At 39.4% G+C, this 121,896-nt stretch overlaps 4 protein-coding genes across 15 annotated transcripts; all 4 read right to left on the reverse strand.

Moving 5' to 3' along the window:
• Nucleotides 1-27,285: 27,285 nt before the first annotated feature.
• Nucleotides 27,286-35,917, reverse strand: isl2b (ISL LIM homeobox 2b). Of its 5 annotated transcripts, none has more exons than XM_004539574.3 (6): nucleotides 35,777-35,917; nucleotides 35,228-35,417; nucleotides 34,567-34,829; nucleotides 33,219-33,502; nucleotides 32,358-32,525; nucleotides 27,286-32,074 (listed from the first exon to the last, which is right to left on the reverse strand). In XM_004539574.3, the coding sequence occupies exons 1-6, from the start codon at nucleotides 35,832-35,834 to the stop codon at nucleotides 31,958-31,960; spliced, it is 1,080 nt and encodes a 359-aa protein (XP_004539631.1). In that variant the 5' UTR covers nucleotides 35,835-35,917; the 3' UTR covers nucleotides 27,286-31,957. The 5 variants fall into 5 exon arrangements, with proteins under 5 accessions (XP_004539631.1, XP_012775581.1, XP_004539630.1 ...); XM_012920127.3 differs by having other exon boundaries at nucleotides 33,207-33,502; XM_004539573.3 differs by having other exon boundaries at nucleotides 33,219-33,505.
• An 11,854-nt stretch (nucleotides 35,918-47,771) lies between these two features.
• LOC101471800 (transmembrane protein 266) lies at nucleotides 47,772-100,979 on the reverse strand. Its single transcript, XM_004539572.6, has 11 exons — nucleotides 99,865-100,979; nucleotides 98,973-99,110; nucleotides 88,090-88,281; nucleotides 62,304-62,458; nucleotides 60,841-60,914; nucleotides 59,640-59,696; nucleotides 58,099-58,237; nucleotides 54,989-55,104; nucleotides 53,982-54,177; nucleotides 49,523-49,585; nucleotides 47,772-49,436 (listed from the first exon to the last, which is right to left on the reverse strand). Exons 2-11 carry the CDS (start codon nucleotides 98,984-98,986, stop codon nucleotides 48,796-48,798), a joined length of 1,647 nt encoding a protein of 548 aa, XP_004539629.1. The 5' UTR covers nucleotides 98,987-99,110; nucleotides 99,865-100,979; the 3' UTR covers nucleotides 47,772-48,795.
• A 158-nt stretch (nucleotides 100,980-101,137) lies between these two features.
• Nucleotides 101,138-108,941, reverse strand: fbxo22 (F-box protein 22). Its single transcript, XM_004539571.3, has 7 exons — nucleotides 108,742-108,941; nucleotides 108,345-108,477; nucleotides 107,261-107,348; nucleotides 105,253-105,345; nucleotides 104,037-104,189; nucleotides 103,784-103,949; nucleotides 101,138-103,405 (listed from the first exon to the last, which is right to left on the reverse strand). Exons 1-7 carry the CDS (start codon nucleotides 108,870-108,872, stop codon nucleotides 103,012-103,014), a joined length of 1,158 nt encoding a protein of 385 aa, XP_004539628.1. The 5' UTR covers nucleotides 108,873-108,941; the 3' UTR covers nucleotides 101,138-103,011.
• Nucleotides 108,942-109,554: 613 nt separating this feature from the next.
• On the reverse strand, nucleotides 109,555-120,392 carry LOC101470454 (tropomyosin alpha-1 chain). Of its 8 annotated transcripts, XM_004539567.5 has the most exons (10): nucleotides 120,114-120,387; nucleotides 119,196-119,321; nucleotides 117,048-117,181; nucleotides 115,884-116,001; nucleotides 115,665-115,735; nucleotides 115,509-115,584; nucleotides 115,328-115,390; nucleotides 114,984-115,053; nucleotides 114,290-114,368; nucleotides 113,701-113,916 (listed from the first exon to the last, which is right to left on the reverse strand). In XM_004539567.5, exons 1-10 carry the CDS (start codon nucleotides 120,225-120,227, stop codon nucleotides 113,913-113,915), a joined length of 855 nt encoding a protein of 284 aa, XP_004539624.2. In that variant the 5' UTR covers nucleotides 120,228-120,387; the 3' UTR covers nucleotides 113,701-113,912. The 8 variants fall into 8 exon arrangements, with proteins under 8 accessions (XP_004539623.2, XP_004539626.2, XP_076737758.1 ...); XM_004539566.6 differs by lacking the exons at nucleotides 113,701-113,916; nucleotides 114,290-114,368 and adding an exon at nucleotides 109,555-110,218 and having other exon boundaries at nucleotides 120,114-120,388; XM_076881643.1 differs by lacking the exons at nucleotides 113,701-113,916; nucleotides 114,290-114,368 and adding an exon at nucleotides 110,911-112,332 and having other exon boundaries at nucleotides 120,114-120,389.
• Between the last annotated feature and the right edge of the window lie 1,504 nt (nucleotides 120,393-121,896).

Below are 121,896 nucleotides of genomic sequence, written 5' to 3' on the forward strand. Positions count from 1 at the left end.
CCGCTGCTGAAGCCAGTGCATGTCCAGGCCCGTCTGAAGTTTGCCAGAGAGCACATGGATGATACAGCAGAGGATTGGGAGAATGTCATGTGGTCAGATGAAACCAAAGTAGAACTTTTTGGTATAAACTCAACTCGTCGTGTTTGGAGGAAGAAGAATACTGAGTTGCATCCCAAGAACACTATACCTACTGTGAAGCATGGGGGTGGAAACATCATGCTATGGGGCTGTTTTTCTGCCAAGGGGACAGGACGACTGATCCGTGTTAAGGACAGAATGAATGGGGCCATGTATCGTGAGATTTTGAGCCAAAACCTCCTTCCATCAGTGAGAACTTTAAAGATGAAACGAGGCTGGGTCTTCCAACATGACAATGATCCAAAACACACCGCCCGGGCAACAAAGGAGTGGCTCCGTAAGAAGCATTTGAAAGTCCTGGAGTGGCCTAGCCAGTCTCCAGACCTCAACCCCATAGAAAATCTGTGGCGGGAGTTGAAAGTCCGTGTTGCTCGGCGACAGCCCCAAAACATCACTGTGTCTCGAGAAGATCTGCATGGAGGAATGGGCCAAAATACCAGCTACTGTGTGTGCAAACCTGGTAAAGACCTATAGTAAACGTTTGACCTCTGTTATTGCCAACAAAGGTTATGTTACAAAGTATTGAGTTGTATTTTTGTTATTGACCAAATACTTATTTTCCACCCTGATTTACGAATAAATTCTTTACAAATCCTACCATGTGGATTCATGGATTTTTTTTTTCACATTCTGTCTCTCACAGTTGAAGTGTACCTCTGGTGCAAATTACTGACCTCTGTCATCATTTTAGGTGGGGGAACTTGCACAATCGGTGGCTGACTAAATACTTTTTTGCCCCACTGTAACTCAGTTAACATTTTACATTTTCAAGTTCATTACAATACAGTTGTAAAAATGCATATAGCTTGTTTAGAAGGATTGTCAGGAGAAAAAGTTGTATCTGAACAAACCACAAGACTTCTGGAATAATGACCAAAGGGGAGATATTTAGCCATAATGCATAGTACCACATTATGGCCAGTCTGCAAACACAGTTTACCACCACAAAAACCTCATGCAAACTTTGAGGCACTGTGGTGTAGGGGTAATGATTTTTCTTGTTTTGCAAACGCAGGACCTGGACACCTTGCTTTTATTGGGTCAACCATAAAACCTGTATACCAAAGTATTCTAGAGTCAAATGTGAAAACATCTATCTAACAGCTAAAGCTTGGCTGATATTTGCTCATACAACAGGACAATGATCCAAAGCACAGCAGCAAATCTCCAACAGAATGGAAAGAATGAAGATGTTTCACTGTCCCAGTCAAAGTCCAGACCTCTACCTGTTTAAAATGCTGTGGTGAAACCTAAAGAGAGCCATGCAAAAACAAATGCCCACAAACCTCAATGAAATGAAGCAATTTGGCAAATGGGCCAAAATTCCTTCACAACAATGTGAGAGACTGATGAAGTAATAGAGAAAATGTTTTTTTTAAGTTATTGCTGCTAAAGCTGGTTCAAGCTAATGATTCAAGTTTAATTTATAGGGTGTACTTGTACACTCCAAGATTCATTAGGTTGCTTAGAGTCCTGTGGAAATTTTCTTTATGACATGACTGCATACATCATTATTCAAGGTGTTCTTACCCTTGTATCCTAGTATATAATTTTGCATTATTATTACATCAGTAACTACTGAAGCACCCTTGCCATACAAAGTTAATCTTATAACAACTTCTTAAAATCCATGACGTAACATTAGCAGTGTAACTTTCCTGAGCTTCATAAAACTCCTTCACTTCCATGTCATGCATTAGAAATCAAATTAGATCCTCAAATGAATTGAGTCTTTCAAGTTTACAGCAACAAATACATTTTCTCATTTTCCAATCTCCTATTTTTTCTCCCCTTAAATGTACAGAAAGTCCATTAGTACCATTTATCATTAACCTCCCTGTGTGTAAGTTGTGAGTCCGCGTGACTGTGTTAGTTTTTCTCCCTACAAAAACACAATCATTTCCCAGCGCTAAGAGCCCTTAATGGACTGGAATGGCCACTCTGAGGCTCATTAGCATTAGCCAGCTTCCTACTCTCCGTTAATGGAGAAATGCTCTTTATATTTATAATGCTTTTACAGAGAAGGGCGATCAATATCATAATCTACACGATTGTGGAATATGAAGTAAGGTTTTTGTGTGCATTAGGGAGAAAGTATTGGTTTGAGCTGCAAAACAAGAAAACACTTTGATATGGGTGTGGTTGTTGTTTAAAGGGGATATATGAATCCTAATGCAATAGGTAGAACAATAAAGAGATTCTGTTTATGCTACTGAAAAACTTATTAATGGCTCGAAAGTTTGCTCTATCGAATCTTGGAACTTTTGAGCTCTCCAAGCAATTACTAATTCATTTTTTAAAACCAAAACAGAAAATGCAGACTACCCGAAATGGATGAATACCACTTAAAATTTGATCAGTGTGTCAGGAAGGCTGACACACTGCACATTTTGCAAACATTAGCCAAAGTTATAGGCTGTCGAGTGTTACAAAAGTTAGTTGACTTTATTGTGGTTTTTTTGGCTCTTGAAGACAGTCTCCTGTAAATCTTCTTGTGTGAAGAGTGTATGTAAGATAAGCAAGTGGGTACGGTTCTCATCTAAAGTGGGCTTCCCCTGAACCTTTCTTTCCCATGTGTGAAGTGTTTGTGTGTGCTTATGTGGTGTGAGAGAGATTAGTCTTCTTGCGTTATCGCTAATGTTGAGTAGTGTGAGCCAGAGAGGACTGTGATGCTAGTGAGGGATCCCATCTTTAGTTGCTAGCTATTCCTCATAAAGATATGGTGCTAACGCTCTGGGGTAAACAATAACACACATACTTGTATCTTTGGTATTTGCCATCGACTACAAATAATTTTCTAAGACCTCAAAAAATACTTTTATGCATTTTGTTTATAAGTGCATATAAAATAGCAGGGGAACCCACACACACTTACACATAATAACTTATATGCAATTACATTAATTTACCCAACAGATACCCAAACTTTAACCAAACCCTCACCTAAAAACTTTAAACTTTACATATTTATATAATAGGAATTTGTTTGGGGTTTTTTGTTTGTTTGTTTTTTTTTGTTTTGTTTTTTTTGTAGGGATGACACATCCCCCTATTGCCACTGTAGGTCCCCACAATATGAGCAATACCTGGAGCACAGAAACTCACACACACATTCACACTGAGACAAACCAGGAAGCTGTAAAAACCCACAACAGCCATGGTGGTCCACTGGGATCTGTTTCGTTCGGGGTTTGTCTTTACAGTAATGGACCACAGGAAGGACACAAAAGCCACATCATTCTCACACATATTGTTTTATCATCGTTCATTCTTTCTCTGTATTTGCATGCAACAACTATCCTCAGTCATTTATTGTCTTGTTTCGTGCGCTCTTTTATTTTATTTACTGTTGGTTAATGTTTTTGTAAAACTTGTTTTTCTGTTCCCTTCATATTTTGTTAATGTTTCAGTCTGCCTCCCTGTCTCTCTCATACCCTCACACTCAGTTCAAACTTCATTTTTTGCTGAATGCACCACCAAAGACTGCTGTCTTTATTACGTGTTCTCCGTCACCAAGGTCAAACTCATATGAATGATACATTTGGATCAACACATTCTCCCCTCCTAATCCTGTGTTTTTACTTCCTACTGGTGTGAAGTGTGCTGATGCCAGCCCAGACAGTAACTTCAGCAAGTTTACCTCCGGTGCATATTGATCAGCACCACTTAAGTAAGTCAAGTCATTAACTAAAAAGACTACAGAGGCAAAAAAGATACCTAGATCACAACAACTGCCTTTCAAAGAACCTCTGGGATTTGTTAATCTGCTTATTCTCTAAAGATGCAACCTGGAGAATTTTGTCTTCAGTGCCAGGACTGAGAGTAGACAGACATAACTGAGAGTTCATTAAGCTGCACCTATCATGCTTATAGTTGTTGCTTTCTCTTCACTTAGAAAGCAAAACTTAATATTCAGAGTAACTTTTGAAGCAACTGTTCTGTTTCAGATTTCAGACAAAGGTAAAGAAAGCCAGACTTGTAATTTCTTATTTCTAATTTCCAGTCATGCACCTCATAGGTAGATATCATTGCCAAACAGAATACATGCAATAGGCACAAAAAGTCATCATCCTCAGTATGTCCAAAATAGAGGCTAAAAAAGGGGAAAAAAATTGCATGGTTCTCATGTTTTTTTTATTTCTGTTGGATTCTTGAACATTGTTCAGTAAACTGATTCAAAATCTTTACTGAAGCTTGGAGTGTTTTGTGATCGACTTATACTGATCCAACAAATAACATGAGTCTAGCAGAAAATACAGACCGACTCAGGGAAAACATGTTATAAATACATATCAGTTTATATTAAACCTGTGGCCTGTACAACATTTTATGTATATTTTCTTTATTATTATTGCTCATCATGATTTTTTTCTTGTTGCATTAGCCTTATTCTGCAGCTATAATGACAATGAGAGGCAGTTCCTTAGATTTTGTATCAGTAGCTATTGCGCATCTGTATGAGAGCCTTCAGTTTTTTGAGTAACTGCAAATAAAATACACCTCTCTCTCCCTGCAAAGAGTGATGACTGTAGTTCTCAAAGGGAGAAGCAGCTGCTCTTGTCCACATAAATAACCAGCTCCTGAACTTGCAGCCAGAATATGCATGTAATGTACATGGACAGTCTCCAAGACATTGACCCTAAACGTCCCTAATAAATAAAGACAAGCTCACACACAACACATTAGTAGCATTTGCCATTTCTAGGGATGTGCCCATCCATCCTCTTGCTTGCTTTTCTGTCTGTCTGTCTTTCCCTCTTAGACACACACACACACACACACACACAAAAATTTTCTTCCTGATTCTTTGTAAGCCTGAAATGGACAATGACTGATTTTTATTTTGGTAATGTTGCTTCCCCACAGGTTTCCTTGAACTGACCCAGCAGACTGGCCTTCCCATTATTGCTGTAAATCATTTGGGAGCGAGATAATAACTACTTGCCATATTTATACACTGATGAGCAAAGACTGGACTTTAGGAAAACTATGATATTAATTGTATAAATTTGGACTTTTTATTACCCCCATGCATTTAGTATGATAAAAAGATGGTCATGACTCATATATAATCATTGTACTTTTGTGTATGTTTTTTATCATTTTTATTTCCAGTTTCGAATTGAATTTGCTCTTATATCTATATCGGTAAATTCTCACTTCTGCTATGTTCTGTTGTGTATCAAAGCTTTATTGTGTGTTCCGTAGTGATTATTCATGTGAATGGTAAGACATGATGAAGCACAGTTTATACAGCTCAAGTATCCACTCTTTACAATAATCCTCTTCCTTCCAACCTGGAACAGCAGCTTCTCCCTATTGTACTGTCTCTCACCAGGGTTTCACGGTAACACACACAGTGTCCACCGCCTCTTTCCTTTATAATTGTGATAATGTTCAGTCTTTATTCAACTAATAACGCCAAACAATTTTGCAACAGGTCACTGCAGGATTCTGAAATGAAAACACATTTAGGTATAGATAGTTTTGCTGTCAGTACACATTAGTTGATTGCCTTAAGGAAGTCTAATATTCTAAATAACAAGATGAAAAAACAGTGCAATAGGTGGCATGGGCTGTGTTTCTACATAGACTCTGTATTTAGTCTGTAGGCTCATGCATACTCCAGTAGGTGCTGCTGGAGAGCAGCTTGAGTTGACAGTGGCGTTTCTGTCTCTGCTGTCTGGGCTCGCCACCAACCTCCTGTCAGCAGAAAAGACCACGAATCACATCGTCTCCAGGGAGACACTGATAGAAAACGCTGCAGCAACACTGAGTGCCACTTCACACCTGAGACAGTAATTGCAAATTACACTTTATCATGCTTTTATTACAATATATAGTGTGTGCGATTTTGTTGCATCAGATAGAAATAAAAGCAATAAAAGATTCTCATTTTTGCATGCATGTCATAAACATAAACCTCTTTCATATGTTCATAACAAATCAATAAAGGCAGTTTATTTCATGGTGAGGAAAGTTGTGAAATTATAGTCAAGCCAGGTTAGTCTGGTATTCCTTACAGGTTAAGTAAGTCCTGCAAATTTCCCTCTACACTATGCCACACAGGAAGTTCACAGTACAGTCTTATACCTGGAAATTGCATGCAAATAAAGACAAGCTTGTTATTATTAAGCTTTCTGTTATTTTACTGATGTGTTTGTTTCATGATGTGCCTTCTCACAAATAGCAACAGTTGCTTCACAGAGGGCTTTGAAAAGGGTTTTTTGACCATAATCAGGTACCAGGTACTCAGTGCAGCATTCTCGCGGATGATAGGCTTCAATACCTCCTCATCAGCAGTGGTATAAGAGGAGAACAAGTCAAAAATGGTGTTTTGTCACAGCGGATGTGTCAATTTAATGTCAGCTTTTTTTTATTGTCTCAAAAAAACAAAAAATCAACTTTATCATTGCTGTTTGCCAGACACCTGACAGCAGGTACAAGTAGCGCCAATATTACTTGACATAGTTGCTGATTTGTGATGTTACTTATTTCATTTACTTAATGAAACAAATGACGAATTTATAACTCTGCAACACTGCTGTAATGTCATTTTTAGTTTCTCATCTGCAGCTTGGAAAATCTTTGCTGTACAACATCTGTTTTGCTTGTTAAAGTAGCATAATCATGGTTTTCATCTCACTCAACAATGCGCTGTGGTCCTGGATGTAAAAAGGATGGCAATGTGTGCATGTGTTCCACACTTTTCTGATCTCCTGATCCACCTTCTTATTTCCTGTAATCACAGGGGGTCCACTTTGAACTCTGGGATCCGGACTTTGGGTGCACACCCCCGAGTAAGCTCATCTTGAATGATCCCTCACCACAGGTGGGATCTTTAGTCTTTTTAGTTTAAAAATGTTGAAACCACTGTAAGCATCTCAAACTAAATATTTACGTCTTCCTTATGACATTGTGTGAGTGAACAAATGACAAGTAAAGATTTTTCAGGGAAGAATGGGTACTGTCCCCAAACTATAAAATGTAATTTGTAGTTATTCTAATCCTCTTCCCCTCAACCAGATAAAGCATCTGTTCTGGAATTTGGATTGGATCTTAGAGTTAAGAAAGATGAGCTAAACAGACAATATCCCACAATTTTAAGATCATTCCAGCACATTGAAAATATCAATATTTATTGTTTGCTTATTATTGTAGATTATTTTTAGGGATTTTGAGGCTGAAATGATATTATGATAGTTACCCAAAGGATCAAAATTACAGTATTGTAATATACAAGCAAACAAACAGTTTTACAATCTGCCTGACAAAATCAAAAACAAAAACACTTGAATTATTGGATAACATCTACATTCACTCATTAAACTGTAACCAGTGTTGTCATACATGCTTGGGTTGCATACAGTAAATATTAACCTAGGTCCAGGGTGCCACTGGACCAGCAACTACTGACAGGGTTAAGCTGTTTGGAGTAGGTGAAGAGATTACACAGCTTATTATTCACATCGTTCCCCCCCCCCCCCCCCCCCCCCCCATCTCTCTCTCTCTCCCCCCCCTCACACGTCCCTCCCCCAGCCTGGCCGCATGGGGCCACTCCGAAATTTAATACCATGTCTACAACAAGATAAGGCTTTCTTACGGACAGATTAACAATATGCCCATTGTTTGTTGCCCCTTGCAGTCCTGCAAGCAGGCAGGCACAGGCAGCCCAGGCACTAAAGCCATGGAGTCGGGTTGTCCGATGTGAACTCTAGCAGAAAGACAGACAAATATAAAAAAGAAAGAGGGAAAGAGAGATCGAAGGAGTGTTGAAGCAAAAGTGGAAGAAAAAGAATAAGGTTAGAGCAAGGATAAGAGACGTAATGACACAAAAGAGACGAACAAACTGAGAGCAAAAAGGAGAAATGCAGAGAAGAGAAAGAAGGAGGGGGAGAAATTCAGCAGATAGTCTCGCAGTGCTGGGTCAAGCACAGCATAGTTCCCCAGTAACAAGAGACTGGGGAAGGCATGTCAGCAGCCAAATTGCCCCTCAAACCCACTGACAAGAACTGTCAGCAGAGAAGGGAGAGGAACTCTTTCTGGCCGACTCCCATGCCAGGGTTAATCACCAGCAATTACAGAGAGGTGGAGCAATCAAAAGGCCGTGATGGTGCGGCGCTGAAGTGTGTAGGCTGCGGTACTTGGGTGTCATAAGCCACTGCTAGTCAAACGAACCTCTTTTTCAAATGATGAAAAGAATATAATAATGGTCCTATGTAAAATGTTGAAAGAAATGTAGTGTTAAAAAGGGATCCTGTCGGTTTGTGTGTATCTGAGTGGTGGGATTATGTGGGTGGGGATTCAGAGGTGATGAGGCTTTAAACTGGGGGGTCTTCAAAATACCCTGGGGTACTGAGCACCTGGTGTCAGCTCATGTCAGAGGGCACAGGGCCAAAATTCCAACTACAGTGAATGTGAGCGAGTGATGACCATGAAAAGATGCTGATCTTGTAAAAAGTTTCATTCTTTCCAATGGAAATATAGCTTTAATTACTTGCAGTGTAGTAAAATCACAGTTTAAATATACCTTAGCTTCACAATGAGTTACTGCTTTACAAAGAGCCAGTTTTAATCCTTGCCTATATTTACAGATTTTAAAAAAAAGGCTGTATGTATTGCTTGATGCAGTTTAGCGTAGCCTAGAAACTATGATTAGGGGCGAATATAATGGAAGACAAAGAGGTTGCAATATTGTGTTTCAGCTTTTAGGATGCCCTTGGTTTTGAATAAACAATATGTGTTATATTAAAATTTGCAGGCAACAAACATACATGAAATAGTGTTTGTATGTGCATCCCACCAACATGGCGCAGACGCACTTCTGAGCTTGTTGCAGACCGTTTGTATTCACATGGTGACAGTTGACAGCTGTTTTTCCTTTAATAAGATTAGCCTAAAGAAATTAGTTGTGCACTCTTTAATCTGCCATTTAACAGAGGGGGCCACCTGGGGCCCGCCTTATCCCATCCACTCTAAATGTCTAATCGGGGAAGGTTTGATTCACACAGGAACAGAAAGAGCACATCTCTGCACACAGATCTCAATGTAAAAACTCACTTATTCAGCCAAAAGAAGACATTGTTAATATTGTGTATTAACTGACATTAGACATATTTTAACCATGTTTATGTTTTTGTATCAGTGGCAAAGGAGGGAACAACAAGGAACAATAATGGATATCAGATCAATTTTGGTTGAAGTTATGATTTACCAGCACATCTAGAGAGATGTACATCCAGGGAATACGTTGCCCACCTGTAAGAAACTGAGAAGAAGCTTCCTGTAGCATCCCCCTATACTCAGCTGTTTTCCACTGTGCTTTAAACTGTACCTGTTACTACAGCAATAAAAACAATGGTAAATAAATATTTCTGCATTTTATCCTTTGTCTCATTAAATAACATTATACATTTAATAATAAAATAGATCCAACATATTACATACCTAGAAGCAGGTCAAACATGTCTTATTTATTCTGATTACACTGTATTTTATGTAGTAAAAACTGTTTCTAAATCTTCTGGCTGTCAAGAAAAGTGCTGTCACCTTCATTTGCTCTCAGCAGCCTTTTCTACATGTTGGTTAATGTGGTTTCTCCGCAGTGGGAGCTGCATAAGGCTGGTTGGGAGAAATCAGCTATGGCACAGCTGCACAAGTGGGCTTTTTACTGGGCAAATCAATCAGGCAGCCCCAGGTTTGGGCCACTGCCCAGAAAGCACAGTTTGGAGGGAGTCTCACCTTACCCCTGTGCATGGACTGAAAGGAGCCAGTATTATCACTATCCAGCACTCACCCTGTCACCTCCCCTTTCTTTTTTCCTCTGCTTCCTCCTCATGCTCTTTCTCGTCTCGTCATCTTGGTCCCGTTCTACGCTTCTACCATCATCATTTCTCTTTTTTGCCCTTGCCTGCATTCTCCACTTCTCCCTCCCCTCGCATGATCTGCTACTCTTTACACACTCTCCAGCTAAACAGATTGCCATCAGAAAGCTGTGATCTGAGGAGACATGTCATATCGTCCCCCCTCATTGGCTGTATGCCCCTCAAATCAGTTGTGACAGTTTCCTATTACATTGTTTACCTGCCTGGAGGAGGAAGCAGTCGTACTGTAACCATATTCAAATCTGCTCGATCTGGAATGGCCACAGCTCCGTGCCTAGCTTCTTTAGGCTGATATATTTTGTGGTTTATAATGTCTGCTGTTATTCCAGTGAGTATTGGTTTGAGAATGAGGACCAGATGGAGAAAGTTATCGTGGACACTGAGATGTTTATGACAAGGAATAAACAGGAGCTTGCTTTAAAATATCACAAATCTCAGCCTCTCCCCTTGACTTCTATTTCTGGTTGAAATGTTGGACACATTTTTTTGTTCTGAGTGAGGTCTCGCTCATGTTGAAATCTTAAATGGTTGCAGAAAAACAGATGAAAAAAGTTTCTGCTATTCACAACTTCCAGCCTTTATATACTGCAAAATGAAGTTATCTATAATTAGGATTTGCAAAAGTTGGACATAGCAGCTGTTTTTTTTTTCAACTTATTTTGTGTGACCATTTTTCTACCAAGCTGATTTTTTTTTTTTTCTGAGCCAGAAGTTGCCTTGTATGAACGAAAGGGTAATGTGCTACATTTTTAGTGCTCTTTAAATAGCTGGGTTAGCAAGCTATATTCAAACACTCTATGGGAAATGAGCAGACACACATATCAGCTAATTAGTATCAGCAACTTAACAAATTATTGAACGCTAGAATTTCACTTACAAATACTGAAGCACAAACTTTTGGAATGGCCTGTACCACAAAGTAATTCAAAATATTAGCCATAGAACCCTATAAAATCCATAAAGTACAAACAGCATATCAACAAGGTAAAGATTTACTATTTAAAGACTCAGAGCAATGAATGAGGCCTAGCACACACCCTGCAGCCTATATCTGGACATCTGTCTGTCAGCAAGGCCACATCCCTAACTCACTTATCCAGTAATAATAATAATAAAATACCATGAAAAGCAGTTATGACGGGGTAAGCTATCCATATGGCCAAAACTATATTCTGTACCAGGCTCTATACATGCTTTTTTATTGCTGTAAAGTTTGAAATGTTACAAGTCTTGGGAGTTACTGCAGTTTTTGCCACTTCCACCCTGGCTCCTTTTTTTTTTTTTATCTCCGCAGCTGGCCGTTGGATTTTAGATATTATATGTGTCTTGTTTTGATATATTAGTAATGTTTCATAAACACAAAGATTTTTAAAAAAGGGTTTTATTTCATGTGCTGGTGTTGCAAGTCCTTGAAGATGAGAAACTACAGAATCCATGCAAATCCATCATAGCTGTCAATGTAGAACCGCAGGCTCGCTTGGTCATGGGAACCCCCTTTTGTTCTTGCTTCTTATCTCTGTGGGCAGGTCAGCAGGTCAGAGAGATTAGATTGTGAGGAACATGGCAGAATTTGGGAAGTGAGTCAAACAGTTTCCTTACAGCTGTCTGCTACTTCCTCAACCATCACTGCTCCAACCCATTTCGTGCTTATTGAAATCTTTGAATGCTACTATAATTAAAATAGGATACATAGCATATTTTTAAAAAACATTAAATATTTCTGGCTATGTTTTTTTTTCAGATAAAGATAACATAGGTGATGTGCAGGTGGTTGAATGGCATGTCTGCAAAATTATAAAATTTTTGACTGATCAAGGTTTTACTTCATTCTGTGGGTATATAATTTTAAAAGCTCACTTTGTTCTCTTAAATATTTATGAAATTATTTTCTCTTAAAGTCAGTGTGTATTAAGGATGCAGGTGAAGAATTTGCCTTCATAGCTGCTGATGACCTGCCCGGGGCACCATGTACACAGAGCTCTCCAGAGCCTGGCAATTAGTTAATTGAAAAGTTATGTACTTGGCATGAATAATTGAATACAGTGTCTGAGGAATTAGCACTGCATTCAGAGTCACAAATGAATCCGGCAACAGTATAAATGCAAGATAGAGTCACCTCTGTTTGCGTGGATTTCTTAAAATTAAATCTCAACGGCTCAAAGCTCGTCTATAGCTTTTCAAGCTAAAAAATTTGAGCCACACATTTGTAGCGTTCACATAAATACCTCCCTGAAAGAATCCTTATTGGTTATATAAGAAATTCTCTGTTTTCTCTGGTAATTTAATTTGTTTCACGGTGCAATAATGGGTTATTTTTAAAGCCTATCTTTTAATCAAAAGACGGCAGCGATGTTGAATTTGTCACATTTTCATATAAACGGAACGAGGCAGACTAAACAATGTGGACTTGTCAGAATCATTCAAAAGAATGAAACACACATGGCTCATATTAGAAAACACCCAAATCAAATGGCTTTGACTGTTGCATTTGTGGTCTGTGAGGCCACTGAATTGAGAGTCTAACAGAAAGTTGATTCTAAGAAGTGTTTCCAAATACCATAAAACTATAAAACACAAATTACACATTGTATAAAGATAGCATTAGAGATTATGTGATTTATTATGCAAAATAATTATTATTGTAATTATTATTATAATGTATCATCAGGTATTAAAAATATCTAAGCTAGAATCGAGGGAACATGATAGGATGTCATATTATTAAAAGTTTGTTTTGTTCTTTTTTTTAAATCCTATTTCCTAATTATCACAAAGTGTGGTACACAGTTCTTCATTTGACATTACTCGCTATTTTTTGTTAACTAGACTCCTATACATTTACAGTAAGTGTGTCACAGTCCCAAAAACTCCAGTTGATATCAAGTTTAAAAGATGACTTCCCTATTTTCCACTGTTACTTGTACTGTCTGGTTTTCCTCCTCTTTATTTCTCCGTGCTTCTGTCCTTTTCTGTCTGTGCTTTACATTCTTTCTATCTAACAAGCTTCCTTTGAGCTCAGACTATAATGTCCTTCTGAAGTGTTAATTCTGGGATTGGAAGGTTGGCTCTGTAAAGCTTCCCTAGTTTGGCTCAGTGTTTAGCCGTGGTTTTCTGAACAGGGCTAACATGACCTGCAGGGCTCTGTTATACCCTGCTGCAAACACTTCCGAGACTTCTCACTTGCCTTTCTTTTGGCACCCAACCAGAAAGCATCTGTCACCGTGACTTCTACTAACCAGCTTCAGCCCTGAGCTTATTAATAATATAGAGACATGTGCTATTATTCATGCTGCAATGCTGTGGGATTCTCACCGAGACTAATCATCTATGAGAAGATACAATGCGCTTTGAAATTTTATGCAATGAAAATGTAAGTAATTTAAATTTAAAATTGTGCCTTTTTTTTTTTTTCATTTATCAAAGTATCATCTGATGCTTTTTAGTAGAATTTTTTGTTTTCATATTTAGTAATCTGACATCTGTCTTGTGGGGAAACAACTCTAGCAAATTGTTATTAACATATTTGCAGGTAGACTGTTAGATTTGCATTATTATGAGTTTCAGCTGTGAAATATCACATGCTTTATTGTAACTATGAATAAATTCACCAGTCCTATTTTTCCCTCCAAGCTTTCTCTGTCTTTCAGCAGGCCTCCTTCATCATGGTGACAGACGAATCAGCCCTGTGCAGGGTTTCCCTGCTTTGACGAAGGCGATCACTTACCGTATGAACATGAGCCAAACATTAGTACTACCACCTCTCTGTTAGCTAGCATGGCGAAGTGCTGGCCTGGCACGGTGCCTGTTTAAAACTGGCCAGCTCTGGAATTAGAACAGAGCAAGGATTCCATGACTGAGCTGTATTTACAGAGGACATTCAGATGTTGATCGTCTGTGCTTACAAGTGGATACATCATTTATATGAATAACTTGCTGATAGATAGTGTTTAATATTTATGAAGAGTTTTTAATTGAGCCCACTTTTCACTGGGTGCTGGCAGAGTCTTCTAGTGATGCCTTGTGGCGTAAATGATCACGGCCAGTCACTGAGATACAATTAGGTAACGCACAGATACTGTCACTCTTAAAATGCTACAATTAACTAACTGTCTGCTCGCAGTGAAATTTGTGTTCATTAAAATTTATTCAGAGATCAAATTATGCTTGAGTTAATGGAATGAGGAAAGGCCAGCCATCCATTATTGGAGAGGCCGAGGAAAAGGGGTTTTAATCCACAATAAACAAAATGCGGCTGAATTGAGAGCAAGTGTGAAGTACTGGTCAGTCAGTAAATGACTCAAATCCTTCAAGCACTGTCTTACATGACAGTGCTTGAAGGATTATTCTTCTCAGCTTGCTGCCTGTAAACATTTCAGCTTGTTTAGATTTCAGCATTAGTTATTGTAAATACTTTTGTGCTATTCACATTTCATGTAGTTTTTTCATTGTTTATGATGATATAATTGCAAGAGCCATATTTCTTCTGCTTAAAAGCCAGAGAAATATAAACATGTTATTTTAAGATGCTTAAGACTTTCAAATCTTCATGATTATTGTAAATGTCACTCCACAATAGTAATTTGTAAATATATACAAATGATATACAAATTACTATTGTGATTATATGCAAAAGATATCTTTTAGGTTTGGAAATTTGAAACTAGAGCCACATTACATAAAATGAGTGACATAGCATCATAAAGGTGTGCATTTTAACATAACCTACCTCTTAAAAGATCACAGAGAAGTCTGTAATTTGAGGTAAATCACAATAAACTTTCATGTCCAAAGACTGACAAACTGACAATAGATGCTTTAGCAAACCCTTTTAGGTAAAGATTGTCATAACAACAAGCTTAAGTCCTATCGTGACATGTGACACACAGAGTAGGGAGACTGTGAGTAGTTTGAAATTGTAATTACTGCTGCATGTAAAGTCCGCAGTGACTGACAGCTCTAACAACGATGTGAATGAGTGGAATTGTCTTGGAGAAGGGGAAAGCTGAAAAAGGGCTCTTAGCAGCAATGATCGAACGCGGCGCAGCCTGCAGAGCTGACTTGATGTATTCTGACACACTGGGAGGTCTGGTGATGGACAGCTCTCTCTGCAGGGTATACCTTTAAGAGAAGTGGACTGCAGTCCCTTGGGGGCAGACATACCTGAGCCACTCAGACAAGGTGAGACAGATCCCTCCACTGGCTCGTCACAGGGCTCATAGAGCCTGACTACAGAAGCAGACCTGGTGACAGGGTAATAGGCCAATTACCAGTGATTTGTCCTACAGTGGGCGGAGAGAGAAAGTTCTCTGGAACTGTCACTGCCAGACAAATGTGTGATATCCCAATAGTGCTTTGTCATGGTGGACTCTTTCTAAAGGTTAGAGTATTGAGTTTCAGTTTCCCTTTGTTGGTGGATTTTCCCATTGTTGGAGAATGTTTTGTCATTCCCTGCTCCTCTGTACTTTGCTGCTATATGCCAGATGGACATTTCATATGAACAAAAAATAAATACTTTTTTAAAAAGGTAAAATAAATAAATAAACAGAGAGAAATATGATATAAGGTTTATTTTTATTTAATGTATGTCTAATTGTTTTCCCCAAGAATATCCACTTTTCCAGGATCTGTCTTGTCTCTTTCCACTACAGCTTGCTGGCATTGCTTCAGAAGCAGTCGTTTTGGCACAGAACTTCCTCTATTTCCTCTTCGACTATCAAATTTTCCTTTGTCACTTTCCACTGCCATCCAGCAAAAGGTGCCTTTCATTTACTGTCTGCATTATTCATTATTTTTATTTTTGGGGTTTTTTGTTTTGTTTTGTTTTTTCATTGTAGCAGTTAAAAGTTGCCACTTTTTCATTCAGGTACAAATGTAAGTGTGAGGAAGGGTTTTTTAAGTTTATTTAGGAGAAATAGAAGTACATCCCCTTATTTCCTCGGATTTTGATGGTCATGGTTTGCATTTTAGTCGTAGTCCATTGAGATATTATGCTAAGGCTGTTGTTTGGCAAAGCAGTGGACTGGCAGCCTGTTCAGGATGTACTCTGCCTCTCACTCACTGCACAGTACGTTACTAATAAACATGATTAATGTCACTTTTCTTTTTTGCCTGATGTTTATTCCAGTTCTTCAAAAGAAATTGTACCAGCAGTATGACATATCTTACATCTACGTTACTGATTCCTGTCTGTGTCAGCGTCGGCCCTCACTGTCTGCTCCTGCCAGCTACCATGTCAGCCCCAGCTGCCATGCTCTAATGACAGCCAGCTGTTTGATCGGCTGTGCTCCTGTCACTGAATATGTGTGAGAAACCTGCCCCTTGTTCCCTTGTTCATTCCACAGTCACATCATAACAGCAGTTTTCACAGTAGCCAGTAAATGTAACTTATAGTCATGGATATGAGAGAGTTATTGTCTGGGAATTCTGGAGCTGTGTTACTTACAGCAGCATGGCCGGGTGAGAAGGAGAAAAGAGGCTTCACTTCACTATGCATTCATCCAAGATTTAGTCCTCATACCCTGGTGTGTATCTATCTTTTAAAACGTTACCTTTTGCACAGAGGCTCACTTGTCTTTGATAGTGTCTCAGAAGAGTCCATCAAGAAGTACCCCGTGGCATCTAGGAGACCTAATGATGTCTCTTTAGTGCCATTTGACAGCCCTGACCCTGTGGTGTCCAAGAGATGCATTGATTTTAGGCAGAGGAGGTGGAAATGAGCGCTTCTTCTCTCTTCCTCTTTCCTGCCTTGGTTTTCAGAGGACAAGAGTGCCACAGAGCACCGTTGGCTGAGGTACAATAGATGTGCTCCATACTCAAATGTCTTAGTGCAGCATTAAGTGTGACCAGGCAACCCCACACACAATCAGTCCCTTACACTGTGGAGGTATTGGCATACAGGTCTCCATCCTGTGCTAAGCATGCCACTGAGTAAGAGATACCTGTCCATGGTATTTATAGGAGGAAGTCCGTCTCTCTGATTTAGGGTGGAAAGTGGTGCAAATGTGCAATGAAAATGTTTGCTGACTCATTATAAATCCTGAAAGGGGTTTAAGTCACAGCACTCTGAGAGATCAGACATGTTGGTGTTTGTTTGTGTACTTGCTGTGAACAAGTTTAACATTTATTGGGTTGGACCTGGACACTAATTACATAATTAGTTTAGACAACTTGGATAATTAGGTGAAATCAAGTAATCGCTTGTCCAGCCTGTTGCTTTCCATCCTTTCATCTCAGCACAGTGATTTCTTTTCAGGATGTGGACTTTGACAGCTAAACCTCAACATTTAACGTCTCTTTCTTTGCTGACAGACTGCAAACATTTTTTTTATTATGTTGAATGTAAGTCAGTTACACCCCTGATGATTTGCACAAGTAATATTCTCACAAAGGGAGTATCTTGGAAAAATGTTTAGAACAATGAGCAGATTTTCTGCTGTCAAAATAATAAATACCTTATATTTATTTGAAAGCACAGTTCAATATGTCACTGAGATGTTACTCTACTTGAGTCACTCAATTCTACTTACGTTACATATTTATGCTTTACTCAATGTGTAAATTATGTTTTATACTCATTACTTAACAGACATTAGGACAAAAAACACAGTGTATGACTTCTTCAGTATATCGCTTTAAATCACTTCCAAATGATCGCTTTTTTGTTGCCTTAATATTAATACATATGTGAGGGACTAAGTCTTGTTTGCCACAAGTCCATCCTAATGTGCCAGTACTCAGGGAAAAGTATTCTCATTTTACCTCTAAACTGTCATTAGGATAAGATGTTTCCTCTGCAAGAATGAACAAGTGTGACCTTTGGCCCCCGCCCATCCATCTTCAGGGTGGATAAGACAGAGCTATGAGATAGTGTTGTTTATTGCGTCAGCCAAACTCAGCAAACCTGCTGTTTTTCAAGCTTGCAACCTGAGTAATATGAGAAGGCAGAGAACACATTTTTTCTGTTATTTGCTTTGGGTGTTTTAGGAGAAGTGTCTATAAATAAGTTTGCTTTTTAAGATCATCTGCAAACTGTTCTGTTGAGAAAGACAGGCACTAAGCCATAAACAAACAAACAGGAGGAACAAGAGCTGAGAAAGAGTCCATATATCAGAGTTTCAGTGTGATTACTTTGAATTATTCTAATGTGATTTCCTCCCTTGCCCCTGCTGTAACTCAGAGCTTACTTGTGAAATATTTCCTCCTAAAAAAAAAAATCTGTTAGACAGCACAGACTCAGAGCCAGTCAAAGACGTGACGCAAAGGTTGAATGTGTGGTCAGTGATTCAAGTTTAAAGAAATCCAAAAGTCAGACTGCAGTTGTCTATGATATATACGGTTTCTTTAACTTGATTACTACAGAACCAGTCACGATGAGAAGAGTAAATATTTCCAAGTTTGTACAGCTGGCTGGACAATAAGCTGTGTGACAGACACGAGTGGAATGACTCATGCGAGATTACTAAATGCAGTGCCATTTGAATGAAAATATTTATTCAGATGGTAGTGATGACTTTTTGGAGTAGTTTTACAAAAATATGCAGGCTACACTAACTCAATTTAAGATCTTAAAGGTACTACACTTTATTTCAATATGTAGTGACACTGAGGCACACCTAATCCCCACAAGGTTTGGGAAAAAATGTTAAAAGGAGGAGCACAGCATTCACTCAGTCAGCGACAATGGTGACAAAATGAAATCAGCTGACTTTAAAAATTAGATGCTAAATATGTGCTTGCAGTCAATATACTTTACATTTCTTCCAAACGTAGAAAAAAAAAGATGAATTTAAGATTTATTTTTTGAAGTTTACTGGGACGCAAAACTGTGATTTCTTATTGTCACGTCAACTGACTGTTAGCTGGTTATCCTAGAATATATGCAACATAGTCACTAAACACTGAAACAAAGTTTAAGAGCAGCATTTATGATCTAAAATGAAAAAAATATTCAGAAAATGTCTGTCTTTAAGCTATTTGCACACCTAACACCGTCAATGTTGCAAATTTCCTAAATAAGGAAAAAAGTTCACTGATTGAAAAAGAGAATCTACTAGTATTTTATGTTGGTTTAACATAAAGATTATGCACTACAAAGAGGATGTGCAGTGTAAACAATCGTATTTCTCTATGGGCACATCTACTGTGGATATATTGGCAGAGCGGGAGATAGTGGACAAGCTATCACTGCAGTGTATTTTGTCATGTGTCAGTTTACATGTCTCTACATCCTCACTCAAACTCACTCCCACTTTAATCTACTGAGCTCCTGACCTGCTGCTGTTCTGTCACCCTGACATGTTTAACAAATACTGTCTGGTTCAGGCGGGATAGACCACGGTGTTACCGAGGTGTTGTTGTCTGTCGCCACAGAGGGTGATGGATTATGCAGGATTCTAACTTCTTCAAACTTCAAACGCCCCTGCTCTTTTCTTCAAGGCAGAAAAACAGATAAATCTTTGAAATACAAATATTTTTAATTTTAAAAGACAAAAAGTGATCTATGTATTGCCCTTTCCTGTATTTAATCCAGTGACTTCCTTTTCAACAGCAGCAGCACCACACAGACTGCCTGAACAGCTCCCTTCAATCACTCAGCACAAAAGCAACAAAACACTCCTCTGTAAATATTTCAGTGGCTTCAGCACCTCGTCCAGAGCCCTGCTGCTCGCTGTCTGCTGGTCCTCGGACTGAGCCATTGTGTGTCCCATGGCAAACTGTTTTGTGTTGTGCTGCTGGACATGGCTGTGCTGTTGTAGGAAGGCAGCAGTGCCTGCATGCATGCAGTAGCAGAGGAGAGGATTAGGGGTGGTGTTTCTCTGTCTAACTGGCTGCCAGGCATGCTCTGCTGACTTGGCACAGAATGCACAATTTACATCATTTAGTTCTGCTTATTGCTGACTGAAAATCCAGTTTAAATAGAGTTCTGATTGTTCATTAAGGTGGGGCAACAACCAAGAAGAAAAGAGAACATTTTGCTCACTAAGTTGTATTGACATTTTATTTGCTTTATTTTGTCACAGTGCCAACAATAGTCATCGCTTCTCTTTGTAAAAGATTTTTTAGTATGATAACAGTTTTACGGTTTGCAGTCTTTTGAGGGAAGTTGTTTATGCTCACATTCCAGGATCACTGCTATAATAAATAGGAATCCTGTTTTAGAATGGATTTGCCCTTGATATGAGCCACTGTGCTTCCGTGAACCAGTCTTCAGGGAGCGCTTTCCAATAAGAGTAATGTCCCCCCTGTGCATGGCCACCATTCAACAATTTACGGGCAGATTACAGATTCTAATAAAATTTTTGCAGCCTTAATTAAAGAATCTGCTCCCCATTTTATGATTGTCCAGTTCCCCTCCACCACTTCTATCCAATTTAATTATTCTGATGTACATAATTAGCACGAGCTGGCCATTGTTCACCTCATTTGCATATTATATTGGATAATTGAATGAGAGTGGCTGATGATTAAATTAGGGTGAATGACAGATGATTCAGCTCGCAGTGTGGAAAAGTTAACAGAATGAGCAGACTGGGAATACGACATGTACCTTTTGAATATTTATACGCCCCACCAAGGTCCTCCCCCAGCAGACGCACTCTGCTAATTTAAAAAATGTGCAGCAGTGCAGCAGCAAAAATTGGGTGCTTCCAAGTAACAGGATGTTGTTTTTTCACTTCTAGCTGCTCCTTGGTGCTTATTGCTTTGCATAAAGAGGAATGAAGCCAGTTTCGAGCATATGAGAAACACCTTTTTGAATGTTTTAAATGTGCCTCTCCATCATCAAGGCAGCACATTTACAGATTGATAAGACAAATGAGACTAGTGTGGGGAAATTCATTTCCAGGCACTTCCAGTGTAAACACAGACTCCCGGTGCCTGCCTGCCATACTATAGACAGGCTGGACTTTTCTGATGAAGGAAGAGACATGTGGAACATGTTTTAAACCCATGTGAAAATGGAAATAAAATGCAAATATATAAACTCCTAAATCCCAACTACGCAAACTTATTTCCTAATCAAACCCAAGAGTAAATAACTTTTTTTTCAGTCAGTTAGAATCCTTTTTTCTCTGTTTATTGGTTGAACATGCATTTTGTCACCTTGTTAATTGATTTGTCATGACAAAAGCTAATTAGTAGTTGCATCCTACATCCATCCCTCTCCCTGGAATTTTTCCATGCGGGGTTCAGGCAGGATAAATGTTTAGAGGGAATATTTGGAACAGCTTTAGCCTTTCACATGCTAATGTAAGCACTGGCGGCACAAGAAAGCTGGCCTGACCCAGAGGCCACTCGGTGACACAGTCTGCTGATTCAGTGCCGGCAGCCCTGGCTTTGTTTATGTGTGTGCACGAGAAATAATGCACGTCATAAAAAGGAAAACTTTGAAGGGGAGCCACTATCCCCGGATGATAAATGCCCCCAGCTCTTCGGATGTAAATAACTCTTTCCAATAGTACAAAAGCCATCTCAGGAGTGACTTATACACCGTCATTTTACAATAACACTGAGCCATGTTTCCAACCCTGGAGTTCTTCACACATTGAATCATCCTCTTGTCATCTACAAATTTGAACAAAACTGTATGACTATTTAGAGGAGATTTTTTAAGTAAAATGTACTCATGCTACTGAGCCATCAAAGCAAAGCTTCTGATAAATACAGTAAATTAATATACTTACTTAATATACTGATGTATCCTGCAGGAGTTTTGTGCTAAATCACAGAGTGAGTATATGCAGACAGGGTATAAAGCACGCTCCATTAGTTTACTTCAAGGATTGTCCATTTTCAAACACAATTTGCAACACATGTAACTTGTGTTTGTCTTTGTGTCCCACATACCTTGTAAAATCTCTTCTGTTCTCTGTGTTATAGTAAACATCAGTACACAAAGTGTCGTCTCATTGTCTGGTCGGAGTCATTTCAAGGGGCAGAGGAATTTACACAGTCTTGGGATCTGTCAGCAGGTGGTATAGGAAACTGTAAAGATAAGTCTCTTCAGCAGCTTAAGTCTAGCTTCCTTTTCACAAGAGCCTTCGGCATTTCTCAGATCTCCCAGATACAGCCGTGCCCTCACTCTTATCAGAAACCTGACCATGCCCACTTCCAGCTCCTATTAGACCAATGCATATCTCAGATCTCCCAGTAAAGGATGTCCAGGATGTCTACACTAGGAACAAACATGTATCTCTTTTGTTCTTTAATATGTTGCGTTATTGTTTGTGCTTCGTGTCATTGTTGCAAAAAACAGCACATTACCAAATAAAGCAAGGGGATGACCATTTCCTTTATGGGTTACGGTTGAAATAAAAAACAATATGAAAAAAGTAAAAATCAAATGTTGTACAGCTATTGATGCTTAACGTTAAAGGTGAATAAAGTATACTAGCTAACAACAACCAGCTTAAATATGTGTAGATTTAGCTCTATCTTAGATGAATTGTTCATAGTTCTTTATTTAATACAGGTAACAATTTCACATAACACCCAACTCCCAGAAATACTTTTTTGATAAAGTTGGTGCTAGATGAATAGTCAGAAGTTACAATCATCCTTTGGAGTCACCATCTGGGCACCATGGCTATCTGTATAAAAAATTCATAATAATCCACTAGTGGATCTCCATCTCCAGAGCCACAGAACAAGAGCAGATAAAAATCTATAAATCTACTTGAAAGCAGGCATTCAAAGGATTTGCTCGCTTATACATGCATGTTTTATTTTTAATCTAGTCTAAAAAGGAGTTATTTGTGAAACTGTAGTCTTGTGACTCTAAAGAACTGAAGGAGTTTACTTTATTTGACTCTGATAAACCGTTGCAGGAATAAGATGAGAGAAGAGCACATGTGCCCGTTTGTCTTATCGAGTGGTCCTTCAGTGCCTCTGTTATCCTTGAAATCTCTTTCACAAAAAGTTGCAAAGGGAAGTTTAATGTAGGCTGACAGGCTGAGAGTCGCAAAGACTTTATCGTTCTGTTTCCTAAAGCTACGAAGAGACTGCCACTGCTCTAGATCCAAGCCTATAGTTCTGCCCAGCTATCTGGTTTTGCTTTATGTCTTCCCCTGCAGCGAGCACTTGACGAAGGACAATTTGTTTGGACGTTTAATGCTGTGGCACTGCCTGGCGTAGGATTATATGAGATGGCCTAGTGATTTGTGGTGGCTGGTAGTGGGTTGGGTAATGTGTGTTAGTGCAAGGGGAGAGCGTAGGTCCATAAAGCATACATGCGCATCAGTCTTTGTGAGTGTGTCAGTGTGGGTGTGCGTTCAGTTCCAGTTCCTCGCTCTAGCACAGACTAGGTCTTGCACTGCTTATGCTTACATTTATGACAATAGCGTCTCAGTTCCCATAGGAAGACATTTGTTCTATGTTTATCCTTTTTTCACACTATAACATTCTTTGCTTGCTGAAAGATGACTAATCTTTGAATTTCATTGTTTGAAGATTTATGAAAGCCTTGCTGAGTCCTCTTTATATGTCTTGGCAGTCAGGAGAATCATTAACTTATCCTGTGAGGCTTTGCACACTGAAAAGTCCAGCCAAACGCTACCGTGAGCTTTCCCAGATCTCACTTACCTACTGACACACACACACACACACACGCACACACACGCGCACGCACACACACACTTAAATGAGTGTATAGCACAACGGAGCCATGTTGACTTAACATGAGTCTAAAAAAATGCAGTTTTTTACAGGGGGAGCAGGATGTAAATCTATAGTTCTCTAGCTCTTTGCTGCCTTTTTTTTACCACTTAAACAGACGCACAGTGATAGGTTCTTTTCTTACATTAAAAACTTGCCTCGCCTTTTAATGTTGAATATCCAGAGGACCATGCACATGACCGAAGAGTCTTCCTGCCCCATCTCATGACACAAGCCAGTAACTTCTGTTACAAGTACTTTTGTTTATTCGTTTCAGTATCGGTGTCCCTTTAAAATGTTGCCCAGTTCTTGGGAAAATGAACCCTAGTGTACTTTAATCCTCAAGAAAGAAAAGTGATCACCAGTTACGTCTCAACTGTTGCCCAAAACATCTTGCGACAGCCATTCATTTCATCTGTTTGTGGACCCTTTGAACACTGCTGTAGAAGGCAGTCCTGAAGGGCTTCACCCTCAGATGATAAAAAAGTGAATTATTGGTTTGTTTATCATGCTCTTAAAACCTAAAGTGCATTATTAAACAGAGAGCACATTAAAAGGGGGGTATTGTTAAAAGTGTTTTAAAAATCTTGTAAATCCCAGTAATTTATGTCACTGTGGTCGAAGAGGCTCGCCCTGGCCTTCTGGTTTTAATTTGCTCTAGGGTCTGTACCTGTGATGCTGCCTTTTTTCCCAGACACAATCTGACCGATGAAATGGAACCCAAGCAGAGCAGCAGTGGCCTTGTATAAAAATAAATAAATAAATGAACAAAAAAAGCAATTTACTGGCTAAAAAACCAATTAATCACTTTTCCATAACAAATAACAACACAAGGAAAAAAGGTCAAAAAGATTTGTGAACGGACATCAGTCTTTTCATTCACAGTGTTTTCTTCTCTATTTTGGGAATCTGCATCTATATTGGTGATGATGATTTATTATGAAGATGCTTTCAATATTTAGTTTTTTAAATGTCACATTTCTCACCAGTACTGGAATACTGAGACACTCGAATACAAAATGAGAAAAAACAGGGATGTTGAATATAATGATGCAGACAGGGAATCCAGAAACTTCTAATGAAAACGAAAACAGTAACAAATAAGTCCACAGTACTAGCAACTGTATGAGAATGAAGTGTTTAAGAATACAGCGGTGGTTTGAGAATTAATTTAAATTAGAAGTGTTGTGCGTACATCATGATGATGTCGTTTGAGTAAAAATCCCATCATCACCTAAGTTAATGGGACTCATCCTTTAAATATTTGTAAAAGACTTTGTGTCAGTCCATTAAATCTAAAAGCTATGATGCTATAATTGACAGAATAAATGAAAACTTGACTTGTGTAGTGTGCTGATAGTGTAGTAATATAACAGTATCACCAAGTCAAAGCCACTACATCCTCTGAGGACTAGAAAATGTTTCCCAGCTACTTATTCATCCACTGTTGTGAAATATCAGTGTCACTGGTGGAAGAATGAGGAAACCTGAAAGTTGTTGGATTTATCCTCTGGGAATCATGAATGTCTACTTATCAAATAGACATGAAGATATATGAGTCTGGATCAAAGTTGCAAACGGCCATATTCTTACAGTTGAAAGATCCGCTGTGTTGATGTAAAAATAAATAAATAAATAAAAATAAAAACAGCATATGCATTTTTAAGTAGCTGTCTTTCTGTATTATTTGATATCCTAAGTGTGTGTGGCGCTGTATTTGGGGTTTTTTAATATAACTCTTGGATGTTGGCCTCACATAACCCACAGTGAATTTGAAAAATTCAGTTTCCTTTTCCCAAATAAACACGCTTCATCCAGCATGAGTCATTTCTGCAAGCTATGTCTGACCATTGTTTGACATGAGCCTCTGCCCATGCTGACAAGTGTAAGAGAAAACAAAACAAAAAATTTCAACATTTTGGACTGACTCTGCATCAGTCTAAAGGGTTGTGACTGGGCCCTGTCTGTGGCCAAAACCTGTTCCAGCCTCTGGGGACTCCCTGGCAAAGGCAACAATGGGTCAGAGCCCCTCCTTTGTGCAGTTGCCCTCCTTAATCAAACTAGCCAGAGGAGTGATTGGATTTTAATACTGCTGGGCCTACCGTAATAGTGTGATGGACGGGGGACTGGTGAATTGGAGCAAGATGTCAGCCCTCAGAGGCCTCCATTAATGATATTGCTTCATTTCTTAAAGTGGCAGGACTGTCTTGGGACGAGGGGATCACAGCAGTTGGCATACAGAGCCCTCCCCTCCCTTTTTGTACCCTCTTCCCCCTTTTTTCATTTTGTTCTCTTTATCTCTCACTGACTCAGGACCATTTGTGCTGCTCCCTGTGTGTCCTCAGTGCCGAGGACCATTTCTTAAGCTGGTCACAGTATGTGGGCGTTTCCAGGCTGCTGCTGCTGCTGCTGCTGCTGTGGCACTGATGAAAAGGTGGACCTAACGCCTGTTTTTTAGGAACGATTTTGCATTGATATTTAAAAATATTTCCACATCCAACAGATGCAAATAGATGTAAAGCACACATATATAAAATTACGTATACTTCAGTGAGTGCATATATATGTGTTTTTGACAAACTATGGCCTCCCTTGGATGAAAAGATCAATATAAACTTGAACTTAATTTCCCTCTTTCATGAAAAGATGAGTCACTGTATTTGAAGCTGACAGGAACAGTATTTCAGCGGCATTTACATTTCATTTTCTGCTCTGAATGCTATAATTAAAGGTTATTTCTTTCCAAATTTTAACTCGTGAGTCAGGAGGTTAATTGAGCTTTAGTCCTAAATCTAAAACACAAAACATTCTTGAACTCCTGAACTGACACTGATATGACCCTCACGAACGCCAGTGTGTCTCCCTCAAACCTTTTGATGCCGTTTCTCATCTTAAGTGACTCACGCTCACTGCCTCATTGTTTGCTTCCAGTGACACTTGTTTATCCTTTTTGTTCGGCTAATGACAGTTTTCCTTCTCAAAGGGAGGTGGCAAGTACAGGTGAACCCTCATTGTGTTTTATAGCAAGTCATTGTAAAGCGGGGCGGCTCCAGCCTTTCTCTCTCCTCCTAATGGGTGTTGGTGTGTTGTTTTTGCAGTAGATTTATGTGTGGGTGGGGCGCTGTGATTTACAGAGATCTGACACTGTCTCAGCAGCGATACCAGAGAGGCTGATTGTGGCTCTCTGTGTGTGTTCCAGGTAAGCCTGAGTTCTGCTCACCATCCCTGCTCACGCACACAACATGCCCAGAAACTTTTGCATGCACGGATGAGAGCATGCATGCTTCAGTGCACACACATATGGCTTTTGTGGTGTAATGCAAGTTGCTACTGTTGCAATGTCTTTCCCAACAGATTCACCTAAAGTACCATAGAATATAAGAAAGAAACTTTGCTGCATGCAAAGTTCCCTCCTTTTGCAGTTTTAACTCATTTAAATCGAGATAGAAAATTGGCCTTAAAAATAAAACATGTCGGTCAAAATAGGTCACAGCACATAAAGGGACAATTTTTTTAAATTCAGCATTCTAAAATATCTCATCACACCTCAGGGATTTTAAATGTTTACAGGATAATATGTGGATATTTACTCACTGTGTCATTTTCCCGTAAAAGCAGCATTTATTCTCCAGGATCAATAGTGCACAAGATGCAAGGTAATACACACAGATGTTGACACTATCCTTTCATCATCACTGTAACCTAAGAGTACAGATGATTAAATTCTTGTCACCAGATGTTAAATTGGCTATTACCCATCTAAGATAAATTGGTCCTTAAATTTCACATTTAACACCTTGCCAGAGGTGCAGAAAACGTGTAAATACAGAATAAGATGCATTGAATTTCATACTGAGGGCAATGCTTGGTTTTTTTTGGCTGTTTCACATTAGAACAAATAAGACAAATAAAGATTTTTTTTTATTTCATAGGAATCAATAATTTTTAAAGGAGTAATTCATTTCTAGGTTTGCTTCCTAGTTAGTTAGCCAGAATGCCAGAATAAGTAGACTTTGCTTCACATCTTTGTCATATTAAATTATTTAATTTTAATAAATCTACTGAGAATCTCAGTCAACTCATTGTTTCCAAACGTGTTCTCTTACCCCACCACACTGAGCCCCCTTTTGTCTTGTCTCTCTCTCTCTCTCAAACGTCCAGATATGTCTCTGCATTAAGTCAGTTTGTCAGAAAGCTTCCCTTGAGAGTTTCGGACTTGAAGTTCGTCCCGGCTGTTCCTCTGCTGGTGGCCCCCAAAGCTACACCAAGGTCACAGTGGAACTCAAGAGTCGAAACTTTCGCAGAGACTTCACAGAAATCATGCACACGCCACTTTTACAAAATTTCGACTATGTAGTAATGCTAATTGAACAGTATGAGCTCACTTTTTTTTTCTAAAAGCAGTTTTCTGTCGTTCACTTTTTTTCTTTTTGTTTTTCTATCCGTACGAAATTCAACCTTTCTAAAAGCAGAATATAAACTGTCTTGATGAGAAAATCAGAGACGGTCAACATGAGGATGTTAGTTTAACAATAATACTAATAATAATAATAATTTGTGGTCTACCAATGGCAAGGCTGTTAGATTAAGTGGGTGGTTCACATAATATGACAGTTCTACATTTTTTAAAATTACTTATGCAAGTCAAATCGACACAAAGTACATTAATCTCTTTACTCTGTGTCCCATTTTTTTTTTTTTTTTGTCTATGTGCCTAAATAGTTGGATAGCTTCACTTTAACCACTGATTACCTAAAATTCATCAAAAGAAAAAAAAGAAAAGGAAAAACGAGTTCGGAGTGTCTTTATTTTTCTGTATTATTATTTTAACTTTATCAGATGTAATATCACATTTAGTAAACGGCAAACTGCTACGTTTGATGAACGCGAATGTGTATTATGAATGTGTTCGTGTTCAGTGCAGGATTACTGTAGATTATTACTAAAAATTACCAAGCAAGAAAAAGTAAGAAAGAAAGCAGCAATTTCATGAGGAAATGACTTCATTGGGGCCTAAAGAGCTCAAGATAAACTAGTGCCGTAGCAATACCTAGAAAACGTTAAAATTTAACAGCAATTAAGGATCATTAATAAGAATAAATAATAATTATAAAGTGATGAAGGTCCATAAATATCTGACCCGTTCTATTAAATCATATAGAGTGCCATTTTGAATATTAGCTACAGTTGTTGTTTGGGGGGGGGGGACGAATGCAAAAACGGATGTGGAAATCCAAAACGAGGCATTGTTATTTCCTTGTGCATTTCTTGTTTTTCTCTAGAAAACAGAACAAAAACTTGTCGAAAAAAAAATCTAATAAATAAATAAGTGATCCACTCGTGAAAGATGCGTCTTGAGGAGGACGGCACTGCTACTTCCCTCCTGATCTAATTACGCCCACCCCTCCACCAATTAGAGAATTACATCACACCTTTAAATGGACTCCTCCTCTTAATCATTAATGACATCGTGTCACTCCCTCCAACAGCATCTAGTTGCACTGTGGCAACATGACACGCGCAGACTCGTTATCAGCTCTGCTAGAAGTTAATCGGGTGTCGGTGGTTCTGGGTCAAAGTTGGGAGGTATAGATTTAACAGGGTATCTGTCATAGCTTTAATGCAACGAACCGGGACACAACAAAGCCTACAATGTCTCCATTAAAATTAAGTCTGTATGGAAAAGAGTGAGAGCTGCAGACAAAGTAGCCTTAGGTGCGTGTGTGTGTTAGTGCGTCTACTGAGCAGGGATCAGCGGTGTTTATTTTGGTTCTTATTTAACACACTGGGAGGAAACGCCCACTGATGGACGTGATAGAAGATCGTACTCCCAGCAGCTGGGCTACTTAAGCTCATTGTATAGATGTCAGAGGGTCTGATCTCTGATCTGTATTGGCAGCGCGGGATCGCATAAGAACTGAAAACACAAGATGGAAAATAAACTTCACACCCGAACGCCTGAGTCAAATGATTTTTGTCGAGTGTAATTGTGCGTTTAAAGGTTATTGAAGAGTTCGCCCTTTTCTAATTCAGTGAAAGTTCTCTTTTTTTCAGTTACATTTGAAGCATGTCCGGATTTTAAAACAGACTTGAAGAGCATCTAAGCAACAAAGGAATTATTTTTCACTTTAAGCAGAATCGATGATGTAACTCCACAAATAAAGCCTGAGCTTGTGTTATTTTAACAAATGTGGCTCGATTTGATTTTATTATTTTTTTATTATTATTGTTTTAAAATAATAATAGAAATTGCAACAGCGTCCATACATTATAGGAAAACGTCCCTTAATGATTTTCTGGGAGGGAGAGTTAATAGGCCTCGCATTCTTGCCTGTAAACGCCATTGTTATTCCTCGCTTATCTATGTTATCTTAATCAGCTCGCATTGTTTGCCTATCTTATTTGAAATAGCTCGATTACAAATCTATTATCTGCCCTTTGTCATTCAGCTTCACAATTAAGACACTGACAGAGCACGAAAAACAAAAACTGCAAACATTTGTTTTGGTGAAAAGGCGCCCGGTGTAAATACGAAAAATAAATCACTATATTGAGTCTAAAAGAAAGGAAACGATGCTCAAAATGTTTCTAGTTATTTCCGATAGAAATCGATTAAGAGAATTATCCGAAACCATTAAGTCTGTTGTTGGCACTGAAGACGCTTTTCACTCTTGTATCTTCCCTTTTGTTTTAGATTCCACAGAACCAAAAGTGCATTGAGTGAGAAATTCTTTAGAGCAAATGTAATAGACTAAATACCTAACAAAAAAAATCAAAGTGAGTAAATTCCTACGTACATCTTAAAATGCTTTATCCACAGATTTCACATAAATGATGACTTTGGTTTGTGTGTGGTTTGTTACACAGTGCAAGATATGCCAGTCCATTTAGTCTGAGCTGTCATCTCGGCTGACCCGAGTGCAATAACGCAATTTAGTAAAGGAAAATAAACCGAAGAGGAGAAGTGACCCTTTACGAGCTGCTCTCAGTTCCCCTCAGTTACGAGGGGCTTTGCTGAGGGTTTGAGTGTGTCAAAGGTGGGGGGTGTTTAGTTTGTTGTGGCTTCAGTCAGTGTATCGTTTGCAGGTGATGCCAGGACTAGATAAGAGGTCGCCGATCCCTGCGCGCTGTCTAGACCGGCTTGTGACTCAACTAGAGTAACTGGACTGAGCAGAATTTACAGCAGATTTTTGCCCCCGAGATAGTAAATGACCACTGGCCGATTCCTGCCATATAACCGAAGGGGAATACACCGCAAGATGGAGGGGGGTGATAAGACCACAGAGCCAGCTTCACTCAGGTTGAACAGGACAAACAACATATTCAGCGTAGCAGAAATTAATGCTTTTAAAATACGAAACACGCCCTAGAATGAAATTTGTAGGTAATTTGTTGCTGTGTTTTTTTAATCAGAAATTACACGCTGTCAGGAAGAGTGAAAATCTGTTCCCTGTATTTGGGACTGGACTGAATTTATTTTTATCACAATAAAAGCGCCTGAAAATCTTAATTAGGTCCATAAAGTGGCAGATGGGCAGTAGTTACTAATTTTAAAGCGTTTTTTTAAAATATATTAAATTGCATTGCTTTATAAATGCACATGTGAAATAATAATGCGCCTGTACAATGACTGGTCACGAAGACACTTTATGTATTCAGTGTTTTTATTTTTTTCTCAGTTAATAATCCCTTAGCGAATCGCTTTCCTAACAATAAATAATATAACAATAATTTACTTTTTGTTCGAGAAGCTCAAACAACCTGTTTCTTGCCCTTAAGATAAAATATTTTACAACACGAATACTTTGCAGATTATCATGCTCTGACCTTAAGACAAAACGTCAACTGGACTCGACAACGAAATGAATGTATCAAAAATTCTCATGTTGAAAAAAAACAAGACACATTATGATCACATTAAATTGCAAGATGTCCATCTGGATCACCGTGGAAATGTTTCCAATTTGTTTCTGACGGTTGGTTTGTTGTAATATATCCATCGGGAGGTATTCTGTACATCTTCGTTCTCCGTATCAAGTCATGCAACAATTGTTCTGCTTAGTTTTTTGTCAATGAAAACTCCGGAAAAAAAGAAAGAAAAAGAAAAGTCGGAGTCAATTGGTGCTCTCTTGGTTCCGACTTCTGCGTGTCAGGAAAAAAAATGCTTTCTCCACTGAAAATTCGGGCGATGTGATGAGTTGGTCACATGCAAGGGACCGGGATCATGCTGCAACTGTCCTTGCAGGAGGGATGACCATTAGGATGGATGGATGGATGGCCCCGTTTCACGTCTCCACCGGGCTGGGTACCATACTGTTCGGGGTGTCCGGTAACTGAGAAGACAAAGAAGTCACGTCGCTGCCCGAGGAGTTCCCGAGAGATCCCGATTCAGAGAAAGACACCTGAGAGCAGAAAACAACGTACCAGAATACTGCTTTAGTACCTTTTTTTTTAGTTTTTGTTTTTTGCAAGTGTGAAAGTGTGAAAGTCCAGCTTTACTTTTGCAAAGCACACGACGCACACGTGGCCCAATATAATTACTTTGCATGTGAGTGCGTGCATGTGTTGCATATCTGTATTTGACCGCATGCTACAGAATTTACTGGCTATTGTTTTCGTGCACATGCAGTGCACCAGCAGCCTGTATAAATCATGTCACATTCAGTCTGTCCTGAACACACACACCAGTTGTTGAAAAGCTGGCTGATCCAGGTCGCTCTGCAGGGCGAATTCACTCAAAGCTTTCCACGGAGGCTGGTAGGTCTGAACCTCCACTGGGTTTCCCTGCACGTTCCCCTCGTGTCGAATTGGACTCCCAGCCACAAGTGGCGTCCCCGTGAGGCCCTGCAGGCTCTGAGAATATTTTACAAAAACACACAGAATAAGAACGATGTGTCTCTTTTCTGCAAGGAAGAATTTGTCAACAACTGTGGTGTCCAGAGAACTTCTGTTTATCCTTCTGACCCCTATAAACCCTGCACATGCTCATCTTCATGGACCACTTGTGATGAGTGCAATATTTGTGGGAGGAAAATAAATAATAATAAATAATAAATAAAGGACGGGGTTTTTATTGAAGTTTTTTTAGGGGCGGAAAAAAGACTGAAAAACTGATCTAATACAGAGAAAGCTTGTATACAGAGAACCCTTTTTATCTTTTATGGCAGGCAGCTGAAGTCAAAGTAGGTGATTTATTATTCATTGACATAAAGTTTGAATACAGCATAGCACTGCAAGGGTGCACTGGGCCTCACTCTAAGTAAAGGTAAGTCGAATCACAAGTTTACAAAAGGTTAAACGCAAAGGATTAGCTTCTACTAATGGAAAAATAAAAATTCACAAAGCAAACAAAAAGAAAAAATTCACAAGCTATCAGGTTATTTTCGTGGGAGTTGCATCTGTTTGCAACTTTGCAGGAGAACTTGTATGTCACAAAGATGTATGGCAGCATCAAACAAATAACCGAGTTCACATTCAGGTCATGGCTTTAAATGAAAGAACGATTGAAGATAGTAATTAAGCGGTCAAACTTACGAAGATGCTTACAGTCTTATCGCTCTGCTGCTGCTGCTGGAGCTGCTTCATGAGGATAGATTTCTTTTTGTCTTTGCAGCGCTTGTTCTGGAACCAGACCCGGATAACCCTTGGGCTCAGGCCAGTCATTTCCACCAGCTGCTCCTTCATCAGCGCGTCCGGCCTCGGGTTGGCGTTGTAGCAGGTCCGCAACGTGTGGAGCTGTTTCTCGTTCAGCACCGTCCTGACCCGCGTTGTCTTCTCCGACTGCTTGTGGACGTGGTTCCGATGCGGAGCCTGCCGCACCGTTACAGGATCTGCTGAGGACGGAGAAAGGGTCTGTCAGTGACTGTGACACACTAAGAAGGTCTTGTACAGGAAACATTAATGTTTTGATACAATTACTCTGCAGCCCATTCGTCTCAATCTGTGCACTTTCGCCTTCTAAATCACTTTAGATGGATTTGCATTATGCAGGAAAAACCAGCCATATTCATCAGCCTGACGTGAATTAAACTAAGACAAGAAAAAAAACTCTGCAACGTTTTTAAACCACGTTCCAGTAAACTGCTGTTTAAATCAATATTGCCAGAAATGCCCGCTGCTTTAATTTTTATCTGAAGATAAGAAAAACAATTATGATTTCTACAGTCTCTCGCAGTGTAATAAAATAACGCACAATAAGCGTAAAAATCGATTTGTTACAATTAATAACTGTTTTTCAAGGCTGCACTTTCCGGCTGAACTCACGTCGTGAATCGCTGTCGCCATAAAATGGAACATTTTTATTAAATGTGAAAAAGGAGCAGCGATGGCACAGCTAGAGACCTGTGTTTTACTGACGTGTACAAACCTGTTCTGTTTTACTAATCAGGAAGTTGTGAGCATAATTCTCACGTTTACTTTATTTTCTTTCTGTGGTCAAACGCCCTCAGGATCTCTGCGAACACACGTACACACACGCACACACTGTCACAGCCGACTCAAATACCAGATTATTCAGATAATGGCAACAGAGCAGGTTACTCCTAACGAGATCAATTATGAAATTAGCCCTAAGAAAGGTCGCAGCACACAGCTGACGCACACAAACACACACACACACACAGTCCAATCACAACAAATTACTTGCATGCTGAGGAGCGGAAGAAGTTTTAAATAATAATAATAAGAATAAACCTTGACCATTTTACAAGGATTTTATTCATAATTTGTACATAAACTCTTATAATTTACAAGTTTTTATAAAAGAGCGTTTTTAGGACATAGTTTCAATAAATGCACAGGGCCAACAAGAATAATAATAATAATAATAATAATAATAATAATAATAATAATAATAATAATAATAATAATAATAATAATAATAATAATAACTGACCTGCCAGGTGCAGCGGTCTGTTGGAGTGGATGTGTCCGGGACTGACGGGGCTTCCTGCGGAGCTCCTCTCCAGCAGCAGGCTGTGGTCTGCCCGGCACAGCAGCTCCTCTTCCCGGAGAGAAAACTCGTCTCCCGGCAGCAGTTGCCTGCTGCACACGGAGCACCGAAAACACTCGATGTGGTACACGTTATCCCGAGCTCTCATCACCAAATCGCTGCTGCTGAATCCCAGGTTGCATTTTGCGCATTTAATTCCAAACAGCCTGGCAAGAATAGATTCATTGAATAGCATTAAAAATCTGCGGGAAATGTAAATAACAACACACACACACACACACACAAACTTTGGGGTGTTCAGTCAAAGATGTAAGTTTTAGCTCTTTTAAGCGTTTAAGGCATCATATCATATATTTTCATTGATAACATGTTAAAGCAGTGTGTAGGCCTAGATATGTTTTTCGTTAGTGCAAAATTTTATAATAAATTGCGCATTTAGGATGTATGTTACAGAGGTTTTCTTGTGATTTAGATTTTATTTTGTGTCCACAGTTCACTCACTTTTTTCATAATAGAAATTGTAATCAATAGCCTAAATACATCCAACATTAAATTTATACCGACTAATATCACTCGATAATTAGGGGATTTTTTTTAATCCTACCTTACATAATCTCTTTTGCAGTAGGTTTTGCCGTCCCGGACGAAACAAGTACAGGTCTCATCCAAGTACTGGCTGCACTCCGCACACTTTAGACAGGCTGCGTGCCACTCCAGATCGGGAGAGACTCTCAGTATGTACTGGTCATGGATCTGACTTCCACATCCTACACACATCGCGAATCCTGGCTTCTCTGCAAAGAGTCCACAGACTGAAAATGCATCCGAAAGAAACACGACAAACAGCTGCACCATTTATTTCTATAATGTTTCACTGTGAGGGGGGGTTTTAAAGTAACTTCTCTGTTTTGCAGACTTGACAACACTTGCTGTTATGTAACAGCTGGGGACTTTAGCCAGTACTCAAAAAGCAAAATACGGAATCGTTTCGTTTATCACAATCTCACCTGAAACACACAGCCACACAAATTACTTTAGTATTACTGAGAAAATAAGTGAAATAATCGGCGCACTGCCCAATATATCATGTAGCCACAGCGACGAAAACAAAATCTGCCACTTAAAACTTGACCGAACAGCTTGGCTTACTTACTTTTGGAATGATCCCCCATATCACCCAAGAAAGAAGAGCTGAAAATAATATCCACCATACAGGACGGGTAGAGGGGATTGTAGACGAGGAAAAGATGTAAGAAGATGAACTGCCCCTTCGCCTGCCTCCCTGATAACTTGTGTCTCTCCGGACTGGAGGGGGGCCGAAGAGGCTGCAGGGTCCCACGCGCTGTTCTTCTGACGTCATTACGTCAACATCGGACTCTCCAATCGCTCCACCGCACCTCTCCTCCATTCTGGCAAATAATAAATAAATCTCGTTGATGTGTATGACTGACAAAAGCGTCGGAGTAAAGATGTTCATATTTTGTTTGTTTTTTAACAAAGATAAAATAAAACCGTATAAAGGCAACGAATCATTTTGACTCGTGTTGGTAAGAAAAATATGTTCATTATCAAAATCCTGTTGAATCATTTACCATTAAAATAAATAAAAAAACATCTAAATGATCCTTATGTTTTTACTAAAACTACTCTTAAGATTAAAATCCTTCTTTACTCAATGAAATGAGCCTGATTATTAAAGATGATATTATTTAGAGCACCTTGGGAATTACTCGTCAGTGTTCAGCTCGGTTCAGCTGTACTGCATAGATTCAAGAGGTGCAGCATTTCCATATTGCTTCCAATGAATTATTGATTAATCAAATAAACTATCTTAAATATCAGATAGAGCAAACTAAATCTGCCATGGCAAAATATGTTGCTGCTTTCTTCCATATCACATTTGCAAGCCTGGAAGAAAAGTCCGTGCATATTACCGCCCATATCTTCTTTTAAGTGTCTTTGAACCCAAAATAAGACATTAGTTCAGTTATAAGTACTTTTATAAATAAATTCAGTGTTTCTGAGCACAGTCAAAGTCTTCTGCTCTGTTCGGTCTGCTCATCTATGAGAACAAGGCCACCTACTGGAGGAAAACCAGAACTGCGTGTTAAAGGGCAGAATTGAGCGTGGGGCTGAGCATAGCAATTAGGACTGGCATCAAATAAATCAGTTAGTCAATCTACAAGAAAACTAAAGCTAACTAAAGAGAACTACAGATCTATGAATTTCCACAGGTCTACTTTAATTAATCATACAATTAAAGTTTACTGGTCTTTGTGAGTAGATGGAAACAACTAATGAAAGCATTCTCAACAGTCCGAGATGTTGATTTTTACATGTAAGGTCACTTTTCCCAGTTTAATTATATTAAAAGGATCTCTGCATGGGAAAATGAAAATTGTCGGCTCAGCAATTGCATTCGGAACCATTGTGACAGTCATTTCCACACTCTGTCAGGGTCAAGTCCATATGCAAAAATTTGATAAGAAATAAATATTGAAATAATTGCAAAACACTCAATTTTTTCTCTCTCCCCTCTCTCTCTGTCTTTTTCTATATGTTCCATAGAATTAGTTAAACCAAACAATTAGAAGCTTTTTGTTCTCGATTTGGACGTCTGAGTTTCTCCTTAGGCAATAATAATCGTTGAATGTTATCTTGTGATGTTTCTGTTGATATTTTTGTTTCTCTTTGACAGTTTATTTTCAACTCTAGATATTTTTCTGCATCTTCCTCCTCTATATTCTCTCTTGTTTGCACGGGTTTAACAAGCACAACAACTGACAGAAGGGCTCCCAAATAAGTGTTGATAATATCCTTCAACTCTGGTTCATGCTAAGGGTAAAAAAATGTGTCCAAAGTTCTGTAAAGAGTTACAGCAGATTCTTTGAGATTTTAACTCATAAAAAGCAAATCAAATTGCACTGCTGCCAGTGGTGCCATCAGCGAGGTGGGAAGAGGGCTGCCATGCCTAATCACCAGAGTAATCCAGTTTTTACCACTCAAAATTACCAAAATTAGCAGAAGTAGCTGATTTATAAAGTGTAGCTTTGAGAAATACATGTAGGTTTTGATGGTGTTTAGTTTTCTAGAGAGAATTGAATTTTATTAAATGAAATCTACATTTATAAGCAAAAATGCTAATGGTAAAAAATTGTGATTTTTTACCATTAGCATACATATAATTATGTATGCTAATGGTCAATATCTCTCTGCTGTTCTGCTTTAGAAAAATGAAATCCACTTTCTTGAGTACGTTAAGTCACATGTAAGCCACTTCCTATTATACAGTCTATGTGCAATGCCTAATATTAAACATTGTATCTTTTACTTAATATCAACAAGAAACATGGTTAGCAGTTTAGCTCCAAACAGAATTTTTTTTTTTTTTAAAAAGCACTTTTTTCTTGTTTACTTTACTTTCGCTTTTATTTTTGCCTTAATATTCCAAGTAATAAGAATGCACACAAGGAATCATACAATAACGTCATATCTGGTAAACCCAGGCTCACTCTATAGCGTATTCTCTATTATAATATTATAATATTGATACATTTATATAGTGAAGTGCTTGGATAGACATGAAAGAGCCAGATGTCCAGATATATATTTTATTATGCATATTGGATTTTTCATCACAATGTTCTCGTGCATATAAAATGTCTTTCTTTTAGATCAGTGACTTAATTTTGTAACCTGTGATTGTTCAATAGAACTGTCAGCTTGCAGATCTAATGGTATTTCAATTGAATTAGGTTGCATTAGACTACATCATAGGTATTCCAATTCAACTCATATTGATCTTTATTTCTAGACTAGGCTTTAGTCTGTTTAGTATTAAAACAATATGTTGTGTGTGACTGATTCAATATGTCTGATTCACCAGCATCGGTCACTTTAGGTTGCATTAAATATAAAATATATTTCAGAAAGCAGTATGATATTAAAGCCACTGTTTTTACCATTTCAGAAGGGGTTTAAATAATAAAGAAAGTTGTTGCTGATGTTTTTGAAACCAGACAGAATGGTGTATGCTTTCACATGACCTTTTCGCCCAACCTTAAGTGGGCTCATTATAACCATTACTTTAACTTTCATGGGCTCAGTCATGGTCACTGAAGATCTTTGATGGCTTTGTAAGCCTAAAATGTTATGGTTCTCTTTACAGCCGAGAACTTCCTTTTTAATCCTCCCCCGAGTGTCTACTCACCTGGCTGTTGAACTATTTCAGATCTAATTGAGTTCAAATCTCAAGAAACGTTTGTCAGGGCCGTGTATCCTGATCAGGTTTGTGCTAGGCTAAAAGTTAAGTACTATAAATAAAATGAAGGAAATTTATGTCTCTGTCATTGCTACCTTTCCTCCTGAGGAAGAATTATAAAGCGATATCATGGAAATATATCATAATATTAATAAAGAATTGACAAGGCCTGGTCGATTCTGTAGAAACATCCATTACGTTTGGTGCTCTTAATCATTCAACTTTTTTTGGGCAGTGTTTTAGCCAGAATGTGTAGTCTAAAGAATAAAACTCTGAATAAAAAGTATCAGGTACCGTCACTGTGTGGCTAATACTGTGGGGTCAAGGGTTGCGTGTGTTTTATTTATATATTCAGTCTGCAGTGTCAGGAAATATCACACACAGCAACATTGTTTGTGACCTGTTACTGACTTGATCTGGCCCAGCCAACCTAGTTGTCACTCTGGAATAAAAGCCTCCCAGAAGAATCTCTAATCACTGTTTGATGGGGCCCATTAACCTCATGAAATATATATGTGTGACTGAACTCATCCACTTAAACTTTGGCAAGAGCCAAATGTTCTTGTTTGGAATTCAGTTGGGCATTCCCGCTCCGCATTACTGAACTTTTCACAGTGACTCGTTTGCTCTTGAATGTTTTGGGTTCGATGGCACTTTGCCTCCATTGTCAGACCTATAAGTTATTTACAACGCCCATCCGTTCAAACCCTCCACAAGCTGGATTCAGTTGACATTGTGCCAGTTTGTATATCTCTGCTGGAGCATCTTTTTTTCTTTCATATCGACACACATTGTTATAATTAAAAAGATATGTGTCATTTTTCCAAAAGCATTTTTCATTTTGGACATGTTGGACTTGTTCATGAAAAGTTAGAACAACTGAGAACATGTTTTTTTGTTTATTCATCATGTCTGTCGTATTTGCCAGGCCACAGTGTGTACATGTGTGATTTGCTCATGAATTGTCTGTCATTGCTGGTTTAAATGAAGCTTGGTATGTATTCAAAAAGTAAATGAAGTTTTAATATATACAGTCTCAGAGGGGAAAAAATCTCACACCTCAAGTCAGTTTACATTTATATTTTCACATTAATTAAGGGGCTGAACAGCAGAGATAACATCATACTACTGTGTGACCTGGTGAATGAACTGAATTTTGGATGTTATGCTAATTTTTTGTGTATGCAAATGTGAGGTTTTGTGATGTGTGTGCATTCCTTTGTGTATGGCTGTGTGTGTCTTTTTCGCTGCATGTGTGTTGTGACATAACTGCTGTCTTTCTCCCCTGTGATGTGCAGATTTGCCATAAGCCGAAAATTGTAATGGACACACTGTTTATCTGTCTCAAACCAATGACTCAATGCATTTTTTTATGCAGTGTCATTTTAATTTTTTTTTTATAAAAACCAAACACAAAAATCATGAACTGGAATATTTTTAATAATCACTTAAAATTCACTTTTAATTGAAGATTACTTTTATCTGATTTAAATACACCCGTTTATTCAAATAAAAATAAACATAACTGATACATAATAACCAAGACTTCTACTATTAGTGTAACACATTTTACCCCTGCATAAGATTTTTTGTTTTGACATGCTCATTTAAATATTTCCGCTAAAAAAAAATTCATTCAAACATCCAGATTCTAAGATCTGATCAAAATCTTCTGAAGTCACTGTAATTATTTCAATACATAACATTGTTTTATTGTTGTGTGTTTTTCAGTGTTATATGTCCTCAAAAATGCCTGTGCTAGAAAAAAAAAAGAGCACAAAAACACTTCCTTTATGCAAGTGAGGTCGTTCTGAGAGGGTAACCATGTTGCAGATTTATAATTCATCATTCTTCAGAGTTAATGCAGTATTCACGTGATAATTAGTATTAATTTTTGATTGGTGCCTCAGGGCAGCTCTGCATTGTTGGACTGAAAAACCTGCACCATTATTACCTTATTAGTGTAACTGTCAGCCGCCTGTTTTATTTTACAAATGCACATCTTGTATTTTTCTTATCAGCTGCTCTCATCAGCACAGAGCAGGCATCTTGTTATCGCTTATCAGTGACTTTACCAACAGGATGTCACTTAAATGAGCAAAGAAATATCTTTGTTCGGACCAGTCAAAACAAGACCATCAGTTAGTGTGAGGGCCTCACCACAATGAATCATATCATGTATATACTTCTAATGTTCAGTTTTATGTTTATGTTTTACTATTAACAAATTCATTTTACTAATTGTTTATTGATTAAGTAATTTTGTTAAGTTTACTGTAGCATTGTATCTGCATTTTGTCTAGTTTTAGTACAGATGGATTCATAAGGTTTTTGGACAATAAAATGTTTTTTATTTTTTGCCTCTGTACACCATCACAATAGATTTTAGATCGATGTGCAACTGAAATGCAGTCTTTCAGCTTTAATTTGAGGTTTTTTGGCTCTTAATTTGGTCTTCAGTAACTGAAAAGGATGAAACACATTCTTTGTTGGGGCTGAAATCAGGTGGCCAATTTAGACTGTGACCATTTGCAGCATCTAATCGAATCTGAGTGCTGTACTCTTCAGAATAAATGGTACTTCTATCATTATCACTTCTATCAGTAGTCACATCATCTTTTTAACAATACTGGCGTGGTTCCACTACATCCTGATGCCTCCACCATGTTCTGATCACAAGCTGTTTCTCTCTTTCTCCATACTTTTCTCTTGTTGTAAACACTTAGTATGTTTTAATTTGTAAAGTGCTGTCTTGATTGTAGACTTTGACCATGATATACCTGCTGCCTGACTGTGTGTTTGACTTGGTTAGATGTTGTGAACTTGTTGTTCTTCACTATGTTTAGTTGTCTGGTTTTTTGGTGTAGCTGAGCTGGCCGGCACATTCGTTCTTTTTAAGAATGTTGATTCATTTTCTTTTTTTATTTCTCTGATGGGTTTATTTTGGTCTTTGGCTCTCATATTGAGAGTTCCAGTGAAAAGCAGCCACACTTGGAATCAACGTCACATCTTCTATCTGCTTCTATTGACATGAAAAAACAAGTTAACAGCTGGCTATAAAGCTGAAATTCTGCACTCTTAAATTTACAAAAATTGGGAAATTGTCCAAAAATTTATGGACCTAACTGAAATGAGTTTTGGAGTGGTGGCAGAAAGTAAGTCCTTTTTATTGTGATCTCCATGTGTTTATTTTTTACCACACTCACACTGTGATGGGGGCTTTTAAATAGACATTTTTCTATTTTTTTTCCTAACAAAAAAAAGAGAGTCTGCTTACAGACCAGCTGATAATCTTAGCTGTGTCAGGATTTCCCGGTTTTGTAAAGCACTCATGTCCTTACACCTGAGGGGAGCTTTTCTGTGTGAAGGAAGAGGTTTCAGCATCACTTTGGGGTATTTTATTAACAGGACAGCAGGTGCAAGATTCCCTGACCTGCTGCCTCCACCAGCTGTGTGAGTGTGTGTGTGTGTGTGCACATGGTGTGTGTGGGAGAGTGCATGTATGTTTATGAGCATGGCGAAACTAAATGGCAGACAGCCAGAGCTCTGGGAAAACTGACTGACCTGGCAAAACTACTGGTGACTCTGGTGAACCAAAAACCTGCCGACTGCTGCCTCAGTCATTTTTTCTCCTGAAAAAGCTGTTTGTTTCCAGTTGGATACTGAAGGCAAAGGGTTTGCTTTTCTTGGGGCTTTTTTTTGTTTGTTTTTTTCTCAAGTGAAAAAAGGCCCTCTAGATTGACAGCGCCTTTCATACTGTATTATCCGGCCTGGCTTTTAACTCCAGGAGAACTGTGTTCACAAATTGATGCTCTGCTCCTCTGGGGCTGTAGCTGAAACATTAAATTGTACTAAAATATTCATATGTGAGTGCATTTAGCTGAGAGCAATTGATGTGCGACTCCCCAGAGGCCAGATGGAAATGCTGCAGGGCCCCAGCACGCGCTGGCAGACACCCTGAGCTCTAGTCGGGACAGTGATTGTGATTTAGCTGAGGCTACAAAGTAAGGCCAAATTAAAGGCTACTGAAGTCAGGATGTCAGTGACTGCACTAGTGTCCAGAGATACAGCAAAATATCGAATCACTCATGCGCAGTTGAAAAATTAAAGACTATCTAGACTTTTAAGGCAAGAAAAATCATTAAGAAAACAACTGAATGATTTATTGGTGAATTACTTTTCTACTCATTCTGAACAAATAAGTAATTAGTACAAAAATGAAAGATCGGGTCAATCTGATAGAAACCCTGCTTCTTGTTCTGAAACATTTTAAGGAGAGAATAGAATTTATTTTTATTTTTTGAATTTTTAGTTGACCTTCTGTACACTGAGTGTAATTTGCATGTTATTTTAACCCATATTTGTACCTACAGTATTATTATTACATATTCATATTGTAGGAAACACAGTATAGGCTTTGCAGTTGACAAAACTTGTGTTTTTTATTCATTTTATAAAGTTTGCAGTTTGCAGTTAACATTTTCACTGAGTGTGCTCACATCTCCTAAAACCATGTGTGTAAATGTGTGTTTAGACTGATTGTGCATTTGTTGCAAAAGTAGAATGCTGAATATGTAAATGTACTTCAACAGGATTTTTAAAAAATATGTTAACTGTAGAAAAACCATTTCCCAAAAGTTTTCCTTTAAAAAATGTTTGTTAATTTATTCTTTATGTATCCAGTCAAGCATAGCTGTCTTCTTACATGCTGGATTGCTGAATACATTTAGATGTTCAGTATTTTATTGAGGTTCTTGGAGCACAAGCTGATGTTCCTTATCCCAAAGGGCTAAGTGAGTAGCGCCCTTGTGATTTTCACATGATAGTGTACAACTTCTTTTGATTACGTTAACATATGAAGGAGCAATGCACAATATTTTGTTGTTTTGTTGGGGTTTTTTTTTTTTTTTTGAAAATAAGTGAAAAAAAAGCCAAAGAATTTTAATAATTTTACAAAATTTGTAAAGTTTACAAAAAAATTACAAAAACTTTGCAAAATCAGACTCAGGCAAACGTAGTTTCTGACTTTATTTATCTTCATACTTTACTACAAACAGGTTTAATAATTGATATTATTCCTCCAGAGAACTGAAGTGATTGAGCTTAGTCACTCACAGGGTCTTGTTTCGAGTTCTCTTTTTTTCTGCTGTTGACCCACTTTTACCCAAAGAAGCAAAGGAAGAATCTGAGGGGAGGGTACCACAAGAAACTGTTTTATGTAAATGCAGAGAAAAAAAATCTTCTGTAGCCATGACAACAGTCTCCCGAGTGGATTTTTTCCACCAGGCAAACCTCTGGATCCTGTGCACTTAAGAAGTATGTTTCAAAAAGAAAACCTGAGAAGCTTTTTAAAGAATGATTTATAATTTATTTGTATTTTTCTCCTACATCAGAGCCTCTTGAAGGAGTGTCCTGTGTGAGATGTGTTCTCAATCTGTCAGGCCACAGCAGCTGTGTTCCCCACATCTATTTGTTCTCAATGAGCTTTACTCTATTTAATATATACCCAGCTGTTCTGTGTCACAGGACCGTATTCAAAATCTCTTACATGCACTTTATAAAAAGTCACATTGACAAGCAAGAGCTCTTTGGAGTTGCATCAGTAAGGTCCCTCGAAAGAACACTTTTTTTTTCCTGTATACCTGTTGGTTTTAATGGTGTAAACATTCTTCATATTCCAGTTCATTTTACATCACAGTCAGTGCTCCAGTGGTGCACATCTTCTAAATGGCAGACTAACGCTTTTTAAACATAACTGCAATTAATTTGAGCCTTTATAAGAAGTCATGAAATGTAACCTATTTTTAACTTTTTTGTTATAAAGCTGGCAGCACACGGCAGGATTCCCTGCTCTTGCATCACCACCAACAAACCCCGTTTTAGTCAAGTGCACTGTTAGATGCTGGTAACTAGGGTGTCAAAAAAAGTAAGAAGGCAGAAGTAAAAAAAAGAAAAAAGAAATGTGTCTGTAGAGAAATACTGTACAAATTATGAATAAAGATCAATGACAAGATTCTCCAGAAGTGAAGCCAAAAATTTCAGACATCCCTGTGGCTCAGTGTAAACCTATATCCTTATTTAATACTATGAAGTTTGATTTGTTTTTAAGTAAGCTAAGCTTGAATGATAACTTTATTAGTACGCTAAAGTTTAGCCATAGATAAGAACACAACCAGTCCAGATTATTTTAGATTTCATGTGAACTACCAGTTATTAGTTATTATTATTATTACTTATCTCAAAAGATTTATTTTAACCCAAATTTTACAGTGAACATAGAGCAAGCATACCTCAAGAATCCGCAACAGTCCAGAATAAGATTCAGCCCAATTTCCATCATATTTTGGATTTACTTTGCTTCGCTGTCCTTCTGAAGTCATAAACACTGACATTATTGACCTTTAAAATGAATACAAATACCTTGATAACTAACAGTTGCTTTAAAACTTTAAGCAACTGTGTTGCCTAGCAAATATCTAATACGGAGTCAGTTTTTGTCTAAAGACTCTAGTAACTCTTTAAGGTCTTTACCTGTTAAAAGTTAAGCAGGATGTTCACAATGTCTATAATACATGCCTAAATGAACTGAGCTGCTCCCATGTGATTGGCTGATGTGATCATGCACTTCATACTCTGATCATGGTAGAACCAGGATGACAAAGACACCTTAAGTTAGACATTATTAAAAAAGATATATTCTGCTACAAAGTACGCTCTTTTTGTTGTATAGCAGCTTTCTTTTAGCTAAAGATACATTAGCTAATAAAATAGTAATAAAGCTGTTTTTTGATTTTCTAAAACAAATAGCTTATCTTTTCCACAATGACTTTCAAACTTTCAGAGGTGGGGTCCTCTTGATCTCAAGGGTCCACAGATAATTCCATTAATACACACGAAAATCTGCAGTGACTGTTCAAAGTTCTTCGTCTATCATTTACAGAATTTGTTTAGTTATTAGTTTAGTTTATATTTTAGTAATAGGAGCCTTAATGTTACTATAGATTAGGAACTTGCATATTAAAGGAAAGAAGAAACACAGATATATGCTCCTTAGTCTTACAGTACCAAAGGGCTCGATAATGCAAATCTAATCCATTGGTTTTCCTTTGTTAACGAGAATGAAAACAATGATCATGTAATGTTAATGTAGCTAAAGGGACTCCCTCTGTGCCATTATTAAAACATTTCAATTATTAAGTGTCTAATGGTCACTGTAAATGTACCTCCTGTGAGTGTGACAAGACCTACCCAGTGGTTTCATTGGAGAGATCCCAAAAGCAATTTACTTCTTAGGATGTCTTCTGAAAGTGATGGGACACTTACAGACAGTCTAATTAACTAGGTAAATGTACTTTCTCACGGATGCCTATACTAGTACTTTAGTTTCATCACTGGACAGTGCTGTTCAGGGTTGAGTTGGAAATTGAACCATATGAGTTATCGCTTCTTTTACATGGCTGGTTGAGCTGGAAGGAGTTTAGGTTAGAGGCAGAGTACCTCCACTTGAGACATTAACACAAAGGCAGCTGTATCAGATAGAGGCCAAACCAGGGTTTGGCACCCATATTCAACTGGATTCCTTTGTGTGTGTCAGGAGCCAAGCGGATCATTGTTTATTTACTTGTTCCCCGGCATGCGATAGGCATTGTTGTTTTTGTGAAGTAGACTGATGTGATGAGTCTGGTAATGTCTAATAAGTTGCAGATTCAGGTTATCACATTACATGTCAGCTGTTTAAAAAAAAACACAGTTGGCTGCTGAAGCTTTTTTTTTTCCAGACATTTTTTTCTTACTAAGCTCAATTCATGCCATTTTTTTCTCAAGTGACAATGCTTGAATTGTGCAGCTCTGTATTGTTTATTGTTTAGGTACAATGTATCCATGATTATTTAATGTGTGAGTCTTATTTAAGAAATTGAAACAGTTATGGCTACATGGAGCAACTATTGCAAAATAGCTTTTTTTAAATATATATATGAACTTAAGAAATGTATAAAGTAACTTCTTTGTTACTTATAGTTACAGTTATAGTTACTTATAGCTACATATAGCTTTCAAATAGTTCGATAGTTTATCTTCTGAATTAATGATTCCAGCTTTAAGACAATAAAGTTATTCTATTTATTTCTAAATTTCACATTTTGAATGCGCCCTACTCACTACATCGACACTTATTTGGTCTAAGATGAACACTTTTCTACCATCTATGTCCATAAGACTGGTCTGTGGTTTTGTTACTCTGTATTCTTTGCTCTTCAAAAAGAGAGAAAGATCGAGATTTCTTAGAAATTAAAACTGATATTAACCTTATTATCTTATTATTGTAATAATATATTGTAATGTGTAATAGATAGATACGGTCTCATTTATGAATTAATTAAAAAAGAATAGTAATACCAATCCTCAAAGTCCGTTTTGCAAATTAAATACTGAACTCTGAAAACTTGTGTCGATAGTGTAACTACAACCATAATCGTTATTAACAATTAAAACATTCTCTGGATACTTGTAAACATTTGACAAGCAACAAAATGTAACAGCAGTTTATCTTCTGAATTAATGATACGGGAGGGTAATTAGGGGGGATGTCTCCTCTCACGACACACTTACAGTGACTTCACCAATTAGTGGTTGTTGTGACAGGTCCAATGTTAATAACCTTAAATAATTAAAATTTTTCAAAATCATATGCAAATAAGAAGATGACGCTAATGAAACAACGTGACAGTGGCGTGTGCAGCAAGAAGCGTGTGAAAAGAACATCTTTGATAAGAGTAATCACACGGTTCAATTATGTTTTATCCTGGTGAAGTATCTTTGGTACACCTTTAAATCATTTAACATCATAAATTCACAAGAGTCAGTGATCTAAGAGCAGTTAAAGAAATACTATCTTTTATTTTTTGCTATTTTCATTCAATTGACAACACCTTCATTTGGCAATGACTTCCTCCATATGAAGTTTACAAAAGTGTCTGTAAACATTAAAGTGCAAAGAATTTGCTCACCGTTTATGGCACATTTCTTTTAAAGGTTCATGCTACAAGCACTCCAGTCTAGTTCCATGTGAAGAGCCCAGTCAGTTACCGTTTCATTTCAACCACACAAATATACCCTACTAACAACTTCTGAAAACAAAACTGCTATTTAATAAATTTTGATGATGGTCCATGGTCTTTAAATCAAACAGGTGACAAAAAGGCAAAGGTAGAAAATTGGCTTTTCAATAGTTTAGCCAGTCTTACAGTATTTACCCTGTGGCTGTTTAAACAAAGAACAGCATAATTAATGTTTAAACTTGAAAATAAAACTGAAAAGAAACAGAACAACAACAAAAAGCAATAGAAAACACTCCTTTTACTGCTTGAAATTCTCAAGAGCAGTGTCTAAGATGGCAACACTGCTCAGCATTTATGTTTTTGTTCAGTATAGGCTTGAATGGCCCTTTGCTGGTTTTAATTCACGTAAAGTTCAGTGCATTTAGGACCTATTCAAAGTGAGAATTCCTGATGAAGAATGTGTCCAAAAACACATGCCCCTTTGATAGGGTGGTATTGTCTTTGTTGTGCTATATCTGGGGTTTTTTGGATTTCAAAAATCTATTAAGGAGAAACAGGGGAGGTTAGACAGGATGCCAAAGGGCCTAAAAATGATCATTTTTAATTTCTACTAATGACAGCTGAAAACAACAACTCAAGGAGCATCGCTGTTAGCTAGAAGCTAAGGCTTGAGCTTGCTCTGAATTGGCTAAGTCTCGATTTACTCAGTAACAGATGAATCCAATTTTCAAATCTTGTGTGGTCCCTCTCATGAGGTTTGATCTGTCACAAAAGTTCAGATATATGCCAAATGGGATGGCAGTAAAAAATAAAAAGAGTAAAAGCTTCTGTTCCTGTGTAAATAACGCTTGCTTATGTATCAGACATATGCCCTAGAGGTGAGTCAGCTGGTCCCAGTAGCCGGTACTTCTCCTCCAGTGACGGCTCAGTGCTGCTGCCCTGCAGGTGGATCAGTGGCTTGGTCTGCAACAGCACACAACCCCTTCCCCGGCCCCGTCTCTCCTCTTGGTTCCTGCGATTGAAAATGTTTATTCTGTTGTCCAGTTCGGGGCTGGCATTTTCTGAGCCAGTTGGACTGGGAAGCTTAAGGTTGACAGGGTCTACTACTAGGCCCTTTTGAGCAAGGCAGGAGTCCTCAGAGAGGGAGGAGAGTAGCTCCTGCACCACCATGCTGGGGTCCTTGCAGGGGTCCTGGCCTGAGAAGGAAGGGGGGCAGCAGCGATGGGAGCTGTAGCTCAGACTGAAGTCCTGAGCTGCGCTGCTGCTGCAGTCTGTCATTGATGAACCCGGAGTATGGCTACTCAGGCTGTGGGGGCGGGCTGTGAGGCTGCCACTGGACCGTGATATGCTGGTGGAGGCATCACTTACAGCGCTGCCCACCCGCTCCATAGCAAGCATAGGATTTGACTGGATGACGTTTGTACTGGTGGGTAGGTGAACGTCAATGGCTGCTGTTGTGATGACCCGCGCACCTAAGCCAGAAGCCCCAGCATCTTGACAGACACGTGTTTAGAAAAAGTATATGCAGATAAAGACATCCATACAAATATGGCTTTTTTTATTTGCTACTGTCACTTACCGCTGCTTGCTTCACTGTAATATTGGCTGATGTAGTTGTTCATGTCATCACGTACAACTGGATCTGAGTTAAAAATAGAGAATAAAACAATGACAGTTATTTTTGTTTCAGCTGATTTCTAAATTAAAATACTGAAACATGCATGAATATTTTTTTCAGAATCAATTTTTCTGGTTGCATTCTTACTTCCACTCATCCGTACTTTTTAACCATCCTCTTTATTTGTTTCTTTGGCTTGCTGTGCAACAGGAGATTCGTGGATGGTTAACTATGTGATGCTGTCATATCCCTATGGAAAAACATTTCCGAGAAATGTTTCCAACACCTTATTAAATCTATGTCACAAACAGGCGAATGAAATGCCAGTGAATGTATATCACAACTACAGCATGTGCATGTGTGTCTGCAAACCTCTGCATAGCACTAAACCAACCAATTGGATGCTGGGGCATGGACACGTCCAGTATATGTTAGGGCAAGTATATATAATCTATTTGCTAAAAGATGCCAGGCCCAGTTTTTCTTGCCTGTCATACAGTGTTTTGTATCCTCTCATGTATAGTTGACATGATAACTAAACAAACTAAACAAATCTAATTACTGTTGTTACTAACAGTACTGTAAACACTTTTTAACTATTATGAATATAAAATGGAATCAAAAGTATAATTATCTTACAGTAGTGTGAGATTAGGATTAAATATACTTTAACGGACACATCCTAATAATCATGTGTAAGTCACTGGGTTTGGATTACACACCTATTTGTCCAAACCTTGGTCCATGTCAATGTTCATAGTGCAAACTAGTCCAAATGGAAAATATCTTGTATGTTTACAACAGAATATTGACAGAGATGACTTCTGCCCCAGGCCACAGGTGCTTTATAGACAAGTGGCCTGGATCACGCACTGCTACATTTGTGCATTAGCCAAACCTTAGTGTACTAGGAATAAACTGGGACAGAGACAGGGTGGGGTTGGTTTCAGGGATTAGAGAAATGGGGGAGAGTGAGAGAGTCTAGGAGCTCTTTGTTCAGGCTCTGAGCCCTCCAGTCTAGCCTGCCTCAGTGTGCATGGTGAATAACTGTGATCTGCTGTGCTCTTCTGTTCGCTTGATTGGTCTTAAGCTCACTGTCCGCTGGCTGAGTGCGAACCCAGAGTACCCTGAGTGCTAGCCCCTGTCCCGCGGGACATGCTGCAGACTCTGATGGGTAATTTCATTTATTTTTCAGTCTAAAATATTAATCCCTGAGCCACCCCTGGAGAGGAAGCATTGCACTCACTAAAACAAGGCTGAGACAATCACTCCACAATTAATAACACATGAGTCTTAAGAAAAAAGAATGCGCAGTCCAGCATACATAAAGACTCTCCTCTTCTTTCTGTGACAGTCAAGTTACCAAGTCGTCATCTCTGTGGAAAAGGAGAGGTGACATGCCGAGGTTCTTTTAGTTCAAACTACAACTATAAAATTATTTTAGCACACCAAGCAATAAACCACAGGTGAAATAGTTGGGACAGATCCTGGGAAACAGAACAATTATGGAAACTAATGGTGACATATAAAAATTAAAGATAACTTTAGATTTGGAACATATGACTTTTGATTTTATAACACAATGTTTCTGAAGAGTTAGTGTCCAACACCTGTCTATAGAGACCTTTTAGCCAGGCTAACTAAAAGTGTCATTAGAGGGACAGCTTAGGTTGATTGCATTAAAGACAAAGTCAGAGAGGTAAGGCTAAATAAAGTGTATATAACAGACAAAGGACGGCGAAGATCAGTCGAAGACCACTGAGAAGATTCAAGGATGCAGTGACGGAGAACATCCAGAGGGTTGGTGTGACAGAAGAGGATGCTAGGGAAAGACTGAGATGGAAGCAGATGAGCTGCTCCAGTGACCCCAAAGCAGAACACCCGAAAGAAGTACAAGAAGAATTTAAAAGTGTCAGTCTGTCATCTGGACTCAACAACAGAATATCTGATATTTTGTGCATTTTTTGTGCTCAAAATTCTTTAGAGACATTAGTGGTCTCTCTATACACTGTACAATACTATATGGTGATCCCATGAGTTTTTATCTAATGTCATCACTGATATCAATTTGTTTGTAATGCTCGCCAGCCTCTTATTGTAACCTTATGGTAACCCTGGGAGGCAAAAACTGAATTGTAACGTTATAAGTTCTTGACTTAAGAAGAGTTGAGTAAAGGTTTTTCCAGCATGTGTGTCATTTTGTTCCCATTTCCACCCATTTTCAGTTTTTTTTTTGCAATACTCAACTCGACCACAAGATGCCCACCTATCCTATGATAGGAAAAAATATGCCTTCATGCATTTCATCCTGAAATTAAGGCAGGTCTTTATAAGGAAGGACATGTAGTGAATGAAACTGCATTAGACTTATTCTTTGAATGTTTGTCTTTCAGTCTCGGTTTGGTTAAGATTAGGTAACAAAATTGGGTTTGAAATAGAAAGACCTGTGCTCTTTTAGTGTAATATCTAACTTAAGCATTTCTTTTAATAGTCACAGTAGGGTTTTTTAAAAATGCTCACTACAATCAAGAATGTTGATCCACCTTTTGTTTTACTGTTTCTGTACTATTGCAGCATTCAGAGTACATGTAGGTGTCAAAATCATCACACTCCTGATATATAGCTTATTCTTGCCTTTTATGAGCGCTTGGAGGTTTAATGGCTCTCCATGTGGAGGGTGAGAAGCCAGCTGAAACATTGTGTGTAAAACAAATAAGCTTGAATTGAGTTCACCTGACTTGACTTGAGCTTTGTGGTCTAAGTGCTCATCCCAGTGACCATGTTTCTGTAAAAAGCCCCACTTGTTTCTGTGTGCCAGATTTCCCACTATGCCCTCGGGGTAATATTGTGGCCACCATGGAGCCTCTTGGTGCCCTATTGTGGTTTGCAGGTGAAGGGGAACAGATGTTGACAGGAGCCGACTCCCTACTAACAAGGCCCAATGCACAGAACACTCTGTACCTGAAACAGCCCAGTCAGTTTGGGATTGCTCCGCTGGCCTTGCCATGAGGGGGGCAGTAAGAGAGATAGTTGGGGCATGACAGAAGCCATGCAACCTGACGTAGTGTCAGTGAACATACTTGTTTTCTCCAGGATTCACCAGATGCTAAAAGCTTTTTTGCCCCCGCATTGATCCCAGAGCGCCTGCGGTCAGATGGGTATTGCATGTGAGCATGGAAGGGCTAAGAGCTTGGCCTCAAAGATGCTCCAGGGGTACTGCTCCAGATTAAGTGTACACTGCTCTGGCATTCAGTTCACCTGATGCTACCGTGTAACAGACTTTTTGTTCCACATAATTATGTACATACTTTATGTTGCACCTCTCTTCTGGTTTGTTACACTGTTTCCTCAAACAAAATTTGCACCTGGTAGGGTATATAACCAATCAATCCATTCATCCATCCATGCATGTCCAGTTCAGAGTCTAAGCATGGATGAGAATCAAGAACTGGTTTTTGTAGAGAACTGGTTCCCAGCAGTCCAATTCCTTGGAATCGTTAGTCTGCCTGCCTATTGATCCCACTTATCGGTTCTTGCATTCTCGCAACGATCAGCTGATTTCAGTTCGTAGTCAGAGATGAAAAATATTGGAGCAGTCTACAGCATGGAATGGACATTACTTTTAATTTTATTGCACAAAAGTATGAGAGAATGATGGTAAAGTGGAGACTGCTCCAGGACAAAAACAACTGCATCATACTGTTAACACAACTTCAGATCTTCACAAGCGCAGCGTGCTAACTCTAAGCTAGCCAAGAACCCAGAGTGATTTTAAAGCTTGGTGAGTGCTAAAGGTTTATATTGTTAATTGATAATTATAAGACAATGAGTTTCAGGTCATTTTACAGAATAAGATGAAAGTAACGTTAACGTAAGTCTTTCTCTTGGGTGTAATTAAGTAACATACTGCACAACTTTAAGAGGAGTGTTCTTTATAATATGCATAACAATTTTTTTTACTTTATTTTACTTTATTTTACTTTTTTCGAGTAATGACCCTCAAAACTGATCAAAACAAAGAGGGAAAATACCTCCAGCATGCACAAACATTTGACTACACAGCATGGAATGTTCACCAGTCTGTTGCAGGGCAGATGAAGATACAACCATTGACACTAGCATTCATACCTAAAGCCAATTTAGAAGTCCCAATTATCCTAATATACATATCTTTGGACTGTGGGAAGAAGCCAGAGCCATGCTGGCACGGGGAGAACAAGGTCCACACAAAAATTCACCAGCCAGCCTGTGATTTCAGATCTTTTTGCTATGAAGCAACAGTGCTAACCACTGTGCTATTTTTTGAAGTTACAGATTTTAGTCTTTGATTCAGTCATTTTCAGTTTTTTAATTCATCTTTTATAACCAATTCAAACACCCTTCAGTTGATATAAGCTCAGTTTTAAAAGCTATACTATACCTGAAGTGACATGTGGCTCCCTGGGGTTTCTCTGACCACCCTCATCGTCAGACTCCCCAGGAGGCAAACCTTCCACAACCTGAAAATTCCTGCCCTGTTTGTCCCAAACATGGTGGATCTGCATGGCTGCTTCACGCTCTGCTGCAAGGTCCAGGTCCTGCTGGGCCAGATGTGCCCTCAGTTGCCTGATCTCAAACTTAAGAATAAATATGAAGAGGAAAAACACAAATAAATATGGAAAGTCACAGGGGGTTGTAGAAAAGGGTGAGCAAGTAGTTTGAGAAAGTGCAGGAACGTGAAAATTGAAGCCCGATAAAAAATTTGGAGAACAGCAAAACGAGACAAAAACAAAATAGAAGAAAGGGAAGAGAGAGGACAGGGAAGGATGAGGTGGTGCAGGAATAAGAGAAAAAACAGGAAAAGAAAGCATGTTTCTGGAATACACAAAAGTAGAAACAAGCAAACATTTTTTATACAGATACTGTGAAATACTGTCTCCTTTTTTTTAAAGAACCAGAATTTGGTAACTGTCTTCATCATAATTGTGGGAGTGTCAGAGTGTGTTTCCATTTTCTTCCGCTGATCCGAATCAGGTAAGCAGGAAACATGTTTGTGATGTTTTGCTGCCCTCTTCTGGTGAGAGATCAACTTACAGTCGCTTATGTGACCAAGAACAACGTGTATCCTTAATCAGTCCTTTAGTGCAGTAAAGAGTTTAATAAGGACAGCTAGATCCATGGCGTCTAAAGTTAAAATAAATGTTCTTCATTGCAATACAATGCAGTATGACTACATGCGCTATTAGCCAACACAAATTATTGTGCCTGCATCCAAGGTGCTTTTAAAGCTCTATTCTTGTCAGTTAATGTCCTTCGAGTTTTACACAGGCACTACTACAGAAAATGAGACCATCAAAGTTTTGTACTGTAAAGTCGCCATTAGAAAACCTTTCCACATCAATTAAAAGTAAGTAATGCAAAGTAAATCTCAGATGTGTTGGTACTCACAGCCTGCTCCTGACAAATCTGAGTGAGACGCTCCAGCTGCTCCTCTCTCACAGCCTTGGTCTTCTCACACTGCTGGATCTCCAGTTCCATTTCAACTTTGACTTGTAACACATACGCTAAAATTGGAGAGAAGGGTGAGAACGAGAATGGGCTGAAAATATTTGTAATGTATAAAGAGGCATTAAGACTTACTAACAAAAGTGTCACAGGTAACAGAGCTGGTTCAGTTAGTTAAGGCAATTTACATCAAGCACATCAAGGTCAGAGGGCAGAGATATTTCTTGACCCTGTGTCATTTGTTCCTAAGAACTCTGTCATCACACACACAACCTTTATTAATGCAATTAGTAACACTATACTGAATACTAAAGAATGAAACTAGATGCAAAAGATTTTGATCTGACTTAATGAGTCATAAAGTGTAAGTACATTCTCAGCCTATATTCAGTGCAAACATGTCACTGGACCTTTACAAAAACAGCACCTTAAAGTGAAGACACAACTCCATTGTGGTCCTGGAAACCACTTTAGATGCAAGGGTCTTCAAAGAACACCAAAAAACACAGGTATTTTGGCCTGACATTCAGACACTTGTGGTTAATGTCTTGCATCAATCTACCCTTCTCCAACTTATCCTGAGCAGAACAGTGAGCAGTAATTAGAAAATGAATCAAGCGCACATATATTGTAAAAATGTCACAGACATGAATACTCAGTCTGTTTGCATGCTGATATCACTTAATGTGATAAAAACAGAAATGTGAAGCTTTAAGATTCTTTAAATAAATGCTGCTATTGTGGCATGTGTGGTATGTTTCAATGTTTTTCTGATAGAATTTTCTGAATGTGTACTTTTGCATGGCCAGCAGACGATCACCTTCTACTTCATCTTCATCTAATAAGAGTTTATTGCTGGAGTGTTGCTAGAATACTTTATTTGACCTTTAATAACTCTTGCTTTTCTGTCAGTCAGTAACAGCTCTTCCTATAATTTGTATTTTATTTATACATGACACACTTTGTGGAGTAGGACATGAAGGAACCTAAAAAAAGAATGGTGAGAATAATTGTGGACTGCTGCTGTCAACACAGTTGGAAGACAATCAGTCTTTTACACCTTTTTTTGTCACATTTGTAAGTCTGCCACATGATATCACACATGCTAATGCTGCGTATCCTGCAATGAGTGGCATAAACTTGTCAAATATAATCATTAATTCTATGGGTCCTAGTCACAAGGACACACTAGGATTTTTCTGAACATGCTGAGATGACAATGAAACTAGGCCTTTTGCTACAGAGAGTAGCTGAGCAAAGCACACAGCCATCGCCACATGCTCCTTGTATCTATTTATAGTAATGTTGCGCACGCGCACACACATCAAACAGGAGAAGACATTAGATGGGGTCAGTTCAGTCAGAAATCAAACCAGCATGAAAAGCTCAATCAGAGCTTCAATTATTTAGCTACACAATGCAATACATTTGTGTGGCACTGTGCATTTACAAGTTTAGCAGGGTTGGTTATGTGATTATAGTGTCTGTGCGTGCATGTGTGTGCCACAGCTGTGGTGACAGTTTCTGCCAGCACTTGCACAGCAGTGTAATTCACACCACAATTAATCCAACAACTTCTCAGAGTCCAGTGTTGGTGGTGGTTTGATTGCCCTGGCCTCTGTCCCAGTGTCCCAGGCACTGAACCTAAAGGCAGGCCAGTGCCTTGCATGGAATTGGTGAATGCATGAAAAATAAACACATTTTCTAGACTTTTCTAGACTGTATGTCAGGTTACATGATGTAGAATAAGTGCATTTTAACACAATCAGTGCATGAAAACATCCACAATCCTCACAGATTCCTTGCTGCACTTTCTCCACTCACATGTTTCACAGATCCCTTGTGTATTGAAGCCATAAAATCAACTCTCTCTCCAATCTGCTAAACCCAAAAGTTACATTTCTTTTTTTTAATTACATTTCATTATATATTATGTACACACTATATACATATGCTTTGCTCAAGGTGTTGCATAATAGCTTGTTGGATTTGTATTTTACAGACGTTTATCTGTACTACAAATTTTGGTATCAGAGGTCAATGCAGAAAATCAAAAACATCTTATTAGGCATTTATAATAAAGTATAGATAATTCATATTCAGTGATTTAGACCAACCTCTAGCTTACATTCAGCATGAAAAAATAGCAACTTAACCTTCCTGGTTCATTGTTAAGCAGTGTTCAAGCGCTGGTGAGTCAAACTGATAATGATGGAGATTTTTTTCTGTTTTTTGGTTGTTTTGTTTCTAGAGAACTAATTTCAAAGTTTGAGAGATTAACATTACCTGATGATCATGACAAATTGTGGTGAAATTCACTCTTGCACAAACTTTGCCACTTTATATCTCAAACTCTTTTTTCCAAAGATTTGATGACTGTCATGTGATAACTGAGCCAGTCCTTTAACTTTATATTTTTTGGGTTGTGTTCACTTTTTTTCCCTAGTAGTTTGAGGTGCGCCAGGAAAATCACATGTTCCCTCCCTAGAAATCACGTGAGCAGCTGCACGTTAATGTTAACAAAAAAAAAGAAATAGAATGTGTGGGTGTGTGTTTCCCTAAACTCTGTATTAAAGCTTTGTAGAAAACAACAGACACATATTTACATTAAAATACTGGACGTGGACGAACTGTACACTGAATTCCTATGTGCTCTGCATGCACCTCATCCTGTATGCATTCAGAGATCCGTCATGAGGGTGACCTCTGAGCGGATATCGAACCAGTCTATATTAGCATAGGAGAGAACAACCACTATATTCATTATGGCTTCTGTGAATCTACTTAGCTAGACGCTTGCAATCAATACAAGTTAGAGTAGCAGAGTGGAAGCAATTTACTCTAAGGAATGATCAATAGCTGTATTGTTCTGAATCACAAATAATTTGTATAATCATGGAAAGAATGGGGTCACTTAGCTGCATCTGTGTGACCCCTTTGAAAAAAAAAAAGAAGAAGACCACTGGCATGCTGTGTGAATTTTATGTGTCACTTTCAAATTTCTGGAAATTGAGTCTGGATTTTGATGGAAAAAGAGTTTTTGTCTGCCTTACCATCAATGATCCTCTTGACCCTCCAAATGCGTAGTGTGATGATGAGGCTGATGGCGTCCCAGGGGCTGCTGGGCCCATTGGCCACTGTGGATGCCACCATTGGGGCCAGGGACAGCACAATAACTGCACCATCAAACACCTTTTTGGGACAAAAGTAAATACAGAATTAAAACAAGTTCAGCGTACGAGCCATAACTCCATTCCGTTAACCCTCAACCCCTGACCCCAGTTCTATGGTCTTGATTTAGCGAGACTCAAATATAATATTTATATGTGGATTTTATTCATGGATGTATGTAGTTTTTTGCTTCAGAGGAATATTTTAACATTTTGGTAAAGTCCTTATTTACCTAATTGAATTCTATCTGAGGTTCAGTTGACATGAACAGATGCGATCACAAACAAAAATAAAAATACCATGCCTTAAAGCGACCTCTTACGACTCTCGACTACTTTTAGATCGCTCCCCGTAAGTCACTTCTAACTACTTTCAGTGCACTTGCATTTTCACCATGGACCTCAACAAACAAACAGAAAGGAAACTGTGGCTCCAACAAACTACCTTCAGTGTAATGTGGAAGCTGCAGATTTCAATGAAAAAAGTCCCAGAACAGCCAGAAATGTGCACTTCATTTTCTTCAAAATTAATGGAATTGTGCCCCATGAACTCCTCCTCCAGTGTCATACTGCCAGCATTAAGTTCAGTAAGATTGCAATAAAGGGCACCCAATTTTTTGGGACACACCAACATAATCATTGTATATCACCCACTTTATTCACTAAAACCAATTCCCTGTGACTCCTTTTTTTCCCAAAAATTTAAATTGAGTTAAAGGTTATCGATTTTAATGCAGGAATACCAGCAGCTGCAAACACACGACAGCAAATAACTGGAATAGGGCATCCAGTGAGAGATTAGTAATAGCAAAGGATGCTATATTTTGATCTGTCGCAAATGACGCATTGCTCCACAAGAAGATTGCATTAAAGAGAATAACCACACGCTATCAATTTTTCGTTTTTAATGTATTTAATTTAACGTTCTGATCATACTTCTCATCTGTCTACCAGAAACTGGCTGACACAGCTTAGCACTACTGGTGAAAACAGATAGCAGGCTGTGGCCCTGTCAAAAGGTTCAAAAGTTGTCACATAAGCATGAGTCAGTGCTGCTAACAACCTTTTTATATCTCATTTATTTTTGTATGGTTGGTATAGTTTTCTTACCTTGGGCACAACCAGCTATTTTCAAATGTTTCCAGTGTTTCTGTTAACCTCCAGCTAGTGAGTTTTTAGCATGTAGAAATGTCATGTTTACCTTGATGTTATTATTTATACAATCTTTCCATCAACCTTCATCAAGAAGGTCAATAAGAGTGTTTAAGTGGGAAAGGTCAGTATGGTCATACCATGCAAGAACCGGAGGCTAAATTAAAAATAATAAAAATAGAAAACGTTAAAAATAAATATTCAGATTAAACTGAATTAAACATAATATACTAAAATCTGACATGAAGATTTGTCGGTATAGCAGTACTAACCTCAACTTTGTTTTCTATGTAGTCCCAGATCCCAAGAACAACAATTCTGAAGACAGTCTGAGGCACACAGAGAGATAAAGGGATATTTTGAAATGAATAATTGAGGCAGCAAGCTGATAGATGTGAAAGACTCCTTTAAGTCATGTTTACATCCAAAAATTGCTAATTTTCTAATATATGGGAAAGAAAGTATTTTCTTCTTAATAGAAAAGTATCCAAAAATAAATATATAAATTACATTTACATTAAATATCTCAGTGGAGGTATTTAGTTACTGCACTTCTACATGATACCTTCCACTGATAATACTCTGTGGTAAATCTGTTATTGCATAATTATTTCTGTTGATGGAAATATGGCATGAAATTTGCGAAAACACATACACACATATCAAATTCTACTTATGCTCTGGAAAATGTGGCTAGCTGCAGTACACTGTTAACCAGGGACATTGATTTACACTCTAATTAGCTAGAGGTGGTCCTGCTAATCCATCATCTGGAGCACATGTTAGACAATAATGCTGGTATCAGGTGAGACGAGCAGCTGCTCCGCCCACATGTAAGAATTGTGTTTTCTGATTGGTGCAGGGGGACTGGCTGGTGCACCTCTTCTTCTGTGATGCCAGTGGGTGCCCTGTGTGCATGGATCACATCACTGTAACCCCATCCCCACTGCTCTGTAAGCTCAGCTTTAATTATTGCTCATGCTGGCTCACCGGTAATTAAAGTTTGGGTTAGGGCATTGGGGCTGAGGCTGTCAGGGTAATTGGTTTGCACTGGAGTGGAGGCCTCTAGGCCATATTCTCCTCTTTATGTTATTTTCATAATCACAAAGTAATGAAAAGACATTACTTTATCAAACAATGGCTTAAATTTAATTCTGATTCTGCTTCCAGGTAGCATTTTTAAGCTATAGCTTAATCAAGACTAGACAATATTGGAATATAAATGGTAGCAACTACCTACTCTAGTTCCCTTAGGTTTGAACCTGGTTTGCAGATATGGAGGTGTTACATAGTTTAGCTGGTTTAATTTAATTGCAAATGAACAAGAAAAGTGAGATCTTAGTGAATCTTTGCAATTTAAACGTTCTGTGATTATTACGTTGGCCCAAGAGCAAAGATTTCGGAAAGTAAAAGAGATTATGTTAATGATGGAACCAAAATGTGACGTAATTGAGAATAATATACAGATCTTACCTCTGAGAAGAAGAGTGACAGAATGATAAGGCTGATCCAGTGGATAATGCTGGCAAATTGGAACGCATTGGAAACTATTTAGAGAGGAAACAGAATAAATGTTTATTTGCACTGTCCTTAAGGTGCACAGTGTAAGAAAACTAATTGGTGTAATCATGTCCATCCATTAACTCACTGTGCTACCAGCATACCCACTTCCTATACTACTAATATGTTTCTGCACTCTCTTGCCCAATCCCATGTTATTGCCCATCTGCTATTTCTCTTGTGGGGCAGGTAGTGGACTTGAGAACTAGATTACAATAGATCTAAAGTGACTAGAGTCCTGCAGTCCCCACAGCGAGACTCGAGTATCAACAGAGCTGGACGCTGGCCAGTAATCGATGAGGATGGCTGCCTGCTGCCACTGACAAGAATCTTGGTTCATTATCACCTCTATCCATCACTCTCCATCATAACCATTTATTGTCCAGCTCCACAAGTTGTTTGTGTAGTAGGACTACACAAACAGCAAAAATGCGCACAAAATACAGTTAAATGTGGACATTATCACAAGAAGTTCAACAGAAAATTACTAATAGTTTCAATGGCACCTACAATAAATGTAATGGATCTTTACAGGGGTTATTTTTGTTGTTTTTGTTTGTTTTTTTTAAATAAATTACTATACATACTGAGGTGAAATAGTATAAGAGCCAGATTTCGGAGTTGCACGTATTGTGTAACTGTAAACTCTACAATATGTGACCATGACTGTAAACACAATCTAAGTCATATGCATTTATTTTAATGGAAAATTAGGTCTTTGTAAACAGCAGCATGTATTTTCATAATGGCATTATTGGAAGATATATTGAGAGGCTTTATTTGATCAAAAGCACAGATACAACAAGCGAAAGTTCAATATAAGTAAAAATATCAAGTATCTGGTACAGGTACTTATTCTGTAGAAAAATAACTCCTATTATAATATCATAGCTGTTTATAGTAATATGGAAGAAGCCCTTTTCTTTTGAAGCTCAGTAAAGTGAAGATAGTTTCAGCTTCTTTAAATGCATTATTTACATTACTTATACTTCTGCTTGACCTTAAAAGGGTTCCCTTTAAAGACATTTAGGCTGCAAAGCAGCGATGACTGCCCAGGTTGATGTATAGAGAAAGTCCAGTGTAAACAATAATGAAAAAAAATAATGGCACACCTTATATATTTCTGAAACTATATTTCCTTAATGTGATCCTAGCAGAAGGTAGGGCACAGTGCAGACACAGCATCAGTGTTTAATTCTTGAGGACACTAAACTGTTTAACTCCCCACTGCTCCAGTGGAGCTGCTACTATATGCCTCCCAAGTGTTTTATGAACGTCACACTGTGTATTAATGGATAAGAATATGCATGCTCAGCAGATTTTTCCTTACATAATAGTACCGGCTAAAACGGGACAAATAAAAGCACACTGTTTACATTGTAAGAGTTTGGTGTCTATGAGCAGCTCCAAAGACAGGAAAAGCACCACCAGGATAACGCAGGCCACCAGGATGCAATTGAAGCCAGCACTGAGCAGACAGACCTGCCACAGGGCCACTCGACGCCCACAGCACGGCTTCAGCCAGTTGGACCTAAAGGGACAAGGAAGGGGGGGATATTTTAATGCAACGTAAATTTCAACCAGCATTTACGATTTTAATTTAAATACCAAAGCAGAGTCAGAAGCTTGTAAAACCACAACCGAACCCTTAATAAAAACCACTGCCTTTTTTTTGGGTCTTTATCAACTTTATTGTTAGATTCAGTGAAGAAATGACAGGAAAGCGGGGTCAGAGAGAAAAGGGGGAAGACAAGAGGCAAAGGGCCACAGGTCGGTCTCGAACCCAGGCCCATGGGCACCCGCTCAATGCACTGAGCTAAACCAGGATCCAAAACCACTGACTTTTTGACTGTGTAGATTTATCCTTTTATCTACTTTAACTGTTTAATGTACACGGTAGAAATGAAAATTTAGGTTAAAAAAATAGCACAAAATAAAGTACTGATATGTGTACATATCATGTTTATATATACCATTTAGAATTGCATTTCTGACTGCAGAACTCTCTGTGACTGATTGCATGACCCCAGTAATTATATTTCAGTAGGTATATGAATATGAACAGCTGAACTCCCCGACATGGCCAAGAGAGGGTGGTAGTTTACACTTATGAAAGGTGATGTCTGTTTAAATCTGGCCAAAGTTTGGTAGTGATGGCCAAAGAAAAGTGTACTCAGAGGGAGCATTGACAGAGAAAAAGACAGTGAAGCTCTGTGAACTAGTGTTCTGACCATCAGCAGTGTGAGTGGAATACTGATGGCCTCTTTTTTATATGGGGATGAAGGGAGTCACTGTAGAGGATGCTGCTAAGAAGGAATGATTTCACATGTTTAGCTTGGGACATAAGTTAAATGTGGTGTGGAATGAAGGGAAAAAAATGTAATTAATTTTAATAACCCAGTGTCTGTGGCCTATTTCTTTGGCTACGGCATACAGGTTTAAATAAAACATCAATGTTACTGTATAGAAAATGATAGTCTGTCATATAATTTAAAAACAGACAGACTGGTTTATGTTTAAGATAAAATGACAGATTAACATTTCAATACATTTCAGACTAAGCTTTATTTTCACTGTAAGAAATCAGCATTTAGGCCACTAGTGTGTCTGGCGAGATAGCCTAATTCTATTTTGAAATAGTGGGATGGTCATACAGATCAGCTACTACAAGGGCTGACAGGAGCTGAGAGAAACAATGCCTTTCACCGGCTCTCCAGCTGGTATGGAAAGTTGGCACTGCCCACCACCTTTCCCTTCTCCCCATGCTCTGGCATAGAAGAGGCAGACATTGGCAGAGCATTTCCCTCCTCTGATCATGTCTTCATTCCTTGGCATGCCACTAATATGAGCTGCAACGGTGGCAAAATGGCTCCATTTTCACCATAGCTTCAAAATGAATTTGCTATATTCATCACAGAAGTCATATCTAAACTCTCCACGTTCCCTGTTTTAAAATGTTGGAGGAATTTCTGTCTATCCTTGAAATTACTTCTTTTAAATGCTGTGTTGGAAGGGATGATATTAATGAACTCTAGGAGTACTTGAAGCATAAAAGTCCATTTTTATCATCTACTACCAGAAATCTTTGAGGCAAGTATATAGTGTATACTATATACTCACTTCACACGTATTTTTGATTATCCGATCAAGTGCAAGTGTTGAAACAGAACCTGCAAAATTATTATTCACAGTAAAATCAAGAATATCCCTTAAGAAGGAAATCCTAACAAAAGCATTTTCAGAGGGCCCCTCTTTATAATTTCCTCCTGCAGTGGCACGTTTACGTAGCAATGAGGAAAATGTTTTTAGCAGCTGTCGAGCTGATCACTCCACCCCCCCACTGCTTTCTCACATAAAAGTATTCCTTACAGCCTGGCATGGGTAGAGCCACAAGTCTGTAAACAATGCACGGCTAATGTAATAAAGGCATAATCATGCTGATAGCAATCATCTTCTTGGCACTGGGTGGGGTGGCACAAGTGTGCAAGCTCCAGATGGTGTAAAATCTGCACCACCAGTCTTGCAGAGACTCTGTGGATGCCAGGTATGATGCCATTATGTGTATCAGCCTATATTCCAGAACACCTGGGCATCCTGCGATAAGAAAATATTGATGTATTTGTGATGCATATTTTTAATACATGTGCTTTCAGTTGTTTTGGAGTTAGTGTTAACACCTTCAAGGCCATAAAGTTTCTCAGAGTTAGAGAGCTCAAATCACAATGTGCAAAATAGGAAATTGACAAACTGATTAAGCTTTTGGAGATTTTGCATAAATATACATCATAATCTGACACGCTGAGCAAATTATCTAAAGAAAATTTTTGTGCAGTCTTGACCAAACTCAATCAGGGACCCACAGTTGATTTCACTTATCCTGTGTAACTGATTTGATCCTTGTTACTTACCATGGCTAAATATGCAGTTACGAGAGAAAGAAAGTTTTAACAAAATTCTGTGCAGACATGTGAACAGCCAAGTACATTTCATTATTCAATATCCTGTAGCACCACCGTTAGTTAGCAATCATTTTCTACATGAATTTATACATTTCTTACATTGTTATGGAGGAATTCCTGCTCGCTCTTCTTTACAACATTGCTTCAGTTCATTGAGGCTGGTGGACATTCATTTATGTACAGTTCTCTTAAGGCCCTATTACACCTATATCCATTCTGTTGTAGCTTTGCTGCTGTGTTTGGGATTATTGTCCTGTTACACGACCTAACTTTGGCCAACCTTCAACTGGTGGACAAATGGCCTCAAATTTCACATTACCACCCCTGCACCACCGTGCTTGACAGCTAGTATAAGGTGTATGAGCTGATATGCTGTGTTTGGTTTTTGCCAAACATGACACTGTGCCTTATATATATGAAATATTTTCACTTTGGTCTCATCTGTCCTGAGTAAGTTGTTCCAGAAGTCTTATTATTATATTATTATTATTTTTGTAGGGTCTACCTTACAGTATAAAGCGCCTTGAGGTGATGGTTGTTGTCATTTGGCGCTGTATAAATAAGAATTGAACTGAATAGAATACAAGAGAAGTGAATGTAATAGCAATTAAGTACACTACAATAAGAACAAAAAAGGCTTCCCAAAAAGTGTTAAACCTAAAGTAACATAATGAAACTGAGCTAGACGCTAAAAGAGAAAGCTGAGTTGACAGAACTGTTTTTTACTTGGTCTGTTTGCAGTTAAGACCAAAACAGACAAACAGAACTTGCTCTTGTAGCAAACAAATATTATCTCCAAAACACTGATCCTTGTGTGTTAGTTTCTTCCATGCAATGCAAGTTTTTCTTCTAGCAACCTGTGCACTGCTGCTCATGTTAGGTGTATACAATGCAAAGCAACTATTCTTTTAAAGTTTGAAGGTTGATCTTACTTTTCATCACTATATTTGTTAAAAAATGAAGAAAATATATATATAAAAAAAAACAAACACCCAGCACGCCCCTGCGGGCGGTTTATCCTTCAAGCTCGGGTCCTCTACCAGAGGCCTGGGAGCTTGAGGGTCCTGCGCAGTATCTTAGCTGTTCCCAGGACTGCGCTCTTCTGGACAGAGATCTCCGATGTTGTTCCCGGGATCTGCTGGAGCCACTCGCCTAGCTTGGGAGTCACCGCACCTAGTGCTCCGATTACCACGGGGACCACCGTTACCTTCACCCTCCACATCCTCTCGAGCTCTTCTCTGAGCCCTTGGTATTTCTCCAGCTTCTCGTGTTCCTTCTTCCTGATATTGCTGTCATTCGGAACCGCTACATCGATCACTACGGCCGTCTTCTTCTGTTTGTCTACCACCACTATGTCCGGTTGGTTAGCCACCACCATTTTGTCCGTCTGTATCTGGAAGTCCCACAGGATCTTAGCTCGGTCATTCTCCACCACCCTTGGGGGCATCTCCCATTTTGACCTCGGGACTTCCAGGTTATACTCAGCACAGATGTTCCTGTACACTATGCCGGCCACTTGGTTATGGCGTTCCATGTATGCCTTGCCTGCTAGCATCTTGCACCCTGCTGTTATGTGCTGGATTGTCTCTGGGGCATCTTTACACAGCCTGCACCTGGGGTCTTGTCTGGTGTGATAGACCCCAGCCTCTATGGATCTTGTGCTCAGAGCTTGTTCTTGTGCTGCCATGATTAGTGCCTCTGTGCTGTCTTTCAGTCCAGCTTTGTCCAGCCACTGGTAGGATTTCTGGATATCAGCCACCTCCTCTATCTGCCGGTGGTACATACCGTGCAGGGGCCTGTCCTTCCATGATGGTTCCTCGTCTCCCTCCTCTTTCTTGGGTTTCTGCTGCCTGAGGTATTCACTGAGCACTCGGTCAGTTGGGGCCATCTTCCCAATGTATTCTTGGATGTTCGTTGTCTCATCCTGGACTGTGGTGCTTGTTAGGTATTTTAGTACCATGGTAGCATTTACTGGATATTGTTTTATAGTGACATTATACAGGAAAACTCTGTCATTCAATAAGGCCCCTTTGTTTTAGTTATTTTTCTCTTTGACCCAAGAATTGATGTGTGAGAATCACAGGCTGGTACAAGGTTGAAATACCACAGAGATCACTCCCTCAGCTACATTAGTTTCTTAATCTTTTAGACGCCTGTTGAAGGCCAAATGGTTTGTTTCAGATTTCACTAATGAAAGAACTCTTCGTTTTGTGCCTTGAAAATATGTCGCTGAGATAATCACAATTGTAGCTGAACTAATAAACTACACAAAGGATGCTTCTTCACCCAAGGGCAGGAAGACGCTGCCTTATCTTGGTCTGTACTGGTTTAAACTGATAAATCTGCTGTCTCATGAATTTTACCCTCTATATAAACTGTTGTACTTGTGAATAAAGTTGAGTCAATTTGGGAAGACAATCTGAAGCAGTCTCTGTTTTCTTGTTCTCCCAAGCTGCTCCCGAGCTCGTACTAACACGCTGAATGGCATGCTTGAATATTGCTTGAGAATATATTTGACTGTGTTACAGACTAAGGGACATTCTCTGCTGATAGGTGAAGGTACATTCTCTGCTGATAGACGTCCACGCCTCGAAGGAAGTCGATCCACGGATTAGGCCTTGGAAACTGTTTCCTTCAGTGCTGACACTCACCAGTCCCCGGCCCCCTTCCTTCCGCTTAGCGTACAGCCTCAGGGTGCTGGACTTGGGGTGAAACCCTCCATGCATGGTAAGGAGCTTTCTTGTCTTTATGTCAGTGGCTTCTATCTCCTCCTTTGGCCAGCCTATTACCCCAGCAGGGTACCTGATCACGGGCAGGGTGTACGTGTTGATGGCCCGGATCTTGTTCTTACCATTCAGCTGACTCCTCAGGACTTGCCTGACCCTCTGCAGGTACTTGGTGGTTGCAGCTTTTCTAGCGGCCTCTTCATGGTTCCCATTCGCCTGCGGGATCCCCAAGTACTTGTAACTGTCCTCTATGTCTGCAATGTTGCCTTCTGGTAGTTCAATCCCCTCAGTTCTGACTACCTTCCCTCTCTTTGTTACCATCCGACTACACTTCTCCAGTCCGAACGACATTCCAATGTCATTGCTGTATAGCCTGGTAGTGTGGATCAGTGAATCGATGTCTCGTTCACACTTGGCATACAGCTTGATGTCATCCATGTACAGGAGGTGGCTGACAATTGCTCCGTTCCGTAGTCGGTATCCGTAGCCAGTCTTGTTAATGATCTCACTGAGGGGGTTCAGGCCTATGCAGAACAGTAGTGGGGACAGAGCATCTCCTTGGTAGATCCCGCACTTGATGGTGACTTGTGCTATGGGCTTGGAGTTGGCCTCTAGTGTTGTACGCCACATCCCCATTGAGTTCCTGATGAAGGCTCTTAGGGTCCCATTGATCTTGTACAATTCTAGGCATTCCAGTGTCCAGCTGTGGGGCATTGAGTCATAGGCCTTCTTGTAATCAATCCAGGCAGTGCACAGGTTGGTCAGTCTGGTCTTGCAGTCTCGGCTGATTGTTCTGTCTACCAGTAGCTGGTGTTTTGCGCCTCTGGTATTCTTGCCAATTCCTTTCTGTGTCCCGCTCATGTATTGACCCATGTGCCTGTTCATCTTAGCCGATATGATGCCTGACAGGAGCTTCCATGTAGTACTGAGGCAGGTTATTGGTCGGTAGTTGGAGGGGACCGGTCCCTTCTTGGGGTCCTTTTATTTATATATATATATATATATATATATATATATATATATATTTATTTATTTATTTATTTATTTTTTGTCTGACATAAAGACAAGAAAGCTCCTCACCATGCATGGAGGGTTTCACCCCAAGTCCAGCACCCTGAGGCTGTACGCTAAGCGGAAGGAAGGGGGCCGGGGACTGGTGAGTGTCAGCACCACAGTCCAGGATGAGACAACGAACATCCAAGAATACATTGGGAAGATGGCCCCAACTGACCGAGTGCTCAGTGAATACCTCAGGCAGCAGAAACCCAAGAAAGAGGAGGGAGACGAGGAACCATCATGGAAGGACAGGCCCCTGCACGGTATGTACCACCGGCAGATAGAGGAGGTGGCTGATATCCAGAAATCCTACCAGTGGCTGGACAAAGCTGGACTGAAAGACAGCACAGAGGCACTAATCATGGCAGCACAAGAACAAGCTCTGAGCACAAGATCCATAGAGGCTGGGGTCTATCACACCAGACAAGACCCCAGGTGCAGGCTGTGTAAAGATGCCCCAGAGACAATCCAGCACATAACAGCAGGGTGCAAGATGCTAGCAGGCAAGGCATACATGGAACGCCATAACCAAGTGGCCGGCATAGTGTACAGGAACATCTGTGCTGAGTATAACCTGGAAGTCCCGAGGTCAAAATGGGAGATGCCCCCAAGGGTGGTGGAGAATGACCGAGCTAAGATCCTGTGGGACTTCCAGATACAGACGGACAAAATGGTGGTGGCTAACCAACCGGACATAGTGGTGGTAGACAAACAGAAGAAGACGGCCGTAGTGATCGATGTAGCGGTTCCGAATGACAGCAATATCAGGAAGAAGGAACACGAGAAGCTGGAGAAATACCAAGGGCTCAGAGAAGAGCTCGAGAGGATGTGGAGGGTGAAGGTAACGGTGGTCCCCGTGGTAATCGGAGCACTAGGTGCGGTGACTCCCAAGCTAGGCGAGTGGCTCCAGCAGATCCCGGGAACAACATCGGAGATCTCTGTCCAGAAGAGCGCAGTCCTGGGAACAGCTAAGATACTGCGCAGGACCCTCAAGCTCCCAGGCCTCTGGTAGAGGACCCGAGCTTAAGGATAAACCGCCCGCAGGGGCGTGCTGGGTGTTTTATATATATATATATATATATATATATATATATATTAGGGGTGCAACGATATTCGTATCGATATTGAACCGTTCGATACAGTGCTTTCGGTTCGGTACGCATATGTATCGAACAATACAACATTTGTAATTTATTTTATCAACTTTCCTTCTGACGATGCTGTCTGTGTTGAGCGCTCAGTGAATCTGCGTTCGACTACTCCGCCTAGGCTGCACTGTCGAGCGCAGATCCACTGAGCGCTCAACACAGACAGCATAGTCAGGAGGAAGAGCGCAGGGCAAGCTAGCGAGACAGAAGTTAAGCTCTCCTTGCTAGATGGACCTCCCCCACCCTCATTCAGATCTGGCGTTTGGAATTATTTTGGTTTTCATGTGACGTATGACCCTGAAGGTAAGCGAGTCATGGACTAAAGTAAAACAGTATGTTGGATGTGCCATGCAATGCTTAATTACATTGGTGTGAACTAGTGTGTTAGCGCAGTTAGCTCGTTAACGTGTTGGCCGTCTAGCCCCATGCACGGGGCGATTGGCGGTAGCTCGTTAACGGAGATTTGCCGTGTTGTGGCGTTAAGGTCATTTCAACGAGATTAACCTGAAAGCACTAGTGGGAACACAACGAATATGACTGCACATTTACGCCGACATCATCCTAGTGCAAAGACAAAAACAACAAGCATGCTACTAACTTTACCCGAGTCATTTAGACAGCTGTTAGCACGTGATTCTCCTTATGCTGCTGAGAATATAGCCCAGAAGAAGCGGATAGTATAGCTTTTATTTTGGAAAGAGACATTTCTCTGTAATAAACTCTCTTTTCCAAAGATGAGTGATTCCTCAATCAAATACAGGGCTTGCAAAATCGCTAGCCCGACGTCCCGGAGCTAGCGATCTTTCCAGTCGGGCTACAAAAATCTATCTCTTCCCTGCCCGTCGGGCTATTGTAGGAAAAATATATGTCAATGCTTTTGCATTCTTTCAGAAATGTAGCTGGGTAATTATGTCATTGGCATCGGTGAGCCACTGTCAATATGTGACATATTGAAATCGCGTTTGAATTTGCGCTTGTTTTTTTGCTTTCACTTTGCAATGACAGCACTGATCTGTGAGTGATGATAATTTGTGCACCAATTCCTCTGACATCGTCTTATTAATCGTTAGCTTACTATGCAAACATGACAAGTGAAATCTTCCGCAGCAAGCTTAAACATGTGAGAGGTTGATCGCGCAGAGAATCGCTGAGCTTATGTGAGTCCGTGTGTAAAAGTAGCAGTATATATATTTTAGTTCTGCTGAGCCAAATAAGACAGGTCGAGGTGAAGAAGTGACAGCCAAAGAAAAGCTTACCACAAAACGGAGAAGTTATGACAAATGAGACTATAAGGCAAAAAGAAAGTGCAGCTTTATGGTTTCATGGACAAAAGAATTTCTGTGGCTGCAATATGACGAGCTAAATAACCAGGGGTGCACATAAGTGGTCCGCAGGTGCGCATTCGCTGTCAAAATAAAAAACGCGCACAAGGGTTAGGGTTAAATTTAAAAACTGTACTTTTGAGTTAAAATATATATTTATAATTTTAATAAATGACAAATTAAAAAGGCATGAACATTTTTTTGTATCGAAAAAATATCGAACCGTGACACCAAAGTATCGAACCGAACCGAACCGTGAATTTTGTGTATCGTTGCACCCCTAATATAAAAAAAAAAACACCCAGCACGCCCCTGCGGGCGGTTTATCCTTCAAGCTCGGGTCCTCTACCAGAGGCCTGGGAGCTTGAGGGTCCTGCGCAGTATCTTAGCTGTTCCCAGGACTGCGCTCTTCTGGACAGAGATCTCCGATGTTGTTCCCGGGATCTGCTGGAGCCACTCGCCTAGCTTGGGAGTCACCGCACCTAGTGCTCCGATTACCACGGGGACCACCGTTACCTTCACCCTCCACATCCTCTCGAGCTCTTCTCTGAGCCCTTGGTATTTCTCCAGCTTCTCGTGTTCCTTCTTCCTGATATTGCTGTCATTCGGAACCGCTACATCGATCACTACGGCCGCCTTCTTCTGTTTGTCTACCACCACTATGTCCGGTTGGTTAGCCACCACCATTTTGTCCGTCTGTATCTGGAAGTCCCACAGGATCTTAGCTCGGTCATTCTCCACCACCCTTGGGGGCATCTCCCATTTTGACCTCGGGACTTCCAGGTTGTACTCAGCACAGATGTTCCTGTACACTATGCCGGCCACTTGGTTATGGCGTTCCATGTATGCCTTGCCTGCTAGCATCTTGCACCCTGCTGTTATGTGCTGGATTGTCTCTGGGGCATCTTTACACAGCCTGCACCTGGGGTCTTGCCTGGTGTGATAGACCCCAGCCTCTATGGATCTTGTGCTCAGAGCTTGTTCTTGTGCTGCCATGATTAGTGCCTCTGTGCTGTCTTTCAGTCCAGCTTTGTCCAGCCACTGGTAGGATTTCTGGATATCAGCCACCTCCTCTATCTGCCGGTGGTACATACCGTGCAGGGGCCTGTCCTTCCATGATGGTTCCTCGTCTCCCTCCTCTTTCTTGGGTTTCTGCTGCCTGAGGTATTCACTGAGCACTCGGTCAGTTGGGGCCATCTTCCCAATGTATTCTTGGATGTTCCTTGTCTCATCCTGGACTGTGGTGCTGACACTCACCAGTCCCCGGCCCCCTTCATTGCTTATATATATATATATATATAAGCAATGAAACAAAAAAAACAATGACAATAAATCTGCAGCAGATTTTGCAATTAAATTTTTTTTAAAAGCTTCTCTTCTTTTATGAGTCAGAGATGTATCTCTTGTTTGTATGGGGGGTTTTTGCAGTTCCTCTGGGCAGTCTGGCCTTGAGGTGAATTTGCTGGGATATTTACTGAAAATTGTGGCATTGTGTTAACACACACCTGGTCCAACAGCAGCAGCAAGGGTATATATAGTTTGCACGAAACTTTCCTTTCACATGACTGTATCGTTATGCAACTTCTTTACCATGATTTGCTGAAGCTGAATTTATCCAAACTTGTTTCATTTAAAGTAAGTATTAAATAATTATAAGTACAATAGATTCTTGTCAATTCAAGTAATGCAAGTAAGGTATAGTTTTGAAAGGATAAACAAGGCCTTGTCAAATCTAAAAACAGAAATAAATGAAAATATACCAAAGTAAAGCAGTCTCTCTCCTTTCATCTCAGACAGTGCTGTCATAAAGCTCCTCACCTGTCAATATGTGCATCCAGCCACTACATTACTGCCGTCTTGTGGCTGGAGTCAGTTATTGGCTGAAAGCTGTGCTTATTTTAATCTCGTAAGAGACTGCAGCTCTCTCTGTTTTGAGTGTGTGTCTGTCTTCCTTTGACAATGACAATGATATAATGTTGTTATATCATTAACAACATTAACGTAAGAGCCTTCTTTTTTCTGCACATGCAAGGCAAGTTGTCGCTGGGTCTGCTCTCAGTGCTGTGAGATCAGTTACGATCTGCACTTTTTGTAGAAACACAGCTAGCATAGCATAGCTAGTAAACCAGTTTCAGTGATTTATCTTTGTAACAGATGATTGTAACAGCTTTGCCCTGCTAACCACCATGGCCAACTTGTATGATGTATACAAGATTAAATTTAACTCATTTAGTACATTAGTAAGGACAGCTTTGACAATGAATGGCGAGGGGATGGTACCTCTGATTATGTCCAGTCTAATAAACAGGCAAGGTGACCAAGTGTAGGGTCAGATTAGCATCTATGAGAATCTCTAAGTGTAATAAGTTTAGCAAGCTGCTTTGCCAACACTCCACGTTTGTTTTTCATTCATATTTTAATCCACCCGTACATACTGACAATTAACCATGTCACACACTACAGCAGGTTTTTTGTTGTCAATATTTCAATATACTTTGTTTAAAATCGAGATGAACAACTGATCTTTTTCAGTGATCCAATTTATCTTATTAAATAGGTAAATAGTAGATGCTTGTGTGTACGGGGGGGGGGGGTTCTGGTTTCCTGTCTGTGAAAGTCACCGTCGTAAGCCATAGTTTGAAAAACTACTCCATGCCTTCAAGTCAATCCAGACATGTCTCTGGTGGAAACAAACTCGATTTCCGGACGTGAAACTTTAACCATAGGATCTGACGGTCCATAAAAGTGCATCAAATGATTTCATGCTTCATCAAACCTCTGCAAGGGGGTAAAAATAATAATAAGAAAAACATTACAAGTACTATAAAACTCTTTGAGGGGGAGTAGTAAAATGAAGTGCAGAAAAATGAAATATTATCCTCACAACAATTTTAAAGGGTACAGTCTTCTCAAGCTTTAATGGATCACAGCAATTATGCCAAAGTCAAGCCAATTACAAAGAAGAGTATTAAAAGCAATTTTTAAAGGCAAGGTCCACATCTTGGTAAATTTTACTGTCTATCCCTTCATGGCAGTGGTGATCACTTTTAGATACCATAGAAAGCCTGCTTTCCTCATAAATTGGCATATTTTTCTTTAAAAACTTTTTTTCCAATCTTGCCATGTATATTATACAATTTTATACAATTTTTATAGAGACCCTGTCCTCTATTCCAGCCGCCACCACGCATGGCCAATAAATGCTTGGGGTCCCAGGCCAGTGGAGGTGCACCAAGGACTAATAAACTTTAAACTACAGCAGGGTACAGTGCAAAGTTTGCAATGACAGTGGAGGATACCTAACATTATTAACATTATTAAATTTACAATAACATAATGGAGATGACCCACTGGTTGGAGGGAGGCACATGCTCCCAACAGACCCTAGTAACACCACCGTCAGATGCTCTGTGAAACAGACAAATTAGATAAGCTAAAACAAATTTTAGCAACTTTAGCCATTTTAAACAGTTACATCTATTAATGCTCATCAAGGGATCAGTGCTGAAAGATAACTTTTGGTATATACACATACAGTGTTTCAATGTTTTTCTGCACAAATAAGTTACTAAATATATATTTTTTTTTACAGTATGATTATTATATTTTAAAAATTGATGCTCATAATAAATGACCAACTCACCTTTACAAATACTGCCTTCTAATGAAGTCATTATCATCGTTTAAGAAAACTGCTTGTACTGATCTCCAGTAAGCTGGCAAACAACACATTGTGTAGTCAGAGGGGAACCAAGCAAAATTGACAGATTTGAGTTTCTTCAAACAAGAAATCAAAGCTTGAAATATAAAGTAACATCAAAAAGAACTAGGCATACATTGAGTTAAATGAGAAGCTAGCTCCTTTTCTGATGGATAGCAGGCTAAAACTGAATCATTAAGCACAAATCTAAACTTGCTCATGGAGCAAGATAAAATGTATTACTCCCATGGGCCATTAAGAGGCACTGGACAGTCATATTATATCTCAAACTCGAAGACAAGGATAAACCATGCACATATGTGCAATAAACATGAGAAGGTTTACCCAACCAGGTGAAATTAATAGGTCATTTATTATAGTTTAGTATATATGCACAATTCCCCACACACACACACAAGCCCTAAATAGTCCCTGTAAACTCATGTGTTTATAGTGCCTCAAAAGATATTCAAGATCGAATCTATTATGTGAGGATATTAAAATGAGTCAGCAAAGCAATAAATCTGTGGAACAATCTGTCCAAAATCAATAACATCCACCTGCTTTATACAGGATAAAGGACCACGCAAGTCGATACAACACAACACAGATAAATAAGAGGTGAGAGTTCACAGGCGGTTTGAAGACTCATCCTTGATATGTATGACAAATAGGCTGAATTCAGCGACTGTGTGTGTCCTTAACTTCATGTCATGCCAAAACTAGCCCAGCCCAGAGGGGACGCAGTCAGACGCTGCTGGTGACACATGCAGTATATTAATGAGTCTTATTAAAGCAACAGAACAGTGGCAAATGTTGTTTCTCTGACCCCGTCGGCCCTGACAGTCTGACAGAACCACCTGGCCCAAATCAGTAGCAGACAAGCACATTTAGTGGACAAGGTCACCCCTCAAACCGGTTGTTTTCAGACTGTCTTTGGCTTTTTCACAACCTAATATTGATTTACCAAATAACAGTTATAGTGCCTTTGTAATTTTTGGTCAACTTGCACGACAGACTATTTGAACACAAACACAAAGATATTTCTGCATTTCTGTCTCTCTACACTTCTGCTTTATGTCTGCTATTATCTCGCTATTCTCTGCGCTCCTTCCCTTGGCTCTGCATCCCTTCTGATATCAGTGCACGTTTAGCAGGTTGATATAGCTGTCAGTGTTCCCCTCTACTGGTGAGACTGAGAGAAGCTCGACAGGGAAATAGAGGAGGGAGATTAAATCAGGCAAAGTGATCAATACGAGCATGTCGAGTGAGCCACCAAACACTGGGACTGTCAGACTAACAGCACCTGATGGTCTCATCAGATAAAGTACTCCACTGCAGAGATGCTTCTTAAACGTTTACTCTTTGTACATATTAGAGTTCAAGTGCTATACTTCTGCGTCTCCTTATTTTATCCTTCCTTTTATTCTGCCATATTGGCAGATTATCAGCAATGGCAACACAATAAACTCAAGACTTTTTATTGTGCTTAAGGAAAGACGAGGCTTGATTGATGAACCGTTGTTGTTAATTTCTTTATGGATGTATAAATATCTAAAATTATTATTTAGGAGATGTGAAGACTTAAATTCATAATTATTAATAACAGAACAAATTCTCCTTTTTTTATTGGTTTGATTCATAATCATTGGATTTAAACATGGGATGAGAGCCAAGTTAATGGTCAATTGTTCAAACTAGTTTACAGCTAATGGTGGTGTCACATTATAGTGACCTGATGGACTGGACTGCATTTCCATGATGTAATAAATTCAGCTGAATCTTGGCAATGCATTAGTGATATCTGATGTAATGAATTGGGGCAAAACCTGCTGTAATTTTTATTTTTAGCCAAAACTACTAAAAAAAAAAAAATTCTTTGACTTGAGTTCTATTATTGGCTAGGTGCCCGAGGAGCTTTGAAAATAGCGATGACAGCTAATCCTGGGAAGAGAAGTGTGAGTGTGAATTTAGAAGTTAAGTGAGATCATCTCAACACTTATTTATATTGCAGTGCTATGCTAGAAATGTGACCCCGGTGGAACAAACACATTTATACCCATACAGAGACAGAGAACAAAAACTGCTGCACTGTGTTCATTTAATTTAGCATTTATTGTCTTGTTTGTTTCTTTGCTTAATCTTTATCATCCTGAGCCATTTTCATGCACATGCGCTGCTGCCCTGAGGTCCACGTAGGTGCATTCAGAGGAGCCAGATTTTCTTGTAATTTATTTTTTATGGTAGTTTTCATGCTTTTCCAGCTCTTTAAACATTTTTCTTTGGACTTCAACTGCTTTTTTTTACTCATTTTCATTCCAGTCCTCGTACCTGACCTTTTCCAATAAATATGTGGAACACCTGACACAAAGGATGAGCCATTGTTGTGTCTACATATAACAGACAACTTGCAAATTGCATCTTTTGGCAGTTTGTTACACACAGCCTGTCATAAAACAAATAACTTGTTCCCATTTCTTTAGTTAATTTTTTTTTAAAATGCTAATACAACAGAGTTTCATAGACATATAAATATAATTTTCACAACAAAAAGGTGATTTACAAAGAGTTATTAGCCAAAAACTTGACATATCTTAGCATGGTGTACAGTATATCATTAAAACAATTGGAGGAAACTCTACAAGTGTAAGACAAAAGCACAGTTTGTTAGTACCAAACCAGAAACCGCTACAGAGTGTGATAAAGCATACTGTGAAAAGGCACTGCTAGAATTACATAATTTGATTTTAACAAAAAAGAAGACAAGGGATAAAAGCCTTATTCTGAAGTAATGATTATGTGCATCCCTTAGGCAAAGTCTCTACCCGCCAATGACAAATTTAGTCCCAGCAAATAAAAATGGTGAACCAGATAGGAAGCATAGAAACAGACAGAGCTTGACAGCAGGCAAGCCTGGAAAAGAAGGCGTACCAGCTAAGCATAAAATACATGCTGAGTTTTCCCGATGCTGTCAGATTGCAGGTAATTAATTTTATATTTGAAAGTTTCCCCATTACCAATGCCTGTGTGCCATTCATCAAAACACATCAGCAATGAGAAGGTAAGCCCCAAAACACCAGAAAAGCACTGACTCCTTTTTTTTCTTTGACTTTTGCAATCTAAAAGTAAATATAGCGACTGCATTTTTAGTACCGCATTTACCTTCTTACATAAACAACATCTCCAGACGGGCAAATTATTTATACTAATCGTTCACTTATTTGCACAGCGCCGGTAGAGGCAAAAGGATTCAAGTTTAAATGATTACTGTCTAAATGGTGACCGCCAGTGTACACAAAAGCAAACCTGAAAATTTACAAATTTACAGACTAAAAGAAATATTGTGTGTGTTCTTATTAGGATAAGGATTTTTAATATTTTATACCAGTACAGGTGTTGATTTTCTTACAGTGAATCAGAGATCAGAGGCCATCTGTCAGTGTTGTGGAGCAATGCAAAGCTAATGTAATGTGTAGTGAAGCACATTACTTTCTCCACAGAGTTCTCAAGTAACATAAAGTATTACATGTTTTTAAAAGTAACAAATAGTAATGACTGTGCAACTCTAATAGAAGCCAGGGACACAACCTCTGCATCAAAGGTCTGATATCACTCGTTGTTACAAAGTGAAGCCAACCTACAAAGAAAGACCTATAAGAGGCACAAAGCAACTACAAAGCCGGAGACTGTAGTTTTTTTAGAACTGCCAGTAGCAGCTGTTTCTTAATTTAATTTTACATTCAAAAGTCTTAACTAGTGTCGTTTATATTAAATTATATTAAATTATTATTGCTAGGAACCAGGGCTTTACATTTCATTTCCAATTTTCACTCACTACACATCTTTGAATCTGAGACTGAGTCATACAGAGAATGCCACCATACTACTTTTATATGGTTATAGATGCATTTTATGCCATACTTCCCAGAGCTGCATAATTACAAGCCTTTAAGCTTGATGCTAAAAGACATCACATTGATGTTATGTGTAGGCTACAAGAAAGATTTTAGATTACGCTGAACCTGCAGCAGCTAGAGGCTTAAGTTTACCGTGAGTAGTGCAAAACACAACGAACAAGGGCAACTGGTGTTCAGCTTCCCCCCTGAGTCCCGTGGGAGCGCTGAGGAAAGACTCATTTGTATGTTACAAGGGGACTGGAAGGTCAGTATGTGCGCGTGTGTGTCTCTGTGTGTGTATGCCTGCATTTGATGTATTCTGTATTCCGTGTGTATATCGCATACTGTATATGTGCACTGATAAGGGTGCATGCACCCAATCACAGCAAGCTTTAATCAGTATAGCGTCACGACTGCAGATCGTTATGGATGTCAGTTCAGAATTGAGTAAATCTCAAACCATTTTGCTGCTTATTTAAGATGCAGGAAACAAAACCTGACAGGTTTTGACTTCATGGACAAGAAAGACTAATGAGACTGTGCATGGTGCTTTCAAAACAACACTTTCACATATCCCTGATAACAGAGCTAAATGACCATGCACCTTAGGATGCAGCTGAGCAAAACACTCTAATAAATTGGCTTTTAAGGATCAATATTATTACACTTTACATCAGAAACTGAAATCTCCATGTGTTTCTTTAGATCTTAACATGTGCCATGTCACTACTGCTTTAGTACAGAGTTAAAAAAAATACACAATACAATACGAATTTTCACTGACCAAAAGAAAAGTAAATTCATAATAAAAGATGTCAATTGTGTCTTAATTATTATGAGATAGATTAAAATAAGCACACTACTGTAGCTGGTTCAGCAGGCAACCCATATACCAAAGGTTAGTAGGAGCACACATTATCTTTGATTTACTGTAAGCTTTCCTTACTATTCCCTCTTAAAAAAGGCTAAAATATATTTTAAAAAATGTTTTTTAAAAAGCCAGGTGTCAACATTTAAGAGATTTCTTTAGATGACTTGAGTCCCACACATTGATTAGTGTGTGTGTGTGTGTGTATGTATGTATAGAAATATACTCTTAGACTGGACAAAGCCACTATTATATCAACACTTGGATAGAGAAGCCTTGTCATGATGTGTCGAACTTAGCATTTTTGTTGTTGTGATGTTTTGAACCCAAAACTGGTGAGAAAGGGGGTAGATCTGACTGAGATCTTTTTTAAATCTAATGGGGACCATGACTTAAAAAATGAACATCAGGCTGTAGTCAGTACAACTAAAAACTAGCAAATTAGACCATAAACTAATCAGGAAAGCATTTAAGATCAAAATTTAAGTAAACTACCATTTCCCTAGCAACCACTTTTGTTATAGTAAATGAGTAAAACTCTTCAGCCAGCAAAACTTTCTGAGTATCAGTGTGTTTCATGCACAGTTATTAGCTAACCTTTGTTTTTAATGAACACAGATCACATATAATTATTTTGTTTTGGGGAGTAAGATATCAGTTTGTTAGATAAATTATGCTTTAAATACAGATGTAAACACACAGAAATCTGCAACAAAACTTTCAAAGTGGTCTCGACTTTTACTCAGACACTTCAACTCTTCTCCTTTGTGCCATGTGCAATGTGAACATGGTTATATGTGGTATATATGGCATGGCTTTCTACTAGAAACTGGTCGTTTTGTGTATCAAAATTACCATTTTTTGTGACAAAAATATTGCATCTTATGGTAAATGAGCAGGCCAATTATTGTATGAAAACCAGTTTCAATAAAACAATGTACACATAGTGATTTAGTGTTAAATTAACTGCTTTGCAGGAGGAACAGTAATGGCAGGGTGGCAAACTACAGAATCTATCATCTATACAGTTATCGTTTCAAAATCTAAAAATTTTGGTTTATATTTCAGGCCATCCCTGGCAGTAAAGGTTCACCATGTTTATTTTTCCTCAAAAGTTATGGATAATTGTGATTTGGCAAACAGTGAACTCCTACACTATACAGGCCTACAGCTGTCCCATTGGCAGAGGAATTAAGAAGTCTGGGAGATAACGAGAAGGACGGTCACTCCCTGGTCGCCATCTCAGACAACTTCCCGTTCTCTCTAATTAAATCAGGCCAAATTGGCTCGACCGGGTGAAAGCCTTCAGAGAATGCATTATTCCAAAAAGTAAGACTTCAATATTTAATCTTTGCTCTCTAACAAAGTTAAAGCAGGTTGAGTAAAAATAGTGTGCTATCAACAAAAATACTAACTAGCAGCACAGATCTCACACCTCCAAATTCAGGTTAACAAACGTCTTTCTTATTTGACATATTCATGAAATCAAGATTGCTCTGTGATGTTTTAACAAGAAAGGTTTAAAAGTCCCACTATTCAAAACAGTAACAGTTTAGTTCATGCCCACGTTTTTAAAAAGTCTAATCTCAGAACCAATTTGATGACAAAATCACTCCAGAGTTGTTTGTGATTGTATAAAGAGGGAAGTGTTTATTTTCCTTCATCAACCACTTTCTAAGACTTGCAAATGGGCCAGTAGTTATTTCCAAAATAGAACATTTGGAACCCTGGCCTAAAGCTGTTGGGTGGTAAAGGGTAGGAGTCCTTTTTTTTTTCCTCCCCCCCACCCCTGCTCACTACAGATTTAGATGAACCATCTGGTGTTGGTACCTAACCCTGGACTCCTTGCACATTTGGACCAGCCGTATCAGCAACATATGCTTCTGTCTCCGTGTCTGGCAACCATGCGCCCATCACAACGATGGGAGGTGACATCATTCCACTGCTCAGGTGTGCACTTGTAATTGCAGTCCAGGAGCAGGGGCTGGACTGGTCTGGCAACTTGAATTTTAATATAATTTTACACTGCACTTTTTATCTAGATCCCTTGAGCTCAGACAATAATAAGATCAGCTAGTTCCCCTTATCCCTTAGCACAATGTCAGCATCATACCCCATACCATGACCAGCTTTTCATACCTTTTTATGTGCACATCAGACCTCGGAGGATGGAAGTGATATAAGTTCAGGTACAGAGCAGGCTGAGCAGCTGCTGCAATTTTTTTATTTTAGTTGAAGGTTAAATTTTATTCTATATAATGTTTGCACTATACGCAGAGTTCTAATCATCACGATAGGCTTTATCAAGCAGTTGGCTTACAAAAAGCTGGTCTACTTTCTGTCTGGCTGATTATAGGGATAGTCCATTTGGCTCAAAATGTGTTTTTCAAGTTTAAAATAAGAGAAAATACGGTAAAGCTGGAAATTCTTTCAAAAAATATGTAATTTTGTTAAGAAGTCATCATCATCATATTGTCATCATCAGTCTTATGTTCAGTTTAAACCAAAAACGGAGCCTTTGATTAATGCCGTACCTGCAGATCTTCTTCTCTGTCGTTCTTTGTTACGCCCAAAAATCTTTTTCCGATGAAGTCGCACACTAGCAGCAGCCAACACAAATACAAGCTGAAATGCACCAAAAGAACCCTTCAACATAAAAAAAAGTGAGCAAACAAACAAAAGCAGCTTGATGACTATGGGGAGAGTGGGCGGCCATGAAAGTGCTGAACACAAGCCCACGCCACCTTGGTCCTCCCAGCATTTTTCCTAGACAGGAAGATGGATGGGCCCAACTCTAATAATAACTACACTCCACTTACCATGGCGCCAAAACTGCTAACACTGCAACTGCCCCCTGATGCTAGCTAGAACAACCACCTCCCACAATGTCGCCCACTTCTCTCCTGATAGGAACATTCTGTTAGGCAACAGTACAGAAAGCTGGTGGTGGAAATCTCCAACCTGTCCACCTTTCTTCAACATCACCACCGAATGACAATCCTGGATGTTCCTGCAGGATTGTGAAGGGGCTTCTGTACTGGTGGTACAGCAATGCAAAAAAAGAGAGCTTTTTTGGCATTTAGTCTAGTTACAGTCGAGATTGGTATTCAGTATGGGAAGGTGTACTTTGTGTGAAATTCGGCAGAAAAAGATGAGACGGTGAATGTGAAAAGAAGCAAGAAGCTGAGGGAATAAGAGAAGAAGCAAGAATACAGAGAAACAATGGAAATATGTAAAAAGGTGGTAAAAGAGAGAGAAAGAAGAGCCTATCTAAATGTGCAGAAGCATCAATGAAGGAGCACTATTGTTCCTAATGAGGTGTGACAGCCCAGTATAAACTGGAATATGAAGTGAACCATGATTACAGAGGGTTAGATAACAACCACTACGCAATGCAGTGAGAAAGCTTTTCAGGCCTGGCCTTGTTTCCTTTCTGTTCTCAGTCTATATATCCTCTACGTACTCTCCTTCTGTTCATGCATGCATATACATATGTATGTGTGTGTGTGTGTGTGTGTGTGTGTGTGTGTGTGTAAGGAAGAGAGAGGAAAAGTAAATAAATGAGCGGCGATCTGTGAGTGACTACTTTCCCACTGTGTGAAGTGAGGGCAGCACACTATACGAGAGAGATAGCAGTAAGGTCAGCTCCACCTTCACAATGCTAAAGGCTATGATATGCGAACATGCCTGACAGTAGGTGCTTCATCACACAGTGGCAGCTTGACACAGGAGCCTTTTCTCTTGATTAATCCCCTCTGCTTGCATCCTGCTATGAAACACGCTGCATCTTTATAGTATTGGCAAACCATAATAACACAAACTGCTTTTCATTTTGCAATTAATCTGTAAATCTGTGAGAGGAGGAAAAAAGAAAAACAGCTTGTGCCTTGTCTTCCACTCCCAACATATAAATGTGTGATTTATTTTCCATGCAGATTTTCATTTCAGGATCTCATCAACAAAAGTGATTAGTTCAATAACTTTAAAATATGCTGCAAGCTGGTACATTAAATTTACTGTAAACTGTGTCTTTAAAGAGAAAACATATCTGTTTTGAATTTGCATATTTTTCATTTACACCCACTTTCTCTCTGGAATGAGTAGACGAGAAAAGTTTAGCTGACAGTAACACATTCCCAAACTGCCACTGAAAATAACTTCAGCCCCTCATCCAATGAACCATCACCTTGTTGATGAAACACCTCTACCATGCTTGTGACATTCTCACTTTCATGGGCGTGCACTCTCGTTTTGCCAAACATCGCTACAGAGCATGCCTAAACATTTCCCATGCACTGTTTTCTTCATGACGCTCTTTCACTCTCAGAAAGCCAATGAGCCATCTAATGCAGACTGAAAGTGGCGGGGTCTGCGGGGGTGTGGTGTCGGTGGCAATCGACTTTCCCAGGTAAAGTCAGCGGAGCAGCCAACAGATTTCTCTCCGACATACATTTTCATTTTGATGACTGTGGATTGCCATCGCGCTGCCGCTGTCTTGCCTCCTCTCAACTTCACTTCATCATTCCTCACGCCCATAAGAAAGGTTCATTTCCCCTGCCCCATTTCCCTAAAGGTGAGTTTACCCATCAGTCACTCTGGTAGATGCACTCCAGTGTTTCCCATTTGCATTCTGAAGGCGAAGACAGATACGGGCAGGATGGTGCGTACACACTGTTACGACCCAACAAAGTCAACTCACTGGGAGGTGATGTTAAAGCGCTGATTTAAGAAAGCTGCCCACTGCCGCAGGGGAACATAGTAAAACATGATGATGGGGCATGGGGCGTGATGTTTGTGAATGTCATTTAAGGAGGGCTAATGGCTGCTGTCTCTTTGAAAGGTAGATCGATACGGTAATGAGGAGACGGAGGCACAGGCGTAATCACCGAAAGCCCAGCGGTGCTGAAACCCACAGAATAAAATAGATTCGGGTCTTGGAGGGCGTCAGGCTGAGTGACGCGTTCATTTGGACACACTTGCAACATCTTGCATTTTCTAATGGCCTTAATGTCAGTAGGCACTTTGTTTTTTTTAAATATTTTACGATTTTCACATCCAGTGCTTGCTTATGACTACTTCAGAGGGCTTTTGTTAAATCTCAAAATCTCATAGTTTAGAAAAAAAAATGTGATCTGACACGAGACCTATAAACAGCAAAGGTTTTTGAAATTTCTACACATTAGCCACAAAGGAGGAGATATGGGAACATCCTAACAAACCGGACAAACCAAAGGCCAGCGACAAGGACCGGTAACAGTGATTCATTTGAAAGATTAGTACATCGTTTAAGGTTTAGAGAAGATGCAAAGTACACGTTACTGAAGCTCATGCCTGGTGGATTTAAATGGAATTTCATTAAAGCTAAAAGAAAGAATGATGACTTTTACAACTCCCACTGGCAGCGTTTTTACAGGCAGACGTTTTACACTAATGGCTTGAATATGAAATAGTGACCCCATCACGCTAAGCTCGTTTTGAGTAAATTGAGCCCACTGGTAAAATAACCTTTAAAACGGTGTCTGCTAAATCTGTTGTTCTAGCCTCTTACAGCAGGGCTTCTTAAAGTTTTTCAGCATCTGGACCAGAAGGAGAAATTTAGTCTCATGCCCTCAAACCCAAGCTCATTTGGAGAGATTGCTGTTCTCATTTTTGTGATTACAACGGCAGGGACGTGACCCATTTACCGGATAACTCTTGGTTTAAGAAATGCCTTCCAGGTATATGTCACAGGTTGAGCTACAATAGGAAATGCTGCATTCATAATTCATATCTGTACACTAAAGTGTTTCCTAACAACACCAAATCCAGACACTGAGCTGGTGGTGTCACAGCACATTCACAACAAACACTGAAACATCTAACCATTAAGTATAGGGAAGGAAATGCATGGTACCAGTGACCCTGATCTGGAATAGGACACACAAGGACTGTACTGGTTGTAATACTGGCGCAGTGTGAGTGTCAGCACGATGCGTCTGTGAAATCCATCTGTTTCTGGCCATGAGAGGCTAACTGAAGCGAACCAATGGAGTGAGACCTGATTTGGTGTCAAACGGAGTACTTGGATGAGGCAGCATGTATGGATATGTTGTGTGTGTTTGTGTATGTGTGCATGTTTTGGATCCTGTAGTACAGCTTATGGTGTTTATGTGCATCCTAGTGAGATCTCACGCTAAGAGCCAGGTTTGAGTCACAGTTGCTGGACAGAATGCAAAGACTGGACGGTGGGCAGATTTTGCATGGTGAAAAAAAAGGTTGTTAATGTTGTGACTAATCTCAAAGACAGCTGTGATCTGACCTCATATCCATATGTCAAACCTAAAATTTGCACAATCATGTGAAAGGATAGAATAACAAGGACTGTGATAAGCAGTTCGTAAGTATCACACAATTACTGAGACAAAATTATTGTCTCGCTCACAGTAACTGAGATATGTTTAACATTTTACACTCTAGTAGTTTATTATAAAGTACTAGAGTGTAAAGTACTACTACTACTACAAAGTGCTACTTCTAGTACTTTGTCTTGGAACAACTGTAGCCACACGATTTCCTTAAAGTATTCTGATTCTGATTAAACTTGAGTCCCATTTTCGTAAAGTTTACCTGAGAATCATGGAAAAGTCCAGGATTCCCAGTCATAGGGAAAAGTATGAATAAAAGAAAAAAAACACAAGATAATAATGACTAGTTACTGTATAATATGGATACAAAGCACAAATCATTATGGAACAGCTTTTGATCATTTTCAGGATTTAAATTACTTAAACATCAAAGACTAAGGAAAACTTGGAAGCGTGGAGGCGTACAACCTTTAACTGCCAACTTTTGATCAACTGCGGACTCAATAAAGTAATTAAACGTGACAGCATGTATAGTTAGACAGTAAAAGAAATTAAGTGTGTGATACTATCGGCTTCTGGCTCATGCACTGTAAAATGTCACTTACAATAAAGGCTCCTATTGTCAGCAGGCAGGCGAGGAGGGCAGATATTTAGCCTGAAATGATGAATTGATCTCAGTTAACTTATGGACGCAGGACAACCCAGAGGTTGTCACTTAATGATAAATGGACGTAATACTGAGCAACGGGGACAGCAAGTCAAGGACTTGGGGCGGGAGATTTAACACATGATGGATGATAATCTTGCATACCATGTGGCATTTATGCAAGTGTGATGGGTCGTGTGCATGTGTGTGTTGGTTTGTAAGTCTACAAACAGTGGCTGCTGTTTTATGTAAACTTAAAATCTACATTGTTGGCTGCGATAACCGCAGACAGCAGATTTAAGTGCCTGTTCCACAATGGCTGTGTTAATGGTCTTAACACTGGAAGGTTGCATGCCTCTAAATATAAAATTTAGACACATGCATATATGTACAGTACACATGAAATAAAAATATATAACAGCATAAGTGCATATAAATATAGGACTGCAAAATGTGCTAATACATACCTACTTTCTGTACCTAAACAGTATAGAAGAACTGGGACTGAGGTATGAGGCATGCAGTGCTATGAAAAAGTATACCACATGATTCAGTAGCTTTTAGAACCACATTTAGCAGCAATAACGTGAAGTAATGGTTTTCTGTATGACTCTTCTTTAGAACATTGCTTCAGTTCATTCAGGTTTGTGGACATTAGTTTGTGCTCAGATCCCTTAAGGTCCCACCACAGCAGGACCACAGCAGTCTAGACCTCAAATAAGTGGAGGTCTGGACTTTCAGTGGGCCATTGCAATGCCTTGATTTTGTTCTGTTTCAGCCATTATCATTGCATGACCCAATTTAGGCCAGGCTTTAGCTGTCAGACAGATGGCCTCACATTTGACTCAAGAATACTTTGGTAAACAGAGGAGTTCGTGGCTCACTCAGTGACTGCAAGGTGCCCAGGTCCTGCAGCTGCAAAGAAAACCCAAATCATCTCCCCAGTACCTCTGTGCTTGAGGTATGACGTATTTGTGTTGATATGCTGTGTTTGATTTTCACCACAACTGATTCACGTTTATGCATTATGGCCAAATATTTTCACTTTGGTCATGTCTGTCCAAAGGACGTTGTTCCAGAAGTCTTGTGATTTGTTCAGATGCATCTTTACAGACCCGAGATGTGGTGCCATGTTCTTTTTAGAGAGAAGAGGCTTCCTCCTGGGAACCCATCCAAACAAGCTACACTTGGTTCAGTCTTTTTTCTTAATTTACTATCATGCTTCTTAAATTTTACTGGCGATTTTTTTTTTCCATTGTATTAACACACACCTGCTGCTCTCAACTAGCAAACTGCCCAAACATCTGCTTTCACAGAGGTGGACACAATTGCTGATAATCAGTTAATCAAGCACATTTGATTAGCAGTACCTCGGTGAATCTTACCCTGTTAATTCCAATACAAGTAATAATGTTTCATGCAGTTTTTTATAGGACAGCACAGAGTTTAGAGAAACAAATTTTACATATATACATATAAAACACAAGTTTCACTCACCCTTCCCTGTTTTCATCTTCATCTGCATTGGAGAGCAGCTGTGAGCCAGCCAGGGAGAGGTCCAGAGCTGCAAGGGGCAGATCTCTGTAGCCAAAACTCACCAGCTGGACTGGAGGAGCCAAGCACTGGTTCTCATCCTCCACCGGCTGGGAGATGATCTCCAAATCTGACAGACCTGCCTGCTCCACTTCGCTAGTTACATGCCAGCAACAACAAACAGACAAATGACATGCACACAGACAAGCACGCAGTGGAGAAAAACAGAAAAAGACAAGCATTATTTGAGAAATGATCACATTTTTCAGATACCTTTATCAAACTCATAATTTTATCATTGATGGCAAAGAAAAATTTACAGAGAAAATAGGCAAGGTTTGTTGAAGACCTATATGTATGTATCAAAAAAGTGGTGCAATTAAAATAATAATAATAATAATTATTATTATTATTATGCTGCCCAGCAGCTTCACAAGGAAAACATTCTTATTTACTGTAATGGCATTAGGGAATAAGCATAGGGTTGGGGAGGTTTAACACCCACGCAGCACCAAAGAACGACTACAGTATGTACTCCACTGTTAAGGAGCAGCAGAGATACAGGTGCCCCTTCCTCCAAAAGATCACTGAAAGTTTGAGTGGCTGTCCTCAAACTGGCTTACTATATAATCTAAACAGCTGAACAGCATTTAAGTAATGAGCAGCTGGGCACTAAGAGGTGAATACTGACTTTTTACTTGTATTTTCTTTGTTTGTTTTTTTATAGTGGTACATGACTGAAACCATACAAATGCAAATGCTTGTCCCAGTTGAACTTTCAATTGCTCCCAGATTTACTTTGCACTTTAGTTTATTTTTAAATTTCAATAAGCACAACTGTTTTGAACATAGGCTACAGTTCTCCTTCTATCAGTAAAACTGCATTACCCGGATTACAGACATGTATAAATATTTTTATCACAAAATTGCTGAACAGACAACAATAACAGACAATTGGTGTGACAACTGAATAAACAATTACTATAAATGAAACTCCCCCCAAAAAAAATCTTGAACACTTTCTAAGATATCTAAGTGCCACAGATTTTATCAGTCAGCAGTAAGGGCTTTGAACAATTTGACAATCCTTGCAGCCTCCACGGGGTTCATTTCAGCACCCGCATCAACCCGGAGTCTTAATATCTGAACACATCTTGGGTGTTCGGTTTAAGGCCAGCAGCATGTAGCCCAGCGTGCCCACAAGCCCCAGTTGTGTAAAAGCTGGGCCATCTCAGCAGAGCGTGTAGGTGAAAACAAACGCTGAGTGCAGCTGCAGACTGACTGTGTGTGCCCTGTGGTGTGTATTTTTAGACCAGAGCAGATGCTGGTGTATCATGTCTGCTGTGACGTCACTGCCTCTCTCTTTGTCAGCTGAGTGGATCCCCACTCTCCTTCAAACGTCAAAGGAAGTCAGAAAAAAAGGTGAAAGGCAAGGGGGAAATAGAGGAGTGGTGTGAGTGTAAAGAAACCAGGGGTTATTAAAAAAAAAAAAAAACCTCAATTACGGCTGGAACCAGACAGGCACAAGAAAAAGTGACAAATGAGGATGGAAGACTAAAAAGGCTCAGGAGGAGAACTAGAAGTGTCGAAGCAGATGCAACACAAAAGTAAAAGCGATAAAAAGGAAGCGAGGTAGAGAGAAAGGGGTCAGGATGGAGACGCGGGGAAGGAAGCCTGACAACAGAAAGGGCAAAGTGAAAAAGGAAATGGTAATGTAGAGCTGATAAGTTGATGAGGAAAAGAAACAATGTGGTAAAAGTAAAGGCCCCTGTGCTCTATTTCACCAAGGAAGAGAAATGAGGACAGAGCAGGAACAAACTGAGGGAAAATGACATCCATCTTTTTAGGCTCTCAAGCTGGTAGCGACGTGAGAAATTTGGCCACTAAGCACAGGACCGACACTGAATTCTCAAAATTTTGCTGCAGAAGCATGTGATACTAACAAACATAAACCATCGTATGTCATGGTCACGCAATATTTCCGCCTACTCTCTATTTACATCATGGCTGAGGCACTCAAAAAAAATTAATTGTTGATAATGGTTGTGTGGCCTGGACTCGGATTTCATACTGTAGAGACTCACAGTTCCTTTTTAAACACTTTACAAAGTAGTACAAGAGACTTAAAAAGTCCACAAAGTAGATAATAAGTGGTGTTGTAGAGTGGTTAAGCAGAGAACAGTGCATGAACACAAATCCTTATTTTATTCTTTTATTTATTGGTGGGAGGGGTGTAAAACAGAGAGGGGAGAGCTGCAGGAGGATGGTTTTATATTTTTTAATTGTCTGTTTTTTTCTACCTAGATTTTTTTACTACTGAATCATACTGGCAGCACTGCTTGGGGCGATCGTGGCTCAAGAGTTGGGAGTTCGCCTTGTAATCGGAAGGTTGCCGGTTCGAGCCCCGGCTTGGACAGTCTCGGTCGTTGTGTCCTTGGGCAAGACACTTCACCCGTTGCCTACTGGTGGTGGTCAGAGGGCCTGGTGGCGCCAGTGTCCGGCAGCCTCGCCTCTGTCAGTGCGCCCAGGGTGGCTGTGGCTACAACGTAGCTTGCCATCACCAGTGTGTGAATGTGTGTGTGAATGGGTGGATGACAGGATATGTAAAGCGCTTTGGGGTCCTTAGGGACTAGTAAAGCGCTATATAAATACAGGCCATTTACCACTGTTAATAGTGGCAAGCTAGGATATCATTGACCTCTGTTTTTGTCAGTTGCAAATTTCAAAATAAGAAGTTCAAGATTTGCGGTGTGAACTGGATCAATTTAGTTAACAACTTAAATCAAATGTCCTGCTCCTTTTTTTAACATAAGCCGTGGCTTTTGTTAAGTGTATTTTTAGTCAGATAATACATGAAAGTTTTTCAGAAGAAAACTTGAAACTTTCTTGCATCTTTCTAAGCCTGGGTTCTCAGTGGCAGTCTCTGGTAACATGTTGTGTGGCCTGCAAGCACGACAAGGAAAGACTCCACCACTGTGTATTTAATTCATTCAACAGTCATGTCATATTATAACAGCACAGAATGAAGCCAACGGATCATGTCTCTTCAGTATTAACACTTCTGTTCACGCCATCATTGCAGACTCAACAGTGCCAACATACACAAATACAGCTGGAGTGAGAAAAAAAACAGCCACTCAACTAAAGGCTGAAAAACCACAATGTAGCACAACAATTACACCTGCCAACATAAACCACCATTGTATAAACAGGAACATTACAAACACTAACTAAAAGTGACTGATGCATTTTTTTTTCTGCCTCTCTGTGTTATGTGACTCAGTGGCTCCGTAGTGTAGTGGTTTACATATTTGACAAACAAGCGAAAGGTCTTTGGTTTGATTCCAGGAGGATCCACAAATCACTTTAGGGTTCGATCAGAGAAAGAAATCTGGCATAAAACATTTGCCAAATCTAACATGAGGCTGTGGCTGCTGTGGCGAACCCTTGTGAGAGGGCAGCAGGCCAAAATAGCTCTCTCTAAACTGCCATTCAGCACCCAGAACTTAGAAAACCATGCTCTAAATCAACTTTTCAATCAGTTTCCTGTATTTGAAGTTCTATTTCATGTGTAGGGGGAAAGAAGGAACTGCAAGAAATGAACTTGATAAGTCTGCAAAAGAACAAATCTGTCCACTTGTTTCCCCGTGGATAAGCATACATGGGTAGTTGGTAATAAATCTCTGGCTGTCGAGTTAGTAGCTTATCAGCATTCTTTAGGGCCTTCCGCATATCTGCATAAGACCAACACCATCATTAATCAATGCTAGCATAATACACCGAAGCTAATTATTAGGGAACTACTTTAATGTAGTTTTAAACAATAGCTCTTTGCTATAAGGTTTGGTGAAGACATATACATTTCCTACATACTGAAAGGTATGCAGATGTAATGCCCAAACCCACTTTCTGATTTATAAAAAATAATATTAAATAGGGTTATATTTGTATCGCCAGTACAAATCCAACTGGATTACAGTGCTACACCAAGCTGTTATCAGTTTGTTGCTTCTTAAATTATGTAACTGTAACATTAAAAAAGCACCAAACTGGAGTGTTTTTTGACACATAAACGTAACAAGAGAGTAACGAGAACGTTTGGAAACTCAACCACTCACACAGAAGTTGAATGAGTTACATTTCTCGTCAGGAGGTGTATTCTACAAGGATTATTTATGGGGGATGTGATCAGTGACCCCAAAACGCTTTGTCTGTGTAAACTGAGGTTCTGGGAAAGACAGAAATAGACACCAGTCACTCGGAATAGATCATGATGTGTTTTTTCCACAAGGCCTGAATATAAATTACTTAAGGAATAAGTGAATCTTTGAATCTCCTTTTTTTTTCATTTAATCAAACCAAATTAGAGGAGAGAAGAAAGAACAAAAACTTTTGCCAAATTCTTTTGATGTAGGCAGGAAGTCAGTAAACCACAACCAGATGAATTTTCCAAGCAGCTGTTCAAGCAGAAGTAGTTTGTTTGACTGATGAGAAGTTACAACCAGGAGCTAATAGATACCAGAATAATGCACAGACAAGTTTTTATGTTGATACTGATATAAATAATGGTGAAGCCTTCTTTAATAAAAAATAAATAAATAAATAAATAAAGACCAGAGTTTCTGGGAGTTTCTGAGAACAGTGTCTTTGGTTTTTCATTATTAAAAGGCTTCACTTTCTAGAAGTGTTATTGCCGTCTAGTCTCAAAGCAGCTGTCCTCATCCCAATTTGAAGGGATGATTTCCCTTGGCAAGAGGGCCTTGCATTACTTTGACGATATTTATTCTTTATAGTTATGAATATATGGACTAGAGGTTATTCTGTTATTTTGTTGACTCGTGTTCAATAATGCAATATGTTTTATATGAGTGAAATATATGGATATTACATCATTAAAAATGAATAACAGACAATAGCTCTTTCTGCCCTGTTCATAACATGGCATGACTTTGCTAAAGACAAGGTACAGTACACGTGTAGGGACATAAAATAATGAACAACTTAAAGGAATAACTGTGAAGCAGCAGATGCGTTAAAATCTGAACATTCATTAAGTTTCAAAAATGGAGAGTAGTTTTTTATGTAAACAAAGTTTTCCAAAAGTTGGAAAAAAAAGCACAAATATCTATAATCATCCATAATCCATATCCATAATTGTAAACCTGGGAGAAGTTAGCAGATGTTTGCCTGAAGACCAGAGATTACACGTTGGGTTTTGGGTGTTTTCTTTTTTTTAAAGGAGAACATTTGTAATGCAACATCATCGTTACTGCTCTGTGACCAGTGTTGCACTAAACCCCAATGAGATGCATTGTGGGGGGGTTTATCTTCCATTATAGCACATGAGATGGAGTATACTGTTGTACTGTAAAAATGTATCTATATGCCTCAGTGACAAAATCCTGCAGGCATATTTTACTTTGAGGCTGGATATGTTCAATATGATACCGTAGTGTGTAGGTCTGATAGTTGTTTTCTCCACTCTTTTCCTGCAAACAACATCTCATCCATACCACCTCTCATCCACAGTACAGCAGCAGGTTTGGCTGTTTTCCCAAACAATCAGGACCATACACATAACTACTCATGACAGACACAAGCTGTCCAGAGCCTAGCAGCCCATGTGTCTGGTGCTCTGCCTAGCTGGCAGTCAAGATATCAGGAAAAGGTGCTGACCCAGGCTATGGATTTCCACAATGTTCAGCAATTTTCCTATCTAAGGGAAAGGGCTTTATCGTGAATTTTAAGATTTTTTTTGAGAAATCTTTTCATCTTAGTTTTTCCTGCTTCACTTTGTGAAACTTAAAACCTTCCTGTGCATGTCATCTATTATAGTGTATGCCCATTTTATTATATTTATCTGGACTGGAAGAGTGAAAAAGTGGACCAATTAAGTTTACATCATAGACTTTAACAGCTTTAATAATTACACATATTACATAAAGAATTTATTTATCTCCTTGCGTAAAATGTCGCTTTGCTGCAGCTTTATTATAATTGTTTAATATTAAAGATGGTAATGTCTTCAGTGTATTAACATGAAATCCAATGAACCCGAAAACCTAAAAGGCAAATATACCTCTGTTTCTATCCAAGTGCAAAAAATAAAAAAAATTCTGCTGTCTTTAATACAAATACTGACCTTTCCAGATAACCATGACGCTCTTATCTAACAGAAAGGGGCAATTGCAAAATTCTGAAATTATTTCATGGAAAGACTAACACGACTGCAAACTGCAGAAGAGTACCCACAGGAAAGGAGTGATATTCAGGGGAGCAGGTCTCCCTGAGGGTGGCAGATAAAATTAAATAGTGGATTGTGGTGTTGTGGGCCAGGTATGAAAGGTCGTTGTGTGACAAAAGCTGCTCAAGGGATTTCACTGAGCAAAACATAAGGTCATGTTAAGTAACTGTGGGCCGGCGGCACCGAAGAGTGTTGTTCCTCAAACATGTGAAAGCGTCTCACTCATGAGCCTCAGTTTGCTCATTAGCAAATGTTAGCATTTTATTACACCAAACTAAGATGCCATGTTAGCATTGTGAGCATATAATAACATACAGAAGTCAGCATTTAGCTCAAAGCATAAACTGAAGCGCTAATGCAGCTGTAGATAAATTGCTCTTGTTGAAATATCTTTGTCCCGTTCCTCAAGAGCTTCCCTTCCATAAAAGTTTTGAAAAATAAACAGATAAATAGACTCAATTCGATTTATAGAAGATGGGACACCTCTGGGCTTGAGGGACTTTGGGGTTTCTCTGCAAAAAAAAAAAAAGCTTTAAAATGTATGGAAGCCTACACTTAGAATCAATTTGACTTTAAACTCGCTTCATAATTGCATTTACTTTTTTGCAACTTCAATAAATCATAAAGTCCAACTACAAACTCTGAATTATAAGAAATACAATCTACTCTGTTCTGAAAAACCACCACTACATTAGCAGTGATAAAGTGTTGTGGTGTTATTGGATTCGACATGTGCACAGGTAGTATGTAGTACGGAGAAAAATGTTGCCATAAAAATGGGAATTTGTGAAATATATGTCCAACATTGCTGTGCTTTACTGTGTTGATATACAGTGTAAACATACGCATCTATCAGTAAAATGAAACATAAAAACTGTAAGCCATCATTTCAGCGCAAACATTACATCAAGCACAGGTGCTACGCTGCCTATCACCTCCCCTCCAAAGGCCCAGTGGCAGCTTTGCAAATACACAGTCTGGGGGTGTAGAGAAAATATATAAACATCCAGGCGCATTTTATACAGAACCACACTCCACTCAGTTTATGGCCTCGGTGGACTACAAGATCAACACACACATGTTAGACTGGGTTGTTTGAGGCCAACGCCTGAGGATCTAAAATACTCCCAAACTTGGCCAGAACACTGAAGAAAAAGCAGATGTTCACTGCTCTCACCAGCTGCTGTGGAGAACTTTGGAGAAGCTGGGCATCATTGTGTATTAGTGTTACAGACTCATCATCTCACATGAGTCTGGAACAGCCAGCTGTAGAGTATTTCACAAGTTATATCCTGTAGTAAGACACAATACTTGAACCATATATATGTCTACATAAAATATATTCCATACTAAATACAACACAATATAGTCTTTTGCTTCCAAGACAGCAAAAGTCTAATGATGATTTTTAATGTTGACCCACAGACAAAGTAATATGCATAAGGAAAAAGAAAGACAGAATTTATGATTCTGGCATCATTCAAGCCTTTCCAAAACAACAATGCCAACAGCCACCAGTCATTTCAAAGCAGCAACTTTGCTAACAAATCTTGGTGTTTAACAAAACGTCGAGCTTGTAGTACCTGTCACTTCTGCAGAATTTACAAACTGCCTTGGGTAATTTCCTAGAAAACCCAATTCAACTTCCAGAAAAACTTGCATAATTTCATGCCAGTGGATATTAATGAAGTCTGCCAGGCACATTAGCTCATTAATAATATTGCAGATTAACCTATGATGAATTGGAAGACTGCACAATGGACTGTTCTGGCCCTGCTGTGACCAGTCTCTTATCTGACCTTTACAGATACAAGCAGCAGAAGACACGGGAGACACAGAGACCCTTGTGGGGCAGGACTAAGACAGCAGATGTCTCCCTCATAATGGAGAGGTCCATGGACCTTATTACTCTGTGTCAGTATCCAATAATAGATTATTTTAATTTCTACAGACACTTGAAGGAAAATTGGTCTTGAAAGCTTTAAAGGCTGGAAACACGGAGTTCTGTAGACTCGTAAAGCTGATTTTAACAGTGGTTTCTTCTCCACTGCCAAACGTAAGAGAAATCATAGGAGTGCATTTGAGGTGTCGCCTGTACATGAAGTATAGCTAAAACAGAAGAAACACTTGTGTCTTTTTATTGTGTTGTATTTAAATTGCAAGGGGTGAACTATATTTACAGGAACAATTAATGCACCATGTGAATGGAGATTCCATGACCCAGATTTGTTATTGTGCATAGGTGCATATAACATCAGTATAGTAGAATGAAGGGATTATAAGGTCAAAGGCAGTGTTTCTTCCAATAGCCCAGAAAGATATGATGAGCATATAAACTCCCACCCTCCAAACTAAAAAAGAAAAACTGTACAGCCTCTCCAACCTCCCACTAGCACTGCATTAACATCAGTGTAAACAGCAATGGGGTGAGAAAGATGAATGGTCCCGTCGAGCTTCAAGGAACCCTCAAAGTTCCAAAAGGGAAAATCTAAACTAAAATGTAGTTTACTGTATAAATTATTCCCACAAAGTGAGACTCTGTGAACATGAGCACATCTTTCTCTAAAGCTTCAGTCAAGCTACAAACCTCGAGCATTGTTAGGTGAGAAAATATGGAACTGCAGCAAAAATAAAGCTGTGGTGGAAAGTAAGTAACTAGATTACACTTTTAGCTTCAATTCAAGGGGCGTAAGAACAAAATACAGCAAGTCTTTAGAAATTATGGAACTTTTAGTACATTTATGTACATATTTGTTAGACAAACTAACATAATTTTAATATTTAGGATTGTTTCTACACTCGGATTAAGAGAGAGTTAATGACCGCCTGAGGAAAGAACACATGGACACCACCAGATCTCCTCCATTAGGATGACGCAGCCACCTTCAGTTGCTGCTTGTTTGTGGGTCTTTCTGCTCTCTGCTTTGTATTTAATAACGAAAAAGCTACTTTCTTGGGTTGAGATCAGGTGACTGACTTTGCCATTAAAGAATAGCCCATTTCTTTGCCTTAAGAAACCCTTGAGTTGCTTTTGCAGTATCCTTTGGGTCATTATATAGCTGCACTGCAAAGTGGCATCCCATCAGTCCAATCAAGCCTAATTTGTCTGAATCTGAGCAGAGAGTATAGCCTATACACTTCAGAATTCATCCTGTTCCTTCTAGCCTAAGTCATAACATCAGTAAACAATAGTGACCCTGATCCACTGGCAGCCATACAAGCCTATGCTATAACATTGCCTCCACCATATGTGACAGATGATGTGGTATGCTCTGGATCATGAGCTGTCTCTCTCCTTCTCCGTGCTTTTCTCGGTGTAAGTTTTTGGTTTTTATCGGGTTTACTTTTTTATATATGAATTTGTGTATTTTATAATTATTGCTTGCTTTAAATTTCGCTTTAACTTAAACCAAATTGTTATGAAGCTGAAAAGATGTGCTAATGTAGAATCAGCCTTGCAAATTTGCCTGAAACATAAATGTAAATAAATCCGGTGACATCTCATCCTTAAAAACCAAGATGAGGTGGTGAATAGTGCACAAGTGGCTGGATGTTAAGAGCAATAAAAATATTAAATTTTTTTCGTTCTGCCTATAACATACTGCGTAATCATTAGTTTCGAGTGCAAATGTGGGCCACAGTCATCTGTTTTAGGATGCGTTTCACCTTAAACACAACATGAGACAGCACTGCTACTGAGAGCTGCTGAGCTGTGCTTCATATGGGACCATCAGCAGAACCGGTTCTCTCAAAAAAGCGCAAATGTAGCAAAGCTTTAGAGCTATTCATCTAGGTCAAGAGAATAAATGCAGTTGGTTACAATGAAACAAATTACAGAGTCATACTACCAGCAGAATCATGAAGTGACACAGAATAATGATTTTCAGCATTCTCCCATATCTCTTACTTTGCCTTCACACATTCAAAACATACACACAGGCTACAGCATGTTCCCTCAGTAATGCATCAGCTGTTCTTAGTACACAGGTTGAAGAGGGAAGATTAAAAAGGGAAAGCTTGGAGAAAACTGGGGGTGGAGATGTATGCTGAAAGAATTGTGGTCATTTGTAATGGTCACGGGGCACAATAAAGAATATAGCGGATGTTGCTCCACAGAAGATATTAACATAGTGACCTGCGTTTAAGGTTGTAGAACAGACGCTCTACAGTCAGCATTGTGCAGGTGTGTTTGCATGAATCTGCATTTCAGCATGTGCCTGTGCATTCAGAGTGAGGAGGGTCAGAGATACCTCAACGGGCGCAGTGTCTGAGTGAATAAAGATCATTATTGTAGAAATGGAGATGGAAAACCGGGAAATGGCAAAAGAGGAAATCTAAAAAATAAAAAAAATGGGCACACTGGGAAAATAAGAAGAAAAAGGAAGAGTGATTAAAAAAAAGTCTTATGTCCAGCTGACACAGTGTAGCGTTTATGTGATTATTTTTCTGTCATTTAATGACACTTTGATTGGGGGGTTTTCTAAGACAGGAAATGTGTAGGAGTTCAGTTTTTTGGTATACCAGTTTGCAAATTTAACAGATAATGAGGAAAAAATTTTAAAAAATCAATCAGTGGTCAAAATTGTGTGTACGCTGTACTTACTCAGAATTAGCCATGATCCTGGGTGATGGAGGAGATAGAGATGTGGTGGAGGTTGTCAAAAGGTTTCCACTCACTTCTGTCTGTTTTAGTGCTGCAGGTCAACTTCCCACCTGAGAGATGCTGCTTTCATGCTGAACCCTGAGAAGAATACATTCATTACAGTACAGTACATAAAGTATACAAGTCCTTTTTTAACAACTTATGGATATAAGTGTAAATGTAGGTAAAATCAGCCACACCTCAAATTTCGAAATTGTGCACGCACACTGTTAAACACTCTAATAATGCCAGTTTTAACACTGTCACAATTTTAGTGCACTAATTTATTTACAGTTTACTTACTCTAAATTGTCGTCTTTCTTTAATGCCTTGGAAAAATTTGAAATTTGGCAGCTTGCTTCCAACACATAACTCGTGGCCAACACATTTTATTATAGTGATCTGACATTTGATAGTGTATCAAACTGGCTTTCCAAATTAAGCTTCTTCACAACATAGTGATAAATATCTGTTGTGCAAGCCCTGCAAGTTTTCAAAAGTGGCAATCAGATTATAATATTTACAAATATTAATCTGAAGTCTACATTTTGTGCGGTTATTTAAACAAAAAGACTAGCAGAATCTCAAAAGAATACACAGTAAAACTTGTGCAAAAGTAAACTTTTGCTCAGTCATAAAGCTTTTATCTTCTCTTCTCTCTCAAATATTTAGCACTCCAACAGAGTTGGAAGCATGTCAGACTTCCCACGCTCCATCAGAGTAATAATAGCACCTGATATAAACCTGCACTGATTCACTTGCTGTCATGAGAGAAACTAAATAACAGTTGTGTGTGCAACTACTAACAGATCCACTCTGCACTTACATGAATTATGTGGCACAAAGGACCTACCTGTGTGAGATTTACATTGTTGACGGGTAATTGTGCCTCCCGCTGCCCCCTTGCTGATAGAAATGTCTCTCTCGGCGGTGATCAATGTAAGTGAAGCAGCAGCAGGCTCGCACGGTGTGTAGGCTGCAGCTATCCTTAGCACTTTTGCATTGGACGAGCACCACCACCGCCGCCGTTGCTGCTGCTGCTGCTTCCGCTGCTCGGATTTCAGTGCAAAACCAAAGAGGGGCTGAAGCTCAAATGCAAGAAGCATCGTCACTCGGCAAGATCATATTAGCTGTAATTGTTATCAGAGCGGTGAAATAACGGCCCTTTAAGTGCAGCCTCCTCCTCGCTGAGATTGATGAGGCTTGATCCAGATCCAGATCCAGGTTCCGCTCCCCAGCCGAGGGTTTCCCCGGCGAGCGCAGCGGGGAACCCTGCGAGGGGAGCTGTCCAGGTGCTGAAGCGAGCCCCGATGAAGCCTCGGGTCTCTAACGACCCCCTTCCACAGCTGCAGCCGGGCAACGCGAAGCGAATTTCATCCAAAGGCCACCAAAACATTGACGTTTTTGTTCCGTAGACTGACAGTAGCCAGCGAATCGTGTGACATTTGCATCGCTCCGGTCACGACATAGCAGTCTAAAAATGTTGGCCGTGGGGTGGATGTGTGTGTGCGCGCGCGTGCGTGTGTATGTATGTATGTGTGAGAGAAAAAGAAAGCCTGAGAGTAATTTTTCTCAATTCCCGAATGAGGCCAATTTGAGAGCGGATTATCGCCACAGATGATTTTATTAGCTTTACGCCTGGTTGGTCGTCCCTCTCCGTGTCATGAGCGTTTTTTATGGTTTCCCAAAATAAAGATACTATGGGAATATAAATTGCCTTTACAGCAATTGGCTTAACCGTTTGTCATTCATCGGGATTAGCCAGTCGATGGTTAAAGCGCACATCAATCAGACTGAAGCGTCTCTTCCTTTATTTAAACACGCCTGGACGTGGGCTGCTGGAGATGTTATAGGCTGAGGTGCAATTTCAGGGTGTGCGCAAAAAACGAAAACCGGTGATCTAAATTAACTGTAGTTAGCCTGTAGTTACAACCGAAGACGGATGCTTAGCACCCAGTGGGCTCAAAGGCTGTCTTTCAAAGATTCACAGTGCGTTCAAAAATAGTGGGTTTAAGAAAACAAGATAACAGATATCTATTTATATTGTTTTTGGGTGTAATTTATTGAGATGAGCAAAAGAGATATGATTTGGCACATTTAGAAAAGAACTTCAACACCAAAACAAGTTTGTTCATTAAGCCATTTAGATTCAGTTTAATTTCTTCTCCAAAAACGATTAAAGATGGGGAAAAATGAACAAAAAGAGAAACACATCAACTAAGCTGCAAATAGTCTTTCAAAAAGTAAAAAATAATGTACATTTCTTGAAAACATCCACTTTTTGCTACAATCATTGCAGTTTTTACAGAAAACGTAAGCCATTTTTCAACATACAACTACCTGACAAACACAGTATAACTTGGAAATTGCACCTTTATCTCAGTTTTTTTTTTTTTTCAAAGCAACCAGAGAATGTATTAAAAGACAGGGCCATCTGAGGAAAAAGCCAAGATGTGTATAACATTACAGCGTCCTAAAGTATTGTACAATTCTGACAGCTTTTCACATTTCTTCAATTATTTCCAACCATCAACACCTGCTTTATAAAGTCAGAAAGTGCAGGAGAGCCAATACTAAAAGTAAGTAGGTGTCACTTGCACACCCAACAGGGCAGCTATTTGGTCCCATTCTCTAGGAGCTTAGTTAGCTGATGTGACTTTAAGCCCAACAGTTGGGAGCAGGTAGTGGCAGATGTAACTTAGCGTGGGTGGGTGGGGGGGAGACAAACTGTATTTTCTGGACCCAATTCAATAATTGTGAATCCTATCAGTATGAACTTGTAGGCTACAGTGGCGTGTACATTATCCATTGGTAAGACAGATGTGTAAAACCTTGGCTGGATGTTTTGAGGAAGGCCCAGAGTCATCACATGAATTAAAAGTGCATTTGCAGAATCATGAATATTAAAGTGCCCCAATTATACCCCAAGTTTTTTTGTTTGTTTGTCTTTTTATGTATATAATGGTTTTCAAAGTTACCGGGAGTTACACGTTCCCATAGAAAACACTCCTACTGAACTTCCTGAAACTTCTCCTTTGCAGGCCAGGCTTTCTTCAGTGACTTATCTATCACTATGGAGCACAGTGACACAGTACCAGCCTGGCTGTCTGACCCAGCTAAGCTAACCATGAGCAAAGTGCACCAAATGATCCAATGATGGCTACAAATCCCAATAAGATTAAATCCTTTCCATATTTTTTCTGGTTGTGCTGCCATATAACAAAAGTGAATATGAAAGTGTGATGCAAACAGAGCCCATCAAGTAAAGTAGGAATTCTCAAAGTAATTTTCAGCTAGTCGTACTGCACTGCTAAAATACTGATGCTATAGCAGCAATTTAAAAAAAGAAAGAAAAAGAAAAAAAAAAAGCATTTACATAAGCAAGTTACAGAAAACAGATGTGTTGTGATTTCAGTTATTTACATATAAAATGATCATTCACAAAGAATGTCAGAACCTCTTCATAATGTGGCTAATACTTTATGTTGCTCTGTGTGTACTAAGCACGCCCTCACGTTCATAGTGCCATCTGACCAATCAGGACCATCTGGGATTTTCCTAACAAACTATTAAAGATATGAGGTAAGAAACAGTTCTGCAGCACTTCATAGTGCATGTGAGCCAATTCCTTCAGATACAAAGTAAACATTGCAGTTCCTAAGTGAGCATAATAGGGGCCCTTTTCTTGCATTTTATTATATGTGCTATATCACATTCTTCCGAGTTTGTATTGTTATGTCTGAACTGTATGAATGCACTGGTTTTAATATAAAGCCTGGGTTTCCACACAGTCTCCAAGGGATACTATGCCACATGCTGCCATTACACTGAGGGTTAAAAAGATTACTGTTCGTCTTTATGAGTAGAAATAGTGACAGCGATATTCTTCTATGCTGTACCGTTACTCTGTACACAATGTTTGTTGCTCTCGACTGCTGTTACAAACAAAAGCATGACGTGTCATCTTTCATCCTCTGTGTTGACCGCTGCTGCGGGACATTCAGCCTAGATGGACCAGGGTCATGACAGTAGTGTACTCGTGCTGCAGGTTGTCCGTGTCAGTGTCACACAGTGTGTAGTCATCTTTTATGATTCGGTCGCAGCCAATCTCGCCGTTTCCAAACAGCCCAAAGAGCGGGGTGTTGGGGAACACCTTGCGGAAAGCATCTGCCTCGACATTGCTCTGGTTGTTGTAGTAGTTCTGCCCTCTCCCCACGCAGGCAAACATAAATCCCAGGGTGTTTTTCTCTGGAATTTTGGCTGCCTTTAGTCGTCGGATTGTGGCTTCAGCCGCTTTTGCGCTGATGACGTCTTCCTCCAACAGCACAGACGCCCCCTGAACTTTAGGCCCACTCAGGGCCAGGCCTATCACACCATATGAACCCTGGCTACAGCTACAGAGTGAGAGATCATGGAATGTGTGAGTATTGTAGAGTGCATACTGAAAAGGCTATTCATAATTTACCTCAGACACTACCAGTTAATTATCAAAATCAATTACATCCTATTGGTAGTGAGATAAAGGAGATACCCAATGGAGAAATATAGATGTCAAACTTCTGTTTTGAACAGCTAATATTTACCCTGTAGCAGTAGATCGTGATTGTTGTCTCTGAGTGGGGGCAGTCAATTATACTCTTGTATTTTTCCATATACAGACTGAAATACCATTTGATAAACTACCACAGGATCAGACCAAAAATATTTGCAGGAAATCCACTACTACATTTACCCCATAAAATATCTAGTTTACACTCGGGAAATTAACTCACCAGTATCTGGAAGGAGCGAAGGCATTCTCTACCAGGCCTCCAGCAATCAGAGCTTTGGTCTTCGAAAGCGGCTCTAGTATCTGGTTAAGGAAGCGTGCGCCTCCTGGTTTATATGCCTCATAGAAGAAAATCAGTATCACACGTAGCTCTGGGTTGTCAACTAGTCCTGGAAAGAAATAACAAAACAAAACATTAAAGATTTTATTGAAGTTTATATTATTGAATAACTAACAAGCAGGTAGTCGATGCTTACCTGCTTCTTTAAGGGCTGTCGGGGAGATGGTTCTCTTACAAAAGTGAAAAGGCTGGATCTGGACACCCTCAATAGCTGGAAGCATGATTGCAAAGCCAGCTCCCCCATCTTGGTACTCCTGGGGAGGGTTGCTGCAAGAGCCGCTGGGTGTCACTGTACAGAGAGCCAATCATGAAGCACCATAAAAGTATACGTTTTTATGCATGTTTTAATGGATTATTTGTTAACCAGCATCAGCAGCATTGTTTATCCTTATACTTAGTTATAGATGTACTGAAAACTCAAATGTTTAAAAAAGAAAAAAAATATTGAGCAGAGGTATGACACAAGAGGAAACCAGTGGTGACCTACTAATGAAGGAAACAACCCTTAAAGCTTTACAGTTTTTGACAATTGATATTACCATCAATAGAACCAAAGAAGAAATTAACTAAAGCCACCTCAAGGAAATTCTCTTTCATTTTTCATTTGAAGTGAGAAGTTCACCAAATGTATCTAAAGTTTCAAAGAGTCACCATCTAGTGGCTATGAGAGGAACTGCAGCTGGTAGTGGATTCAGCACTGAACTGGGTGTGTGCTACAGGGGTGAGAACAGTTTTAAACATAGAACCAATGTTTAAGTGTTACTACACAAACTCTCAGCCTTATCTGATTAAAGATCTAATTTAGTTGAATTAGCTGGGCGTGTTGACCCTGTGGTGACCTTAGGCTACTATATCACAAAATGCGAGTGTTATCACAAACGGCTGAGGCTTCCATTAAACCTGATAGACGATGGGAGCCTGATAAGCCATCATCTTGAGGAAAGAGAACATGGCTGATGGAGTGTCACTTCTGCAGAGGGTTGTGATTATATAGAGAAATGGGGAGCACAGCATCAGGCAGACTAGGCAATCTATCAGCGAGAGAGGCACAGAGATGCAAGCCACCAGTGGTACTTTCTAACTAGGCAGCAGTGGTGGGGATTAATACGAGTCCTCCCTGCTGATATATGAAGTATTCTCCTTGAATATGCTTGAAAAGTGGTTAGCTTTCATATTTAGAGCATGGTAGTATATTAACCAAAAGCCACATTTGTATCATGATAGCTTTGAAACTCATTAAAAATAATAGTGTTTTATATCAAATCACATGATTTATTTTGGTTTGAGGGGGAAATTTTATTTTCTTCCTCATAAATGAAGAAATATGAGAGACAGAAATAAGGAACACTTACAGACTATTCCTGGTGTAGCAACGCCCATGACATCACAGCCTCTGGGGAAGAGCTCGTTCAGTTCTGCGTCGAGACTGTTGCGACTCTTTTTTGCTTCAGTGGGGAAAAAAACATGTTAATGAGAAGAAAGGCCACACAAGTGTACTACTGTGGAAACACTTTACGTTGTGATTAATACCATTAGGGCAGCATGTGATATATGTCCATTTTGTTTTATAGCATGACGATTCCAAACATACAGTCTGAATGACAAAGCATTAGCCATAGCAACAAAGTGGACTAAGAGTCTCCATGTCCCCAACTGCTCTGCTGCAGGGCTCTTTGCCCACCTTGTTGTTCAAAACTTTTGGGGATCTGGGTTTGGGTTTTGGAATTTTCTTTCACTATATTTACACTGTACAGACTTTACTTATTCTTTTAAAAGCAACTGAAGACATTTTTTATTTATACAGATAAGATTTTGACTCGCTGGTTTATGTTTTATTCTATTATGCTTTATATTGTTTTTGATATGGCTTTTTATTTTTTGTACTTCATCGTAAACAAGTCCTGACTTGTGTCCAGTTTGTTTGACACCGCTGAAATTGCTCCTTAATAGTACACAGATTATAAACTGACTAGTCTATTAATATTATTTAGAATATCCCATCATAAAATGAATTTTTGATTTGACTAAATAATAAACAATACGAAAACACTACGGATGCCATATAAGTGACACATCATATACTATCATTTACAGGAGTGTGCACGGAGCCTGAGGAAAAAAGCCTTGGTTAACAAAGATAAGTAAGCATCAAAATAGTTTTTTCTAAGATCCAGTCACACAGCACACATTTTTCCCCTAGTGACCACCACCTGCTAATGAAAAATGTGTATTCCCCAACCAGTTGCAAGTAGTTATGGGAGACTGCTAGCAGTCGCTAAAAAAACAAAAAAAAAACAAATCAAGTCTTTAAAGCCTTGTTCATGGCGGCCCAGAGACCAGTCAGTCAGTGACCCCCTCCTGATAACCAACAGTCACCAGTGAAATAATGTATTCCACAACTAGTTGGTGAATGGTTGCTGAAAGTTCTTGACACTCGCTATCATAAAATTGGCCACAAAGAAGTTAACAGCTCTGCTCCAAAAACCTTGTTGTAATTGTTCTGGTGACTAGCAGGTTACTGTAGTCGCAGTAGTAGTAGTTTGCATAGAAGACGAAGACTTGTCTGTCAGAATTTCCAAAATACTTACCAGGCAGTAGTGAAACTGTAACACAAACCATAAAAAGAAATGCTTTTCTCTGTTAAAGTCACCATTTTCATTGGTTTCAGGGGTAATGCACAACTTCCATGCAAACTAGGGCAATCACAACAAGGTTTGTGGTGCAATTTCACCCAGTGAGTGCAAGCAATCACACGCCAACCTGTTGTGGAATACAGTTTTTCCCTATGGACGGGAAAGGTTGCCATTGGCATCAAGCGATCTCTAGGCCTGTGTGACTAATGGGAGAGGAGACAGAAGATAGTGGACCTAAATCCATAAAAGAACTGTAATTAAGTTATCTAAGATGCTTTGAACAGCTTCATTTGAGAAACTGGGCAGGTTTTTCACCTTTCAAAAACTGTTCAGGGTGCAACAGTTTTAAAGTTTTCTAGAATTCAAATAACAATGTTCTCTGTATGCTCTCTTCAAACAAACGCTTCTAAAAAACATGTGCAACGTTGTCTATATGGATAGAATAGGTGCACCTCAAATATCATTTCAAGGAAGTATGGCAGGTAATTAAAGATACCAAACAAACACTAGCCTGCAAATGTTTATACAAACAGACTTACTGTTACAAAATGACACTAAAATAAGCTCTTATTAGAAGTACTTATTTATAGAATATGTTGTAAAGACACTTCTGCTTTCCTAGAGGATTATGCATTTGCACCTTGCAGTTAAGTCAATAATAATGTATGAGAGAGTTGTGCCTTAAGGGAAGTATACAGTTTACAAAAGAAATATATTTTGTACCAACCTTTGTTCTGTTTGTAGCAAAAGGCTCCTCCATTGAGGATCTCAGAGTCTGCCATTACCAGAACTGTTTTAGGCAGCAGGTATACTTTCTGTAAAATTATTTGAATTAGAGTTTTTAGAAAAAAAACAGTTCCTGATCATACCCTCCTGAGAACCAAACAATAAAGTCTCTTTTAGCTGAACTTTTTTTTGTGTGATATCCTGCCTCTTTGGAGCTAAAAGAGGTTACACAAGCACATGAGATATCATTGGAAAGGCCACGATGTCCTCTATTCAGTACATCAGGACATAGTAGGGTAGTTCAAATAAGTCAAAAGATATAGACCAAAAACAACCCTCCATTACAGAGAACATAAGTGAATAGGCTGGGTCTCAGGAGGATATGTATAACACAAAGTTCATATCATAGCAATCTTAGTAGCATAAAGGCTACATATCTTTTGAGATTCTCCACTTCAACTTGAAATCTTTAATACTGCTTGCACGTGCGCATTTGTGATGCTCTTTGGATTTTCTCCATTGTGTCAAAAATGCAACCCTATAACTTAAATTCTATGTTGGGGTTGAGGATGAAGTTGTAAGTAGCCAAATCTATCAGGTAAGGTGACCACAGTTCAGATTGTTTGGAGCAAATGTTCTCCCTGAGACACCTCTGGACGTTACAGAGAAATTCTCTGAGGTATGCATAATAAGGAAGGTTCCTGGCTTGATGCAACACCTTTTTGCTTGAAGACAGCAGGGTGTTCCAGGGAGGACAGCAGGTTGGTGCCTGCTTATAGCAGGAGATCTAGCTCGCACCAATGTGACAAGAAAGGAGGGGGTGGGGTCAGTTTGATACAGATGTTAATGTACGGCCTTTATACAAGTGTGAGGCCCATGGTGAACTCTCGGGAAGTGTTTGAAATAAAGCTGAACAAATTTTTTGCGCGATGGATAGCTTACTCAAGGAGTGGGTAGCATATAGGGTACTGGTATGCTGTTTTAAAACTATTAACCAAGAGCTGTCTACTCACATTTATCTTTAACGTTTTCATTTAGTGTCACTAATTATTTAAATACCATTCTATGAGAGTTTTAAAGTTTACCTCCACTTCTTCGGCTAAGATGCTATTGAGGGCATGGGACTCCGTGCTGGGATGTCCAGAGGCCGACACCCAGGTCAGCTGTTGCTGAGTCCTAAGCACTCTGCGAGCACAGTTTCTCCAGAGTCTGCACACACTGAAACGGTAAAAGATAAACTCTGTCTCACTTGCTGACCAGGTACAATCGCTTAGTTAAAAAAAAGAAAGAAAGACTCAGCTCGTCTTTATATCCAGGCAGAGTAGCTGAAAGCAAGCCCTTGATTAGAGTCCAACAGACAATAACAACCGCTAGGCTAGCTGCTGCTTTAGCTCTTCCGTAAGTTTTTGCGTCGGAGTTTCACTTCTATCGGCGGCCATTAGCGTTAGCTCACAGTGATGCGTACAAAGATCAACCACCTACCTCGCGAGCTGGAGAAGCGATTTGGTTGGTATGAACGTAAGAATCCTCTCAACCACTTCCGCAACATTGCTGAGTACGTACTCAGCCTTAGAATCCGGAAAAAAATCAACAAAATCTGAGTTCTCGCTCATGTTTCGCTCTGTAGTAGTCGTGAGACTCACAACACAGACTCCAACTACGAACTTCGACCCCTGCACTCCCACCGCTGTAGAGGGATAGCCTGTTTATTGGCGCCTCCCTGCGGCGAGGAGGAACTATAGCAGTTAAGGCACCCCTACAGGCATGTGAAAATCTTTCACTTTGATCCAACACATAATCAAACCTTAAATAATTGGATGATAAAGATGATTTAATTTATTTTTATTAAAGGTACAATTCGGGCATTTTCATCTCTAGACCCATATGCCTTTGGATGAGAGCTGTAACAACAAGTTTAGGGAGGTCCAGTTGCTTTTTTCCCCCCAAGCTAGAAAAGTTTAATCTTGTGTTTGCCTTTGCATGTTGAGATGGCATCAAGAAAACTTTTTTTTTTTTTAACACTACTATGCAAATTTCTTGAGTAACCCTTTATTTCTTTAAATTTTGCTAGGAAAATGAGAAACAGCCTGAACTCTTGTATGTAAACTTTCTTGAAGTGGTTTTCAGAGTTCTCCAGGTTTCTTGATGATCCCACACTTCTTCAATAATGTTCAAGTCCAGGTTCTGAGGATTCATCACTCCAAGACCTTGACTCCTTGGAAGCAGGCAGTCAAGGTCTTGGGGGAAACTCAAGCTTCTTTCTTCCAAGAACAATTAACAATTGCAACAGCCAGGTTGATTCGCATATTTATTTATGATTTGTACATCTCCAAGATAAAAAACAAAAATGAGTGTTTCAAAAAGAAAACACCTACATAGATAAGTACGCCACAAGTATTTAGTTTGCTTAGTTGAAACAATATAATGAGTTTCGCTACTGTGCTAAGAATTCCTTCCTTGCTAAACTGGAAGAGAATATCACTTACAGTGAATACATTTTTACAATACAAAAAGAAACTAACACATAAGCAACTTTACAAAAGTACACATAATAAAAGTCCCTTTCATAACCTTGGCTTAAATTATGGCTTCATTCATGACGATCATGTGCAGTATATTCCCCAAAAAAGTGCAAATTCCCCACACGTACATGTAAACAATTAAAGATGTACAGTAAACTTTAAATGACCTTTGACTACAGTGCATAAAGGAAACTGTAGATGAGCTTCTAACTTGCGCAGAGCTTGTGTCTTCAAGATGCCACGGTCAGAGGAGACAAACACAAGCTCCAGCTTTGCGTGTAGCAGTCATAGTCATATGGGAGCCAGCCATATTCAGAGCAGATGAGGCAATGTGAGGAGGGGAACAGAGCTAGGTCAAAGGTTAACCATCTCCATTAGAGTATGATCCAGCATCTGCTTTATGCTCAGGCCCTCTTCTTTAGCACGTGTGAGTTTATCTGTTAATATAGCATTGCATCAGTTAAAATCCAAAAAAAAGAAAGAAAAACAGTTGCAAGAGACACAGAATATAGTCAGACAAAGGTTTACCTCAGGTACAGTGACAAACATATGCTGGATATCGTTACATACCCCAGTATATATTTTTTTTTCCAGTAAGAGGTCAGCACTTATTAGCGGAGTCGATATCCTCAAGTTATTTAGATTTTCTGATATAACTAATCAGATTTGAACTTTTATTTAAAGTATACTAGAAATAGTAAAAACTCACACTATTGACAGGGCTGTGGTCAAGAATGGACGTGGTGAGTTTATGCAAGGGGGGGGGGAAGCTTTCCTTTTTTGTAATATATGATTTGGCAGTGGAATTGACCAAAGTATAAAACCCTAGCACTTTTGAGGAAAAAACTGAAAACTCTTCTAAGCACTAATAATTGTCTCCTTTTACTATTGGACCAGTATCACTTTACTTTTATTGTATATGCACACTCCACGTCCTTTTTTCTTCCCCATTCACTTAGACAAATTACTGACAGATCATACAGGGGGTACTGTGAAATCTGTTATTCACATCTTCCTTACCGCCAACACTTCCTTGTTGCTACAGGTGAATCATATGATCAATCTCCTCCTGTGCTACGATTAACAAACAGTTCGCCGCTAAATAAAACTGCACACCTTTTCTTTGAAGTTCTCTTTATCCAGCTACACTGTTTTGGCTTAAGCTGCTATGTCCTGAGGATATATAATGAAACTAAATGTTGCTTGCCTTGCTTTAAGCATCACAAGGCAAGCAACATCTTGCCTTGTGATGCTTAAAGCGCCCCAAAATAAACATTGGGAAAAATTCAGCTGGAATGTTTCTTTCCTGAAGTCACAACCCAATTATTTGGCACTTTTAGCATCGCAAGGTGAGCACCATGTAGTTTTATTATATTCTTGGAGAAGGCAGACATCTCTACAGATAACTATGAGGTTTGTGGGAACAGTTCCCAACAAAGCACTTCGCTCTCAGACTGCAGGCTTACTTGTTGTTCCTAGAATTTCTAAAAGTAGAATGGGAGACAGAGCCTTCAGATATCTGGCTCCTCTCCTATCAAATGAGCTCCCAGTTGAAGTTTGGGAAAAAAACTCTTTACTTTTAAGATTACATTTGAAAAACAAAATTATTTTGAATAAAGCTTTAGTTATTTATACTGCTACAAGTTAAGGCTGCTGGAGGACGTCCAATGACGCACTCAGGATTTCTTCACTTCCCTCTTCACCCCTGATGCATTTACATGCCACTATTGTATACCATTATTTTTCCATCTAGTCTCTCTTGGTGCGTTTAGTCATCTTTCTCCTCACACCCCAACCAATCACAGTATGCTGCCATCCTCCCCAAGATCTCCCTGTTAAAAGACAGTTCCTTTTCCCTATTGTCACAGAGTGCTTCCTCAAAGGGAATTGTTTGATTGTTGGAGTTTCCCTCTAATCTTCAGGGCCTTTACATTATAATATTTAGTGCTTTAGGTGACTGCTGCTGTAAACTAGTGCTACATAATTGAATTTATTAAATTATTGCAATTCATAATTAAAATGTGAATGCTTCACTGAAATGCTACAAGTAAAAACGACACACCTGTCCAACCATCCATCTCACCCAAGTACAAAAAGGAAAATCTGGGTATAATCCAAGTAATTTTAAAAGTGATGATATTTGTTCAGTCCATTGCAATATTCCAAGGCCTCCTTTTCATGGATAGAAGCACATATTGCAGACCAGATTTCAATTATGTAGCCCTGACAATAACTGAGAAAATATATCAACTGAATTTCGTCCCTCTCCTGAACCTGTGTAACCTTCCACTTGAAGCAGTTATTGGAACATGCATGTGAAAATCTCTCACTTGTATTCCCACTTTTTTGAAAGCGTAACTTGTTTTGTTTTTAAGACATAACTGCTGCTGTGTATAGTTATTTAAATAAACAGTACAACAACATTCCTGGTGACTGGAATTTCAGAAACATTAAAGCATACAAGATTCCCTTCCAGTTTATGCCTCGTTTAGAGCTACTCTCAGTTCATTGGTGAGAAGACGATTTTTCTCAAGCTGCTTGTATAGGTGGTCTTGACAGTCAGAAAGCAGGTAGGAGAAAAAGGAAAGACAAAGAAAGGAGGTTAGTATAAAGAGTGACGCTTTGAAGGTAATCACAAAATAAGTTTGTTGATTTCCTGACCTAATGAACACAGAAGGCTCAAGAAATACGTTTTTGTTTTTTTAAAGACAGTCATAAGCCTGCCATCTTGGCTAACCACAGAAAACTCACACACACTACTGGTTTTACAAACACTGTTTCCTTTTCACTGCTTATTAATTACTTAGACTAGAATGATAAGACTGCAACCACCTTGGGATTAGTTAGGGGACAAAACAACACACACTCACAAATAGAAAAATAATGATGATGCACATGTTTGTACTGGATCTTTTTGCATCTAGCTGCAGCAGCCACTTTCAATCACCAGAGAACTGCAGAGGTCACCTGATGGGAGTTAACCTGGTCCAACTCTGACTGCAGACAGTTTGTGCAGCCTGTACCAATGAACACATCTTATCTGCGCAACAATGTCACCTCATTGAAACAGTGGACTTGACTCAACCGGTTGGCACCTAGTTGAACTCTGTGTATATTCCTATATAAAGGGAACATTGCAGAGCATGTAATTCTACAGTTAAATTGCCATTCTGTAGCAACTATGTCACCATTTGTGGGGAACTTTCTATTTCTACTTTAAATCTATGAGGTTCGATCTGCATGCAATTAGTTCATGTGAACTACTGTGACTATGACATAAGACATTTGGGCCACCCCAAACAGCCTTACAATTTTGTGGTCAATCCCATTCGAGTTTCAATAGATTTAATTTAGCAAGTGAAACTAAACAAATCTTATCCTACTCAATTGTTTATAATTTACAGTCGCATTTCTCTGCAATAGCCCCTGTGACTGTATTAGCATTCTTTAAATTAAAGAATTAAAAATAAATAAATAAAATAAAAAATCTATAGTAGTAGTTTTAGTGACCATGTCTGCCAATACTGGCTTGGAGTCTAGTTGATTTGCTATTTAGACCTACAATATGAGGAGTGTTTATTTTTTGGTTTTATTTTTTTGGCTACGTTCACATCTGCAAACACTCAATGAGTATTGAAAATGTTAACTTGCTATTTCTAAAGTACATCAACTGCATTTAACTACAGCTGAATCTGAAGGTGTGAGGAAGCCTTAAAACAATAAAATATAACTAAAGATATAAAATCCCCAATCAGCTGATTAAAAAATTGAATACAATTCACTGCCACTACAAGTAACTCAGGAGTTTATTCAAAAGCTACTAAACAGTATAAATTAAAACACAAAGAAGGTAAAACAATAACAAAAAAGGACAAATGGAAATGAAGAAGCATTGCGAGAGAAAAAGAAAAGGATGACATAGATGGAAAAATGTTTATTTTATATAAAGCAATGTGGCTCAAAGGTCTGAAAGACAGATGGACAAATGTACTCCAGCAGCCAAGGCCCAATGTGCAGTACTGCCAGGGCAGTAAAGAAATAAATAGACAAAGGAGACAGAAAGTAGGGCTGTGCTGCACAGGAGAGAAAGGATGATGCTCAAGCAGCTTCTGGAGTGAAGAGTGTGAGAATTTAGCTGTGAACAAAAACAAAAGAACAAAAATGTTGGAGGGAGAAATAAAAGAATGAAAACATATGACATGAGAGAGAAAAATGGATGCAGAACTAAGAACTGAGACAGGGAACAAGCTCTACTAAGTAAGCACTCATGTTAAAAGGTCTGCAAAAAAAATTGTATTAAAATATATATTTTTTTAAAAAGAAATCAAACATGATTAGGTCACTCATAAATTAGTGTTAGACAAGCACGGAAGGATTTAAAGTTGTAGTTTAGCAGAGTTAAGTCACGGCACTCAAACATGCCACAAGAGGGCGCTACTGTATGTTGTTGCTGTGGTTAAGGAGATAAAGCTCTAAGACAGCACGGAAACAAGCGTGTTGTGAATTACATGGAAGTCATGTCGTTGAGGGCGTGGTCCAGCTCCTCGCTGATGGCCTTGTACTTCAGTTTCTGGGCATACAGCTCATCTATAGAGTTGTAATTATTATAGAGTGGCAGTGAGGGGGCAGTGAACAGAAAAATAACAGCGTCAAGAAATGAAAGCCAAAAGAAAATGCAAACTGAGGAACTGAAATAAAAAGGCAGGACAGAAATAGGAAGGAACATGAACAGCTGCTGACACCGTGTCAAATTCCTGAGGAGTCACCGAGAAACTGCCTCACATGTTCCGTGACCCTGTGAACACTTCTCGGGGCTAGCTGGCCTTGAACGCTCAATACACCACCATGCCAAACTGTACTGCAGTGAGAAATGTTGATGCTAACATGAATCATATCATGGTAGGTTCTGCTTATTAGTTTTGTTTTTCTTCTGGCAGACAACTGACAGTGTAGATATTTGTCCTGGGGATTATTTAACAACCTGCTGACCAGATAAATACCTCAAACAGCCCCACATGAGAGATTTGCCTTTTATTAGTTTCCCTTTCAGAAACCAGGACTCTACTTTAGACTAAGACTTGTAACTGGGTTGCTTTTTGCATCAATAAATTTTGTAATAAGAGTAACAGATGTTTGCTTATATGGAAAATGAACATGAAACGCTGCACCAAAGACTAAAAACCAAGTGTAAAACATTCATACCCTCAAGGTCATCAATGGTCTTCTCCAGCTTGGCAACTGATCTCTCAGCGAACTCGGCACGGGTCTCAGCCTATGTGGAGGACAGCAATAAAACATTGGTAATGTAAACCTAATGGAAATTAATAACCACAGCCCCAGAGGAAAGGAAGCCCTTAAGTATGAGTAAAAAATATACACACACACACACACACACACACACACACACACACACACACACACACACACACACACACACACACAATTAAGTAATGCAATCGATTCAATCTTCAGTTTCAAGAGAAGCTTCTATTTAAAATTTAATTTAGGATACATAAACGTATGACTCACTGATAACTCTAACTCACCTCCTTTAGCCTGTCTGTCAGGACCTTGATCTCCTCCTCGTACTTGTCCTCCTTCTGTGAGTACTGTGGTTACATACACAGGGCAGAGTCACTCAAATATACAAAACATGAAAATGCAACAAAAATAAGTTTCAAACAAACTTTATAGGTTTATACTATGAATATTTGTCAATAATCTTACCTTTTCTGCCTGGGCCTCCAGAGACTTCAGGTTGTTCTGCACAGTTTTCAGCTCCTCCTCAAGCTCAGAGCATTTGCTGCAGAGTTATGGTGTGATTAAACACGTAGAGAAAAACCACAGAAAGCAAGAGAGGTGTGAGGAAAATGTGATCATTACCTCTCAGACAGCTCAGCACGCTCTTCTGTACGTTCCAAGTCACCCTCAATGATCACCAGCTTACGGGCAACCTGAAGTCACAACTCCTTAAGTTTAGTCCCACACTAGCTTAACACATTAGTGCATCCTATACTGGTCAGACATGTCAAGCATTGCATCAAAGTAAATAACTGAACAATTGTCAAAGTTCAGGGTGCACTGAACAGCTGAGAAACTCGCCTCCTCATATTTGCGGTCAGCCTCCTCAGCGATGTGTTTGGCCTCCTTCAGCTGGATCTCCTGCAGCTCCATCTTCTCCTCGTCCTTCATTGCCCTGTTCTCAATGACCTTCATGCCTCTGAGGGAAGGGAAGTGGTATAAGGTGAGTCTTAGTAATGTTTACACTATGCGTCATAGAGGAACAGGAAATTCCACTCTTAAAAGAAACATTTAGTGCAAAGCATATGGATCATACCAATACCTTGTATTAGTGAAGTAGAGATAAAATTAGAGAGAGAGAGAGACCACTACATGACTATATGGACAAAGTGTCTAAATACTTAACACACATCCTCATCTGTCATGTTCTGCCAAGCACATGGCAACTGTCTGAGAGGATAAGGATGAATTGAATACCAAATGAAGCACAACACAAAATCATGGGCATGAACCGGAATAACGTTCTATTAAATTTCCACAGGTGTGGATTAGCCACTGATCAGGAGCTATGCATTTTCGATCATAAAGAAACAGTAACCATCTCAATATTATAATATTACACAAAGCAACAATTAAATTAAATGCAATTATTTAAATACCTGCACATTTGTGAAGAGTGATACAATACAACTTCAAGCCACCGGTGGCAGCAGTGAGCCCAATCTTAAGTGACACTCAAAGAGCATGTGTCATGTGCAAATGTTTGGTTTTATAATATAATAAAGTTTAGCAAAATCCAGTATTAAAGCGCTTCATACTTAAATTTCCATTTATGTTTAATGCTTTTAACTCACCTGTTCTCAGCTGCATTTGAATAAAGCACCAAATCCACACTGTTTAACTTTTAAGCTTAAATTTCAAAACTTACATTTTAACTACTGATTTTATTTACCTTTCCTTCCTCTTTTTTCCAGTTTAAATCATGCTTTCTGTTTTTTAATGTCTCTGTAAAGCACTTTGAATCACCTTGCTGTTGAATTGTGCTATATAAATAAACTTGCCTTGCCTTTTAAAAGTTAGCAACAACAAGAGACTCCATGCAGGATTTTCTTTTCCGAGCTTGTCTTAACCCTTCTTTGTCACCCTTTTTCCATTACAGTACTCTGCAAATGAGTATGAATAATATAAGAGGGGTGGGAGAGCGGTGCCCGTTTAGTGCCAGTTTTCCAGATGCAAAATACCCACCTCTCGCTCTCATCAGCAGCCTTCTCAGCCTCCTCCAGCTTGGTCAGAGCTGTGGCCAGACGCTCCTGAGCACGGTCCAACTCCTCCTCAACCAGCTGGATACGTCTGTTCAGGGAAGCTACATCACCCTCAGCCTAGGAGAGCACAACACCAGTCATCTACAGGCACAACAAGTTTATTCATTTAACTGAAATTCGTGTGTTATGTTTGGCTCTGCAGGCTTTCAGCTGCTGTGAGATCTTAGGCAGATAAAATAACTCATGCTCTCCCTGGAGAGATTGGCCTGGGTCAGCTTGTCCAATAGAGGGATGCAGGTTGTTTATGTACATTTTCCAACACCAGTTAAAAGAGTGTGCGTCATTTCTCTTTTTCTAACACATTTTATTCTAACCTTTTTTTTGGTTATAATACAACAGGATTTCTTAAAGGAGACAAACTTATCCACCCTCTCTGGCGTTTTCCCAGCCAAACCTGTAATTTCGTGGCTCGCTGTGATTTAATCTTAAACAAATTAGCTAAACGGCTACGTTTTGTTATGTCGCAAGGTGGATAAATGGAGGTCCCTGTGCCTAAACTAGCCAGTCACACAAGGGAGGGCTTTATCTCACTGGACCTGCGGTGTTGCGGGGCTGCTGTGCCGTTAGCTTACTTGAAAAGGACCGTTTTGTTTATTCGGGATCTACCGGGTGGAGTCCTTTCGCATCCACCCATCCCTTACTCACATCCATCGGTGGGCTAATTTCAAACTCGCCAACCTGCTACCTGTTTTCGACCATATACCGAGGCGGTCTGGGCCTACTTAGCAACCATGCTTTTTGACCAGATTTACTCCTAATGCTCTGGGCTCCCCGGGGACTAATTGCCTTATAGAGTCATTAGCCGCTTACTGCTTCCCTCGCACTCCTCTCCTGGTTCAGGTCCCGCTGTAGTAACGCCGCCCGGTCCTCCGCCGCATCGGCCTGCTCCTGCAATGACTTGATTTTCTTTTTCACCGCTTCCAGGGAGCTCCCACCGGCCATTTTTTTTGCTCTGTTTGTCTCAGCTAAGCTAGTTTTCTCTCCGTTTTTTGCGTGCTTCCCCACACGCAGACACAAGCACACTTGGAGATGCGGCGCGTTTGATCCCTGCCCCCACCGCCTTTAATCAACCGCTGATGAGGATTGGGACGTGCCACCAACCCCGGAAGTAACTCATTTTACTCGAAAATAGTTGAATAAATTTAGTGAACTGAATATGTGGATCATAATTATTAGTAATGGTCTTTTAAAATATTTATCAAGCCATTTTAATGCTTTTTGGCTACGACAAAACTACATTATGAACCAGTTAGTTTAAGTGCGTCCCCTACTGCTAATTTGAGCTAAGCCTTTCAAAATCACAGTTCCAAACATCAACTTAATCTAAAGACAGCAAGAGAGTGCCTTAAATCACTTATACACACATAATACACACATTATAAGTTTAATTATTCGGACAGTGTTATTAATGTTCTCGATATTCATAATTGTGCTAATTAGACCTGCAGAACTTTGTCTTCCTGCACTAAACTGGCTTAAAGAGCACAGAAGACACCCATGCTCTATTGTAGTCTATAATATTCAAATATATTGCTATGTTTATACTCTGTCATTAAATCAGTCAACATGAGTCTATCTCACGGATGTTAAAAATTTTGTTGCTGCTGCTGACGTCGTCTCTGCTCCTGACGTCATCAATTAGGCTTTATTGGCGTAAGAATGAACGCTGCCAATAAACTGGTAATTTCATCTGGGTTGAGTATAACCGCGGAGTACGTTCTGTGGCCAACAGGGCCACAAATCTGTCAAAATGCACTTCATAATATGCTTGTAAAATACACGACTGAAATCAGACACTGGCCCTCAGATTCGTCCAAATGGTGGTGGAACGCAACGGTAAGCCAGTGAGCTGTGACTTTACCTTATACAGCACAAGAGCTAAATTTAACTATCCATATATTCTTATGAAGCCCACAACTCTCTTATAATTGATTAATGCATAACTTAAGCATTAGGGTGTCTGTTTCATGGCTGGTGATCTTAGTTTCCAGACGGGACTCAAAAGGAGTGTATCAAGGTCATATCATTAGGCAGTGGGTGCGCCAAATGGGTTCCTTCGGCCCAAACTCACATCGGTGGCTTTCTTCTCTGCGAGCTCCAATTTCTCCTGGGCCTCCTTCAGGGCTTCAGAGTATTTGTCCAACTCATCCTCAGTTGCCTTCAGCTTCTTCTGCAGTGCTACCAGGTCATCCTCAAGCTGGTACGCAGAGAAACGAGAAGATTTTTATTTACGTGAGGATGATTTTCTCAGATTAATTCTCAACACAAACAACGCGGAATCAAAACACGCTTTTATTAATTAAAAAAGGGACACACACATATATATTTGTTACTAAACGAATGAATTTCTATTAAAAGACTATTATTTCTATTAATTCTATTAATTACTATTATTTAAGGATTTCTTAAATGATAATAATAATGGATTGGATTTATATAGCGCTTTTCAAGGCACCCAAAGCGCTTTACAATAACACTATTCATTCACTCTCCCATTCATACACTGGTGGAGGCAAGCTACAGTTGTAGCCACAGCTGCCCAGGGTAGCTGTGGCTAGGTAAAGTGGGAGGTAAAGTGTCTTGTCAGTAAGGTAAAGTGTCTTGCCCAAGGACACAACGACCAGGACAGAGAGCCCAGGGATCGAACCGGCGACCTTCCGGTTACAGATGCGATTCCCAACCCCCTGAGCCAAGGTCGCCCTTGAAATTGATATTTATCTCATTGCTTAACAGCATAACTAATGACTAAAGGATCCAACTAGAAATGTGCAGTTTCCAATCGTGCCAACCTCATGCAGTCAACATATGGAGTAAAGAAACGCTAAAAGAAAAGCTATTTTTAAGGTTATTATTTAAAAGTGATTTTTTTTAAATCAAATAATAATCCTCAGTGGGAGATCATCGGAAAGAATCATGCAGCGCCTTGCGCAACGTGCCAATGGCACTGCTGCGTAAAAGCATCAGAGCGAGTTTCACACTGGATGCCGACCTGTTTGCTTCTGTCCTCAGATGCTTTCTTATCTGACTCGGCCTGCTCAGCTCTGTCCAAGGCATTCTCCTTGTCGAGCTTGAGCATCTGCATCTTCTTCTTGATGGCATCCATGGCTGGTTAGTGTCGGCGGTCTCTGCGTAAACCAAACAAAAGAAACTGAATGAAGGGATCGGAGCGTCTGGACCACTCTGAACGCCAAGCTGGAGTGCGAGCTCGGTTAGTCTGTAGTGAGTCAAATATGTATTTTGGCTGGGCAGTTACTGGATACCGAATACAGTTTCGGAATGAACTACAGCTGCTTGCCAACGTGGAGACCCTTCTTTTTTTCCTAAATCTCTTCACTGATTCGCTCTTCCGAGACATTTGACCACTTCTATGACTATACATGGGGTACAGACGTCAGGAAGGCACTACCCTCTCACAGCAAGACGTCCACTCCTGTTTCTAACACCTTCCAAGTGGAAGTAAAGTGTCAGGACTCAAAGAGTAGTTCTCTGAGGGGGGTTATTTGGAATAAATGCGTTGGTAATGACGACTCAGTTAGCACCCAGAAGGATAAGCCACAAACTACAATACATGTGAGAAAATGTACATTTAAGACATCAACTGACGTTTATCCTATAATTATTTTAAAACCTACTTTTTACACAACAGAGCCAAACTGCATCCACCAAACTGGGCCAAAACCACATTTTTAATACCTTTCCAAAGCACTTTGTGGTTGTTTTTGCCTTAAAATTTGCTATATAAATCAATTTTACTTACTTGCTTACTTAATCAAACATTTTGTTCTGTATCCAGAAATAAACACTTAAAGAATTATGGTACCAGTTCTTGCATCAAAGCTATTCCCACAAAACAAATATATCTGATTGGTTAAGCCCCTGCGAAAGTTTTTCTCCCCTGGAGGGCTGTCATATTAGCCAGTATGGCTTGTTTGCTGCTCAGGGATCATTTCAGCAGCTCCCTTACAACATAGTTCAACATCCAAGCAGCAACCAGATAGGCTTTGCTTTCGGTAGAGTTCTATCATCAAGCCTGTCCAACTCTTCTCTGAGCTAATACATGCAAGATAATTCCAGCTCAGATTTGCCACAGTGGGTACAGTGGTGTGCACATACAGAAGCTCTGGAATTTCAACATCACCCCCTCCCTGCGCCTTAGTGAGAGTTCACACAGCCACTGGCACTGCTGCAGCTGTCACACACAACATACAGTCAGGACGGTTGAGGAATGATATTTTAACCTACTGTTGACTACAGTGATTGATTATTTGCATGTAAGAAGAACTGGACCCAAAAAAGAAAGTTGTGTAATACTGTATGAACATCATTGACCTCGTCTTACATCGTAACAAATAACAAAGCATTCTAAGAATATTTTGTCATCTCCTACTCGCCTTGTCCCTTATGCTATTTGTTGAGTGCATATTTTGGAATCTTGGTGCTTGGACAGCACCTGCTGGACTCTGTCCATGACCCCATACTCTTTACAGTCTGACTTTCAGAAGAGAGGCATCAAACACTTTTTAAACAAGCAAAGCACACGCTCACCAAATGATTCACTGATACTGTATTTGATAAACCACAATTTTATTATGTGAATGATTGTTAGTTCACATGCTTAAAGAAGAGATTACAAGATCATTAAATAATTATGGTAAAATCTTGATGTTTTTAATTCTCTCCCTTTATCTCTGTGATGTACCTTTGCATTTTATTTTGTTGGTGATCTGGCCTGAAATCCTTCCTGTGGAGCTTTATTAAGGCAGTCAGCTGTC

The sequence above is a fragment of the Maylandia zebra genome, linkage group LG1 (genome assembly GCF_041146795.1).
Source record: "Maylandia zebra isolate NMK-2024a linkage group LG1, Mzebra_GT3a, whole genome shotgun sequence".
In the NCBI taxonomy this organism is placed as follows: domain Eukaryota; kingdom Metazoa; phylum Chordata; class Actinopteri; order Cichliformes; family Cichlidae; genus Maylandia; species Maylandia zebra.

Bases quoted from the DNA above. Each gene is read 5' to 3' on its own strand.
- isl2b (XM_012920126.3), bottom strand. From the start codon at position 35,834: ATGGTGGATATTATTTTCAGCTCTTCTTTCTTGGGTGATATGGGGGAT. The intron at 33,506-34,566 runs GTCAGTTATTAT...CTCCGTCCTCAG, and splicing joins CAGACCGCTGCACCTGGCAG to CAGATCCTGTAACGGTGCGG. The intron at 32,075-32,357 runs GTGTGTGTGTTC...TTCTGCTCTCAG, and splicing joins AGCCAGCTTTTCAACAACTG to GTGTCTTTCTCTGAATCGGG.
- LOC101471800 (XM_004539572.6), bottom strand. The intron at 54,178-54,988 runs GTGAGTACCAAC...TTTATTCTTAAG, and splicing joins AGATTTGTCAGGAGCAGGCT to TTTGAGATCAGGCAACTGAG. The intron at 49,437-49,522 runs GTAAGTGACAGT...GTGTCTGTCAAG, and splicing joins TTACAGTGAAGCAAGCAGCG to ATGCTGGGGCTTCTGGCTTA.
- fbxo22 (XM_004539571.3), bottom strand. From the start codon at position 108,872: ATGAGCGAGAACTCAGATTTTGTTGATTTTTTTCCGGATTCTAAGGCT. The intron at 103,950-104,036 runs GTAAGCATCGAC...ATTTCTTTCCAG, and splicing joins GACAGCCCTTAAAGAAGCAG to GACTAGTTGACAACCCAGAG. The intron at 103,406-103,783 runs GTGAGTTAATTT...CTCACTCTGTAG, and splicing joins TTCGCTCCTTCCAGATACTG to CTGTAGCCAGGGTTCATATG.
- LOC101470454 (XM_076881656.1), bottom strand. From the start codon at position 120,227: ATGGATGCCATCAAGAAGAAGATGCAGATGCTCAAGCTCGACAAGGAG. The intron at 119,322-120,113 runs GTCGGCATCCAG...TCTGCGTACCAG, and splicing joins CTGAGGACAGAAGCAAACAG to CTTGAGGATGACCTGGTAGC. The intron at 115,054-115,327 runs GTGAGTTAGAGT...TCCTCCACATAG, and splicing joins TGACAGACAGGCTAAAGGAG to GCTGAGACCCGTGCCGAGTT.